Source organism: Meriones unguiculatus, chromosome X (genome assembly GCF_030254825.1).
Source record: "Meriones unguiculatus strain TT.TT164.6M chromosome X, Bangor_MerUng_6.1, whole genome shotgun sequence".
Classification (NCBI taxonomy): domain Eukaryota; kingdom Metazoa; phylum Chordata; class Mammalia; order Rodentia; family Muridae; genus Meriones; species Meriones unguiculatus.
Window position 1 is genome coordinate 135,378,658 of NC_083369.1, and position 144,179 is coordinate 135,522,836.

Below are 144,179 nucleotides of genomic sequence, written 5' to 3' on the forward strand. Positions count from 1 at the left end.
TACAGTACCCCCAGTGTCAGCAGGACGTAGCCATAGAGAATCTCCACCCTTTATTCACTTATTATTAACAAAAGGCTGGAATGGTGTGCTTCAGGCCAAGGACAAGTAGCTCCAGGTTCTCCCAGCATTCCTCAGTCCCTACCTGCTGCCTTGCATGGCTGGCAACTCTCTACTGGCAACCCTCTACCCTGAACATTTCAGAGCAGGGACTTCCTCTCCTCTTCTTGTCCATGTAATCTGGACATTTTGTTGCTATTACTTTTCTCTGTGTCTCTGTCTCTCTCTGTCTCTGTCTCTGTCTCTCTCTCTCTCACACACACACACACACACACATACACACTTGCATGGCAACCAAGAGCTTCTTCCAATGAACCTACACTTATATACTTGCCTTACATGAGAAGCCATCACCATCCTGCAGTGACAGCTGAATACCACCTGAGTAAAGGCTGGGGAAGGGGGGAAAAGAGAGCAGGGCGACACAAAGAAGGATGCCAAGTCTAGGTTCTGATCAAGGTGTCATTTACTGAATGTCAGGTTAACACTTAGATAGCAGGAACGTACAAGCAGTTTCTCACGGAGGCAACTTTACTTGGCCCAAAGATATGAGGGCTCACTCAAGACCTGCTATCTGTTACCATGGTTGCACGGAATTTATTATCTAGTTCTCAGGGTCAGAGCCCTCTGCTGTAGAACTGCAAGGGTCATTCTCTGAGACACTGAGCTTTATATTAGAGCCAGGGCAAGAAGACCAAATTCCACTGCTCAGAAACAGCACTCCCATTAGGCCAGCAACTCCAAATAGGCTGCCACAATAAGCAGCCCAAGCTCCTCATTTTTTCATTGTAGTAAAAGAGAGGTATGTTAGTATTTGGGTAGCCTACTTCTGGATTGCCTAGCAACCTATGATGTTGTCATGTGTTGCCCACCAGGTGTCACACCTGGCAGATGTGGTTAAGTTGCTCCATAAAAGGTGCCACTTTGTCTCTCTCTTGCCTTCTTGTTCTTTCCCTCTCTTTGTCAGGGAGCTCCCTCCTCCCACCATGTCTTTCTCTCCCTCTCCTTCTCTCTCACACATCTACCCTGCTCAGAGATAGTCTCTGTGACTCCCTCCCCTTTCCTTTAATAAAACTTCCCATGTGGAACCAATCCTGTGGCATAATTTATGAATCCAACATATAACTCCACTGCACAATTCTAACAGAGAATATCACAGAAAACTACAATGGGGCACAATATGGAAATGAAAGGAACATGGAGGGCCCAATGCCAACAGATATCTACAATACAGTCCTGTATATATGGTTCAAGGAACATCATGGAAGAGGAGGTGGAAGGATTGTAAGATCCAGAGGACTAGGAAGTCTGTGAAGATATGGTCCCTTCTAAAAATGGCTGCACAACAGATGTAGCCCATGGCAGTGGGTTCCATTGTAATAAGAACAGGGACTGTCTCTGACATGAACTGATTGGCCTGCTCTTTAATTACTTCCCCCTGAGGGGGAAGCAGCATTACCAGGCCACAGAAGAAGACAATGCAGCCACTCCTGAGGAGACCTAATTGACTAGGATCAGAAGGAAGGAAAAGAAGACCTCCCCTATCAGTGGACTTGGGGAGGGGCATGGATGCAGAGGGTGGAGGAAAGGAGGGATTTGGATGAAAGAAGGGAGGGAACCACAGGGGAGATACAAAGTGAATAAAGTATAATTAACAAAGAATTTTTTAAAAATGGATGCACAAACAAGACTAGAAGATTGGAAATATCAATTGACAAGATAACATGGATAGGGAAAATTTCAATGAATCCTATCCCTAGACAAAGAACTTCAGGCAACTAATGACTTCTGTGAAAAGAACTACCCTCTTCCAAGAATGAGTCTTAATGGTTGTCCAATTAAGAATGGTCAGCTTGCTTCCCTGCAGACTATCAAAGCACATGCTGAGACTTATGGCCAACTGTTGGGGAGTGTGCATGGAATCTTATGAAAGAAGTGGGAAATAGTAAGATCTGGAGAGGACAGGAACTCTACAAGGAGAGCAACAGAACCAGAAAATTTCAACACAGGGGTCTTTCCAGTGTCTCATACTCCAACCAAGTACCATACACGGAGATAACCTAGAACCCATGGCAGTTCAGTGTCCATATGGCTTCCATAGTAATGGGAAGAGGGACTGCCTCTGACATAATCTGATTGGCCTGCTCTTTGATCTCTTCCCCCTGGTAAAGGGGAGCAGCCTTACCAGGCCACAGAGGATGACAATGCAGCCACTCCTGATGAGATCTGATAGACTAAGGTCAGAAGGAAGGAGAGGGGGACCTCCCCTATCAGTGGACTTGGGGAAGGACAGGCATGAAGAAGGAGGATGGAAGGTGGGATTGGGAAGGGAGGAGGGAGGGGTTTATGGGGGGATAAAAAGTGAATAAAGTGTAATTAATAAAAGTTAAAAAAAAGAAAAAAATGGTCAGCTTGAAACCATATGCATACAAACAACAAGAAAAGACAGTGAATTGTAGTTATATACTTGTGCATATTGTAGTTATATACTTGTGCATATTACATACATACATGCATACATACATACACACAGAGGCACTCAAACAGAAACATACACACTCAAATTCAACGGTAATAATCAAAGAAAAAGAGGATATAAAATTGAGAGTGGGTGGAGGATCAGAGAGATTAGAAGTAGACAGCCTAGGATGGGCTGAAGGAACAAATGTGTGAGAAGAAACTGACATAATTTTTATTTCAGTTCAAAATTTAAAGAAAATGTTATATTGAAAATAAATACCCTATCAGAAAGATACAAACATTAAGTAATATATCCTTGCGATCAATTAAAAATTATGTGCAATTCGAGCTTGAATCTCATGCACAAAGGGAAATAAAATAGGGATTGAAGGTGGATGGAAGGAGGACAGTGGGTAGTAGAAGGAATGGGGAGGGAAGCAGAGGTTGGGATTAGGAATAGGGAGTACAGGGGAAAGAGAATGGAAATATGAGTTGGCGGGGCATCTCTGGGATTTGTCAGAGACTTGGAATAGGGGAGGCCCCAGTAAGTCTAACTGAGACTCCTAGCATGGGAATATGGAGCCTGAAGAAGCCAGCTCCTGTAGCCAGGCAGGACTTCCATGCAGGGATAAGGACACTGACCCACCTGCATTTGTCTTACCTACAACATGTTCAGGGACAAAGTTGGAGCAAAGACTGAGGGAATATCCAACCAAACACCGGCCCTACTTGAGACTTATCTGATGAGAGAAAATCAATCCCTGACACTATTAATGATACCCTGATATGCTTTTAGACAGGAACCTAGCATAACTCCTCTGAGAGGCTTCACCCAGTAGCAGATGGAAACAGGTACAGAGACCCACAGCCACACATGAGACAGAACTCAAGGAGTCCTATGGAAGAATTGGGGAAGTGATAGAGAGAGCTAGATGGGTCAAGGACTCCACAAAAAGACTTACAGAGTAAACTAACCTGGGGCCATGGGGGGGATTCACAGAAACTGAACCACCAGCAAAAGAGCATACATGGACTGGTCCTAGGCCCCCTGCACAAATGTAGCAGATGCCCACCTTGGTCTTCATGTGGATCCCCATGTGGATAACTTGAGCAGGTACCCTCTCAGGCCCTGATGCTTCCCTTTAGATTCCATTCCCCTAATTGGGCTGCTCCATCTGGCTTCAGTGGGAGAGAATGAGCCTAGTTCTACAGTGACTTAATGTGCCAACATAGGTTGGTACCCATGGGGGAAACTCTCCCTTCTCTCAGGAGAAGGAGAGAGGAGAATGAAAGGATGGTTGTGTGACAGGAAGGTGGAGATAGGAGGAGGGGGAGACTGAAATGATGATCTAATGTGAATAAATACATTTAAAATTAAAAAATTATGGGCATTGATTTTAAAATACAGTGTGAACATTCTATCATCTCAATTTCCATGCACTTTTCCAGTTAACATTCCCCATTCACATAGTATGCTGAGCGTCATGTAAGTAGAACTGTATCTATTCTTTTCTTATTCATACATTATGTCTGTGAGATTATACATGTGAGTCTTCCTTTTTATTTCTGAGAAATATTTCTTATCATAATTTGTCATACTTAATATCATAATTTGTTTATATATTTTCTTATACAAGGACATTTTGGTTATTTTATTCAGTAAGCATTATAAATAAAGCTATCATGTACTTTGATCTACAAGTGTTTCTAAGGAAAATTTTTTTCATGTTCTTTGGTACTTTTACTTAACTTAAAGATTAAATATGCATTTGGCCTTATTATATAATACTATATACAATATTAACTTTTTCTGATATTTCTAAAAACATAAGTCTCAAACTTAATTTATCACCCTGAAATGTTTTTTAGTGTTGCTACGCAGTTTATGTTCCACAAATAATAACATCATGACAATTATCTTGGAGAGAATTCATAATTTATACTTACCCACAACAATTTTCATGTGTTCATTTCTTATTGCAAGTCCATGTTCCATCCACTCAGTTTCATTCTGCTCTCTTCTGAATAACTTTTAATATTTTTTAGAGCAGACGTCTTAAATGGGAATCCTCTTAATCTTTATTGGAAAACCTTCATTTCTGATGCATATTTTGCTATACATAGAATTTATTACTTATTTGTATTTGAGGTATCTGATGGCAGGTGTTGAGAAGTCAGAGGAAGACTTGAAAGGGTTGATTTTCACCTTCAAACATGTGTGTCCCAAGGATCAATTTCAGGTCTGCAAGCTTGGTTGCAAGCAACCTTTACCCGCTGACTCTTCTCTCCATTCCCTATGGATTGATGTTTTAAAAATAAGTTTAAAGATGTACCTCTATTTCTTTCAGAATAAAAGGTTAAAATGCTTTTGAAAGTTGTCAGTTGTATTATTCCCCCTCTGAAGGTTCTAGGCTTTCTCTAGCCACTTTTACGACATCTTCAATGACTGTCTTTGTTCAACCAGCTATTTATCCTTTCTGTGCATAAATGTGGTCTCTTACTATTTTTCCAATTTGGAATTTCTAAAATGTAAATGTCTGAGTTAGTGCATTTCATGAATTTTGAACAAATTCTCAGCTAGTATCACTTGAAATATATTGCTTTTGCCTCAACCTTTCTTTGAGATTTCTAAGGCATAAATTCTAAAACATGTATCATAGCTATTACACGGTAATCTTTTTTCCACCTTTCTCTCTCTGCTTCACTTTCTCTTATATTGACCTACACCCCAGTTCCTTAACTGTGTTCTCCTGTCTACCATATATACTGATAAACGCATGCATTGAGCCTTTCATTTCAGAGACAGCAATTTTAAATTTTGAATGTTTTACTTGATGACTAAGTATTCTAATTGTTTTGTGTTTCCATCTGTTATTCTTTTTCTCTGTTTTGGATATATTATTTAATGCATTATTTTAAAGTTATCTGCTAGTCTCACTATCAGCCACATCTTGATCTGCATCTACTATTTTCCTCATGATTTTTAGGTTTTTTTTTTTCTTATTGCATAACTAGAAAATACCTTACTGTCAAGTGGTGTGTATAAAAGAAACATAGATATTTCAGGTGATTTTATCTTTTACCAGAGTCAATTTTCCTTTTAGCTCATTAGGCAACAAGGATGAATGATTAATCAACATTCTCCAATCAGAAATTGTTTCATCTGTACTGTATTGCAACAATTGTAAGCCTCAATCAAAGTCTGGCATGTTACTATTCCTAGATTCTGGAAGGTATATATGAACTCTGGATGTTAAAAAACTTGTGACTTTCAGTTTTCAGCTAAGCTCCCTAGCTTCCTACTTCATTCAGTTTCAAACACTTCCTCCTGGAAGTTCTGTCTTTCAAAAAACTGGGAGCTCGGTGCCAAATTACTTGTGTAGTGACAGAACTAGGAAACATTCCAAGGTGCAAACTGCCCAAATGTGGGTACCTTAATATTTTAGTTTGTCATTATAATATCATATAACTGCTAAAAGCCTGCTGGTTTCTTTCACAAAGCAGAAGTCTTTACTTTAGCCCAAGGTTAATAGAAAATCTTACCCAAAACAAAGAGGTGTCAACAAATCATTTGGGAAACAATCCTCACTTTTTCCTTTTCCTCCTATTCATTTATTATTAATCCCGACATTTTTCTCTCCTACATAGATACTTAAACTTCTTAAGATTATCATTTCTTTTATTCTTTTATTTATGACAGGTTCTCATGGTCTTGAATTGTATATATAGCCATAGATGACCTCAACATTCTTTTTTTCTCTTTCCACCTTTTAAAAAACATAGATTCTTTTTTTAATACAATATATAATGAATACATTTCCCCTTCTCTCTGATTCCCCTAGTTCCTCTACACATCCTCATCCATTCATATCTACTCCTTTTTTGTCTCTCATTAGAAAAGAACACACTACTAAGACATAACAACAAAACATAATGAAATTAAATAAAATAAAGTAAGATAAAAACCATCTCATCCAAGTTGGATACAGCACTCCAGCACAAGGAAAAGATCCCAAGAACAGGCACAAGAATCAGAGACCCACTTGTTCACACATCCAGGAGTCCCATAAAAATACTAGGCTTAGAGGGAAGGAAAGGAGGACCTCCCCTATCAGTGGACTTGGGGAAAGACATAGAAAGAGATGAGAGATTGAGGGCAGGATTGAGAGAGGATGACAAGGGGGCAATAGCTGGGATACAAAGTCAATAAACTGTAATTAATAAAAATAAATTAATTAAAAAATAAAAATGTCTCCCAACCAAAAAGGCCAAGGCCAGATGGTTTTAGTGAAGAATTCTACCTGCTTTCAAAAAAAAATTAACTCCAATACTTCATAAATATTTCACAAAATAGAAACAGAAGGAACATTGTTCAATGCATGTTATAAGGCCACAGTTACCTTGATACCCAAAACCACACAAAGACGCAACAAAGATGATTACAGATCAATTTTCCTTGTGAATATTGATGCAAAAATAATCAATAACGGGGCATGGTGGTGCATGCTTTTAATCTCACACTATGGGAGGCAAGGAACTTGGATCACTGTGAGTTTGAGGCCAGTCTGCTCTATGACTTGAGTCCGGGAAACCCTATCTTGAAAAACCAAAACAACAACAGAAATCAATAAAGTACTTGCAAACCAAATGCAAGAATATCTTTTAAAAAATCAGCCACCGTGTTTTTTGTTCAGGTCATGACTAAGAATATTATGGGCACTTTTTGTTTCTATTGCAATTATGTCCTTGTATAGTCTCATTTTGAAGACAATAGACTGTATTGAGCTTTTCAATATATAAAAATGAGATTGCTCTCTAGTACATAACAACTACTAAAGAGGCTACTGAGATAAACAAGGGTTACTCTTTGAGCACAGAGGGAAAAATACTGCTCTCCTTGTGTGCCGAGCATTTAATGAAAAAGAAAAATGTTCACAAAAATAAATGGATTCATCAAAGGAGTTCAAAGTACTTCAAAAATTCTTTATGTCCTTAAACAAAAACACAAACTGAAGACTTCTGCTTTCTCTGGCCATATATTTTACCTCACAGCAACCACCAGAATCACATCTTGTATATGTGTGTATGTCTGCATACATGCATGTGTGGAAACCAGAGTTCAACCTATATAATAAAACCAAATTCTTTTTTATTTTTATTTATTTTTTTCTTTATTAATTACACTTTATTCACTTTGTATCCCCTGCGTGGTTCCCTTCCTCAGCCCATCCCAATCTCTCCCTTCCTCCACACTCCACATGCATGCCCCTCTCCAAGTCCACTGATAGGGGAGGACTTCTTTTTCTTCCTTCTGATCCTAGTCAATTAGGTCTCATCAGGAGTGGCTGCATTGTCTTCTTCTGTGGCCTGGTAATGCTGCTTCCCCCTCAGGGAGAGGTAATTAAAGAGCGGGCCAATCAGTTCATGTCAGAGACAGTCCCTGTTCCTATTACAATGGAACCCACTTGGATACTGAACTGCCATGGGCTACATCTGTGCAGGGGTCTTAGGTTATCTCCATGCATAGTCCTTGGTTGGAATAGCAGTCTCAAGAAAGACCTCTGTACTCAGATTTTTTGGTTCTATTGCTCTCCTTGTGGAGTTCCTGTCCATTCCAGATCTTACTGTTTCCCATTTCTTTCCTAAGATTCCCTGCACTCTGCCCAAAGGTTGCCCATAGGTCTCAGCATCTACATTGATAGTCTGCTGGGCAGAGCTTTTCAGAGGTCCTCTGTGTCAGGCTCCTGACCTGTTCCCTCTTTTCTCCTTCTTCTGATGTCCAGCCTCTTTGCCTTTCTGGATAGGAATTGAGCATTTTAGCAAGAGTCCTCCCTCTTAATTAGTTTCTTTAAGTGTACAGATCTTAGTAGGTTTATCCTATATTATATGTCTATATAAGTGAGTATATACCTTGTGCATCTTTCTGCTTCTGGGATAGCTCACTCAGGATGATCTTTTCCAGATCCCCACCATTTCCCTGCAAATTTCATGATTTCCTTGTTTTTTATTGCTGAGTAATATTCCATAGTGTAGATATACCACAATTTGTGCATCCATTCCTCCACTGAGGGGCATCTGGGCTGTTTCCAGCTTCTGGCTATTACAAATAAGGCTGCTACAAACATGGTTGAGCAAATGTCCTTATTGTGTACTTGAGCCCCTTTTGGATATATGCCTAGGAGTGGTATAGCTGGATCTTGAGGAAGCACTATTCCTTGTTGCCTGAGAAAGCGACAGATTGATTTCCAGAGTGATTGTACAAGTTTACATTCCCACCAGCAGTGGAGGAGGTTTCCCTTTCTCCACAACCTCTCCAGCATGTGTTGTTTCTTGAGTTTTTGATCTTAGCCATTCTGATGGGGTGTAAGGTGAAATCTTAGGGTCGTTTTGATTTGCATTTCCCTGATGTTTAATGAGGTTGAGCATTTCTTTAAGTGTTTCTCTGCCATTAGATATTCCTCTGCAGAGAATTCTCTGTTTAGCTCTGTTCCCCATTTTTTTAATTGGATTACTTGATTTTTTGCTGTTTAACTTTTTTAGTTCTTTATATATACTGGATATTAGCCCTCTGTCAGATAAAGGATTGGTAAAGATCTTTTCCCAATCTGTAAGCTGTTGTTTTGTTCTAAGGACAGTGTCTTTTGCTTTACAGAAGCTTTTCAGTTTTCTGAGGTACCATTTATTGATTGTTGCTCTTAGAACCTGTGCTGTTGGTGTTTTGCTCAGGAAGTTGTCTCCTGTGCCAATGAGTTCAAGGGTATTCCCCACTTTTTCTTCTAAGCGGTTTAATGTGTCTGGTTTTATGTTGAGGTCTTTGATCCACTTAGACTTTAGTTTTGTGCAGGCTGATAAGTATGGATCTATTTGCATTTTTCTACATGTAGACTTCCAGTTAGACCAGCACCATTTTTTGAAGATGCTGTCTTTTTTCCATTGAATAGATTTGACATCTTTGTCAAATATCAGGTGTCAATAAGTATGTGGATTTATGTCAGGGTCTTCTATTCCATTCCATTGATCCACCAGTCTGTTTTTATGCCAGTACCATGCAGTTTTTAGTATTGTTGCTCCATAGTGCAGCTTGAGGTCAGGGATGGAGATACCTCCTGAAGATCTTTTACTGTAGAGAATTGTTTTAGCAATTCTGGGTTTCTTGTTGTTCCATATAAAGTTGAGAATTTTTATTTCAAGGTCTGTAAAGAATTGTGTTGGTAATTTGATGGGAACTGCATTGAATCTGTAGATTGCTTTTGGTAAGATGGCCATTTTTACTATATTAATCCTGCCAAGCCATGAGCATGGGAGATCTTTCCATCTTCTGATATCTTCTTCTAATTCTTTCTTCAGAGACTTGAAATTTTTTTCATACAAGTCTTTGACTTGCTTGGTTAGGTTCACACCAAGGTACTTTATGTCCTTTGTGGCTATTGTGAAGGGTGTTGTTTCCCTAATTTCTTTCTCAGCCCTTTTGTCCTTTGTATGCAGGAAAGCTACTGATTTTTTTGAGTTAATTTTTTATCCAGCCACTTTGCTGAAGGTGTTAATCAGTTGTAGGAGTTCCCTGGTAGAGTTTTTGGGGTCACTCAGGTATACTATCATATCATCTGCAAACAGTGATACTTTGACTTTTTCCTTTCCAATTTGTATCCCCTTGATCTCCTTCAATTGTCTTATTGCTCTAGTTAGGACTTCAAGAACAATGTTGAAAAGATATGGAAAGAGTGGACAGCCTTGCCTTGTCCCTGATTTCAGTGGGAATGATTTAAGTCATTCTCCATTGAGTTTGATGTTGGCTATAGGCTTGCTGCATATCGCCTTTACTATATTCAGGTATGTGCCTTGTATATCCCTGATCTCTCCAATACTTTAAACATGAATGGATGTTGGATTTTTCAAATGCCTTTTCAGCATCTAAGGAGATGATCATATGGTTTTTCTCCTTCAGTTTGTTTATGTGATGGATCACATTGATGGATTTCCATATATTGAACCATCCCTGCATGCCTGGGATGAAGCCTACTTGGTAGTAGTGGATGATCTCCTTGATATGTTCTTGGATTCGGTTTGCAAGTATTTTGTTGAGTATTATTGCATGAATGTTCATGAGGGAGACTGGCCTGAAATTCTCTTTCTTTGTTGGGTCTTTGTGAAGTTTAGGTACCAAGGTGACTGTGGCTTCATAGAATGAGTTTGGTAGTGTTCCTTCTATTTCTATCTTGTGGAATAGTTTGAAGAGTATTGGTGTTAGCTCTTCTTTGAAGGTCTGGTAGAATTAGGCGCTGAAACCATCTGGCCCTGGGCTTTTTTTGCATGGTAGACTTTTGATGACAGCTTCTATTTCCTTGGGGAATATATTTAATTGGTTGACCTGGTCTTCATTCAGCTTTGGCATGTAGAATCAGTCAAGAAAATTGTACATTTCATTTAGATTTTCAAATTGTGTGACATATAGACTTTGGAAGTAAGACCTAATGATTGTTTGGATTTCTTCAGTGTCTGTGGTTATGTCCCCCTTTTCGTTTCTGATTTTGTTGATTTGGATAGTTTATCTCTGCCTTTTACTTAGTTTGACTAAGGGTTTGTCTGTCTTGTTGATTTTCTCAAAGAACCAGCTCTTGGTTTCATTGATTCTTTGAATTGTTTTATTTGTTTCTAATTAATTGATTTCAGCCCTGAGTTTGATTATTTCCAGCCATCTATTCCTCTTTGGTGTGTCTGCTTCTTTTTTTTCTAAGGTTTTTAAGTGAGCCATTAAGTTGCTTAAATGAGATGTTTCAAATTTCTTTTTGAAAGCACTTAGTGCTATGAACTTTCCTCTTAGTACTGCTTTCATTGTCTCCCATAAGTTTGGGTATGTTGTCCCTTCATTTTCATTGAATTCTAGGAAGTCTTTAATTTCTTTCTTTATTTCTTCTCTGACCCAGCTGTCATTTAGAATCAAGTTTTCAGTTTCCATGTGTGTGTAGGCCTTTTGCTATTTTTGTCATTGAGGTCCACCTTTAGTCCATGATGATTAGATAGGATACAAGGGATTTCAATCTTCTTGTATCTGTTTAGGCTTGCTTTGTAACCAACTATATGGTCTATTTTGGAGAAGGTTCCATGAGGTGCTGAGAAGAAGGTAAATTCTTTTGAGTTTGGATGAAAGGTTCTGTAGATGTCTTTGAGGTCCATTTGATTCATGACCTCTGTCAGAGACATTGTTTCTTTGTTTAATTTCTGTTTTGTTGACCTGTCCTTTGTTGAGAGCGGGGTGTTGAATTCTCCCACTATTAATGTGTAGGGATCTATGTGTAGTTTAAGTTTTATTAAAGTTTCTTTTACAAATGTGGGTGCCCTTGCATTTGAGGCATACATGTTCAGGATTGTGATATCTTCCTGGTGGATTTTTCCCTTGATGAGTATGAAGTGTCCTTCTCTATCTCTTTTGATTGATTTTGGTTGAAAATCTACTTTATTAGATATTAGAATGGCTACTCCTGCTTGCTTCTTGAGTCCATTTGCTTGGAAAACCATCTTCCAGCCCTTTACTCTCAGGTAATGTCTATCTTTGTGATTTAAGTGTGTTTCTTGTATGCAACAGATTGTTGGGTTGTGTTTACGCATCCATTCTGTTAGTCTGTGCCTTTTTATTGGAGAATTGAGTCCATTGATGTTGAGGGCCACAGAGGGCCTCTGAAAGGCTCTGCCCTGCAGACTATTAAAGCACATGCTGAGACTTATGGCCAACTGTTGGGCAGAGTGCATGGAATCTTATGTAAGAAGTGGGAAATAGTGAATATCTGGAGAGGAAAGAAACCGCACAAGAAGAGCAACAGAACTAGAAAATTTGAACACACAGGTCTTCCCAGAGACTCATACTCAAACCAAGTACAGGCATGGAGATAACCTAGAACCCCTGCACAGATGTAGCCCTGGCAGTTCAGTGTCCTGTGGCTTCCATAGTAATGGGAAAAGGGACTGCCTCTGACATAATCTGATTGGCCTGTTGTTTGATCACCTTCCCTTGATGGGGGAGCAGCCTTACCAGGCCACCGAAGATGACAATGCATCCACTCCTGATGTGTTCTGATAGACTAAGGTCAGAAGGAAAGAGAAGAGGACCTCCCCTATCAGTGGACTTGGGGAGGGGCATTCGTAAAGAAGGGGGAGGCAGGGTGGTACCGGGAGGGGAAAAGGGAGGGGCTTGTGGAGGGATACAAAGTGAATAAAAGTGTAATTAATAAAATTAAATTAAATAAAGAAAAATCTTTTGCTCTGTTCCTTACTGGCCATGTGACCCTAGCTATATTATTTCACCTGTGTGGGTGTCAGTTTCTTCATCAGTAAACATTTGTTAGTTAATAGTACACATCTTAAAGTAGTACTGTGTAAGAAAACATTCTGTGACTATAGTGTACTTTGCACTGACTAAAGGCTAGCCACTAGCCATATGGGGCTATTAAAATCTTGTTACATCAAGGAAGGACTCAATTAATTTTTTTTCTATTTAACCAATTTAAATGTAAATTTGAATACCAATACATGGATAGTGTCTCCTCTCCATGAAAGCAGTTTTAGAATAAACAAGCATTGGTTTCAATAAATTATGTAACTATGATCCAGCAATGCATACCACTGTAAAATAGTATACAAGCATGGGTTATTTACCGTCAATCTTTTTCTAGCTAAACTGTATGAATACATTTCTTCATAATATTTTTGTTTTCTGACTAATTTTCTACCTTGGAGGTGGAATGAACTTCAGAAAACAACAAACTAGTCTGTACCTCAATCTCCACCTTCTTTGTGGGGCCAACATATATGATACATACTTAGCCAATTTTGAAGGATTGTCTCCACCAGTAATGGATACATTTAGATTCTAAACATACCACAATATTTTACTACTTTTATCTGACCTTTAAAAGTATAAATCTATAGCATAAATTTCCTATTTGGATAACTTATAAGATCATTTTGTTATTGCACTTGACTTAAATTACTCAACCATTCTAAACATAAAACATCTCATTAGACTCTCAAAAGTCACCGTAAAATGTACATTGTTTTATGAGAATGTTAGAAGAGATTAGAGGGAGTTAATATTTCACATACAACTATATACCTTGGAAAGGGTACGAGTTCAAAATTAATAACCCTGTGCTATCTCAGCATGGCAATGTCAGTCTATTTTGCAAACAGTCTGAACATCAAAACAGTTTTTTTTTTTCCTTTCCAGCAGAAAGACCCATTGAACAATAAGAAATGTTCAAAGTTTCTTGTTTGGCTATAGGATGGGAGCCAGCTGAGAATATGAGAAGAGTTGTTATAAAAAAAAATAATAATTGAAGTCTGAGTTCTTCAGATGTTTAAGAAACAAGACAGAAAAATGTTAGACAGATATAGTCCTTCCATTTATCATTCCATATTCTAAAGCAGGAAATTCTAAAGCAAGAAACAAAGCTGACATACAGCTCTCCTCAATGAGGAACACGTAAAGGAAACTGGTCTGCTCTATGCAATAGTAGGGAAGCAGAGGATATGGGTGCCGGCATACACCTGTGACCTCAGCACTCAGAATGCTAAAGCAAGGATTATTGCCTTTAAGTTTAAGATCAGCCTGGACTAGACAGGAAGATCCATACCAGTTTCAACCTCACGATAAGAACCTGTCCAAAAAGAGAGAGAGAAGATGAATGACTAAACAAAAAATATACAAGTATATTATGGCATCAAAGCTAGCAGCTAGAAATAATTCAGATATATCAGAACCTTTAATTTTTGTCACAAGAAATTATTTTTTTCTGAAGTAATTGGCAGCATTACTTCAGAAAGTAATGTAAAGTAATTGAGTCCTTCCTTGAAAACTGCATTCCATTTGATTCAGATGTATAGCAAAACTGTTATCTACTTTTTAATCTCATTTCAGGGCTTAATTTCCTGTGATTGTAACTCTCAGCCACAATGTGGAGCTACTTATAGGTACAATTTCATTTGTTCTCTCTCTCTCTCTCTCTCTCTCTCTCTCTCTCCTTCTTTTTTCCTTGTTTTCTTCCTTCCTCCATCCCTTTCTTCTTTCTTTTGTGTTTATTCTTTTCTCATACAATACATCATGACTGGTTTCTCCTCTCTCCGATCAACGTGTCCCCCCCCCCCCCCGGCAACATAAGTTCTTTCGTCCAGGAAAGCCATTTATAAGAGTACGCGGCCAATACAAAAATAGTGAGAACACTCTGAGTGTTTGCCTTACTACCCTTATCAAAAATCAGTATCTAAACAGAGCCCGGTACTTATTCACTACAACAGGCAGCATATATACTGAAAAGAGGTCCTAGAAAATTACCAAAGGGCTGAAGAGAGGGGATTTTTATTTCAATGGTACAATATGTTATCAGCATCTAAAATGCAAAATAGCTATGAGTTGTGAGTTAAGGTCCTTCCTTTAATATACCAATAAAAGTGAGAGAGACTTTAATAATACGGCATTCCAAGAATATAGACCAAAGGAAAACAAGGCTTTCTGTTGGAGTTGTTGATACAGTAAACAAGTCAAATCACACGTATCAATAACTCCAAATGGTGAACAGAAGTAGCCCTCTGAAGAACTCAATGAACTATATACAATTTGTGTGTCAGCATCTTTTGTGGCACCAACTGTCATTCAAAATAAAAGTGTCATGTTCTTCACATAGGGTTGCCTGAGGGAAAAACTGTACATTCACAGCTTGTGAAAATGGGAGGTAATGCTTTTGCAAATAAAAATAAGAGAACATGGAATAAAAATGATTTTTCTCTATATCTAGTAATGCACAAGAGGAAGGGGAAAAGAGAGGGGAGGAACAAAAGGGGGGAAAGCTTTGCATAGGTTTCTAGTTTAGAGGGCTCAATTTTTTATTTTTATTAGGTGAAACAGCTGGACTTGGAAGTTGATTATATGTTTTTCCTGAGACTGGGAAAAAATACTTAGCAAATTCGAAATGGTACAAATTGATATTATCAAGACAATAAAATTTTCACTTGCATGGTTAGAGATTTTAAAGCGCCTGCTCTTTTTAAAGTGATTTTAACAAGAGTGTAAGATCAAGACGTTTGTGTGGCCTCCCCCTAGTTTGTTTTACCTTTTCCCCCCTGAGTTGGTGACAATTCTGCAAGTACACTTTATGGGTCTATGTGCAGAACTAACCATATGTAGTCACACCAGATAACACAAGCCTGTAATTGCAGCTATTTGAAAGACTGGGACATGAAGAGAATAACTTTCAATGTCTTCTAGGCTACAGTGCAAGTTTGTGATCAGCTTGGATTCTGTCACAGGACCATTACAGAAAGCCACAACTGGAAACAGTGCAGAGATCAAGAGATCCATGGGGAGCACAGTCCCAACAAATATAACTTCAACACCTAAGAATCTGGGAACACCACAGAAGATGGGGAGGAAGAGTCGAAAGAGCCAGATGAGCAAGAAATCAACTGGGAAGCTGTATCTCCTAGACATGATTCCTTAAACAAGACCAGAAAAATAATATCAAGAGCTATGCTAATGCAGAAAGGGGAAAATCTCATAGAGGTCCACCCTTAGACAAAAATCTACAGAAAATAGCTATTCCTAGGAATGAACCTCCCCTAATTTGTTATTCAGTACCAAGTGGTGTGACCAGAATTCTTACACACACTGTTATGTTGTGCAGGAAACTCAACTGGCCTTTGCTTAGGGACCTTTAGGGTCCTGACAACGTCCTAGATCAGTACCTGCTTCCTATGACATCATCTGGGCCAGGTAGATACTGACCTGTCATTCACTCCCCCACTCCTTGCTCTCTTGCTCTTGATCTCTCTCTCCCCTCTCTCTGTTGTGCACCTCTCCCCCCCACCATGTCTCTCCATCTTTCTTTCTCTCTCCATCTCCATCCAATAAAACTCTTCCATATCATACCTGTTGGGTGCACGGCATAATTTTTAAATAAATACTAACATTTGCTGCTGAAACAGGGAGGGCTCTTCTAGTAATGTTTAGACATGCTAGAACCCCCTTCTTCACATGCCCAACCACAACAAATCTTTCACACCTGCATCTCCAGCTTTTTTCATGATCACTTAGCCTGTTTCTACCTGCAGCTGCTGCTGCCCCATGCATCTGTCCCGCTTCTGGCGGTGTTCAGAACTTTTTTTGGCAACCCCCTCATCTGCTCCCACCTTTTAGGAGAGCTCGCTCACACTGGACTCCACTATTAGGTAAGCTAGGCCTTAGGACCTGCCTGCACAACAGGGAGGGTTTTTAAACTGCTCTCCAACAACTTTAAATTGCCACCGCCTCAGACCCCAGGAGTTAGGGTTTTAAATTTCCCGCCTCACTTGTGTGCTTATGTGTGCAGCAGGGTTTTTGAATTGCACCAACACCCGCTAAACCATGCCACCAAAGGGCAGTTTAGAACTGCTGTCAGGCAGGGACCACCATGGCATCAGCAAGTCCCAGGATCCTAAGACTCTGGTCTCATTATGCCCCAGCGGCCTCACGCAGCACGTGGTAAACCGCCATGTTGATTTTAAAATAGAGAAGCTGCGCCATGTGCTCGCCCTTTCCCACTATTGCAAAACTCTAAGCCGAGCATTCTAAACACTTGCTCTCAAAATATCTCTGATCTCTAAGGCCCTACTTCCCAGATTTTAAAAAATTCTCTTCCGAATTTCTATACTCTCTGTTCTTTAAATATATATAAATAGTATAAATTCTTATCTAATGAGTTTTATAATTTTCTCATTGTGTTTACATTTATAAGATTTCCTCAGTCATAATTTACTCTTTATCTCCTTTTAGACAAAAAAAAAAAATCAAGTCTCATTTTAAATGGGTATGGATTTTTATATAAATTTGAACACTTTTACAGCATGCTAAATGTATAATTCAATCTTGGTTCAAAATAATTTTTATATGATGCTAAAATTTCAAGATTATACAGGTCTATTCAAATCAAAGCTAATTTAAAATATATGTCTAACTGTCTATATCTTTATCAATTCCTAAATTAATAAATAAATGCTCTTTCTCCCACCATGAGCTACCTTTGATTTGGATTCATCACTAGGCTTTCTGGCCAATGGATTTATTATAATAATTTCAAATGTAATTTTAAAGTTCTTCTATACTGTTCTATGTTATTTACTCTAAATCTCATAACTCAGGGGTTAGCAAATAAATATTTTGCCTAAATATCTTTAAACTATATGTTATAATTCCAAGGATACTCAAATTAAGATCTAATAATTTTAAAGGCATTTATTTGTTCATGATAAAACTTGGTCATTGTGCTATATCATCACTATCAAAAAGGTTAAAATATGCTTGGTCTTATTTTCTGAATAATGTAAATTATTGATCTATAATATAGCCTTAGACTATAATTTTATTTTATTTATATATTTATTTATTATACTGTATTCACTTGGTATCCCTGCTGCAGCCCCTTCTAGTTCCACCCACCCTCCTTGTACTCCCCTATACCCTATCCCTAGTCCCCTGAAGGGGGCCTAGTCTCCCCTTCTATCTGACCCTAGTTTATCAGATTTCATCAAGGCTAGCTGCATCATCTCCCTCAGTGGCCTAGCAAGGCTGCACCCACAGTGGCAGATGATCAAAGAGCTGGCCAATGAGTTCATGTCAGAAAGAGCCCCTGTTCCCCTTACTAGGGAACCCACTTGGAAACCAAACAGCCTATGGGCTTCATTTGAACAAGAGGTCTAGGTCCTCTCCATGCATGGACCTTGGTTGGAGTATCAGTCCCTGCAGGCCCCCTGGGCCCAGGTATTTTGGCTCTCTTGTTCTCCTTGTAGAGTTGCTATCCCCTCCAGCTCTTTCTATCTCCCTCTTCTTCCATAAGGTTTCTGGCACACTGCCCAACATTTGGCTATGAGTCTCTGTATCACCTTCAATAGCCTGCTGGTAGAGTAGTACAGAGGCCTTCAGTGGAATACTCATGTCTTATTCCTTGTCTTCTACTTGTAATGTCTATCCTGTTTGCCCTTCTGAATGAGGATTAAACATGTTCCCTAGGGTCCTCCTTATTTTTTAGCTGCTTTAGGACTATTGATTTTAGTCTGTTTATCCTATATCATATGTCTAATATCCACTTATAAGTGAGTATATATCATTTGTGTCTTTCTGCTTCTGGGTTACCTCACTCAGAATGATCTTTCTAGTTCCCACCATTTGCCTGCAAATTTCATTATTTCGTTGTTTTAATTGCCGAGTAGTGTTCTATTGTATAAATGTACCACACATTCTGCATCCATTACTCTGTTGACAGACATCTAGATTCTTTTCAGATTCTGGCTTTGATGAATAAAGGTGCTAAGAACATGGTTGAGCAAATGTCCTTATTGAATGGTGGGGCATCTTATGGATATATGCCCAGGTGTGGTATAGCAGCTGGATCTTGAGGTAGCACTATTCCTAATTTTCTGAGGAAGTGCCAAATTGATTTCCAAAGTGGTTGTAGAAGGTTACATTCCCACCAACAATGGAGGAGGGTTCCCCTTTCTCCACATCCTCTCCAGCATGTGTTGTCACTTGAGTTTTTCATTTTAGCCATTCTGATGGGTGTGAGGTGAAATCTCAGGGTCATTTGGATTTGCATTTCACAAATGACTAAGGACATTGAGCATTTAAGTGTTTCTCTGTCATTCGATATTCCTCTATTGAGAATTCTCTGTTTAGCAGTGTACCCCATTTTTGATAGAATTACTAGATTTGCTGGTGTTTAATTTCTTCAGTTCTTTATGTATTCTGGATATTAACCCTCTGTCAGATGTAGGGCTAGTAAAGATCTTTTCCCAGTCTGTAGGCTGTCATTTTGTTCTGACAACAGTGTCCCTTGCTTTGCAGAAGTTTTTCAGTTTCATGAGGTCCCATATATTGATTGTTGATCTTAGAACCTTTACTGTTGGTGGTCTTTTCTGGAAATTGGCTCCTGAGCCAATGAGGTCATGGTTATTCCCCAATTTTTTCATCTAAAAGATTTAGTGTGTCTGGTTTTATTTTGAGGTCTTTGATCCAATTGGACTTTAACTTTGTGCAGGGTGATAAATGTGGATCTATTTGCATTTTCTACATGTAGACATCCAGTTAGACCACCACCATTTGTTGTAGATACTGTCTTTTTTCCATTGTATGGTTTTGGCTTCCTTGTCAAAAACTTAGTTCTCATAGGTGTGTGGGTTTATTTTTGGGTCTTCAATTCCATTCCATGGATATACCAATCAGTTTCTATGCCATTAGCATGCTATTTTTATTACTGTTTCTCTAGAATACAACTTGAGATCTGGGATGAAGATACCTCCAGAAGATCTTTTATTGTGCAGGATTGTTTTAGTTATTCTGGTTTTTTGTTTTTCCATATGAATTTGCGAATTCTTGTTTCAAGGTCTGTAAAAAATGTTTTGGTATGTTGATGGGAACTGCATTGAATCTGTTGATTGCTTTTGGTAGGATAGCCATTTTCACTATGTTAATCTTACTGATCCATGAGCATAGGATATCTTTCCATCTTCTGATATCTTATTCAATTTCTTTCTTCAGAGACTTGAATGTTTTTTGTTTGTTTGTTTGTTTTTCATCAAGGTTTTGAACTTGGCTTTTAGAGTCACACCAATGTACACGTACTTTACATTATTCATGGTTGTTGTAAAGAGTGTTGTTTCCCTAATTTCTTTCTCAGCCCATTTGTCTTTCGCATACAGGAAGGCTACTGATTTTTTGTTGTTGTTGTTTAGTTAAATTTGTATCCAGGCAATTTGCTGAAGGTGTTTATCAGCTATAGGAGTTCTCTGGTAGAATTTTGGGGTCACTCATGTATACTATTATTTCATCTGCGAGTGGTGATACTTTGACTTCTTCCTTTCCAATTTACCCACTCACTTGATCTTCTTTAGTTGTCTTATTGCCCTAGCAAGGACATCAAGTATTATGTTGCAGAGATACACGGATAGAGTTGGCAGCCTTGCCGTGTCTCTGATTTCAGTGGAATTGATTTCAGTTTCTCCCCATTTAGTATGATGTTGGCTATGGGCTTGCTGTATATTGCCTTTACTATGTTTTGGTATGTGCCTTGTATCCCTGATCTCTCTAAAACTTTAAGCATGAATGGGTGTTGAATTTTGTCAATTTTTTTTAGGCATTTAAGGAGATGATCATGTGGGGTTTTTTTCTTTTAGTTTGTTTATATAGTTGATTACATTGGTGGGTTTTTGTATCTTGAACTACCCCTGCATGCCTGGGATGAAGCCTACTTGGTTATGGTGGATGATAGGATGATACCTTAAACGTATTCTTGGATTTGGTTTTGCAAGCATTTTATTGAGTATTTTTTTGTATCAATGGTCATAAGCAAGGTTGGTCTGAAATTCTCTTTCTTTGTAGCGTTTTTGTGAGGTTTAGATATCAACATGACTGTGGCCTCATAGAATGGGTTTGGTAATCTTTCTTCTGTTTCTATTTTGTGGAATAGTTTAAAAAGTATTGGTATTAGCTCTTCTTTGAATATCAGGTAGAATTCTGTGCTGAAACTGTCTGGACCAGTGGCTTTTTTTTTTTTTTTTTTTTTTTTTTTTTTGATGGGAGATTTTTGACAGCATCTATTTCCTTAGGGGATGTAGGACTTTTTTAATTTATTTACCTGATCTTCATTCAGCTTTGGTAAATTCAATCTATCGAGAAAATTTTCCATTTCATTTACATTTTCAATTTCTGTTGCATATAGGCTTTTGAAGTAGGAGCTAATGATTCCCTGGATTTCCTCAGTGTCTGTTGTTATGGCCTTCTTTTCATTTCTGATTTTGTTGATTTGGACAATGTCTCTCTGCCTTTTAGTTAGTTTGGCTAAGGGTTTGTCTATGTTGTTGGTTTTTCTCAAAGAACCAGTTCTTGATTTCATTGATTCTTTGAATTGTTTTATGTATTGATTTTAGCCCTGAGTTTCCAGCTGTCTACTCCTCTTTGCTCTGTCTGCTTCTTTTCTTCCTGGTGCTTTCAAGTGTGCCATTAGGTTGCGTGCATGAGATGCTTTAAATTTCTTTCTGAAGGCACTTAGTGCTATGAACTTTCCTCTTAGCACTGTTCTCATTGTGTCCCATAAGTTAGAGTAAGTTTTGACTTCATTTTCATTAAGTTCTAGGAAGTCTTTAATTTCTTTATTTCTTTCCTGACCCAGTTGTCAATGAGTAGAGAGTTGCTCAGTTTCCATGTGTATATAGGATTTTTGCTATTTCTGTTATTGATGAGGTCACCTTTTAGACCCTGGTTGTCTGATATGATATAAGGTATTATTTCAGTCTTCTTGTATATGTTGAGCCTTGCTTTGTGCCCGACCATATAGTCAATTTTGGAGAAAGTTCAATAAGTTGCTGAGAAAAGGGTATACTCATCCGTAATTAAGTGGAAGTTTCTATAGACATCTATTAGGTCCATTTGATTTAAGACCTCTGTAAGTGTCCTTATTTCTCTGCTTAGCTTCTTTCTCAATGATTTATCTCTTGGAGAAAGTGGGATTTTGATGTCTCCCACTATTAAGGTGTTTAGGTAAATGTGTGATTTAGGCTTTAATAATGTTCCTTTGACACATGCAGGAGCCCTTGTGTTTGGTACATACATCATCAGGACTGTGATGTCCTCCTAGTGGATTTTTTTCATTGATGAGAGTAAAGTGTCCCTTTCCATCTCTTTTGATTAATTTTGGTTAAGAGTCTATTTTAGCCAAATGTGGAGTTGTTCGTGACAGAGAGCACTCACCATCGGGAAGGTGGAAGGCAGAAACCAGCTCCATCTTTAAGGCATAGCATTCCGCAGCTCTTTACAGTTCCCCCTTTTTGTTTTAGACGCATCAGGCAAGAGTAGAGGTCTGATCTCTGATATTAGAAATAAATTGGGACTTTGTACCGATGTTCACTTAGGTGTCATCCACCCAAAGAGCATCAGACCCATCCGATACCTTTTTCTCAGAGGCGGGACCTGGGGCATCAACCCACATGCAATCAGACATGCTCTTCTCTGGGCCGAAAGCGGCTGACCTTGAGTGCAGTGCTTAGCCTCGCATCCTGAGCGTATCATTTTAGCTTTTTATGGTATCCAACCATGCTTGGGGAGAATGTCCTGCTTCAATGGCTGTAAAGGCCTGAATGGTCATGGCTGCATCACACTGTTGTGAGACTCTAATCTTGCATATATACCACAGGCAAACCAAGGAGACCAACACCAGAAGGCCTGCTAACGCTCCCATGCCTGCCCATTCCTTCAGATGATTCATGGCTGCAGCAATCTATGTTGATAATCCTGTGGCTAGTCCTGTGTCCACTCTGGTAGAATTTACTGTGACAATGGCCACTCTCAGCTGCTTCATCGTAGTATCGAATTATCCAGTCCAATTACCTAAAATATAGCTCGACAATTGTTTAGACAGATTTGCAGCACAGGAAAAATTCTCATGTTGTATGCTAGTGACACAAAGTCCAGCATACTTTCATTGACAGTCAGGTTGAGCGATTTGCCATAGGGTATCAATTTGCTCCTGCAAGAGGTCAATCCTCTGATTGAACACCATCAAGCTTCCTTTTAGTTGAGCATTAATTCCTTTATGTACAACTAAGGCATGAGCTACATTGGCTAAATGATTATTCAGGGTCTGAGCAGTGCCCAGTACAACTCCACATTTTGCTAAGGCCGAGGATCTGGCTTGCTTCCATGTATGTGGACCTATCTGCATTGCCCACGTGGCACACCTGGGTTGGCTACCCAGAGGCTATTTAAGCTGTGGGCTGGCTTTCCCCAGGGTCTGAGGATTGTTCAAGGTTCCTGAATAAACTGCATTGAAAAAAAAAAAAAAAAAACAGAATACAGCTATTTATGCAAGCAATAGTCACAACAACAACAAAAAAAAAGTCTATTTTATTAAATATTAGGATGGCTACTCCGGCTTGCTTCTTGTGTCTGTTTGCTTGGAAAATATTTTTGGAGCTCTTTACTCTGGTGTAGTGTTCATCTTTTTTTGCAGAGGTGTGTTTCTTGAATGCAGCAGAATGTTGGATCCTGTTTCCACAACCAATCTGTTAGTCTGTGTCTTTTTATTGGAGGGTTGAGACCATTGATATTAATAGATATTAGTGACCAATGATGGTTAGTTCCTTTTATTGTGGAGTTGGTGGTGACTGTGTGTTTCTTTTCTTTTGCTTTTTTTGATGTGATTGTTCTTTATCCTGTATTTTCTTGGGTGTAGTTGATCTCATTGGGTTGAAGTTTTCCTTCTAGTATCTTTTGTAGGGCTGGATTGCTGCATATATATTGTTTAAATAAGTTATATCATGGAATATTTTGTTTTCTCCATCTATGTTGATTGAAAGTAGTCTGGGTTGGCATCTGTGATCTCCAAGCTTTTGTATGATATCTGTCCAGGCCCTTCTGACTTTCATTGTCCCTGTTGAGAAGACTGGTGTGATTCTGATAGCTTTGCATTTATATGTTCCTTGGCCTTTTTCCCTTACCACTTTTAATATTTTTCTTTGTTCTGTAGGTTTAATGATTTGATTATTATGTAGAGGGAGATGTTTCTTTTCTGTTCTAGAGTGTTTGGTGTTCTGTAGACCTCTTGTATGTTTATGGGTATCTCTTTCTTAAGGTTGGGGAGATTTTCTTGTATGATCTTCTAAAAAATATTTTCTGGGTCTTGGAGCCTGGAATCTTCTTTTTCATCAATTTCTATTATTCTTAGGTTTCTTCTTTTCCTTGGGTCCTTGATTTCTTGGGTGTTTTGTATTTGTAACCTCTCTGATTTTATTTTTTCTTTGAGATATGTATCAATTTCTTCAAATGTATCTTCATCGCCTGATAGTCTCTCTTTCTTCTCTTTTATTCTGTTGGTGATGCTTACTTTTGTGGTTCCTGATCTCTTTTCTAAGTTCTCCAACTCCAGGGTTTTCTCTGTTTGTGTTTTCTTTATTGATTCTAATTTTGTTCTCATATCTTGCACCATTTCCTTCATCTATTTGATTGTGGATTCCTGTCTGTCCATGATGGCCTCTATTCTTTGTTCATTTCCTCTTTACGTGCCTCTAATAATTGCACTATTATAAATTTCGTACCATTTTCCTGTGTTTCACCTGCAATAAAATAACCGTTGATTTTTTTAGATTCTTGTGAAGCCTAGATGTCCTGGTTTTTGTTGTCTGTATTCTTGCACTGGCCTCTAGTCATCTTGTTGTCTGTAGTATTCTTGCAGGCTGTACTGCAGACTGGATCCATATGTCTCTGGAGTCTTGAGTAGTCACCTCTGGATTCAGTATCTCTACTGGTTCACTGTTTGTGACCAGGATAACTAGGGCACAGACACAAAGATCTCTGCTCTAGTGTCCAACAGGCTTCCTTAAGAACGGGAAGGATAAGACGTGGGTCCCAGGCCTGGCTCAGCTCCACTGGGTTCACTGGCTGTGCTGGCCATACTGTTTCTGACCCAGGTGGGCTACGGTGCTGGGGAGCAGCCAGAAAGATTTTTGAGCCTGGAGCTGCCCTAAGGCCCCACAGGCCTCCTTGAGGAAGAGGACAAAGGAACTTGGGTCAGGTGCTTAGCTCAGCTCTACTGGGTTCTCTGTGTATGCTGGGCTCACTGATTCTAGCCTATGTGAGCCAAGCTGCTGCGGCACTGGTAGACTCTTTGCCTAGAGCTTCTCCAGTGTCCCACAAGATTCCCATAGATGGTGGGGAATGGAACCTTGGACCCAAGCACATCTCAGCTCTGCTGTGTTCACTCTCTGTGCTTTGCTGGCTGATTCTGACCTGGGTGAATCAGGCAGGAGGGGAGTAGGCAGAATGGAGCCATGCCTCCCCCACAGTACCAGAATGTATCCCCTCCACTGGGTGGTGAGAGTGAGTGCCACTAGCCACTGTGACCAGGAAGGTGTCCACAGGATGATGAGTGTGGTCTCCCAGGATATTGAGTGTGGTTACCAGGGTTTGGAAACAGGAGCCTCTAGTATCCAGAAGGTGGCCACAGGACTGTGTGAGTGGACACCCAAGTTTGGAGTCTCACCCACAGTACAGGAAAGTATTTACTCTACAGGAAGTGAGAGTGAGTGCCCAAGGTCAAAGCTGACCAGCTCTGGTTCTGGGAAGATATCCACAAAAAGTGGGCTTGGGCAGTGTGTGGCCTAAAGCTTTAGGGTTAAAACAGAGTATGCCCTGCTAACTGCCTGTCCATAAGGTATCCACAGATAGTGTGTTTGAGTGGGTGGGTGGGTGACTTAAGGCTGTAAGGTAGGAGCCCTGTATGCACACTGCAGATCCCATGAAAGTATCGAATAATGATGGGTTCAGATGGGTGGCATAGGGCTGCTGGGTCAGAACCAAGCGAGCTGCCAGGGTAGGTGGTTTTGGGCAGGTGGTCTAAGGCTGGAAGGTAGGAGTCCCCCCCACCCACCCCCCAGTGTGCATCTGATGTGTGCATTGCTATAGATGACCGGGTCATCTATAGCAAAACTATGTTCCAGACTTTGGCTGCTGCTCTGAGGCTATCAGCATTCCCTCACAGAAGACAAGAGGTCTGCAATGCCCCATCACGCTGTGGTATAGACAAAAGTCAACTCTGCTAGGTAACTGTTTCAAATGCAGCCAAAAAGTATGCTGGCCCTGTGGCTGCCTCAACAAGCCATGACTGCCTGCTGGCATACTGGCCTCTGGAAGTCAAAATGCTCCCATGCAGGCTTGTCCTCTGTGTCCTGCCTTGGAGGCTAAACCAACACAAGAACCACAGACACTTCCTGCCTTCTCACTCTTTGGCCTGGCAGAGGACAAATGGCTCCTAGATTTAGCTACCTTCACCACCCTTGCCCAGCCCAGGGTAACATTACAGGTCTGTTTTAACCCCACACCTAAGGTCATATCGCCAACTTTTGTGTTGGGAGACTTCAGATGCCTTCTCAGTTCTCTTCACATGCAAGAGACCAGGACTTAAGCCTCACTTTGAAAGTTGCTATTGTCAGGTCTAGACAGTCTAGTTTGATATCATACTCAAAAAACGGGCCTCAGACATAACCTTTTACCAACCCTAAAGGACAGTGAATGTTCACAGCAGTCTCACCTATGTCGAATGGTAAATGACTAGATACAAAGGCCTAAGGATATAGAAGTTTAAGTTATAAAACTTCTAAGAAAATGTTGTTTGAGGGCCTAAGAAAGTGTTTTGAGGTTGGTAAATGCAAATTATAAATGCTTGAGGATTAAGAAAGTGTTTTAAGGTTGGTAAATACAAACTTAAAAATTGGTTAAAACTCTTCCATAATGTATAATCATAAGAAAGCCTTTGTCTCTTCTACTTCACAAAAGGCTCTGTCTTTCCAGAGCTCACCTTAGAGAGTGTTAATGCTGTTAACACAAAGGTGTATGTCTACTGCCTTTTCTGCAAAATATATTTCAATGTATATTACATGTTTAATGTAATAAGTCCCATGCTAACATGTGGCAGCCTTTTTGGAGTTAATGGCATCTGAGCAGTGGAATTTGGCTTCTTGGCTCTGGCTATATTCCAAAGTCCAGACTGACCTTGGTGGTCCTACAGCGGACTGCTCTGACCCTGAGAAACTCTGTGCAACCATAGTAACCAGACAGCAGGCTCTGTGTAACCTTGAGTGAGCTCTCCTATGTTTTGACCAAGTAAAGCTCCTACGTGAGAAACTGCTTGTACTTTTCTGCCTACTTAAGTGTTAACCTGATGTCCATTAAATCGACACTTTGATCAGCATGTAGACTTGGTGTCCTTCTCTGTGTTGTCCTGTCTCTCTCTCCCCAGCCCTCTCTCAGGTGGTATTCAGGTGTCACTGCTGGTCGGTGACACTAACATGTCTGAAGTTTTATCTCCTTTGTAAAACTTAAAAGAGATTCTTATAAGCTGCAGAAAATCCACCCAAATCTATTTATCAAGTCAGTTTTGCTCCAGATAAGTACTGCACCTATTGTCTATCTCAAAAGGTGGGGGTTCCTCTGCCCCTTTCCCTGGTTTTGGGGCTCCTCTTTCTTGGCTACCCAGTTGCTACAGCCATACATCCAACACCCAACACCAGAAGATTGATGAGTTCCCTTCCATGGTCACTGTAAACATTCCCCTTTGTCTGAGAGATTGACAGGTATCTCTCTATTTCACTGGGAAACAGAAGTACCCTCCTTTCTCATTGACACTCACAAAGACACCTTCCTTGGGCGAACAATCTTTTTTCTTTTGACCAACATAGTCTCTCAGATTTTCCTTTTCTCTCACACGTCAGATGCGCCATCAGAGAATCTTAGTACTAGGTGAGCCCTGTCTTTCAGAAATCATCCCTGTGGCCCCTGGCACTGCTCGTGACGACCTGCTTTGCCAGCTTGTGCCCCCTGAATCTCTGGCTCTTCTGTACTTTGTGGGGATGTCCTAAAGATGGGCAAAACTGACTTTTCTCTCTTCACCCATGGAAACTCTTTGTCTTCCACCATATCCCCAGGCTCTCCTCTGAGATGCTTTCTAAATAATTTTAGATTTGTACACCTAGCGCCACTTTAAGAGCCTCTAGGCTTACATGTTTCTGCAGCCAAACTTGGCCTCAGTTTCCTTAGATGACAGATTCAAAGCAAAATCTTTTAAATTACTGTCAGCGATCGGTAAATAAAGGTCCCCCTGGGGTAAATGGAGGTTCCTATGTTCAAGTCTCTTCTTCTATCTCTGTTAGCCTTCCCCAGAAGTTTCAAACTTACACCTAAAAGTAATGTACACCTAAAGAAATTTTCTCTGTAACCTACTTAGCTTTGTCTTCTGCCTATATATATGTTCCAGTATCCTGCCAGACCCAGGTGTTTCCTATATCCAAGACAGCACCAAACCAGCTACCATAGGTGTTCCAGTCTAACCTCAGAGATTGTCAAGGTGGAGCTGCACTTTCCCTCCCAGCCACAGATGTTCTCATAGATCCTGGACAGCATCAAAACAGCCTACTCTTCCTGGGCTTGGCCAACATTTCAGCCTTTTGACCTCCCTATTGCCGCCTTAGTGTCCACAGGAAGTAGCTAAAGATGACTGATTTCTTTGCCCATTATCCACTAATTCTCAACAAAAAGGCTGGAATGGTGTGCTTCAGGCCCAGGACCAACAGCTCCAGGTTCTCCCAGCATTCCTCAGTCCCTACCTGCTGCTGGGCTTGGCTGGCAACTCCACTCTCTACCATGACCTTTTCAAGGCATGGACTTTTTCTCTTCTTCAGCATGTACTCTGTACATTTTGGAGCTCTTATTTTTTCCTCCCTCTCTCTCTCTCTTACCCCTTGCATGATGACAAAGAACTACTTCCAATGAACCTACATTTATATACTTTAAATGACTTACATGAGAAGCAGCCCAAGCTCCTCATTTTTTTATTTAAAGAATAAGAGAGGAATGTTATGTTGTGCAGGCAATTCAACTGGCCTTCCATTAAGGACCTTTAGGGTCCTGGCAATGTCCTATGTCAGTACCTGCATGCTATGACATCATCTTTGACAGGTACATGGTGACCTGTTGTCCACTCTCCTGTTCTCTTGCTCTCCCCCCTCTCCTGCCCTCTCCCCTCTGTTGGGGCAACCCCTCCACCAACTATGTCTCTCTCTTTCTCTCTCTCCAGCTCCATCCAATAAACCTCTTCCATATAATACCTGTTGTGTGCATGGCATCATTTTTTAAATAAATACTAACACACACAAACAATAAAAAAAGGCTCCACAGGCTGTATTTATATCTTTGTTGCACACACGCACAAAAAGACCATCAATTTAAGAGGGAGACTGGAGTTGGGGACAATAGAGGGACTGGAATGACAGGACATGGAAGAGGTTGGAGGGAGGGAAGAGAAGAGGTAAATGGTGTAATTACATTTTAATTAAAATATATTAAAATTTTAAACTGAGAGATCTGGATGATTACAGCTGAGTGGCAGAGTATTTCCTAATACTGAAAAAGAAATTAACTGGCAAAATAATATGTACAAATATGCATATGAATTACTTCAAAATGACTGATAAGCATACAGCTACCTTTCAATAAATATTATTGACTCTTCGCTATATCTAGGCCCTGACCTGAACAACTGTCACATATTTTTCTCTAAATATCTTAAATTTTTTTCTCTAAAGCATTTGGGCAAATTGACAGATGTATTCTTTTTAAACTATTTACACACCCAGATCATTAGGTACAAATAATTTTTTTGAGTTTTAATTTAATTTTTTTTTAATTTATTCACTTTATGTCTGGATCGTAGGCCTTTCCCTGGTCTCCCCAGGTCCCATCCTCCCTCCTTCTTCCCATATATTCCCTTCCCCTAGCCAGGCTGCAGAGGAAGACATGATGAGACTTGATAGACTTGGTCAGTAGGTAGGGAAGGAGGGCTCCCCCTTTCAGAGGTACAGGGAAGCATAAAGCAAGGTGTTGGGAACCGCTGTTCTAGCAGCTGCTTTGATATTTAAATCTCAGAGGAAAGACTGGTTTTACCAGGCCTTCACTGAAGTCAGGGAAGAATTTCCAAGTCCATCTCCTTTTGTTTTTGACAGCAGGTGGAATAGCTTATCAAATCACACCTCTTGTTTCACCTCCTTGTGAATTTAATCCTTTGTGCTGAGCTGTTTTTACTCTGGCTTAAAAGCAGTCTGAAATAAAGCCAGGCTGCTGGTCTACTCTCCACTAGAGCCTCTCGGAAAGGTCCCATGTGTTGTGTGTTAGTTCATTGATTTTAATCCTCACTCCCAACTCAAGAACCATTCGACTCTGCTGGCAGGCTCTGGCAGCAAGGGATCAATTAGTACTTCACACATGCAAACATAAGGTATCACTTTCAAGAATCATCTTTATCTCTGTCAGCTAAGAAGGCAATCACCATCTTATTCAAGATTGGTAGAACAAAAGGAACCATGAAGATTCCTTTTTGCCTATATCCCACCCCACTTCCTCTCATTTCTGGATGCTCTTATTTATTAGTTAAGAATTAGGGGAGGTCTTCCTCTCCTTCCTTCTGATCCTAATCTATCAGGTCTCATCAGGAGTGACTGCATTGTCTTCCTCTGTGGCCTGGTAAGGCTGCACCCCCTGAGGGGGAAGAGGAGGGGCAGGGGCATGAGTGGAGAAGAGGGAGGGAGGGATGGTGGGATTGGGAGGGGAAGGGGGGAGCTACAGGTGGGATATAAAGTGAATAAACTGTAATTAATAAAAATAAAAAGACTTGAAAATAAAATATCATTTCAGTAAGAAAAAAAATTCTTTCTGATAGTTAGAGAGATGACTCAGTGGGAAAAGGCACTAAGTGCTAAGACTAATTACCTGAATCCAATGCCTAGGACCCATGTAGCAGAAGAATGACTCCCAAAAGTGTTCTGTGAAGTCCACATTGCACGCCCACAAACGTACCAAATATTGTTGATTTTTTTTTTACAATTCTTTTTCAGAAAGAGAAAATAGGTTGAATTTTTATCTCTTTCAAGTGTGTCTCACTAGATCCTATATATCAGTTCTTTAATGAATTTTCACTTTAAAATGTCTCTACTAAGAACCATATTAGTCTAGTTAGAATTTAGCATTTCAGGTTTTGCCTATAGTAGGAATTTCAGAAAGCATTTTCAAATTTCATTGGCATGTACCATGTGTGTGTATACAGAACCATTTGCTACTGTTCATGTTAGCCCGGTGAATTTCTGGGCAAACTCCTGTCTCTGCTTCTCCTTTCACTGTAGGTGCAGTTAAAGTACTACATTATAGGCACATGCTTCTTCATCCAGCTTTTGTAGGGTTTCAGCCTCAGAACTGTCCCCAACCTTGCATGGCAAAGACTTTTACCCAGTAAACTCTGCCTAGAACCACAGTTTTACTTTTAATAGTACAGTAGCCTATGAGGTACACTTAGCCCTTTGAGAGGTACACTTTTAAGAAAGATGTCCTAAGTTCTTTACAGTCATACAGAGCTGTGTAATTTCAGAGCAGCTGTCTAATACAATATAACCAGAGGCCCACAAACTGGTCTCACTCAACACTATATTTAATTTTCTGGAAGAGCTAGATATAAATAGCTAGAAATTGATTGTGGCTTCTGGCAATCTAACTGAATTTTCATCCATTTGAAGCTGTTTTTTACTAAGTAGCAGAATATACAAAAAGACTCAAGTGGCTTTTTTTTTTAATAGAGCAAAATATATTTTTCCTTGAGTGGAAAATTTAAAAAAAGGATTCTCAGCCTAAATTATTAACATGTTAGTTCTTTGGACTATTAGATTTAGTTCTTTGCTGTGTGGGCTGTCCTTGCACAGCAGAAGGTTTCAGAGGATCCTGGCCTTTACTACTTTCCAGAGGTAGGTTGGGAATACTATGAGCATCTAGAGGGTAGATGAAGCCAAAAATGCCACTAAACCTCCAAATGAACACAAAACAGAGCTCCATAAAAGAAATCACCCAGTCCTAAGTGTCATTAACAAAGACTCTTTGTCTTAGTTTTTCTGATTGTATAAACATAATGTGCTCCCCGACAAATAATAACACATAAAAAGAAAAGTCACCACACATAGTCAAATGCCACTTGCTTTAGAAAGTAAAAGCAGAGGCAGATAAAATGACAACATAAGAACTGATGCTCTATTAAAAAAAATACTATGTAGTTGTCAATAAAATTGACAATTGAGCTAGGATGGCATATATCTCCAATTTTGGTACTCAAGAAGTTGAGGCAGAAAGATTTCCTCAATCATAAATAACACAAGTCCTGGCTCCATAATGAGATCCACGACAGCGTAGACTACAAAATGAGACCCCCCCATCAACCACAAAAATAGTAAAACAAAACAAAACGAAACAAAAATACCCTAGGGATTATAATAGGCTTTAATCTTTATATTAACAAAGGATAACAAGTGAAGCCAATACTTTATGACAGTTTATATTTTTTCTACTTTTTTTTCACAATTTATTCATTATATATCTTGATTGAAGCCCCCCTCAACACGCAGTTTAAATATTTTAAATCAAGATTTTTAAAGTGCACTTATAAATCAGCCAGTTGCTTTACAATGAGGTCTGATTTCAGCTGAATGTCAGCTAATGCCAAAGTCATCTCTGCATAACTGTGGGCATTTACTTTCAGATTCAAGTCCTTCAGTAGCCTTTCTCTCTGAACTTCTTGCTTATGCAGACAGATTTTGGCCTCTACCTCTGAATCAACTGAGGTATTCTCATTTATTTTGCTTGTTTCATTTGTATACGTAAACCCATCTCTAACATATTCAAAGGCAGATGTAGAGAGAGAACAAAAGGTAATAAGCTCCTTCTCCAAAGTGGATGACAAATGACCAATTAAGAAATCCTCCTTTTCAAATTTCAGATAGCTGAAGACATATTTTCCAGGTAGAGCTTTGATGAGATGGTCAAGACATTGGAACAAAACTCCTTGATTCCTGAAATAAAAGACAAACACAATGTGACATAATGGTCACATGCAAAATACTATAGTAATCAATTTATATTTATTCATAGAAACTAAGAACAATAATATAAATGCATGCTGTCATTGATAAAATCCTGATTATATCAATACATGTGTCCTTTACTAATTAACATAGTAACAATCAAGTTACTGGCCTGATTTATGTATCTTTTCCTCCGTGACAACAGTCACATAGTACTTACTGAAAATTCACTATTGTGAAGGGATAAATTCTAAAATAATTACTAGGTTCTTAAAAAAATATTAAAACCGAGACATTGATTTTTAGTCCATTCAAGCAATACCACACCATGACTGTGACATGTCCTAATGCAGAATTCTACACAGAGATTTTGTTTGCATATATATATATATATATATATATATATATATATATATTTTTTTTTTTTTTTTTTTGAGACAGGGTTTCACTGTGTAGCCCTGGTTGTCCTAGAACTCATGCTGTAGACCAGGCTGTCCTCAGATTCACTAAGATCCACCTGCCTCTGCCTGCTGAGTGCTGGGATTAAAGTTATGCACCACCACTACTGCCCAGCTTTGAGAGAGTGTTATGAGACCACTTGATACATGAACTTCTCTGAACTGGTTTGAACTGGATGTACATTACCTGCAATATACTGTTAAATTTCCTTCAAATATTGTTCTTTTTTCCCAGGAGAAGAGTGCTCCACAGTTTCCCAGCTTTTTATACAGGTATATTTCGCTACATTCTTTGATTCTTTCACATTTCATGTGTTCCAAGAGCCATATCTTCATTAAATTCGGGGCATGGGTAGGTGATGTGACACGAAAACAATATTTGTGCAATACTGCAAGAAGTGAAAAAAGATCTTCCGTATGTTCTACAAGAAAAACACATTGCAAGTTCTAGCCTTAAATTCTTTCTGCTACCCAACCATGTTTTCAAAATCTTCTGATCCAATTAAGCATACAATAAAAAATTACCCCTCAAATTACCTATTTCTTGCTTCTTCGGGAATGCCAGTAGGTGTTTCCTACTAAAAAGATCTTGTAGATTAAAATCAAGGTTGCCACATACAACATAATCATGCACGGTATGTTTATCATTATCTCTGTCACTAATGTTTAGCAGCACAGTACAACACAATTTGTTGAATACTAAAAGTGGTGAAAGAGACGTTATGGCAGTAATTATGTGTGTAGATTGTGTCTTAGATGATTGTCCACAAGAAGAGCTTTCCTCTTCCTTGCTACCAGAGGTCAACTTGATCCTTTTTGTCTCTGGTCCTGTTTCCCCTGGCATAAAGTATGCTTCTGGAAAAGAATTCATACTCAAACTAATCACCTGACTTCGACACTTCATAAGCTGAAAACTGGACCTGTTGCTTTGATCCATTATCAGTGATAAAGTCATTTCATTAGGAGATCTGTGAAAAAAAAAAAAAGGAATTTCATTCATTCTACATGTTCTTTTTAAAACATCAAATAAATCATTAAATGTTTACAAAACAAAAACAGTTACTCTCTCCTTCCCTAGGAAAAATCATGTCAATGCAAAATATTTAAAGTGCTGAAAGTAAAAGCCAAATAAATTTGAAAAGTCTGTGACTCAGATATATCAACCACACTCCTGAGTAGTACCCTCAACCCAAGAGGAGTTGACCAACATAAACTAGTCTTCCTGGGTTTAAAAAGGAAGATACCATGAAGGTGGCTAGGTAAGGAGGTGGAGGCAAATCTGGGAGGAGCTCAGGAAGGAGGGCTAATATAATATAATGAAAATACATTGTATGAAATTATCAAAGAATAAACTAGTATTAAAACAAATAGAGAAATTACTAATTTTTAAGTTCCAGTAATAATTTAAAAAATACTTTAGAAATACTTTTAAAAACTTTAAAACAATATAGAAAATAATTTGAAAATACTTCTGTCTTGAACTGTTCTGAATAACTGAAAAATCTAATTTTTTAAATATTTTTATTATCATTTATTACAATTTATTCAATTTATGTCCCCGCTGTGACCCCCTCCCTCATCTCCTCCTAATCTTACCCTCCCTCCTTCTTCTCCTCGTATGCCTCTCCTCTAGTCCACTGATAGGGGAGATCCTCCTTCCCTTATATTTGACCCTAGCCTATCAGGTCTCATCAGGACTGGTTGCATTGTCTTCCTCTATGGCTTGGCAAGGCTGCACCCCCCAGGGGAAAGTGATCAGAGCACCTGCCACTTAATTCATTCCAGAGACAGCCCCTGATACCCTTATTAGGGACCCCACTTGGAGACTGAGTCTATGGACTACATCTGAGCCAGGGTTTTAGGTTCTCTCCATGCATTGTTTTTGGTTGGTACTAAAATCTATACTCCTAAAGAAGCTAAACAACAAGTAAGACCCTAGGGAAGATGTGCAATCCTCATTCAGAAGGACAAACACAATAGACATTGGAAGCAGGAGAAGACGGGGAACAGGACAGGAGCCTTCCACAGATGGCCTCTGAAAAACTATAGTGATTGAGGTATCAAAGAGGCTGAAAATCTAATTTTTAAATATAGATAACTGCTTATCTTTTAGAAATTCTTCTGAATGATATTTCTTACAATTTACAACTATAACTCAGGATTACTTAGGCACATTCAAGCTCTAATACCATTATCAAGGAATGGTGATATGTTCCAAAGAGAAGAATTTTGCTACCTATAGAATTATACTAAAAATGATGCAAAGAACTTAAAAATACGAAAAGAACTTCAGAGAAACATATTTTGAATCTTTGAATACCATATATAGATAGTAAAATGAAGAAAATAGCAATTTTGTTGCTGCATCTGAGAACTACATTTTCAGCAAGCAGGGAGAAATTGAGATATAAGACTGGTAGTGATAAGACTATGAAGTTTCTTTTTTTACTCTGAATTGAAAGCATATGCTGGGTTTTATCACTAAGAATAAAAACCCACAGTCAACCAACAAACCAAAGGTAGTTCTTATCTCTGTACATCAAAAGTACCCAGAAACAACAATCCTCTCAGGTATGAACAAACACCTTTTATATGTAGGCTTCTTTTTTTTTCTCAATCACAATCACATTAATGGAGGGTATAAGCATATAGCTACCAAGGAGCTTGTCTTTATAAGATTATTCTGGTTAATAAATCCCAAATGATTTTTGCATGCTTCCTGATGGAAGAAGGCACTGTGTACTAAGTATACTTTTACTTAACTTCAAGTGTACAAATTTTAGTATGTTTATCCTATATTATATGTCTAATATCCACTTATAAGTGAGTATATACCATGTACGTCTTTCTGCTTCTGGGCTAACTCACTCAGGATGATCTTTTCTAGGTCCCACCATCCATCTGCAAATTTCAAAATTTTCTTGTGTTTAATTGCTGAGTAGTATTCTATTGTGTAAATGTACCACAATTTCTGTATCCATTCCTCAGTTGAGGGACATCTGGTTTGTTTCCAGATTCTGGCTATTATGAATAAAGCTGCTATGAACAGGGTTGAGCAAATGTCCTTGTTGTATACTTGAACATATTTTGGAGAACCCCTGCACAGATGTAGCCCATGGCAGCTCAGTGTCCAAGTGGGTTCCCTAGCAAGGGGAACAGGGACTGTTTCTGACATGAACTCAGTGGCTGGCTCTTGGATCACCTCCCCCTGAAGGGGGAGCAGACTTACCAGGCCACAAAGGAAGATAAGGACCATTCATGGAGATAACCTAGAATCCCTGCACAGATGTAACCCATGGCAGCTCAGTTTCCAAGTGGGTCCTCTAGTAGAGAGAACAGGGACATTCTCTGACATGAACTCAGGGGCTGGCTCATTGATCACCTCTCCCTGAGGGGGTACAGCCATACCAGGCCACAGAGGAAGACAATGCAGCCAGTCCTGATGAGACCTGATAGACTAGGGTCAGATGGAAGGGGAGGAGGACCACCCCTATCAGTGGACTGGGGGAGGGGCATGGGAGGAGAAGGAGGAAGGGTGGTATTGGGAGAGGTAGAGGGAAGAGGCTACAACTGGGATACAAAATGAATAAATGGTAATTAATAAAAATAAAGAAATTAATTTTTAAAAAGAGATTAAAAAATCAAAATTATTAAACTAAAAAGTAATAAAATGAACAAAATTCTGGCAAAACTGCTCCTAAATCGACACAAGATTTAGAATAAAAACTACTTAAGAAACAGCTGATAAAATATTTATAAGTATCTTAGCATTAAATTACTGGAAAAATATAAGTAAAGTTTTTTTTTTCTAAACTGAATTATCTATAACTTTTAGAGAAATTGATTACAGTTAAATAAGAAAATGTTAGGTGTCCACTGACTTCCAGATCACTACAATCATGTCAAAGCCCAAATAATTCCGATTTTATACAAGCTTCCATAGAACAGGAAAAAAATAGCCCCAGCTTTGTAGGAGGCTGAGATGAGCAGATGGATGACTTGAGCCCAGGCAACACAGCAAGACTCAACACATTTATTTGTTTAATAAATGAATCAATGAACATACTCTTCCAGCTTTGGTACTAAAACTAAGTATTACTGAAGAAAATTTCAAGCCATTTTCAAACATGTTCACAAATGTGAATATTCTTGACCAAACATTAGCAAAGCAAATTTATCATCAATGCACCAAAACTATATAATGAATTTGGGTTAATAAAACTCAAGATTGGAAAACCTGTATACCAGAAAAAAAGATTCATCTAATTCAACACATGCAACAGGAAAGCCCAAACCCTATATAATCGATCACCTCAAACACCTTAGAAGTTAGTGAATAAGCAATATACTTAGTAACATACAAACTTGGAATCCTGGAGCTGGGGTGGCTGGGATAAAAGGATCAAGAAATTAAAGCCAGGCTCACCAAAACAGGATTCTAGATCAACTTAGGAGTCCAGAGTGAGATCTTGTCTCAGAAAACAAAAAGAAACTCAATAAAAAAAGATTAAGTGGAAAGCTCTAATCATTAGGTAAACTGTTTGAACTCCATTATATTACCATAGTCACTCCAACTTGTCCTTTGCCTCTGTGCACATTTGTGGTTCATTATTGCGGTGGAAAAGCTTTTGCTAGGCTACAGACAGCAGAGATATTATTTCCCTATCCATGATTTCTAAGCCAAAGGAGAAACAGTCTTTATAATCAGATACTGTTACTAACTAAACTTGTTCTAGTCCATTCTAGTTAAAAGTTTCTACATGCTCCTAATTCTTCTCAATGTTTTGATAAAAAGTTTCAATGTGCTTAATTATCTCTACCGTGAGAATACCATCTTAACTGTCATGATCTTCAAGTAAACTCAACACATATGTATAAAATGGATATTTGTAGAGCAATGCTGGCCAAGACACATATAAGTAGCAAACAGTAGAGACATAGCAGGTGTGAATCGTAATGTGTTATACAAACCAAAGTTCAAAAGTTCAGGATGAAAACAAATGGCTTATTAATACTTTTTAAACTGATTATACATTGAAATGAAACTTGGGATGAAAGGTATCCAATAAAATACTGAAATTAATTTTACTTGTTTTTATTCAATTTTTAAAGTGGCTATTAAAACAATTAAAATTTTATACACTGTGAATTAATTTCTATTAGACAGTACTGCTATGCACCATTAACATAGAATTAGTACATAAAAATTTACTTACAGCTTCAAAGATGTGACTTTCACTCCAACAACTAATTCATCATCTAGTATACGACACCATGTCTGCTCTACAATATGATCTGGCTCTGGAAAATTCTCTGATAACTTTTCCTCAGGGGTATGCACACTGTTTTCATATTCATCACAGAAAGGAACAAGGCAGTCCTTCAAAAAAAGTGTTAAAATAGGTAACTACAAAAAAAATGCACTCAATGAATCAAAATGTATATAAGGCAAAACAGCTTTGTGGCTTTATGGCATGATGCAGCATACCCAACCCGAGAATCACAGACCAAATCCTTACCAAGATAGCTATGAATGCAGCACAGTAAATCTGGAGATGATTACATCATATTGCAGTATCAAAAGGCTGGACACCACAGAAGCATTTAAGAATAAATTATAATATGGTATAAAATAAATAATGAAAATAATATGGAGTTATAGGTTACATATAACTTATTATAAAATTCATGAAACATTATATATACTCAGGTCAAGAAGAAAAAATGGACTGGAAGATGAGTTATCTAATGTAGAGTCAGTGGGGACATTAGCCGGGATTTTATTTTTTATTTTTAAATTTCACTAATCTATCTATCTATCTATCTATCTATCTATCTATCTATCATCTATCTATCTATCTATTGCAGTTTATTCACTTTGATTCCCTGCTGCAGCCCCATCCCTCGTTTCCTCCCAGTCCCACACCCCCATGCCATTTCCCTAGTCCTCTGATAGGGGAGGATCTCTTTCCCTTTCTATCTGACCCTAGCATATCAGGTCTCATAAAGGCTGGCTGCATAATTTTCCCTCTATGGCCCGACAAGGGTGCACCCACCAGGTGGAGATGATCAAAGAGCCGGCCACTGATTTCATGGCAGAGACAGCCCCTGTACCTCTTACTAGGAAACCCACTTGGAAACTGAGCAGCCTATGGACTTCCTCTGAACAGGGGTCTAGGTCCTTTCCATGCATGAACCTTGGTTGGAGTATTGTCTCTGCAGGATCACCTGGGCCCAGGTATTTTGCCTCTGCTTTTCTCCTTGTGGAGTTCCTGTCCCCTCTGGTCTTTCTATCTCACTCTTCTTTCATAAAGTTTCTGGCACTCTGCCTTCAATACCCTGGTGGATAGATTCTTTCAGAGGTCCTCTGTGGAAGGCTCCTGTCCTGTTCCTTGTCTTCTCCTACTTCCCATATCTATCCTGTTTGCCCTTCTGAATGAGGATTAAGCATATTCCCTAGGGTCCTCCTTGTTGTTTAGCTTCTTTAGGACTATAGATTTTAGTCTGTTTATCCTATATTATAAGACTAATATCCACTTTTAAGTGGGTATATACCATATGTGTCATTCTGCTTCTGGGTTTTCTCACTCAGGATGATCTTTCTAGTTCCCACCATTTGCCTGCAAACTTCGTGATTTCATTGTTTTTAATTGCTGAGTAGTGTTCCATTGTGTAAATGTCCCATGCTTTCTGTATTCCTTACTCCATTGATGGACATCTAGGTTCTTTCCAGATTCTGGCTTTTATGAATAGAACTGTTACAAACATGACTGAGCAAATGTCCTTACTGAATGGTGGGGCATCTTTTGGGTATATGCTTAGGATATACTGGATCATGGGATAGCACTATTCCTAATTGTCTGAAAGAGCATCAGATTGATTTCCAAAGTGGTTGTACAAGGTTACATTCCTACAAGCAGTAGAGGAGGGTTCACCTTTCTCCACAACCTCTCAGCATGTGTTGTCACTTGAGTTTTTTATCTTAGCCATTCTGATGGGTGTAAGATGAAATCTCAGAGTGGTTTTGATTTGCATTTCTTAAATGACTAAAGATGTTGAGCATTTCTTTAAGTATTTTTCTACCTTTCAATATTCCTCTGTTGAGAATTTTCTGTTGAGCTCTGTACTCCATTTTTTAATTCGATTACTTGGTTTGTTGGTGTTTAACTTCTTCAGTTCTTTATATGTTCTGGATATTAGCACTAAGACTGGATTTCAGTAAGGTTTGATAATATATACGACAAGCATAGTGAAAACAACCCCATCTGTGACTTGCATTGAGCTCAAAATCTAAAATTCTGCATAATAAAATTGATTATTCTTTTATGGTTAGTATATACAAGTCTGCTGAAATTTAACATTATTATCCGGGCCATTCTCAAGTCCTTACTATAAATACAGGATTATAACAAAAGAAATCACAGTATTAGGCATAGTAACTGTATTACTTACTGAACCTTTACTTTTATATCAAAATACCATTTGTACATCAATTCATTGAACCCAGGTAAGAACCGCAGTATCCTTTGTCAGTTATATTGTTGTCTACATTTTAGAGTAAGACAAATGGGCTAAAGGGCAGTTAAGTAACTTGCTTGAAGTTACATAGCTAACAAAGTTGCAGAGCTGGGTTTGAATTGAAGCATACCAATAAAAATAATGGCTCCTTAAATCAAATGTTTTTCAGTATCATCAACATCTGCCATTAACTATCATTCGTCAATCTAATAAGCAATATTTTCTACTTTGTTCTAATTTAAGTACCTCTTTAACAGACTGTATATTGTCAATTGATTAAATGATAAAATAGTCACATGATTAGCTTTACCTCCTCATCACTTGGCATACTATCAACTTTCCCGTAAACTGAATTTAAAAGAGCCTTCCAAGAGTTTGCAATAAATGCATCTTTAAATGAGATATGCTGCTGGAGTTTGTTAAGAAAAACAAAAGATGCCTGTAAAATAGAAAGAGAAAAAGTTACCAGAGACACAATTTCAAATGAAACTAGACATATCTTTAATTCAGGAAGTACTTTTTCCAGATAAACTGTGCAGAGAAGACTTCCAGAGAAAGGCTCTTTTGTTCATAGATTCTGTTTCTCTTAACAAAAGAAATTCATTGTGTTTGCAGTAAGATACAGGAAGTAACTGGTATAGAGTTTAGTCACCACGCTGAGAACCCTGTTACATTAGTATCCATTTCATTGTTGACTTAAGTAACATGTATCACTATGAATAAAATTGAGGTCTCTCAACACTGTTACATTTACAAAACAAAATAACAAGAACAAATGTTTCTTTTGTAGAAATACTTTGTTCCAAAAACAGTGTTCACATAAGCAAAAACATCAAGGATAGAAAATTTTAATCCAAAGTTTGAAATTCTGTTCATATAATTTTTAAAAACAAAATATTTAAAGATAACATATAATAATGTATTTAAAGGTAACATATAATAATGTTCTTAATCATTTCTATTTGTTTTTGTGCTAGTTAACTCTCCTGACAACAAAATCCAGTGAATCTTACTACTTTTTTGCACATTCTTAAGGAGTATTTTAGTCTTGTATGTTTTCTGAACATTTCTTAAATCATTCCGTGTATATCAGATTTTAAAGTTGTTGATGTTATCTCTAACAGCTGTCCATCTTTCCTTTCCAGTGTTCTATAGCACTCTATTTTATTACTACAATTCACTTCTGTTGGGAGTATTTGTGTTACGTCTAGTTGTGGGGCATTACAAACCATGATATCAATATCTTGCTACATGCCCTTTAGTTTCTTTAAGGTCTGGGTTCCCCCATTTAATTCCATGCTAACAAATAAATTGATATAAAGAATTCCAGTTTTAGCTCTAAGGCATTTAATCTTTTTGGGTCCGTATATTTCATCATGTATAAAATGTGCAGTAGGGAAGAAATAATCTCTAAAAGACATTCCACTTCCCAGATAATCTTGGCTTCTGCCAAGTTGACAAAATAATAATAATAATAAGCACAGGATCTGTAACCCTCCTAAACCCTACTACAAAAAGTTATCATTTCTAGATAATATACTTATATGTAGCATCACAATAGTTTGAGTTATTATTTTTGAGACAGGTGTTGCTGTGTCGCCTAGGATATCTTTCCAAATATAAGTAACAAAAGGAGACAAGACTCATTCTGGATGTGAGGCAACATCACCCCATAGGCTACAGGTCTAAAAGTTAAAAGGGAAAAGGAGGAAGCACATTAGCCTAGGCATTCTCTGCTTCAAGGCTAGCATGAGTTGTGTGCCTGTGTTCGACCACACTCTAGCTGTCATGATAATCTGCCTCATCTCAAGCCCTATGCAACTGCAGCCGGCCATCTAAGGACTGGAATCTCTGATACCGTGATCCAAGGGAAATCTTTTCTTCCCTTAGAGCACTGGTTCTCAAACTTCCTAATGCTGCAACCTTTTAATAAAGTTCCTCATGTCGTGGTGACTCTCTCCCATAACGTTATTTCATTGTTACCTCATAACTGTGATTTGGCTACTGTTAAGAATCATAATGTAAATATCTGATATTTAGGCTATCTGATATGCCACTAAAGGGGTCATGACCCAGAGCTTGAAAACCATTATCTTTAGCATTATGTTGTAAATTTTGTCAGTAACGAAAACTAATACAGTGCAGTAGAGCTAGCATATTTAGCTAAAAACAATAATTCTTTTACAGGGATTTTCATGGTCTGTCTGAGAGACTCACATCTATGCTGGCTTGGAACTTGGTATGTACTGATGTTAAACTCTTATTCCTCCTAAGTGCTGGGGTTATAGGCAGGTGTCACCATGCCTGGTTTTTGTAGAAAATTTTAATAGGGAGAACATGAGAGTAGACTATTACATGTCTGTTAATGTGCTATACCTTAACTATATTCCCTGCCCCTCTAGAGGCTGTAACATACTGATCATATACAGCAGAATGCTTCCAGAACTGGGCTTCTTTAATTTTCATTCAGATAGCTTGCTAACCCTCCTAAACCCTACTACAAAAAGTTATCATTTCTAGATAATATACTTATATGTAGCATCACAATAGTTTGAGTTATTATTTTTGAGACAGGTGTTGCTGTGTCGCCTAGGATATCTTGGAACTGTGTAGAAACAAAGCTGGACTCAAACTAACAATCACCTTGCCTCAGCCTCTCAAGTGCTAAGATCACAGGCCTGAAACACCACACTCTACCTTCGTAATAGTACTAGTTTTTTGCAGCAGTGCCCAAAACATAGAGCTCTCTAAAATACCTTTTCTTTTTCCAAATCACAGAGTTGCTTAATACAGAAAGCATCATTCTTTCAATGTTGTTTGCTTCAGTTAGACTCATCAATCAAAAACAAAAGGCAAAAAACCAAAAAATAAAAAAAGCAAAAGGCAACAGCAAAGACACTCACTTCTAACTGGGCTTCCAATGCTGGAAGCACCAAATAATAATTTTCATGTTCCTCTTCAGCAAAACAGTCTTCACTGCAATCCGGTGGTTCAGTCTAATAACAGAAAAGATCAACACAAGTTTTGAAATGAAATGAAATTTCAGAGGATGAAAAATTATTATTAAAGTTTCACTTTCTCTTCTTTAATCAATGTTGTATTACCTACTGGTACAAAATGATATTTCAGAAACAACAATGAAGTTTGCTTACCGCATTACCGACATTTGAGTGATCACTAGATATCCATAACACAAGTTTATATAAAAGTAGGGTCAATTTGTATAATATTTGTTGAAAAGGACAACATATACATATAAAAGATTCAGTCCATATAATTTAAATCACTATTTATCCAAAGGACTGTTCTTTATGAAAAAGAAATAATGTATTTTCAATATCTGATAACTAGGCAAGTATCACCATGACTCCTACTACAACCACCTAAAATCTGTATCACAAAATATCTACTCATTACTTTCTATTAAACCCTACAGCAAAGAATGATTATTTTCTAATTACAAACAAAACATTTGGAGAGATTCTGATTCTACTTAGGTCTGAAACTTCAGGGAAAATTATTTCTTTTATGATAAATATTTCAAGATTGCTTTAACTCTTTCTTGTATTTTAAAGCATTTATTGCATTTATTTCATTTGTTTATTTCTGAGATTGGGAGTGTTTCACAGCATGTGTCCTGGCAAGTATGTGGAGGTCAGAGGATAGCCTGTGGGAAACAACTTCCTCTTTCTGCCATGTGGGTTCTAGATATACAACTCAGGTCATTGGGATTGGCAACAATTATTCTTGTCACTGAGTCATCTCACAGTCATTCATTTATTTCCTCTTTTAAGAAGTAGTTTCACTTTCTTTTATTCCTTAATCAATGCCATATTATTTACTGATACAAAAATGATATTTCACACTCAACAATAAAGTTCACTTAAAGTATTACTGGCATTTGAATGATCACTAGATATACCATAATAGAAGTTTACATAAAAAGTATGGTCAATTTATAATGTTTATTGAAAGGGACAACATACACATATAAAAAATTCAGTCCACATAATTTAAAAATTTTAGAGTATGAGATCATAACTATTTAAATAGAGGAACAAACTTTTAAGTACTAAAATGGCACTCTATACTATATATATATACCATATTTAATATACTAAATATGTAATATATTTAGTATATTAAAACATGTAATATATAATATATACTATATATCTATATATCTCCATATATATATTCTAAAAATTTTATATATACATCTCTATACATAAACTAAAAACTATGCATGTAAACAGAACTTACTGAATAGCTTATTTTGACAAAATCTGTTATTGTAAATGAAGTCAGCTGATCTGCGTTCAGAAAATCCTCAAAAATGACTAGTACTTGTTCAGTTCCAACTCCAACAAAGTCATTTATCAGTACTAAGCTAAGTTTTTCCCACTTAGCAACAACCTGAAAGAAAGGCAGTGTTACAAGAAAAACACAGAAAGAAAAAAAAATGTAAACCAACTAGTAAGTCTTTTTGTTTCATCCAGTTTTAATGTGTTAACTTCATTCTTACAAATTACTGATAAAAGTGGTAATAAAAAAGCTAAAGATAAAGCTACTATAGGATCCCAAACCATAAGGGGTTATGACAACTTTGTAAATAACAAGATATTTATGGCATATTTTATTAATGCTTGTCTAGAGACTTTTACAGTCCTGATTTCTGCATTAAAATCTCATGATCTATGTCCAAATTTAAACACTTCCCATAAGTAAAATTTAGGATGCCTAACATTTTGCATGAGTAAAACTCTAGTAAAGATTCTTTTTCTGGCATGGCTAAATTAAGGATAATCATATTTTCCATAAGCCTCAGTGGATATGCTGTTTACAATCAGAACAATTACCCAAGGAATTTGGTAGCACATGATACCAAAGAAGCTAGTACATGTATGTGTAATGGGGTCTCAAAGCAGAATAAACTCAAATGAACTTTACAGATTAAACCCAGGAGTGACAGTGGAGGCATTGTTATTATCAGGGACAAAAAAGCAAATGAATGGATCATTTACAGCAGGACTCATAGAAACATTCTACTCAAAAAGAACAATCTGTTTTGTTTATAATAGAATAGGAGATACCAAGTTTAAAATAGAATTCTTAAAGGTCCATAGAGCACAAGTACCAGATCACCTCTCTAAGGCCCAAGAGCTAAACTTCCCACTCAGAATCCAAGGAGCACAGACAGGTAAGTAAGGCACTTCAATCTACATAATGAAATAGCGATTCTGGCCCTATAGGACTAATTTCTAAAGCTGTGATTTTTTTACTTGTACAGAGAGGCAGAATATATAAAAATCCATATGCCTCCCCACAATTATGGGACATAATGAACTATAGAAAGGAGACATTGGCAATCAAAATTTGTTTAATGTGTTCATCTCATGTTTAGGCGGGCATGTTGGTAAGATTTTATGGGTGTAGCTTCTAACATTCCTAGGACATGTAAACATCAAAGAACTATGCATGGATGTTCATGCATATTTGTAATGAATATATTTCAAACACTGCTGTTTACTATAAGTGAGCCAAAAATGGGAAGTGCACATACAAATTTAAACTTTCAGTTAAAAAGCAAAAGTAATTTTAATATAGTCATTGCCCAGTATAAGTGGAAGATTAGCTCCTAGACATTCTGTAGATCCAAAAATCTGTGGATGCTTATTAGTATACAAATTGTATATAACTTACAGCGGAAGCATAATGGTGCACACCTTTAATCCCCGCATTCAGGAGGCAGAGGCAGGCGAATCTCTGAGTTTGAGGCCAGCCTGGTCTACAAAGTGAGTTCCAGAATAGCCAGGACTACACTATCTCAAACATCCAATAATATTTTTATTATTTGCCCACATCCTGCCATATGCTTTAAAACATCTCTAGATTATTTACAATGTCAATGACAATGAAAGTGCAACATTATAGTGGCTGTACTGTATCATACTCAATAATTTCATAAGCTAGTGGCTATATTAGACAGTACAACTACAAAATATACGAATATCTTCCATAGAAAATACAAATATCTGTGCATACCTGACAATGGCCTCAATTTTGAAATGTTCACTAAAAAGATTCTTGTCGCAAATGGTGGGAACTAGAAAAGATCATGCTGAGTGAGGCATCCCAGAAGCAGAAAGACACACATGCTATATACTCATTTATAAGTGGATATTAGACATGTAATATAGGATAATCATACTAAAATCTATACACCTAAAGAAGCTAAGCAAGGAGGACCCTGGGTAATATTCTCAATCCTCATTCAGAAAGGCAAACAGGATAGAAATCAGAAGAAGGAGAAAATAGAGAACAGGACAGGGGCCTGCCACAGAGGGCCTCTGAAAGACTCTACCCAGCAGGGTATTAAAGCAGATTCTGAGACTCATAGCCAAACTTTGGGCAGAGTGCAGAGAATCTTATGAAAGAAGGGGGAGATAGAAAGACCTGGAGGGGACTGGAACTCCACAAGGAGAGCAACAGAACCAAAAACCTGGGCCCAGGGTTCTTTTCTGAGACAGATACTACAACCAAGGACCATGTATGGATATAACCTAGAACTCCTGCACAGAGGTAGCCCACGACAGTTCAGTCTCCAAGTGGGCTCTCTAGTAAGGGAAATAGGGGCTGTCTCTGACATGAACTCAGTGGCTGACTCTTTGATCACCTCCCTGAGGGGGAAGGGAGCCTTACCAGGCCACAGAGGAAGACAATGCTGCCAGTCCTAATGAGACACGATAGGCTAGGTTCAGATGGAAGGGATGGAGGACTTCCTCTATCAGTGGACTGTGGGAAGGGTGTGGAAGGAGATGAGAGAGGGAGGGCTGAATTGGGAGGGGATGAGGGTGGGGGCTACAGCTGGGATACAAAGGGAATAAATTGTAATAAATACAAAAGTATATTTTAAAAAAGATTCTTGTCAAAACTTAAAAAGGCAGTTTCCACTTAAGAGAAAGCCAAAGATAAAATGTAGTCCTATCACTGAATTAAATATCTCTGGAGCTTTTAGGAAGGATTGTCTGGGCTGGTATGCATTTTCATCATTTACTTGAATTTTTACTTGTTTGTAATTTTTAAAGCTACCTCAATGACTTCCTGGAATGGAGTGGAATGAAAAGAGCAATGGCTACCACAAAGAAAGTGTGTTACATTGTATATGGCACAAGGCTGCTATTAAAGATCTAATTTTATTATTTAATAATGTATTTATTCTATTATCTAAAGCCTCTCACGGAAGTAAAGGCTCAGAATTCATTATTAGAAAATGTTCCATTTCATTTTAAATCTCACCATATTTACTATTTTGTCTTAACTGCTAGTATAATTGTTCAAATATAATTACTGTATTTCCTCTAACTTAGGAATTTCTATACTATTACATTAATAAAAATTATAAATAGTTATACTAAAAGACAAGTATATATAATTAGAGTTATACATTTATGCTTTTTGAACTCAAAGGCTTTATGACTTCAAATACAAGCTCCAAAACGATTATCAGGTAAAAAGACAAAAAAAAAAAGAAAAGAAAAAGAAATATCTACAAAGACTCATGAATGATAAAAACTGACTTGCAAACCAGGAATGCTTAGAAAGTCTAAAAATAGTGTACATAATGGTAGCACAAGGCTATAATCCTAATACTCAGAAGACCAAGAAAGCCAAATGGAAATTTTAAAACCATCCTACATATTAAGACCCAGTCCTGTCTCAAAAAACAAAAGATAGCAAAACACAAGAAAAGCCCAAGACTACGAACTCAACTTTTTATTTTAAGACCGAGTAACACTGTACCTTAAATTTCTTTTCGGAAACAGCACAAGCTTTGGATCTGAATGACACGATGAAAAATCGGTTTCCTTTACCTGAATCTAGAATTTGAACTGAACAAGGATCTGGAAATGGAAGCTGACAAGCTCTTACAGGAATGCCATTTTGAAACAAAATGAGCTGATTCTTTCGTGTCAGGGCAATCAAAGACATTTTTAACTGGTTCTCAACCATCTCAGCAGCACAGACATGCACATGAGTTACTACATTACTGTAAGCAAGAGGGATAAGGTAACTATTGCTTAGTATTTCTTGACTTTTAAGAGAATATACACAAAGGATGGATTCGGAAAATTCATAATCTGATTCTGAAAGCTTGTGGCTACATTTAGTCTCAGATGGTTCTGCTAGCCCCAGAAAACCTACACCAAAATTTTCAATCTCACCTATCCACTCTATAGAGGAAAGTTTAACTGAGATATTAGTAACGTTCCTCTTTTGGGACGAGATATAGAAGAATTTGTTGAGATGTTGCCAAAAAACTATAGGGCCATCAAAGATCTTTACACTCTCATCCAATGCATGGTTTAGTTGAAAATTAAAAAGCTTTTCAAACTTGTTGGCATTGTGAAGAAACAGTATATAATATGTAAAAGCTTTACTACTGAATTTTCTACATTGTATTAAAATGCAAGGAAGGTTAATTCTAGTTCTGAAATCTGACACACAGTTACAACATAGAATTTTTAAATGAGAAGCTTTCTCATCAATGTTTAAAAAACCAGTGGATGTCAGAACAAATGTACTAGTTTCTCTGTCAAATATTATCCTTTTGACATATAATATGGATGGATCTGTAGGCATTTCAAAATCTGCAAAATCTCCTTTGGACAACTGAAAAACAAGGATTTCCCCATTATAGCTCAAGAACTTTGCTTGCTCATTAAATGGCATTGCTTGTTTGCCAGTCATTCTAATACATCAAGTCTTTGTGTTGATCCAGTTCCAAATACAAATAGATTCCAGTTGAGGCCTTTAATCCTACAGGGAAAAAAAAAGGAGAGATAGAGAAAGACTAAATGGAACAGGCATAGTAGAAAACATATTTTGTTAGAAAAATTATCACACATATAATCAAACATTTCAGTTATAGTAAATATATTAAAACTATTTATACAATTGTGGCAACAATTTATGAAGAGAAAGCCTTGCTATCTAACTGAACTTTGCTGACCTTAGCCTTATAATTCTCCTGCCTCTGCCTCTGGAGTGCTGGGATTACAGGTATGTATCATGTGTCTTTAAGTATGACAATGTCATACTTATTTTAAAAATTCTAAGACTGTGAATAAATAAGTTAAAAAAGATACCTAAATGTGTTATCATTAGAGAAGGCTTTATTTAGATGTTTTATTTAAAGTACCTTCTGCCAAGGCAGTGTGTAAAAGTGCTAGATGCACAAGCCTGCACAAGTGGGAGGATCAGAGTTGACTAAATAAAAGATGCCCCTGATGTACTGATATGCCCTGTAATCACTGCATTCCTTTGGTGAGATGGGAGACAGGAGAACCTCTTGAATGCTTATAGGAATAAGACTGAAATATACAAAGCAGCAGCAGAAACTAGAGATTCTGCCTCAGCAAGTTGCCTGAAAGGCAAGAACAACTCTAGAGTTCATATGTGTGCCATGGCCTTGAACATAAACACACAAAACCCTAAGCAAAACTTAATTTAAAAGTACCTTACGGCATGACACGGTAGACTATACTTATAACCTCAGCCCTCTGGAGATGCAATCAGAAAGAGGGTGAGCTCTAGGCCAGCCTGGGCTGGAGAGCCATGAGAACACTAAAAAAATAACTTCAGATATTCTTTCTGATTCAGGGAATTTCCTATGGGTTCTACTTCCCTTTCTACTACAAATCTACTAAATATAAGATGAGTTTATATTAGTCAATGGTTTACTTGTTTTAAAACTCAGACTTCCCTAAATATGTTGATTGTTCAATTAGGTTGTTCCTCTCAGCCAAGGCACTTGGGCTCTGCTCCTGCTTCCTAAAAACAATGTTAATACAGGATGTATAATAAAAACAAACAAAAAAACCTCTTAGGATAAAGCTTTAAAATATTTACAGGAAAAAAAACACATAAATACATCTTACTTTAAAACAATATATTTTTGTGATCTGAGGAAAACTATTACTATTCAAAATATGTGGAGAATAAGGATAAATACAACTTATTATAATGAACAGAAGAATTAAAGAACTGCAATCACTAGCACTTATTATTTCTGTCACTTACAAATACATGCACTATATCATATCAGGTTTACAACCAACCTCTCAAAATAAACATTCTTCATTCCCTTATGTAAATGTGGACCCCTTACTTTAATGAAGGTAAACTGTCCCAACATTGCAGCACTAATCCATGCTTACAATACTAATTAGAAATACTGCTAGATTTGAAAAGAGACACTTTGCCTCCTGAGCTTACACTCCTAACCATATTGCCATGGCATTTAGTTCCCTAAGAGCAAACTGCCTATAGGAAGTCAGTGTGAGAGAATGAATAAAATCATTGTAATCAAAGGAACATCCTCTAAATTCAAAAGACATATGAAGATGCTGTTCTTTCTTGATTTAGTGGCTATACATAGGGAGCCATTCTTTTAAGCAATGATAACACGTGGAATAGAATTCAAAATACAGAAATCAAAGGATGGTACAGCTGCATTTAACATGAATGAGGAACAAAGTTCACAACTAGGGGATGATTAAGAAGTAACATATGAAAAAGAGAGATGACTACAGGATTTAACATGGCAATAAACTGGAATGAGTATCTTTGGCAACTACATTTCAACTTGACCCCAAAGAAATAGACCCACATTTGAAAGGATACTACTGCTCTAAAATAGATATGACACTATTATTTGCAATATAAAAACGAAAATTTTGAATGATTACAAGTGAGAATATAAGCAGATGGAATATCACACTACAGTTAAAAGAAATGTACTGCTTGTGATTATGGTTGAATTTTAATAAAGAATATGGGTATCAAAGTAGGCAAATGGAGTCTAGTGGGGCTTTTAGTTATTCCAATATTTTTATGAACGTTTTCAAACAAATTTTAAACAATGTGTTCAATTCTCTCATAAAAATGTAAATATTGGAAACTATGTCAGGATAGATCCTAAATGCCTTATTATGGTGAAACAGCTACAGATGAGGGTATGTATATGAGGGGAGACTTGGGTTTTCTTTTATGGTGGAAGGGAAGGGCTGTTGGGGACTGAACTTCAGATCTCCAGCATGCACTGTACCAGTGAGCTATATCCCCAGTCCCTGGGGAACCGTTTTCTACAATTTACAATACAAGTAATCTTCAGTATCTATCAATTTTTAAGAAAGGCAACATTGTTCATCTAAACCACCAAACCGGAAGTTTGCTCCAGTATTTTATAAATCTAAGCTTTTTCCTGCCTTGGCAATGTTTGCATTTTACCCTGGATATGTATTGTGACCTGTCTTGTGAGTTTGGCAGCATCCCTGGCTTTTACCCATTAGAAATCAGATACACGTCCATTCTGTAGCTGTGACAACCACATGTGTCACTTACATGCCAGAAACAAGAGTCCTACCCCCACCTCCTTAACAAGTACCTCAATATAACATCTTTCCTTTTAACTTTCTATAACCACTTGAAGGCAGAGTTCAAAGACATTTGTCTTGTAAGCGTCTCACATTCCACAAAGAGTGGTGATTATACCTGTAATATGGATCAGAGAGACAGAAACAGGAGCATCTTTAGAGTTGAGGCCAACTTGGGCTACAGACCAAGTTTCAGGCCTGCCAGCACTAAAACGCAAGACACTACAGCAGAAAGTCTTAATAGAAATAATCGCCAAATATGGTGAATACTCACATCTGAGATGGGTCAGGAGAAAAACAAACAAACAAAACAAAACAAAACAAACAAACGAAAACAGTTTTCCAAGGCTACCAAATCGCCAAGTTCCAGATGCACCAAGTTCCAAACCTCCCGCCAGCGCTTTGCACGCTGGGACAACCGACCCAATAGTTGAGTGAAAACTCAGCAGGCAAAGCATTGACGGAAGTGGTTGCCAAAGGAGACCTGAAGGGGCGGGGCCTCCAAGTAGTGGAAGCGAATGGCCAGCTGAGCTGTCAGGGGGTGTTGAAAGGCGGAGTCTCTCTTTAGAGAAGCAAATGGGAACGGAGCAGAGAATTTATTCCCGCCTCTTTCCCCGGACAAGACTATGGGATTGGACAGCATGGAGGCACTTCCTTCTACGTTCTAGTGTCACGCGACCGTCTACCCCTCCCTCTCTTCTTGAGCTACCTTTGGGCTGGGCTGGCTGGTGATGAGATACTTGGCTGCCGGCTGTGGAAAGGGCGAAGGCTACAAGCACAATCAGTTCCGCGACTGTGACCATGGCCGAGGTGAGCAGCACCGCATTGCTGCTGGGTCACTGGACCCGGAAGCTGTCTTCCAGGCCCAGGGCCCATGCACTCCTGTGCAGGTGTCCTGTGCTGAGAGTGGTCTGGGTAAAGACCATAAGCTTCTAAGGTTTTGTTGTGTCTCCCATCCAGAATAACGCTCAGAATAAAGCCAAGCTAATCTCTGAGACCCGGCGGAGATTCGAAACTGAGTATGTGACAGGTGAGCATGCGTTCTGTGGGTTAAAGTGGGGTGTGCAGTGAGCAGATCCAACTTTTGCTGGGGCGTCTGTGGGTGTTTTTGCCTGGAGATGTTAAAAGACCTTTTTAACCCTCGCTGGAAAGATGCTGTACATATTTCAAGAGTTTTGCCATGCTGTGTGCGCCGCTTCACTTGGGTAGATGGTGTGCTCGCTTCTTCATGTAAATAGATAATGTACGTTGGAAATCAGAATGTCTAGAATCTCCTAGTTTTCCTGGGCCTGGCAGGCTATTTAGTCAATGACATAGGTGACACTGTACAGTTCATGGTTCCCGTGCTGGCCTTGCACCAGAAAGCGAACCAATAGGCATTTTGTTGTTGCCATATACTTTGATGTAATTTGGTAATCCAGTTCCTTTTATTTTGCTTAATTCTGTTTCTTAAAACCAAAAGTTCTACTCATTAAGTTCTTATCTCATCACACTCTCTACTTGAAAGTTTCTGTAAGTGCAGAATGGATTTACTGGTTGAACATTCTGTGTCTCAATGTCATGGATATTTGAGTTGTCAAGTACTTATCTGATGATTTAGTGCTTGTACAGTATTTTTAAACTTTTAGAATAAGTTATAAGTACAGAGTTTGAAGGCTCAGATTGCTGTTTGCCTTGATTGATACTAATGTAGACCCTTCCAATAAATAGCTTACTTACATGTTCTGAGTTCCTCTTCCCATATCTGTGAAATGCATTCAAGGTTAGAGAATTAAGTGAAGAGACATATATCAGATTGTCAAGTGTGGAACTAAAGGCTAGTAGGTTGTCATTTTAGTTACATTTTGCCTCTGTCATTTGGTTACTGTGGAAAGAATGAAACTCTTGTATTTTGATGGTAGTGTTTAGCAGAAAATCCCTACATTTTTATACTGTTCTGTATTGTACATCACTTCATGACCTAGAACAAATAAGTTCCAAAAGCCTGGTCAGTAAATCTTTTAGTGCCTCCTTGCCAATTTTCTTAATGCACCAAACTTTGTACCAGAGAGTTGCAAAAGCACTCCATTCACTTTTAGCCCAGAGATCTCATTCATGTCTATTAACATAGCTGGTTACAGTAAAGTGATAATTCTAAAAAAGCTTTCTATGGAAATATAATTCACAGCTGTGTGGTTTATAGTACAGAGATATAACTTGAATTGGTGATTCCATACCTGATATTTGCTTATGTTCAAGGGAGCAAGCAGAACATAGATAAATTACACAATCTGCAAGGTCTTGAAGGAATGAGGGAAGTGATGTGTAGTAAGATTTAGCAATTTACTCAGAATCCCTGTTGTTAAGCGTCTTGGCTTGGCTTGCTCCTCAGGCCTTTTGGATTTCACTTTAGTAATCTTTCAGCAAGACTGTGATGTCTAATTAGATCTTGTCACTCCCCAGCTTGAAACCCTTCAGTGTCTTTCCACTGTATGTATTTAGAATAAAGTCCCAATTCTTCTCAGTGATCTACAAATTTGAGGCCATATGTCTTATAGCTCTTAGCCACCTGTTATTTCTCTTCTTGCTTAGTGAAGATTTGACCACTCCCTGCATTAAAGAACCTACAAATAGCAACCCAGTTGCTACAAATAGCAACCAGTACATGCAACACACATACACATACACACACAAGTTCATTAACGAATATTTAATCTAAAAACATGTGACTGGTGTAGTTTCTATTTGACTTCCTTTTTTAAAATGCAGTGACCCACAAAGTTGATATCCTAATCCAAAACATGACCCACAGTTTGAAAAATATAACTACACTGCCTCATTTGTGTTCTTCAAACAGAATGAGTCTGTTTGCATCTTGGGACATTTCCATTTCTGTCTGCCTGGGATGTTTTTCCCAATTAAAATGTAAAGCTTTTTTTTTTTTTTTTTTTTTTTTTTGTCTTTTCAGGGATAAATGTATTGAGAGGCTTCACTGCTTATTAAGTAGCTTCCTGCCCTGCTTACTTTCCCTCCTAGCCTGTAATTGTCCTTTGTTTATTGTTTATTTCCTGCAGTAGATAATAGATGGTTTTAGTTAGTAGCAGCCTATAGAAGTTGAAAGCAGAAGCTTTGTGTGTTTTTCTCACTCCTCAATACCTTGTACAGTGTTCAGTACATATTCGTTGAATGAATATAGCACTACTTAAAGGTATATATTAGAAGATCATAGGAAGAATTGACATTCCAAATTAAAACTGCCCTAACCAGCAACCCTTACCTACCAAATATTTGGGGGAAAAAATACCTTCACAATGTATATCATGAAGACAAGTATAATTTTTTCAGAGACAGTCACTATTTACAGCATTAAGTATTCAGATTTTTTAACCCATACACAAATATACACACAAACACACACATTTAAGTATAGGTGAACTGGTGTGTCTTATCTACATAGCAGTTGTAAATATTAAAGGCTTCTATTAACAAAGAAAGTAGAAGCCGTGAAAGGCTTTCTCACCTGGTAGTTGTACTGTACCCTGAAATGTGATAAGGCTTTTTAGTTATATATATTCTCCCCTGTAAGTTGCTTTATAGAAATTAGCTTTGATAACACTGATGTGGTTCATTTGTGCAAGTAATCCTAGAACTTAAGATGTGGAGGCAGGAGGGCATTCAAGTTCTAAGGTGGCATGGTCTATTATAGTGATTTCCAGGTAAGCATGAACAAAACACGACATCTGTCTTTAATATATATATATATATATATATATATTGCAATCTCCATAATATATATGTAGATAGATAAAATAAGAACAAAATTAACTGTTTAGAATATCCACTTTTGTATTTCAGAGTCTATATTTTGATTGACAATATTTTGTTTCATAAAAGGTTTAAGGCAGAAAAACCATAATGATATTTTTGCAAGATAAAAGCATTTATTAAAAAAATTAAAAGCATTTGTTATCCACAAGGATATCTCTTCAGATATTCATTTGAAAACAAGTTCTTGGGAATCCCAAGCTCACTTTTTCATGCCTGCAGAAAATGTTACCAAATATGGATTGATTTTTGGGCAAACCTAATTCAGAAAATATGGGTCCATAATTACTTTTCTCCCTCATTATTACTGTGAGAAATTCTGTGAATCTCAAATGAGAAACATTTTCTGTTCTTTCTTCTTTCTCTTTGTGACAATAATTTATTCAGTTCTGAAAGTACTCATTATCTGCTTAATTCTGTAAAGCAGTTTGTCAGTATTAGAGAAAGGTGAATGATAGTCATTTTTCTAACTTGTGCAATCTAGTGAAATTATTAGAACAAAGATAATCCACTAAATAAGGTGAACTGAATTACAAGTAATAAGAACAATAGGAGTCCCTTGGCATGGTGATATACACCTGAAATCCTAGAAAGTGGGAGGTGAAAGCAGGATTTCGAGTTCAAAAATGATATCTTTGACTACCTAGTGATATGCAATCCAGCCTAAGGTCCATGAAACCCTTTATCAAAGGAGAGTGCTAAGACAAGGAGAGATATCTCTTGGTGATCCGGTTAGTAGTGAGGTAGAAGCAACTTCCTGGAAAAGCTTGGCAGCTCCCATACTGTAGAAAATCTTGCTCTGAAACATGGTGCTATTGGGAAATGGCAGAATCTATAAGAGCAGTTGGCTTAGTAATGGAGTCTTAATTCTTGGGAATGGTACCTTTAAGGGAGATTATGGAATCTTGGCTATGTTATTAGAAGTTTGGGCCTGTTACACACTAGCTGCCTGACCTCCCTCCTCATTACAGGTCCAAAAGCATCTAGGCCAACTGATCACAGACTGAACCTCTACCACTCTGAAGTAAAATTAAAAAAAAATAAAATAAAATAAACACTTTTACTCTCTTGATCTCTCAGATATTTGGTGCAGTGACAGAAAGCTGACTAACACAGGTGGTATTTCTTACAAACAGGTGACACATGGCCAGGTAGAGAAGGTGATCTAGGTGGCTCAGACAGTCTGAGTAATGGTGCTGAGATGGAAAAGTATACCACTTGCTATGGTTAGCCTTGAAGAGAGGTGTGCACCTGGATGCAACAGTACAACTACAGTGTAGAGAAGCTCAGATGTCCAGGTGACGGGTTTGTACTTTAGTAGATGTGGAGAAGCAGCTGAGCTCGAGAGGTTTTTCTCATTTTACAGGTATATGAACTTATTTAAATGAATTTAGTTGATAGAAAAATCAAAGCCTCCGTACTGTCTAGAAATAGTCTTACTGACAAGGGATAAATTTGTTCCTAATCTTTGCGTATGTATGCTTATGAAAACAAAGTTAAAAGAGCATCCTAATTATGACTTGTATGTTATATTTTTATTGATGTAATCTTACCCATTTTTGTAAAGTAGGCAACATTGTTTTATTTCTTAATATTTGGTTCTATTAGTTAAAAAGCAAATTGCCATTTAATTTATGTAATTTTTGGACATTTTGATTGCTTTTATTTTTTTGTTATTACAACTTTATGAAGTTCAGATTACTTCCTTTATATTCATGTCTTGAAATCAAATTATTATGTTTATAAATAAATACTTGGGACTCATTTCATAACCCATATCAAACTTCTATCATATAGGTCTTATAAACTACATAATTTCATTCTTACTGGCCCTATAGGATAGTGTTTGTCTTACCACACCTTCTCCATGTTTAGTGTCATAATTGCAACTAAATTCAACTATAGCTGATAGTTTTTCTAGTTTGCATTTGATTGTTTATTTTCCTAAACCTCTTTTCATATGATTATACTCATTTATATTCTTTTTTGGTTTATGCCATTATTACTGATTTTGGCAAATCTTTAATATATTCATAATTACCTATTGTTTTATGGTTTCTGTATTACTATGTAAGTGGATTTTTCTCACCTAGTGATGATTTTTCTCTTTTAATTTTTATTTTGTTTCAGTTGAATGTTGATGTTTTTAGTGGACATCATGTCTAAAGCATGAAAGAGTAAGCAATCATGTACTTCTGTTCAGTCAAACCTGTAGATCTTTGACCTTAGATGCTTTCCATGTACTGTGACATTTGGGAGACACATTTCCTGCATTTTGGTCTTACTCATTCTCTTGCTTTTCATTAGATTTATCACCTATGAAGTTTCCTCCACGTTATTAGATTTTTGTCTCTTTCTCTTTTTTTTAACCTTTATATAAAGGCTGAACAGAATTTCCAGTGATTTGACTCAGTTTAGGATTCCTGCATATAGTATAATATACTAGCTCATTTCTTTTTGGACTGTATAATAAATTTTTAGGATGCATAAACCAGTTGATGAATTTCATTTGTTGCTAGGCTTGGTATCTTTTACAGTGCTGCTGTGAACATTGCCTATACATTTCTGGTGCACGCATAAAGAGACAGTGGTCAGAGGATAAAAAATAGCAGACATGGGGAATAAGTTCAAGAGAACTTTGTACAACACTGTAAAGATAGTTGATAACAATATTGTATACTTGTAACTTACTAAGACAGATTTTAAGTACACTTACAGCCAAAATGAAATATGTGGGAAATATATTTTCATTCGCTTGATTTATATGTTCTACTACATATGTATAAGAATATTACATATATCATAAATATATAATTATTTGTCAGTTTTTTTAAAAAATAATCAATTTTAGTCCTTATGGTAGATTTAAAATTACCATGCCACTGGTTTAAAGGACTTGAAATTGTGGCTGCCTACAAAAGCTTGAGTCATAAACTTAGATAAGAATAAAGAATTGGTAGACCTGCTTACATTTTAATCTTTAGCCTCACTAATGACACTTTACCTTGGCTAGCAAATATTTTTATGTCTTTCTCTTGGCTTTTTAAAATTCATATCTTTATCTCATTTATTCCTTTTCAACATATATCCTCATTTTTAATGTTTAGTGAGGTTTTCAGTTTTAAACCACCTGCTAATGAAAAACTGCCAGTTCTAGAATGGTGATTGTATTTTAGTCATAATTATTTTAAAAACTTGGACAGGAAGAGTAAAGTCTGTTTATCTAATTTAGAATGTACTCTTCCTAGATGGTTCTAGTTTATGTTACAATGACAATTAAAGCTAACTATCATAATGAAATATATAAGAATAATTGAGTGCAATAACTCAGGTCTAAGTTGAAGGCCAGACTCAGCTCTATATTGTGTCTGAGGCCATATTGGGATACATGGATCCTTGTTTCAAAAAAAAAAAAAAAAAAGAAAAAGAAAAAGAAAGAAAGAGAGAGAGAGAAAGAAAGAAACTACAACAACAAAAGATCTCTAGAAGATTGAATAGAATCATAACAATCCCTGAAGGACTTTTCCCCCTTCAGTCACCATTTTATAAAGAATGAGAGAATATAACTTTCACATTTCACTAAACACTGTTACAAGATTTATGTTCATTGTAGAACTTATTTATATTACTTACTTTTCCTAATTGGCCATGATTCTTTTTTCATAATACTGCTGTATATTCTCTGTGTACAAGACATTCAACAACTGAAAACTCTGCTTAATGATGTATGTAGCCTTAAAAATATAAGTTAAAAGAAACTTAAGAAATCTGTACACATGTGAAGGAATCAATTCCAGCAGATTTCTTTCACAACTAGAGCAAAGAAGGTAAAAACACACACTTAAGAGTTTAGATTTTAACAGCACAGTGAACAAACTTGATCATAGACAAACAGATGTATAAGTATGTGTGTGTGTTTGGTGTATACATGTATGTTTAGTGTGTATTTGTGTGTATGTGTGTGTTTGAGAGTATAGTTTTTTTAACTCAACAAATAGAAAATAGATACTTTAAAATATGTATTTCTAAATTTGAATATGTATTAAATATGTATTTCTAAATTTATATATTTATCATGTGGTTATTAATAAAAGAAGTTGCAGAAAATTCTAAAGCAGCTAGATCATAAGGGCCAGTTCTCACACCATTAGGCAACAATATTTGGAATCATAATAAACAGGTACATAAAAACAAATTAAATTTTAGAAAGCCAAAACAACATACTTCTATGGATTAATAACTTCCCAGCAATGTGTGTAATTCTTACTGCTGCTAAATAACCCATGGTTTTAATGAGGCTATCACAATGGAAATTACCCAAAAAATATGTTAAAACTAATAGAAAGCTTATATGGAAAGATCAATATAATTTTACCTGAAGTCATTAAGCTTTTTTTTTTTTTTTAATTCAGGGTCTTTGTTGCCTAGGTATCTGATAACTTTATTTTCTGCTCTGTAAATTTTTAATTTTTCAAAAGGGCAAGAACAATGCAATCTATTGTTGAAGATCTGGGCCCTGAGGAATGTCAGGGTTGGTGGGGGCCAGACTTTCATGGATATAAGCATTCTATATCAAAAATTTAATGTGCCTCTATTGTTGATACGGATTAGGAGGACAAGGCAGTGGCTTTCCAAAGTTCTTGACCTCTTAGAGCTAATCAGAGTAGATCAGCATTAGCCCTTTTCCCCTTGTGCGCTCTCCTTACAAATGAATGCTTATTGCTTATTTTTCATGAACAGTATTTCCATATGGTGTGTGTGTGTGTGTGTTTGTGTGCGTGTTGGAGATTGAACCCAGAGCATCATACATGCTGGCCTACCACACTACCATTTTCTCAGTTTTTAGTTTGAAATAGTATCTTAAGTCTCCCGGCTTGCCTGGAATTCACTGTGTAGCTGGCTTGTGTTCTTCCTCCCTTGGCTTCCTGAGTAACTGGTATTATAGGCTTGGGTCACCAGGCCTGGATTTTTAATGAAATGGGCCTCACATTCTCCCATTTGACTTGGACTAAGAAGAGCAAACACAAGATTATACACAATGAGCTCACACTGAAGTCTTACAACAGTACATAATATGTAGGAATAGCCAGAATTCACGAAGTCTGTTGAAACTGAGTAATTAGCTGGTAAAAATGTCGATTTTGTGCTCTTAAAGGAAAGCAACTGAGATAGAAAGTTCCACCTTTCATGCGACTGACTAGAGATCATCCAAGGCCTGTTTCTATACAGCCCTGACATGGGAGTTTTGTTGTTGTTCAGTTTGTATTGTAAAAGGTTTTTAAATACACATGCTATGTATCAGCAACAGAGGATATCTGTGTCCCTCATGGTTTAAGGTATTTTTAATCTAATCGTGCACAGGGTAGGGTGGTGGGTATTGTCAAATCCTGCAGTAGACCAGAGGCCCACTACATACGATTCTTATGCCAGCCTGCTGATTCTTTGATAGCCCTCAGAATTCACAATCAAGGCAGGGAACCCAAGAATGCCTTGTTGACTTCCCTGTGTGATTTTGGTACATGCTGAAACTTGAGGTTATTTCTCTCACAGAAGATCACCTTTCACTCAGTCTTTCAGATAGCCTGACAGATACAAAGAGATTCAGAGGAGATTGAGGCCAACTGCTAAGAAAGCAGATTTTGTTTTTCTTTTTGCTCAAAGATTTCCATTCTTAACATGTCCATAATCTGTACTTCTCTCCCAAACCCTTGTCAGGACTTTTATCTGATCTGTACTAAAGATCCGTGGAGGAATCTAAGGCCTGTGTTTGAAAACAAAGGCATTGGGGCCAGTGGGATGGCTCTATGGATAAGGGTACCTACCATCAAGTCTGACAAATGGAGTTAAATTCCAGGAATTCACAGAATAGAGAGAGAATTGACTTCAGAAAGTTGTCTTTTGACCACCATACATGAACACTACGAATAATCCAAATGAAAGAATGAATAACTTGTAATGAAGTGTAAAAGAAAACTGGATATTGCTCTACTAATTATAGTTAATAATGTTCCTTAACTATACGATCCTAAGCCATAGAAAGCTGACTGTTGACTTCATTCTCCTGTATGCCTTTATGCCTCACAGCTATATCTTTTCTCTCTTGCTGGCTGTGTTCTCTCCCACCTGCCTCCCTTGGCCTTTTCCCTCTTTCCTCTTGCTCTTTATCCCTTTGATTCTACTTTTTCCCCCTCTCTTTGCCAAATTCCACCTCTTCTCCTCTCCAGCTCTCTCATTCTTGTTTTTCCCCTTCTCTGATTTCATTTCGGGGTTAAATGGTTAAAACAGCAACCACCGTATTTTCTATGTAAATAAATGCCTAATAATAACTAATAGTAAAATGGAAATATCTGATTTCAGAGACTGGTATTCATAAAAACTACCAAAGGAAGCAGGCTTTACCTTTGTAGTACTAGTCTGTGTCTCATTAATGATAGTAGTAGTAGATAGAAACCAGCAGTAGTAATGTTAACAGCAATATTTCACTTTTTTGTTGTGGTTAATTTTTACCGATTGTGTATCATTTGCCAAATATTATTCTAAGAAAGTACTTTTCATTGTACTCTGGAACTGTACCTGATGTCCAAGACTCTTCCAGAAGCCTCTGAAGTCAAAACAATTTTCATCATAATCCTAAATTATCACTTGCTTCTTCTATTGTGCTGACATTTGTACTGACTATACAAAAGCAATGGTAAGTAAAATTGCTAACCCAAGCCAAGGCAAGTAGTCATTGCATTGCTTATTGTATTCATGAAAAAAAAAAAGGAAACAGAGAAGCCATATTTATTTTAGAAAGTCTCTAATGATACAAGAACTTTTATTAAACTTTGACCTTTGAAGACATGTCCTTTCAATGCTGTCTGTGAGAAAATGGAGTATACCTATAGAACATTTCTATGTGTAAGTGTGTTTGACTGGGGAGCTCACTTAGTCCCCTTTTTCACTAACCACCATTTTCAATGGGAAGAAGAACTGAGAAACTGTGCTTACACAAACTTGGATATATGGCACACATTTTCCTGCAAGCAGGTGAAGGCAGCTATAATTTCAAGGAAAATATCGTACTGGTAGAATGGACAAACTAAATGATCCCTTCTTAATGAGACAGGAGGCTATGTTAACTCTTTTAAAGCCATCTTATGCTCTCAAATGTCATTTATAATTAAAGGGGAAATGTACTTAGAATGCTAATGAATTTTCAAATTACAGAGCTAAAACTACTTTCCAAGGTTTATGTACTATGGAACCACTCATTTTATAGATTAAAAAAATAGAGCCCATATATTGAAAACTATACCTCAGGTGACATTCCAAAAATATATGATTTATGGACTCATATTTTGTAGTGTTTTAATTTTCAAGCATTTTCATATATTATTTTTCAACTGACCCTCACACAGGCCTCTTAGTATACCACACAGGTTAAAGATTAAAAAATGAAGACTCAAAGAGGTTAATTGTTTAAATGCACTTTATACTTTCCTGCCCTTTCATCTATTTTCTCAAGGCCCTGAATTAAAGGCAGTACAAATGGAGAGGAGTTAGACACTGTACAATTTAGTGAATAAATACCTATGAAAGAAAAGAAAATGAGAGGCCAGGGAAATTATCAAAACTGCTTTCACAATTAGGAGGGAATAAATAGTTGAGAAACTAAAAATAAAGAAAAAATAGAATAAATAGGGAATAAATAGTTGAGAAACTAAAAATAAAGACACAACATTCAATAAATGTTGTGTCATGTGCTTTAGATAATTCTTAAGATGTACAAGCTCTGGACCGTTACTGTTTATTTGGGAAAGATGGCATGCATACCAGTAACACTAAGTCAAGAAAAAAAATTGTGGTGTGCCTTGTGGAAACTTAAATGAAGTTCTCTTGCTGCTCACTGAAGAATTACTTTTGTTCACAGTAAATAATTGTGGAAAGAAAAATATCTGAAGAATCTTGCCAAATGGTAGAATTTGGATGTGTAGTGGTGATTCCATGAAAACAAGAAGAATTCACTAATAATAAACTAGTGAGAACAGTATGCAAGGAGAAGTAATTAGTAAAGAAGTTAAAAGGGGAATATGATATGTGTATGAAAATGACACACAATTATAATTGAATATAATTATTCTACTAAATTATTGGAATGTTGGATCCAGAGTCTGAAAATATGGTGATGTTACATGCTGTGGTTTAGATGTGAAATATTTCCTGAAAAAGCTTGTGTGTTGAAGCCTTGGTCTCCAGCTGATAACAGTTGAAAAGTGAATGGATCATGAGGTTACTGACTTCATCAGTGGACAAATCCATTGATAAGTTCATAGCTAAGGCAATAGGGACTTGCTGAAAGAAATTGGTCACTGGGGTACATGCATTTGAGTAGTATGCCCATTCTCTGGCCCCTTGCTGGCTGTCTCTCTGCCAGGAGCAATTTTATTCCCTAGTACAATTCTGCCATGGCATACAACCTCACCACAGGCTGAGGAATAATAAATATTGTTGGCATAGACTAATGACTCTGAAACTATGAGCCAAAATCAGTTTTTCCTCGGCTGGTCTTGTTGGTGCATGTCTGTAATCCTCCAGGGATTGGGAGTCTGAGGAAGAAGGACTACAAGTTAGAGACCCCCACCCCCATAATCTACACATAAAAAATCTTTCCTTCCTTGGTTGCTTTTGTCACTGGAACAAAGTATTAACTAATACACTCTAGATATGGAGAGTGTTCCACGTGACTAAAAAAAATAAAAATAAAAATGATGTTCTATATCAGGTACAGAAGTACATGCCTACAGTTCCAGCTACTTAGACTGAGGCAGGATCAGTTGAGCCCTAAGAATTCAAAGACACCCTAGATAGCATAGTTAGACATCTCCAATCTACAGTCTTTGGGTAGCTTTATTCTACTCTCACTTAGAAATCCAGTCAATTCTTTAGATTGCATTTTCACTTGAAAAACATCCCTATGTGTGTCTTGGAGAAGTTTGGCTTTGTCTTCCAAATCTTTCTTCTCTTTGCCATTAAGTTAGTTGTTTGTTTGTTTGTTTGTTTGTTTGTTTTCACAGCAGAATTATCCTGACTTAGATGTCCATTACTGTTTTCCCCTAGAAAAGTCAGAAAAATACGATCCACGTGATGTTGAAAGGCTTCAGCAAGATGATAATTGGGTTGAAAGTTACTTACATTGGAGACATAATGTTGTGGATGATACACTGAAGATGCTTGATGAGAGTTTTCAGTGGAGGAAAGAATTTTCTGTCAATGGTAAGCTGTTCAACTTAACCTTGACAGGATAATAACATCTGTATAAATGCTACTCTTAGATGTTTGTATTTGGATCCATTCTTGGCATTCATCATAAACACTAGAATATTAGCTTTAGTGGCCTAATCATACTTTCAAAGGAATAGTTTATGACAAAAATCTTAGAAGGAGAATCCCTCATAAAGTAATCAGATCATAGGGAACCAACTACAACATTGTCACTAAAAGCATGGTTGCTCATTCTGTGTTTGGTTAAATTCCATTAAACAATAGCAAGGTAGTCTTCCATATTAGACCCAAAAAGAAGATGTTGCTATTCATATTTTTTTCATTTGTTTCCTATGCCTTTCCGTATTCCAAGAGTGCCTCCTGCTTCTGAGTGTTCCAAAACTGAATGAGAATCCAGAAAAGCAAGTTTATACCCTAAAGACACCTGTGGTAGCCTTCTCTAAACATTTTAAAACCATTCATAGATTTGTCATCAGAATGGGTTTCTGCAATCTTCGAGGGAATTTTATGTAGTTTTCAGATATGTTAAGAGCTCTGCAGGGAAGGTTACCTGTTGTCTCCCTCTAAAAAGTTAACACAAATAAGTAGATAACATCATCCATTTCAACTATATATAAAGTGTTTCCTGTCATAGTAGATTATAAACTCAGGTGACTGTGTCTAAAGACTTAAATACAAAATAGTCAATAAGTCTAGAACTAATTTTCTCTTTATTTTTCCTGGTAGAGTCCACAAGAAAGGGCATATCTAAAATCCAAGAAGTAAAAATGATGGGAAATATAAAACCTGTAGGCAGTTTAAACAAAAAACTATGTGTTAGTCAAGGAAACACATAGACACACACAGACACACACATCTTCTCTTAAGAATAAAGTCTGTCGCATGTGGTTTTTGGTTTTTTATTTTGTTTTTTGAGCTCATTGAGCTCTCATACTAAATTCAACAATACATGCATTATTGCAGAGGGTGCTAGTTTCTGGTGACACACAGCAAAGATATGAGATAGGAAAAGGGGTTAGAGGAAAACCTTGAGAGTTCTCTGGGAACTGCCGGAGAGTTAAACAGAAGTCTCCCCCATGCTGCCTTGCCATAGTGTTCCTCAGCTTCCCTCAGAGACCAGTTAGGTCTGTTGTTTGTTTTTCCTGCTACAGAATGTTATATTTTTCTTGAATTATTTTCCACCTGCTCTAAAACATTAGTTTACCATATATAAAACTTTGTAGAAAAATACCATCTTGGGGAAGGGAAGATAGCACAGTAGGTAAAATGATTACTGCACAAGCATCATGACCTAGGTTTAGATCCTTAGCACTCTCTTCAAAAACTAGGTACTTTTAATCTGAGTACTGGAACTGGAGAGGTGGAATCAGGAGGATCCCAGGGGCCTTTGTTGGCCATCTAGTATAGTAGTATAACTAAATCAATGCCTGGTCACACACAAACACACACACAGAAAGGGAGAGAGGGGAGGGTGCCTAGATAATAAGAGAGGAAACAAGGAGAAAAATGGCATCTTGCTAGACAAAACAGGGATTTTTTTCCCCTCAAATTCTGAAATTATATGAATATTTCTTCATTTTCTTTCAAGACAGAATTTCCCTGTGTGTGGAGCCTTAGCTGTCCTGGACTTACTTTGTAGACCAGGCTGACCTTGAAACTCAAAGAGATCCACCTGCCTCTGCCTCCCAGAGTGCTGGGATTATAGGCATGTGCCGCCCTCCCAGCTATGTGAATATTTCTTACTGTGGCTTTTGTTTGTTTTAAGAGGGACCCAGGGATGGAATCCAGGACCTTGTGTATCCTTAACTTGTTCCCTACCACTGGGCTCTACCCAGACCCTGCACAGCATTAAATTGAATGGTCTCTTAGTGTTCTTTCCATCCTCTGTAAATCTTTCATTGGTTGTTTTCTCTGTAAATCTTGTCAGTTGTTTTCTCAGCAGGAAGTAGCTTTTTGTAGTGCCAGCAACTCCTAGGCTTTTTAATAAGTTACATTTCATTCAAGATTGAAGTAAGTTGTATGTTGTTCAAGTTTGAGTGAGTGATAGTAGGACTACTATATAGCATTACCTCTAGAGTGTGAGGTTTTCTTTTTTTCAGATCCATAGATTACTATTACTGATTAAAGTTTATCACTTTCTAGACCTTAGTGAATCCTCTATTCCAAGATGGTTATTAGAACTCGGTGGTATTTATCTCCATGGTTATGACAAAGAAGGTAACAAATTATGTAAGTATATTTAATTTATACCCTAGCTTTTCAAGTCTTTGAAATTTACATTTGTGTCTCAGTAATCACAGAACTTTCCCATATGTACGTACAGCAAATTTCCTGCAACTAACAGTATGTGGTCATCTTTTCCCTTGTCAAATACTAGCAAGGCATAGTTTGCGTTATTGTAAACTAAGCAGTAAAAAAAAAAGAAAAAAAAAAAGAAAAATGTTGTATCTTATTTTTTCTCTATTTCTGTGATAAGGCACCATGACCTAGGAAATTTATAGAAGAGTGTATTTGGGGCTTATGGTTTAAGAGCGTTGAGTCCACAACCATAGTGGCCAAAAGAATGGCAACAGGCAGGAAGGCATGGCACTGGAACAGTAGTAACATACCCAAAGTCATTTTAGTTAGTCATTGTCTTCTTTCTCACTTGTTGCTGGCACTTCATCTAGTTTTTTTTTTTTTTATGAAGACTCTTTTGACAGTTGCAAAATATGCAAAACACACTTTAAGTCTTTACTGATATCCTTTTAGCTTTTTCTAAAATATGTGTAGTTATGGGAGAAAGAATAGTTTTCTATTGTTCGGATCTTTCTTTTTATTAATTAATTTACTTTTTATAAACTACAGTTTTTTCACTTTGTATCTGAACTGTAGCCCCCTCCCTCATCTCCTCTCAATCACACCCTCCCTCCCTCATCTCCTCCCATGCCCCTCTCTGAGTCCACTGGTAGGGGAGGTCTTCCTCATCCCCTTCCCTCTGACCCTAGCCTAGCAGGTCTCATCAAGACTGGCTGCTATGGCCTGGGAAGGCTGCTCTGTCATCAGGGGGAGGAGATCAAAGAGCTAGCCACTGATTTCATGTTAGAGACAGTTCTCATTCCCATTACTAAGGAACCCACTTGTATAATGAGCTGCCATGGGCTACATCTGTGCAGGGGTTCTAGGTTATCTATGGTCCTTGGTCAGAGTATTAGTCTCAGAAAAGAACCCTGGGCCCATAATTTTTGTTTCTGTTGCTCTCCTTGTGGAGCTCCAGTCCCCTTCAGGTCTTTCTATCTCCCCCTTCTTTCATAAGATTCCCTGTACTCTGCCCAAAGTTTGGCTATGAGACTCAGCATCTCTGTGATAGGCTCCTGTCTTGTTCCCTGCTTTCTCCCTCTTCCGATGTCTGTCCCATTTGCCTTTCTGAATGAGGATTGATTGTCTTACCCAGGGTCCTCCTTCTTGCTTAGCTTCTTTAGTTATACAGATTTTAGTATGTTTATCCTATATTATATGTCTAATATCCACTTATAAGTTAGTATGTACCATGTGTGTCTTTCTGCTTCTGGTATACCTTACTCAGAATAAAACAACAGTCTACAGATTGAGAAAGGATCTTTACCAACCTTATATCTGACAGAGTTCTAATATCCAGAATATATAAAGAACTCAAGAAGTTAAACAGCAACAAATCAAGTAATCCAATTAAAAAAATGGGGTACATAGCTAAACAGAGAATTTTCAATAAAGGAATATTGAATGGCTGAAAAACACTTAAAGAAATGCTCAACATCCTTAGTCATCAGGGAAATGCAAACCAAAACGACCCTGAGATTTCACCTTACACCCATCAGAATGGCTAAGATCAAAAACTCAAATGACAACTCATGCTGGAAAGGATATGGAGAATGGGGAACTTTCCTCCATTGCTGGTGGGAATGTAAACTTGTACAACCACTTTAGAAATCAATCTGGAGCTGTCTTAGACAATTAGGAATAGTGCTTCCTCAAGATCCAGCTATACCACTCCTAGTCATATATCTAAAATATGCTCAAGTATACAATAAGGGCATTTGCTCAACCATGTTCGTAGCAGCTCTATTCATAATTGCCAGAATCTGGAAACAACCCAGATGTCCCTCAACTGAGTAATGGATACAGAAATTGTGGTACATTTACACAATGGAATACTACTCAGCAATTAAAAACAAGGAAATCATGAAATATGCAAGCAAATGGTGAGAACTAGAAAAGATCAGATGACTTTCTTATCCTCCTTTGTACTCGATCACATCTAACCTGGGTTTGTATGACTGTAGGAGAGCCTGTGTGCATCTTGCTTGCCTTACCTTTAGCTTGTGAGTTGCTTTGCATTTTGACAGAACTCAGCATTTTCTTCTTCTCTCTGTTTCTTCTTTTTCAGTTTCCTTTTCTCATAACTTCTTTTGTGATTTGCTCCTGAAACATGTTTCCCAAAGTCTGTTCTTTTCTTGGTTTCTTGTATTTTTCAGCTGATACTGTCTCATGGGATCATCTCAAACACATCAGCTTTGGCAACTTCACAATTCCCAGTGTAGATCCTATGCAATTCTCAACCTACTTGCACATACCCAGCTGCCCAGCAGCTGGTGTCTCTTGGCTGGGAGCTGTCTTCAACATGATCTATAGCTCCATTGGTGTATTGCTATGTGTGCTCCTTCTGTATTGCTCAGCTCTGGCCTATCTGTTGGCTTGCCCTGTGATTTAACTTCATTTTGGTTCCCTTTTCATCTTCACCAGCCACTTCCTCGGTTCATTCCTTCCTACCCTGTTCTCCGATTGTTAGCTGCTTCCCTGGTTTTGACCACATAGGCTTCTTCCCTGACCACTTCCAGTCTAACCTCTAAGGCACACTGCAGAAGCTAGGTTTTGAAAGGAAGGGAGTCATTTAGCTATCCCCAGTTTCTTTTCTGTTTCTCTTCTTGCCACCCATCCCATTTTAGTCCTAGCTGCCACCACCAGAGGCATTTGCGTTTCCCAGGCCCCTGTACAGCCTCTCACAGCCTCCTGCCTGCCTGTTTGTATGTCTCTTCAGAGTGGAACATGTTTTCTAGCTGTCTGTCAAAATTGGCTTTCCTCTTGAGTATAGTAAAGAACACTTCTCGGTTATTACAAAATAGTGTTTGTTCACCTGCATTCTCTTTTCACCTCACTTAAAAATGACATCTGTTCATTTCCTAAAGGAGTGAAAAATAGTTTGCCTTTCTTCTACTCTTTAATTTAAATGTCCCAAGTACAACTTTTTCTCATTTTAAAGAAGGGAGAGCCGTTTTTATTTAAAACAAGATGAATTATAAATGAAGGAACATGTCAAGGGAAAGTATAAGTGTATGTGTATGTGTGTGTGTATGAAACTACCATAAATCATATGCTTATTTTTAATCTGTCGTTTTGCTTAAAGTCTGGATCAGAGTGAAGTATCATATAAAAGACCAGAAAACCATAATGGACAAAAAGAAGTTGATAGCATTCTGGTTGGAACGATATTCCAGGCGAGAAAATGGGAAGCCTATCACAGTGATGTTTGACATGTCAGAAACTGGACTCAATAGCATAGTAAGCATTCTGCATTAATCTGAAATCATGGTTTGTCCTGGTTCCTTCCATCTTTCCTGTCTTCTTGCCAACCAAATATTGTTGTAAAATGAAGCTAGCAGAATCCAAAAGGATTAATTTTCCCCTTGCATTGTGTGTTAAGTCAAACATGGAATAGGGTTTGCAGAGAATTAAATTTGCTTCAATATTTGGCAATGTTCCCTGTCTGGTGTTTAAAATGGAGACGTAAGATGTGAAGGATGGCAGGGTATGAGTCATTGTGGTGAACGCTGACCTTTCTTTAGCATGCTAATATCCCCCAGCACCAACCCCATGCCTGGCACAGAGTAAATATGTGAATAAGCACATGCATGATCTCTGTGGCCTTATATTTCTGCCTTGTTTTGAGGGTGTGAGATGTTCATGTGAGTTACTCCCTTGCCACTCTCTGTGCTTTTCTTTGACAGTTGTATATACTTCTTGGATTTTTTTACTTTTTACTTGATAAATGCAATAAGGTTGGGAAACCAGTTTTCCTCAGGTGATTTTACCAGTCTGAAAACATAGTTAACTTACTAGTTGCAATAGTAGTCCATTAATATATATGAACCAGTAGCACAGCTCCTCAGGAAGCTGATGTATAAAGATCATTTGAACCTGGATTTTAATTATAGCCTGGACAGCATAGTAAGACTGTCTCAAAAAATAGTGGAAGATTAAAAAAAAAATCTAAATGTCCAACATGGCAAAATGATAAATTATGTTTTACCTAACTGATAACTATATTTGTTGGTATTTATGAAGAACTTGTAATAATATTGGAGAAATCCTTTTTAAGTTGAAAAGAACTGTTTTACTATAGTATGTTCTTGTGTAGCCCCAAATAATGATATCTTAGATATAAATAACAAAGACAAGTTAAAATAATAATTTAAGAGAGCTTTAGGAGAGGGAGATGGCAGAATATGAGAAAATATTCTTATGATTCACAAAGTTAGTTTATAAAAATGCATATAAGGGAAAAGATAAGTGCTTTAGTAAGAGTTGGACTGCCATGTTGACTGTAACCTTTTAACTTCTTAGCTAAAAAAAAAATTGGAATCGTTTAATATTATACAAATAGCTAGACTTTAAGTAATTAACATTTTAGGGAACGTGTATACATTCTCAGCAGTTGAACTAGAAAGAAAAATCTTGTGTGTGTGTCATTAGAGGGTGGACACTACATGATATGGATACCATTTTGAAAAGCACCCTTAGAGATTAATCAACAGTTCTGTTTAATGGAGGTATGTTATATAGTACCCAATGTATATACACACCACTGACATCAAATTTCCTGAAATTTTTAGCAATAACTCGAGCTTTTATGAACAAGGGAACCCAATTGAATAAATTATAGTACTGACTACTAGATAAGGAATAGTGATATCTGATAGTGGTCACAGAATAAATTAGGTAACCAAAGTTTTATACAGCTAGGTTTTTGAAGTCTTTTTCTCTGGCTCTTAGTTAACTATAGAGTTTTGAAATTATGCCCAGTGCATATAAAAATTATTTGTAAAGGTATTATTATATACTGGGACTTTTCCCATAATAAATAGTTACAGTTGGGAATGCTTACTTTCGGTTTACTACAATTAAAGGCACTGCAACTCACCGCTAGGAAGGACTTCATAGCCTCTCCTGCCTGGAATTACCAGCCTTTCAGTAGCTGTGCTGGATTTCAGCTTGTCTGCTTAGCTCTTTAAACCAGTGGTGTTTATGAGATGGCTGAGCAGGATTAATGATACAGCCTGCTAGCTTGGAATAATATGGGGAATGAAACATGAATAATATCCCTAATGACCTAATTTTCTCTTGTTGTGTATGAAGCAAGAGACCTAACCAGACAGCTGCTTAATACAGTCTCCTAAAAATTGGAATGAATGAAGAGCTCTTGATTGTAAAATTAAAAAAAAAAAAAAATTAAAACAACCTAATATGAAGCCTCTTTAAAAAGAAAGTAAACTGGCAGGTCAGATAAGTGAAATAATTATGTAAAAGCTTAATATAGCATATTGTATTGAAGTTCTTATAAGGTAAAAATTAGATTTAAAAAGTAAATACTGTACGATTTTATATATATATATATATAACCACATATGTTTTCATATATATTGTTTAAGTTGGTCATGTTATAAACTGCATACCCTTTTTAATAATTACTTAGTTGTTCAATAGAATTTTAGAGTCTCTCTGTGGGATTACTTTTATATTCATTGCATGCCCCATGGCTTTTATAGCCTGAAGTATATAACTAGTTTGAAGTAATACAAATCAGTTTTAAAATACCAATAAGTATATGACTTCTTCAACTCAATTTAAGGGCCAATTCTTAGCTTAATGACCTAAGACCTTAATCCTTAGGGCTATAGATGCTTATATTAGCTTATATTTTAGGAAAAATAGTCGTGTCACTTGTATTTAATAATTTATTACCATTAGAAGTGTATAATTTAAAGTTGTTTGATATGGGAAGTTTTAAAGATTTAATCTTTATTTTATAGGACATGGATTTTGTACGATTTATTATCAACTGCTTTAAGGTGTATTACCCAAAATACCTCTGTAAGTAACTTACTCCTTTGTAAAAAAATACAACATATTGAAATTGTAGATGGTGTCTAAAAATGGTAGTTTCATATTGTAGACTCTCATACCAGAAACATTGTTTTCTGATATAGCACTTTAAATGTATTCCTGACATGTAAATCCTTATCTTGGTAGACACATAGACACTTTCCTGAAATAGTTTTCCTTTACAAGTGAAGTTTCAAGCGAAGTTCTAGATATCCAAGCAGCCTGTAACACTTAGCACACAGCTGTGTGCAATTATATATTTATTTGCAACATGAGCCCATTTGTAATGATTTTTGTCTAAAATTATATTCATTATATAATTATATTATATATAATTATAATATAGTGCATATTGTATGTAATATAATATGATACAATATATTATACATAATATATTTTATAATAATGTTTTATATGGAACTTGCTGCATGCAAGAACAGATAAACAGTCCTGAAAAGTACATTGTGTGGCAAATAAATTACGCTATGTTCCTAATTGCTGTTTTAAAACTGAGAATGAGAAAATTCTGAACCAGAACATACCATTTTTAACTCTAGTATTCAGAGGATTTCATATTGTTCTGCTTCCTTATGGTGCTGAAAATTGAGCTTTCATCCTCAGCCCTGTTTTGTGTTTAATTTTAACTCTCCCATTACTGATGGGAGGATTAAAATAATGGACTCTTTCTAAGCCTTATATGCTCAGTTTTGTTTTGTTTATATAATAGATTCCCCATGGGGAAAATAAGTGCCCAACCGACATAAACAGTCAAATGTATTTAACTCCAGTTTGGTAAAAATTGAAAAGTCAGGAGAGGCAAAAGGATATCAAAAATGGAAATTCACAGAGCTGCCTGCATGCATTTCTGGCAGATAGCACATTCAGGGTCTCTTGGGCAACAAAAAGCATAATGGATGTTTAGAAGCAGCACCACAGGTAGCTCTAGACTACAATCCCTTCCGAGACCATTTGTGAATGTTTTTAGAGACAGAAAATGGCAGTGTCCAGGTAGGGAAACTTGAATGTTCCGCTGATCCTTATGTACCTGGCATATACCCTGATTCATTAAGTCTTCCTGAACAGTGCCCATCAGTAGTCCCTACAGATTACTATTTTATATAAACTTGCTTCTTTTATGGACAAAACAAACTGAAATATTTATTAAATGATCTAAAGGATTATCCATGTAGAAATAGTACTAATATAACTATTACTTTATAAAATACATTCAACTTTCTAAAATACCTGTTGACTGAACTACTTAAGCTTGTGGTGAGCAAATGAGAAAACAGATATCACTACAGTTATTTATCAAATATGTCCAGAATCATTTTGAAAGGACTATTCATGAATTCAAGGATTTATATAATAATGAATTGTAATATTGTTCATTTCAGTTAACTACAGATGTCTGTGTTCTACCAAAATAATTTGGTTTTGCAGACATTGGATTTTATGGGTTCTTCTTTTTTTTGTTGTTTGTTTTTTGTTTGTTTGTTTGTTTGTTTGTTTGTTTTTGTTTTGTGACAGGGTTTCTCTGTGTAGGCTTGGCTGTCTGGACTTTGTAGACAAGGCTGGCCTGGAACTCACAAGAGAATTTGCCTGCCTCTGCTTCCCTGAGTTCTGGGATTACAGGTGTGCACCACCACACCTAGCTGGATTTTATGGGATCTTAAACTAATTGTTCTTCAAAACCTGTCATGAACTACAACTGTTATACCTTAATTATATCCCTGCTGAAAAAGAGGACTACTAAGCGCCAGGCTGCCTCCTGCTGATACCATGTCTTTTTCGTGCACTTACTTAGTATTGGTTTTACACTTACTTAGTGTAACATTCTAGGGAATTCTCTTTTCAGAGAAGAATGGCATTACATATTGATTCATCAGGAATAAAAGAAAGAATCGGGGATCCCAAAACCCCTTTGTGGTTTCTGATTTTTTTTTTTCTTCTCACAGTTGTTGATAGGGCTACTTGTGTGTAAATAACAGTTCAGTGTACTTTGGAATTTTTGACTTCATAACATTTGAGGAAAGGTACAGTTTCTCTTTCTTAGAGTCAGTGGGAAGGACAGCTGTGTGACTAATTTAACAGTGTAATCTCAAAAAATATGTAAGTGAAGACATAAATTAAGCATGTAAATATTGTTTTTAAAATTCAGTTGCTTTCAGCACTGATCCAGCATATTATACCCATGTTCCTGTAACTATTTTCTTGTGTACCTTTGTTAAATTAGTGAATGAACATAGGGATGAGTTGTTTGCCAAAGGACAATGACAGTGTATTATTGGGCTCCTCCCCATTGTGTGAGATGATGGTTTCGTTCCAGCACTGCATACTTCCCTGAATTAAATCCTAACCAACCAGCTCAATTTTTTCACACAAGGTAGTTTTTTTCCAGGTCAGGTAAAACCAATAAAGTATTATAGAGGTACTAAGTCACATTAAGTCATTTTTTTTTTCATCTTCCAGCAAAAATAGTGATCTTTGATATGCCCTGGATAATGAATGGTGAGTATATTATTTGTGTTTTTCTAAAGTTTTATTACTTTCATTTGTCTTACTTGGCCAGTTCAGTCATGTTTCTACAGCTGTTTAGAAAAATGTTTGTATTATACTTCTGTACTGTTAAAAGGCTGGAGCCAGAATACTTAGATTGTTTTTTAAACAAATAGGACTGACATTCCGTCCTCAGAAACTGGAAGTTTTTCCACTACTCTTTTCTAAAATATTCTAAAAATATTCTGCCATTTGGGTAAAACAATTACAAGAAGCCTTATTCTCTTTCTCACAAACAGTGAATTATAAAACATTCATTGGCTAAGTTTTCTCTTAGTTCATGTGTTGTGGAACAAAGTGGGAGAAATCTGAAAGTAACTCCAAATCACTGAAGTCACATAGCCCTTTTGACAGTCATAATTTTGCTAAGAGTCTTTTGAAATGGTTGTTGAAAATTTACCTAGTGATTTTAAAAGCAATGCTGTTTTTCACATTCTGTTTTCATTGGTGTTTATGCATACACAGCAAACAATAGGGAAACTCTATAAACTGAAATTTGGTTCTTTGAAAAGTTCTTGGCTGACAAGCCTTTTAATACTGGGGAAGAAGAAACAAGATAAATGCTTACATTATTAAAACAGGTCAAAAAACAGAGGTCACTACTGACTTTATGGAAATAAAAAAGTTATAGCAACGAAATTAGAAAACTAGATGAAATTGGTAACTTATTAGAAAGACCTAGACTACTGAATCTGACTCAACAAAACAAAACAAAATCCATAAATAAAAGTTAAGGCCTCGTAACTTTTCTGTAAAATTCTATGAAATAGCTAAAGAAGAATTTACCCTGATCCTTTGTAAACAGTTCGAACAATAGGCCATAAAGGAGTGCTTGTAACTCATTTAGGAGTAAATACAGGCCTGCTACGAAACATCAGATAAAAAGAAAACTACAGATGGCAACCTCTTCTAACTGCAGATGCATCAGTGATCGGAACATAGTGCAGCTGGGCCTACGGCTCAGTGATAGAACATTTGCCTAGCCTGTGTGGAACCCTGAGTTCTACATCTATCTACATCTACATCTGTCACTACAGAAGGAAAAAAACTCACAAACTGTAGCTAAAGAAATATAAAAAGCATTGCGGGTGGCAGAGATGCCTCACTTGACAAAGTAATTGAGAACTGAGTTTAATCCCCAAGAATCTGTATAAAGAAATCAGTCATGTTAGTAGCATGAGTTTATAACCTCAGCACTGAGAGGTAAGGGATGAGGCTAGGATTAGGCAGAACTTTGGAATTCTCTGGCCTGCCATTCTAATCTAATCAATGAGCTCAGGCCTGTGAGACCCTGCCTCAAAAAGACAAGGTGGATACCTCTTGGATTGTGACACCTAAGGTTGTATTCTGGCTTCCACATATATGCATACACAGGTATACACACACACACACACACACACATACAAAGCATTGTAAACCATGACAAAGTAGGATTTGTCGTAATGATGCAAACTTGGTTCAAAGTAAGAAAATGAGTGTGATATATAGTATATTAATAAAAGGAGGAAATCAAACTACAGAATCATCTGAGTTGACAGAAAAGAAAAACACACAAAACAAAAATGTAAGTATTTTTAAAGTGACAAAAATGATAAATTTTTTTACAAAGTAGGAACAGAAAATGCTGTTGAAACAAGCAGATTGTAAAGGGATCCTAGCAGTCCATACAAGACTACCTTCAGTAAATTCAAGGAGTTCCCCCAAATACCTTTCAAAATTTGATCACTCAGTAGAACTGCTAGAACTAATTGACAGCAACTGATGTTCACCATTGTAATTTATTGCAAGGAAAACATTCACAGACAAGTTCCAAATGTGAAACAGATTGATTGGTCAGCGTTGATGTCAGTAGCACATAGGGAGCATTGACAACCAAGGAAATTCACTAAAACCTTCATCCCTTGGGTGATCAGAAATTGGCTTGGGGCTCCATTATATAGGTATGATGAGTTTTACCTGTGGTTAGTCCATAATGATACTTCACAGCCTACTGCCCCTACCTTAAATCACATGTTGGTTTTTCTTTCATAGCCAAGTCCCATCCCAAATCTGAGGTCATGTTGCTCCCACTAATCTAAGGCTCCCAGGCTAAAAAAGACAATCTTACCAAACACCAAGACTACCTCTCAGAAGCTGGGGCCAAAGGCCAGACCTCCCTTTTGGTAAGGGTAATTTTTAACTGCACACAGCAGAGCTTTTTTGAACTGACAAAGGGCATTTATGATAACCCACAGCTAGAAATATTTGTGAATTATTTTAATAAAGCTGGCATGAACAAAATCAGACTTAACACTTCATTTAATTCCAATAGCATGACTTCATTCCTGTCAAGTCACAGGCTGTTTTAAATCGAAAAGGAAAGTTTAAATAGTGTTTGAACAAAAGCTTAAATCATAGTGAGTCAGAATAAAAACCATGACTTTCTAAATCACACTTTAATGTTTTTATTGTTCTGATTTCCCCTTATTTCCCTACTAACACTTTTGCAAATTTACTGCAGCATTCTGCTTTTAGGTTTGTTTTTTTTTTTTTTTTCCAAAATGGATTTAAAATGTCCTATTAGAAATATTTTTTTTAATTAAGCATAAAACAAGCAAAATGACACAGGACAAAATTGTTACAGTGAAAAAGCTATGTCTGGTAGTACTTTATTCTTGTAGAGGCTTCCTCATGGTTATATAAACCATGCGGCCTGGGAAAAAAGTAGTTTTGAGTCAGGAAGGAAGCTGGTTCTGTCTCACACCCATAACGAGCAGGATCCCTTCCTCCTGTTTCTGCCTTTTCCTTTGAGAAGCATTTTTGAGACTGAAAGTTTATCAGAAGAACCACAAAGTAAAAGATTCTTCACATCATGAAATTCCTTCCTGAGTCGCAGAGCAGTTTGCCTCATTGTCTGCAGAGCAGTTTGCCTCATTGTCTAAAAGTCACAATTATTGAGGCCACTGATAGGTATGCTCAGAGGTCAAAACCTAAAAAGCTTCTCAGTGAGGGTAAATTAGTCTTCCTGAATCTCCATGGAACATTTGAAACACATGACGGTCATGCATACCGTCAGACCTCCCAGAATTAATGAATGGTAAGTGTCCTGCCTTAGAAGAGAAGCATAAGAGCTCAGAGTTCAAACTGATTTCAGAAGATGCAGGTTAGCATATACAGTAAAGTGCTTGACAGAGCAAGTGAAAGTGCACTGACTTGATTGTTTTTCTTCAGCTGCTTTCAAAATTGTGAAAAGCTGGCTTGGTCCAGAAGCAGTAAGTTTGTTGAAGTTTACAAGTAAGAATGAAATCCAGGAGTATGTCAGTGTGGAATACCTGCCTCCCCACATGGGTGGGACAGTAAGTACAGTCCTGAAATTTGTTATGAAATAACACTGAATAATAACATTCTATACTATCTACTCAAAAGGAAAAGGGCATTTTTTTAAATTTTTGTTTATTCTCTCATACAGTATATCTAAACACAAATTCCCCTCCTTCCCCTCTCACCTAGGTCTTCTCCTTGTCCCCCAACTTTCCCCCCTAGAAATGAGCAGGGCTCCCGGGGACATCAAACAGGGCACACGATACAATAAGGCCATCACATCAAGGCTGGGTGAGGCAACCCAGTAGGAGGAAAAGGGTCTCAAGAGGAGGCAAAAGTTAGAGACAGCCCCACTCCCACCGTGAGGAGTCCCTCCCAAACACCAAGATAACATAGTGCAGCTACAAAGGACATAGCACAGATTCATGCAGGACCTGTGATTGCTGCTCTGAGTCTCTGAGTGCCCCTATGAGTCCTGCTTAGTTGATTATGTGGGACATGCTCTCCTGGTGTTCTTGACCCTTCTGGCTCCCACAATTCCTCCTCCCCTATTTCGCAGGGTTTCCAGAACCCTGAGAGGAACCCGTTAGAGACCTCCAGCCTAGGCACTCTGTCCTCCTCTCCACTTAATGTTTGACTGTGGGTCTCTGCATCTGCTCCCATCAGCTTCTGGAGGCAGCCTCTCTTCTGACAACTGCCCTAGGAACCGATATATGAGTATAGCAGAATATAATGAGAAGTCAAGTGTTTTGGGTCCCTGGGCTATCCAGCTTGTGGTTTCTGGCCATACAGGCAGCGTCAGGCATTGGTCTTATGTTGGACCAGTCATTGGTTAGCTACTTGTATTCAGCACCATCATTGTCGCAGCACATCTTGAAGGCAGGACAGGTTGTAGGTTGAAAGTTTTGTGGCTAAGTTACTGTCCCTATCCCACTGGGACTGTAGAAGCCTCTATCTTAGTTAGGATTTTTATCGCTTCTATGAAGCACCATGACCAAAAAGCTAGTTGGCCATAAAGTGTTTATTTGGCTTACACTTCCATACTCCTGTTCATTATTAAGGGAGGTCAGGGCAGGATCCTGGAGGCAGGAGCTAATGCAGAAGCCAGGGAGGATTGAAAGTTCTGCACTAGCCTGAACTTTACATGGTGATTCCCCATTTCAAATATGTTTTTAGTATTTTTATAGCTGTGAAAATGAATGTGAAAGTGCATTTTCCTAAAGTGTGAAACCTATGTAAATAATTTAAGCGTATTTTGCCTGCTTGATAATATTGTATTTAAAGAAAACCAAGGACTAGCAGGATTAAATTTTCAGTGTTCTTCTGTTTGCTTTCATTAATTAGAAGAGAGTTGAGCCAGTAAATCTAATTTGAAGTCTGCACCTTTCTTATTCTGAAGCTTTAGAGTTTGCATGTTAACCTAGAAAAACTGAATATTGTTCTTTTCAGATACAGAATGTAGCTTTTAATTAAAGCAAAACCATTGTTGCAGTTTTCCTGTTTTGTTTTATTTTTGAGGGTCTCTTGTAGCCCAGGCTTGCCTCAAACTTCCACATCCTCAGCCTCTAAAGTACTCAGATGATAGGCATATAACCATAATGCTCATTTCTCTGTGTGTTTTGTTTGCATGTATTTCCTTTTTTGAAAGATTTTATCTTTTATTTATGTGTGTCTCTGTGTGTGTGTATGCACATGTGCACATATATGTGCAGGAACCCATGGAAGCCAAAGGAAACACAAGTGCAATTTTCTGTGAGCTACCTGATGTGGGTGCTGGGATCTGAAGAATTCTGGTCTCTGATGGAGCAGTTAGCACCCCACCAGTCCGTATGTTTATTCTGCTTGATTCTGTGTGGTGTATAAGTGTCTGTTTATGTTTGTATTTGCATGTATGAACATATTGAGGGTAGGGGACAACATTAGATGTCTTCCTCTATTGCCGTTCACCATATATTTTTGAGATAGGGTCTCTCACTGTACCTGAACTCACTGATTAGATAAACTGACTGGTTATTGAGCCGCACCCTCCCCTGGGTCCTCCTGTCTATGCCTCCCAGTACTAGAACTACAGGCAAGTATTAACCCACATGGATTTTCACATGGATTCTAAATTCAAGCCTTCAGGCTTGACCAGCAGCCTTTTTACCCACTGAGCCGTCTTTAGCTCTCTTCCTATTAGTTACACTTTGTTTGGGTTTTATTTTTTATTAGTTGGTTAATTGATTGGGTATTTGTTTTATTTTGTAGTGATAAGTATTGAACCCAAGTTCTCAATCATGCCAGGGAAACTCTATATCATTGAGTATTGAGAACCAGTTATCGATATTATTGTATAACCTATGTTCTGTGCTATGTGTAGAAGAGTCTACCCTACTTAGATTTTTTGTGTATGTGTTTTATTCCTCTTCTGTTTTAATGCACACTTTCGTGGTTTAAAAAACAAAGAATATATACACACTACATTTAATGCTTTTAGCCATCTGAATTTCTTTTTGGTGTGGAGAAAGCTAAAGATCTAAATTGATTTTTCTTATATCACTTAAAAGTATCTATATTTACTATTCTTTCCCTTTCTAGTTTGAAATGAATCCCATTATTTCTTTAAATTAAGCTTATTTTCTTGGCCAAAGTAATCAATTTTTCAGTATACCAAAAGAGATATTTCTCTCCACATTAGTGGCAGGCTATAATGAAAGTTCTCTCCTTTAGGATCCTTTCAAGTATAGCTACCCACCACTGGTAGATGATGACTTCCAGACACCATTATGTGAAAATGGGCCAATTGCCAGTGAGGATGAAACTTCAAGTAAAGAAGATATAGAAGGTGATGGTAAGGAAACCTTGGAAACAGTTTCTAATGAAGAACAACCACCTCTGTCTGAAAAGGTAATTTTCAGAATAAAGTAAAATGGAATAAAAAACTGCCATCTAAACCTTGGCACATAGCTCTGTGGTACAGCATTTGCCTAGCATACATGATGCTCTAGGTTCAGTCCCCAGCACCAGCGGAAAAGTGCTATGGTATCTCCCCAGCTCTGCTACAAGCTTCCTGTGTTCTTGAGATAATCCAGTTACCTTGCTTCTATATCTTTCTTGAAAAAATGATCCACGTGGACCTGGAAGGGACAGGAACTCCACAAGGAGAACAACAGAGCCAAAAAACTTGGCCCAGGGGTACTTGCAGAGACTGATACACCTACCAAGGACCATGCATGAAGAGGACCTAGACACCCTGTTTAGAGGAAGCCCATAGGCTACTTGGTTTCCCAAGTTGGTTCCCCAGTAAGGGGATCAGTGGCTGTCTCTGATGTGAACTAAGTGTCTGGCTCTTTGATCACCTCCCCTTGGTAGGTGCAGCTTTGCCAGACCACAGCGGAAGATGATGCAGCCAGCCTTGATGTGACCTAATAGGCTATGGTCAGATAGAAGGGGACTAGGGAAAGGGCATAGTGGGGAAAGAGGGATGGTGGATGGGACTAGGAGGAGGGAGGAGGCTACAGAGGGGATACAAAGTGAATAAATTTAAATAGATAGAGATTTTAAGAAAAATGAAGGAGGAGGGATGAGATAAATTGGATTGGAGCCTACATTTTTATATATATATCTATAAAAAGAGCTGAGTCCATGTTCTTTGCAAAATTTGGCAAAGTACATCTGAAAGGAATGTCAAAAATATGTTTTTATTTATTTATCAAAGATAAAAATAAATGTGACTAATTTGAAATTTCACCTGGATCTAGTTTCTCCTTAATGAATTTTGAAGGGATTGGTAATTGTTGCTCTTTACAAAATTTAGCAATGGCTTGCTTGATAAGTACATTATAATTTAGAACAAATATTGTCAAGAATGTCCCGTTTATAAGAGAATCATAATTTGTTTGTGGTCATTGTAAATATATGTTAAATATGCCATTCAGACATGGTAAACATGTTAAGAACTATAATTTGCATCGAATCCAAATGTTTATTTGTTCTCCCAACAACCTCTCCCACTAGAACTAAAACATCTTCATATTTTGTCCTTTGTATCTGTTTTTGTTTTTTGATCTCTAGAATAACCCAACTGAGTATGCTTCTAAAACAGATGAAAATGAAAAAGTTGATTCAAAGATGAAAACTATTAAAAAGCCATTGAGTGTTTTTAAAGGGCCCTTACTACACATCAGGTAATGAAGATTTTTTTCACTGCATTATTGAAACATTTCTTTATCATAATTGGCTGTAGATGGGAGGGGCAATAAGATTAAGAAGATTAAGGAAACACTTCTACCCTGTTGTTTAAACTGTTGAGAGTAGAGAGTACAGTTTGTTGAGAGTACAGTTTGCTTTGTTTCCCAGATTTAGTGACTGTTTCTAACTACCTTTTAAATTATTTCTTCCAGAGCCCTTATCACACTTCAGATAGTAATACTGAATATTAGTTTATTAATAAATCTCAATGATTCTTTTGCTTGTATTGTGGATCCTTGTAAAAATGGGGGGAGGGTGTTTGTTGATTTGACCTTCTGAAAGATCCGTGTGCTCTAAAAAAAAAAAGGTTTTAACTAAATCCTAGTTTTTTAGACATGTTTGTCTCTGTTCCAGGTTATTAATCCCAAAGAGTCCGAATTGGGAGCTGGGTGTACAGCTCATAGGTGGAATGCTTGCCTGCATTGTGTAAAGCCCTGATTTTGATCCATAACACAGCAAAAAAGAAAACCAGAGCTGTTTTCTGTATTATTATGTTCAATGTTGCTATGCCAACACTAGTTAGTGATGACCAAATATGGTCTTTTTGTCCCTTTCCTTAAAACTTTTATGTGTAACTATGTTTAGAGTATATCATACACCAGCAAAAAATCCACACTTCTAAAAAATATAATCTGAAATTTTCTAATTGACTAAACTGTTTTGTTTATATGTGTGTTGATTTCCTGTTGGAGTTAGATTTATTGCCATTGTCTGTGTACATATGTAAGGGAGAGATGTACAGCATAATTTTGTCTCTCTATGGTTTTTCTTTGCCATTTTCCACCTTTAGAGTTTGTATGTTTGCACTTTTTCTTATACGAATTTGGAAGAAAAAGTTCCATGCTTCTCAGAAGGCCTATTCAAATCATAGATCCTAGCCTGCAATTCTTGAGGCTTAATAGTGAGAGAAGCTGGAAAGGCAGGCCAGAATAGGACAAATTCCACTGACATGCAAAATGGCCCCACCAATATCCTCTTCCCAAGCTGCCTGTGATCTTTATACTGTTCACTGATACTCAGACATCTATAACATTGCTTTTTATTTTTATTTTTATTTGGCATGGTTCCTGTTCTTTGAGTTCCAAAAAAAAAAAAAATTGAGCAAACATATGCTTTTACCATTTTGCCCAAAGGTGGGCAAGTTTATGCTTAAACACAAGTCTTCTCTAGATTAATAAATATCCTTGATGTGCAAGACATTTCTTATGAAATATAGCAGATAGAAACATCTCCAGCTGGGATTATCAATGCATGCCTTCAGTTCCAGCAGTGTTAAGAAGCAAGAGGCTCACACTTCGAGGCTAGCCTGGGCTACACAAAGAGTCTCAAAACCTTCCTGTCGGAGTTGGATTATATATATATATATAGAGATATATATATATATATATAGATATATATAACATAACTATAACTTAGGGTCGTGTGAAAAAAATCTCTTAGGCTTGTCACTTTTCAATTTAAAGCAAAAACGCCATCTTAGATGTACTTCCCATCATTTTGAGGGACCTGATGCAGTTTGGGTAATGATATTAAACTACACAATTTTTCTGAAGAGTTGAGTCTTCTCATTTTAGGTTGTAGATATCCCATTAGCCAATAATAGGATATTAGGTGATTGAGGCTTACTAGTTTTACCAGTTTAAACCAAGTTTTTTTCCTCCTCTTTTTTTTTTTCTCTGTTTCTGTCCTCTATTCTCAGGAAAGCCATTCTATAGTAAGAAAGTATTCTGTTACTTAGATGTATCCCTAATAATCTGTCTGTGAGTTTATGTTCTTCCCCGTTGGCGTAGAGATGTTGTTCATGTCTAATCTGTTTGTAATTAGGGAACACTGAAGCAGCAATGCCTTCTGTGTTTTGATTATAATCCATAACCTTCCAAGGAGTTTAAACAGATCCACCTTAGATTGTGTTGATTATAGGATTAATTCAGCTTCTACATAATTCTCTCTTCTGTTCCTTTCCTGTTTTCCTTCTGACCTTAGGGGAAAGAATAGGGCTTCTCAGCATGTGGAACATCACTGTATTTAAAATGCAAAATTGCCTTAGGTACCTTTTTTTTAAGTTTCATATTTTTTTTCCTTTTTTTATTGTTTGTTATTATTATTTACATTTTATCAACTCTGCATCCCAGCTGCATCCCACTCCCCCATTCCCTCCCAATCCCACCCTCCCTCCCTCAGCTTCTCCCTGCCCCTTTCCAAGTCCACGGACTGGGGAGGACCTCCTCCCCTTTCGTGTGGCCTTGTTTTATCAGGTATCTTCAGGGCTGGCTGCGAAATCCTCCACTGTGGCCTAGCAGAAATACTCCTCCCTTGGGGGGTGGGGAGGTCAAAGAGCCTGCCATTGAGTTCCTGTCAGAGATAGTCCCTGTTCCCCCTACTATGGGAAACCAATTAGTTATTGAGCTACCACGAGCTTTGTCCGAGTAAAGGTTCTAGGTTATATCCATACACAGTCCTTGGTTGGAGAAACAGTTTCAGAAAAAAACCCTGTGCCCAGATATATTTGGTCCTTGTGGGGCTCCTATCCTTTCCCTGTTATACTAACTCCCCTTCTGCCGAAGGTTTGGTTATCAGTCTTAGTATCTGTTTTGAAACGCTGCTTGGTAGGATCTTTCAGATGCCTTCTGCGGCAGACTCCTGTCATATGTCCAATGCACATCTCATTTGTCTTTCTAAGTGAGGATTGATCATCTTACCTCGTGTCTGCTTTCTTGTTTATCTCCTTTAGGTATATAGACTTCATTATGTTTATTATATCTTGTAGGTCTATATAAGTGAGTATATACCATGTTTGTCTTTCTCCTTCTGGGATACTTCACTCGAATGATCTTTTCTAGATCCCACCATTTGCCTGCAAATTTGATGATTTCCTCATTTTTGATTGCTGAGTAGTATTCCATTGTGTAAAAATACCACAATTTCTGTATCCATTCCTCCGATGATAGACATCTGGGTTGTTTCCAGGCTCTGGCTATTACAAATAAAGCTGCTACAAACATGGTTGAGCAAATGTCCTTGTTGTGTACTTGAGCAAATTTTGGGTATATACTTAACAGTGGTATAGCTGGGTCTTGAGGAAGCGTTATTCCTAATTGTCTGAGTAAGCGCCAGATTGACTTCCAAAGTGGTTGTACCAGTTTACATTCCCACCAGCAATGGAGGAGGGTTCCCCTTTCTCCACAACCTCTCCAGCATGTGTTGTCACTTGAGTTTTTCATCTTGGCCATTCTGATGGGTGTAAGGTGTAATCTCAGGGTTGTTTTGATTTGCATTTCCCTAATGGCTAATGAGGTTGAGCATTTCTTTAAGTGTTTCTCTGCCATTCGATATTCCTCTATTGAGAATTCTCTGTTTAGCTCCATTCCCCATTTTTTAATTGGATTACTTAGTTTGTTGCTTTTCAGCTTCTTTAGTTCTTTATATATACTGGATATTAGCCCTCTGTGAGATAAAGTGTTTGTGAAGATTCTTTCCCAATCTGTAGGCAGTCGTTTTGTTTTGATGACAGTGTCTTTTGCTTTACAGAAGCTTTTCAGTTTCATGAGGTGTCTTAGGTACCTTTTAATGGCACCATTTTTTACAAAGAAGTCTCTTCATACAAATGAGCATAAACTAATAGTCAAACATTCTTTCAGACTAATGATTACAATGATGTATAGTCTGAGTACTATAAATGTCTTCTTTGTTTTTCCACCTAGCCCAGCAGAAGAATTATATTTTGGAAGCATTGAATCTGGAGAGAAGAAAACTCTAATAGTGTTAACAAATGTCACAAAAAATATAGTGGCCTTTAAGGTAAAAAACAAATTTAAGTCATAATAAATTATGGAAGTGTGATAATGGCAAGTGATTTGGGGCCATATCCTAATGGAAAGAGTAGCAGTGAAACAATGAACAGCTGTGTGAAAAATATTCAGCTCATGCAGTGTTTTTATCTCTGGCACTTCAAGCCAGGTTATACTCCCTTCTAGTATGGCACATTGTAAACATAGTCTCCACACTTTATATCTGGTGACAAATTAGTATTGAATAGAGACTATATTCCAGGTTATACCACATGTGAGGGAAAAAGCACTGTCAATTTGATTGTTTTATCCTTCAATGTTGTGGTAAATGAACTGCTTCATCTAATGAAGGTTATCATGTATACATGTATACATGGCACATGTATGCTCACATACACACAACAACAGAAAAGATAGGGCCAAGCGTGGTAGTGCAAACCTTCAACCCCAGCTCATGAGAGGCAAAGGCAGGTAGATGTCTGTGAGCTTGAGGCCAGCCTGACCTACCTAGCCAGCTTCAGGATGGCAATGGCTACAAAGTAAGACCCTGTCTCAAAAAGGAAGGAAAAGGAAGGCTAAGTGACAGTAGGACTTAAAAGTAGGTCTTTAAATAATTCACGGTGCTTTTATTTTATTGGTAAAGACAAATAACGTTCTACATATAACAACCGAGGGGGTTGCATAGACTTCATTGTTTATTAGCTGCTCTAAGTCATTCTTAAGCCTTGCCTCCAAAATAGCATGTGGTTATGTGGTAATGATATTTCTTAACCAGGTGAGAACTACTGCTCCAGAAAAATACAGAGTCAAACCAAGCAACAGCAGCTGTGATCCCGGCGCATCAGTTGATATAATTGTTTCTCCACATGGCGGTGAGTTGGCTTTCCTTATTTTTTTTTTTTTCTCTCACGTTCAGAAGTAGTTGACCAACATATAATGGACACAAGATTTTTTGAGTTCCTTTATTTGGTTACATTTTGCTGTGGGGTTGTTTTCTGGGTGTTTGGTTTTTTTCCTTGCTTGGAGGAGTTGTTGTTGTATTGAGTTTTTACTTGTTTATCGAGAAAAACTTCCTGTTGGGTGGTAGTGAAGGGGAGAGGAACTGGAAGGACTTGGGGGAGGGGAAGAATATGATTAAGATATATTTAAATTTTAAAATTGTTTTAAATAAAATGTTTTAAAATAATAATGCCTTAAGCCCCATATCCGGTCCCCTCTGATGGTTCATATTCATATGTTAAATTATACCTTTGGAATGCAGGCTTAACAGTCTCTGCCCAAGACCGGTTTCTGATAATGGCTGCAGAAATGGAGCAGTCAACTGGCACTGGGCCAGCAGAATTGACTCAATTCTGGAAAGAAGTTCCAAGAAACAAAGTGATGGAACACAGGTAAGCTTTTCTACTGATAGCCTCTCAAATGCTCAGAATCAGAAATCCCTTCAAGAGAGGCTGGGCTGGGGGCGGGGGTTGGAGATAGAGGGGTTCCACTCTCCTTTCCTCATCACTGTCAGATTATTGGGGTGTCTAGATTACATAAGGGGGCTATTCAAGGACTGACCACTTGGCAGGCGTACATCTGACCTTTAAGTCCCCCTTGTCAGAATGTTCACCTGGTTCATGGACTGTGGGCAGTATTGTCTATGGCAGTGAAAAGTTGAAGCAAAATGCAGGTCTTAAAGAGCTACTGGTAAATCCTAATGCGATCCATTGGCAGGCAGATCTCTGTGAGTTCAAGGCCAGCTTGGTCTACAAAGTGAGTATCAGGACAGCAAAGGGTACACAGAGAAACCATGTCTCAAAAACAATAAACAAGTAAACAAACAGGCTGCAGAGATAGCTCAGTACTAGAGTGCTTGCATCATGAGGTCTTAGGTTCCATCCCTCTCACTGCCTAATAAACAAAAACTGAGGGGCATGCCAAAAGAGACCTATAGTTCCAATACATAGTATTTCGGAGGTTGCAGCAGGAAGATCAAGAGTTTGAGGCTAACATGGACTACATAAGGAACCCCTGTTTCAAAAAAGATTAAAAAAAAAATTTAAGCATCATTGGAAAGGTTGTTACAGGTCTGACTTGGAGTCCATGTTAGTGCCTTTCACTAAATAATAGCATACTTAAAATTTCAAATCATAGGAACAAAAATTCATTTGGTCATACTTTGATTGTTTTAGTTTAGTGTGTTCATGAAACAGAGCAAAGGTGACCCAAGACTAAATTTGTTTTGGGTTTTGCTTAAAACCATAAGGCATTTTTGAAATATAAGAACAAATGACACAAAAAGAACTTGCAGTTAATTCAAAGTGCTTATGAAACACTCAAAATGAAGGGATTTGTTAAATGTAAGTTGCTCTCCTTTCTTTGGGTTTTACCGGTTCATAATGGCTGCCTTCTCTAGAACTATCAAGAGAGAATCACTGTTTCCACCTAGAAGGTGGGAGGAATCCTGGTGGTTTGGTATTAACAGCTCAAGTAAAGCACCATTCTCCATTCTAGAAATTGAAAGCGAATCTGAGTAAATCCTACCAAACAACATATAAAAAGCTTTCTATTGAATCCCCTGGGCCAGTGGGCAGTATGTACAGCCTCTTGTTTTTTATACACATCAGGTAGCTAAAGGGCGGCCGAGGGTTAAACTCAGTGGTTTATTAGCAAGCACAAAACCCAGCTTTCATTTTTAGTGGAGAAAAAAAATACCCTAGAAGGTAATAGATAAATATAGACTGAGCTGCTTTCTGAGTTGAGCCTAAGGAGAAGAATGAAACATTCCTTCGCCAGTGCACAGCCACTTACATTTAACTTTGCATTTCCTATTTTGCTTTCAGAAAAAAAAAATATTTTTTTACATTTATCATTTTTTTATTTGTCAGCTTTTTTTCAACATTTTTTATTCTTTATTAATTACATTTTATTCACTTTGTATCCCCCCTGTGGTTTCCTCCCTCCTCCTGTCCCAATCCCTCCCTTCCTCCACCCTCTGCATGCATGCCCCTCCCCAAGTCCACTAATAGGGAGGTCTTCTTTTCCTTCTTTCTGATCCTACTCAATTAGGTCTCATCAGGAGTGGCTGCATTGTCTTCCTCTGTGGCCTGTAATGCTGCTCCCCCCTCAGGGGGAGGTAATTAAAGAGCAGGCCAATCAGTTCATGTCAAAAACAGTCCCTGTCCCTATTACAATGGAACCCACTTGGATACTGAACTGCCATGGGCTACCTCTGTGCAGGGGTCTTAGGTTATCTCCATGCATGGTCCTTGGTTGGAGTATCGGTCTCAGGAAAGACCCCTGTGCTCAGATTTTTTTTGGTTCTGTTGTACCCCTTGTGAAGTTCCTGTCCTATTTACTAAAATATTTATTAAAGCTTTACTAAAGCTTTGAGGAAGTTATGTTGCCTTTGACTTTCATAGGTTAAGATGTCATACAGTTGAGAGCAGCAAACCAAACACTCTCATGCTGAAAGACGGTGTTTCTGTCCTGTCAGATAAAACCAGTGAAGATCTGTACCTGCAAGTAAGTGCACTTTGTCCATAACCCAACAGAAACCCAACCCAACAGACTGCCTTGCCAATCAGCACCGCAAGGCCACATGTGCTCCACTAATGTAACAAAGACTAAGCAGAGATACTACCAAAGTTGGGGGTTTGTTTGTTTGTTCTCTATTCCTTTCTTCCTCTTTTGTTTTTTTTTTTGTTTGTTTGTTTTCCTTTGTGGGGTTTAGAGTTTATTTGTTGTTTGTTGAGGTTACTGAGTTTTGAGGTAGGTAGGTTGTTTGGTTTGTTTTTGTTTTTGTTTTTCCTTTGTTGACTAAGACTCACTTTGAACCCAGGCTGGCTTGGAACTCTTTGTAATCCTCCTGCCTCAGCCTTCCAAGTGCCAGAGTTACAAGTATAAGCTACCACATGTGCCTTGGAAGTGCCCTCATTTCCAAAGAGGCACTTTGGAAATGGTTAAGTGGCAGGTTGCTTTCAGAAGGCATCTAAGTGCTTAACACCTGGCAGTTTTATGGAATCAGGGCCAGATAGTAAAGTACATGGTACTTTAGTGGTTACAAAGGACTTTTTGTGTAAAAGGGCACAAACTAGTGCACTTCAATTGGAAAGAAGCAAAGGGGCTTCATGCATATACCTCAGAGGTGGACTGCTTACTTCTCACAGCAGTGTCCTAGATGTGATGCCCAAAAGAAAAGAGAAATCAAAGAGATAAATATCTCAAAGGTGTCTAGACCCCCAGGAAGGGAATACTTTATTCCTGTCTCAACTAGAAAATTGGACCTCTTAGAGTAGAGCCATCAGGAACCCCTGTATTTCCACCAAACACATTGGATGCTTCCTTGCTTTCCAGCCCCTAGACTTTCTGAGTAAGATGGGCCCTATCTCATCAGTGTTTAGATTTCTGATATTCCAAATTGGCATGAGAATGCCAATTTGGAATTAATCATTCTCATGATTAATGTTCATTTTATTGATATCAATCTTTGATCCTTTTTTTTTTCTTCCCATTCAGCTCAATCGTTTACTAGAAAGCAATAGGAAACTTGAAGACCAACTGCAGCGCTCTATCTGGTTTCAACAGCTACTGCTTGCCTTAACAATGGTCTTGCTTGCTTTTGTTGTTTCTTTCTTTTATTCATTATATAGTTAAACAAGTGGTACCTGGTCAGAAATGTAACTCCTTCAGACATTATTTGGTGAAGGAATACAGACCCCACCTAAACTTCTCCACACATCTACTAGAACTACTGTGCATCTGGGCTTCCTACAAAGAAATATCAGCACACAGGAGGATGCCTATATTGAAAATAAGTTGTTTGGATAGAGAAAGTTCAAGGCATTGATTATTAGAGACTGTAGCTAGTCAGGAAACTAAGTAAAGGTATATGCATTGTATAAATTAATAGCTTAAACAGTTTATTTTTTCCTTTTGATTTGAATGCTTTCAAAGCAAAGTTCTGTCATGTAAATACACAAGCTGAGCTGAGAAGTTTAAGTAACATGCTTTGTTGTAGCAAAAAAAAAATGTAATCTGCTTTTTTAAAATACAGAATTATTAGCTGAGCTGACTTAATAGCTTTTCTATACTATGTATATAAAATGTGTATATTAAAGAGGAAGCATAATTAAACAGTAATTTATGTAATCATGACTTTGTTACTTTGAGAACTACTTCCAGATGATAGTCAATATTCTTTTGGAATGTAAAGCTATTTAATGCCAAACCACCTTAGCCTTTATTTCTCAGTGTCACTGAGCACTCTGCCTCATATTAATCTGGGCTCTTTAATGAATATTCTGCTTTCGATACACTATGGAAAGCTATGTGTGGTTGGATTTTCTTTGATTTCTCTTAGTAGTGCCCAGAAGGAAAGTCTCCAAAACATCCCCTTTTTCTAGTCAAGTCTATGCAGTTTCATGTGGTTCTCTATTATAAGGGCCTATTCTTCCATTGTTTCATCTTCATTCCAGGGCAAAGGAGTCTCCTCTGTGGACCACAAATTGTGTCATGTTCACTCTCATTTTTAAATGAAAGGCATTAGATAAAGTTTTTTGAAAGTCTAGTTGCTTTGGGTGTTTACTAGTATAATTAACCTTGGGTTCAAAATGGTCCTTGTTAAAATTGTTCATGAGAAGGAAACTTTGAAAACACTGGTGTATCCATGTGTTCAAATATAAAACCAAATCATAGAGGCTTAGAGAATGGGTAACCCCTCTCCCAATGGCCTCTCTGGTCCACTTGATACTCTGTCTTTGGTACACTAATAACCACTCATAAGGCTCCCAAATTCCTACAGAGATATACCTTGCAGAAGCAGAGGCTAATGAAATTACTTTGTGTTATCATTAACATGACCAGTTTAGGTTCAAATGTATGTCTATATTTTATGAAAGAAAAGTAGTCTGCCTAGCAAATGAATATTTAGCCATGTTTAGAAATTTAGTATTCTCAGGAGTATAGTTGGGGGCTTTCAGCTTAAAGAAGTTGATTCCAAAACCGAGTTTTGAGGAGTGATATAACAGAGCTCCTTAAAATATCGGCTGAGGAAATAAAACCTTAAATAGACACTAGTGTGCTACTTTGTCTTAATTTGGGTTTTTCTGTTTCAGTTTGCCACCTCCAGATGTGAAACAGACTGCAGTCCACCCTAAGTACTGTGCACAGTATCTATGTCCCTGTATGTTCACAGTGACTTCCCAAGTGGTAGATTTGGGGCCTTAATATAATCTCATCCCAATATACTTGTCTATACTTTTCATTCCTCATCAGATAAATAAGGAATTAACTAGCCAAGATGACGGATATAATTGTCCATATATAATTGTCCATTAATGTTTCATAAGGAAATCATGCTGATACACTAAATCCCCTTCCTTGCTTGATGTCTGGTCATTTGAATTTAGTAACATATCTTGTTAGCATTTTTGTGTGGTGAATGTGACTAAACAGAACTGTGGGAAATTAACATAATGTCAAAGGTATCTAAGCTTTTCTACTAATCTTGGTTAATCGATATAGATACATTTTATTTTGTTCTGTCTTCATTTGGTTTAATTTAATGATATTTGCATGATTATTTTTGGTATTCTGATCAATAATTTTATCTTTAATCATGTCATTACCCTTTCAAGACCAAATTACCAGGGATTTTCATTTTGATTTTTGTTTTCACTTGAGAATGGAACTTAATACATTTTCCATGAAAACATTAACAAAAGATCATTAGCTTGATCTGCAAGTAGCCTAAAATGCAATTGCTGGTAAACCTATTCTCAAATTTCATAAACCATAACTTTTTATATCTTGCCACTAATTTTGACTAGATTTAATAGCACTTTATTGTACAATTATAAAAGAATATATTCCTAGAATTGTTGCCAGTGTAATTTCTCTAATGTTCTGGTGCTTTTCATATATTTTCAGTATTTTTATTACTATATTGGTATTTTCTTTGTATAAATTGATCAAAAGAACATGTTTTCTATTTTAATATGTTTTAGAAAATAATTACATTTATGAAATAAATATCATCAGGAAAAAATCTCTTGTGTCTAATTGATAAAACTTTTTTTGTTGTTTTTTAAATCAATGTTCAGACAAACTCTGCCCTTTTAAAGATCGTTGTAACTCTGTTTGGTTCTGCTTTGCATTTTTATAAGGACAGCACTTCAGGCTTCCAAAGATGAATCCTGTGTCAAGGGACCCTATCCTCGAGTCTGCCTTGTTGCACGTTATCCCTGTGTCTAGTTGAGGCTGCACACCAGTGCAGTTCTTAGCATTAAACTCACTGCATTGGCTTAAGACTCTTAAGCTCCCTCTGGAGCTATGTAAGTCTATATTGCCCATGTACCCATCCTTGAGTCCTTGTATCTACACGTTTGTACCTGATTTACCTGCACATCCAGGTGCTTTGAAGATAGCCATACAGCAATGATTGTACCCATAATGAAGTGTAGCCTTAGGCTGATGTGTGATGGAGGGGCACAAGGGCAGCCCAAGGTGCTGACAGAACAGGCCTTTGAAGTAGATAACATTTGTCCCCTCACTATTAGAAGACAAAACGCCCCCTTTCCCCGAAAATAAAATGAATAATTGGTCCTCCAACATTGAAAAACAGAGATACAATATCAGGTAGGAAAAGAATCATGTACATGTGATAAGAGAAAAAAGACTTACAGTAACAGAACATTAATAGGCAGAATAAAGAACCAACCTGGGACTGGGTGATCTTTCTTAAAGGAAGGTGTTATAGGCAGTGAGCTACTTAAGGGAAATCTTCACTTAGAGAAGGATTGATTACAGAAAGTGCATTTCTTCCCTGTAATTTTCAGTACCCTCCGGAGGGTTCCTAACATCAGTGTAGATGGGCTCGCTTAGACACACAGGACATCTCTCCACTCCAGAGCCCAAAGAAGATGGCTCCAATTCTTTCTGCTTGCTCCAACTGAGACTGTGGTTAAGGAGACAGACTGCCTGGGTCCTAGTTAACTCCCTTCTTATTTTATCCGAGGGAAAGTAGCCCAGGTATATCATCTCCCTATTGGGTAATATTTTAAACATAATAAGTGTAAGAGTGAGAAAATAACAGTTAACCTGTCCACTGAGGCTGGTTTCCCTCTTCCTTCCTAGAACTGCTCACAGTTGAATTTCCTGAATTATTGCACCTCACTAAAAACCAAATATCAGTTCTCTGAATTTCCCCATTTGGTATTCCTAACCCTACTCTGGTACTCCAGGAAAATCACCACATCATATCGTTTCCATTTGTGTTCTGATTGTTTCCTTCCTTTAAATGAAGAGTATTGGCTTTTAATGTTCCAAATCTCATACCTTCCGTAACCCACTCCTATGTCATAACCTTTTGTGCATGTTAAAAAGTTGAAAGATAACTATGATTGGGGACTTAGCTTAATCAGAAAAAAAAATATTGCTTTCCTTTTAAACCTGTAGACCTGAATTTGATCCACAAAGTGTGCACACACACTCACACACACAACCAAAAGAGCTAGGCATATTGCTCCACACTTGCATTTCAGGCACTAGGAAAGCAGACAGGAGAATCTAAGCCAGTATAACCTACTCGGCAAGCTCCACGTTTAGTAAGAGAGGCCCTGTCTCAAAAAATAAAAATGATGGCTAATGCTTCAATAAAAGAAAAACATTTGAGATTATTCTCTGCTCCCCACCACACACAAATATGCACATATGTACCCACACACACAACAAAAGTTTCAAAATAATCGGTTTAATTGACCAGACCATTGTCTATACAAAGTATGCGCACATTATAGTGTAAGAACTTGGTCCTTGAAACTCAAAAGGATTTTAATGCTCTTTTCTCCTAACAGCCTGCCTTGGTATGTCATAAAATCTTGGTAAGGAAAAATGAGGATCCTACAAGTCATTCTTTTTCCCAAGATTACTTGACCATGTAACTTCAGAACCAAGTTGAGCTACTTTACCTTCCCACTTGTAATGCCTCTTATAAAAACACCCTGAGCTGCCACATCTGAGAAACTTGTTAAAATGAAGAATGAGTAGATAGACCCAACATGCCTTTACTTTCACTAAACAGAATGAGAAGAAAAAGTGAATGAACATAAAAGACTCAAAGAAAAACAGGTGATAGAATAGGTGGAAACTCGTTTCTTGGGGCCGGAGAGATGACTCCTTGGGTAAGAGCACTTGCTGAGTGAGTATGAAGACCATAGTTTGGATCCTAGCACCCACGTTAAGAAGCAACGATATTCTGCTATTCACACAGACAGGAGCCTCTCAGAGGACAACTCTGATAGGCTCCACCCAGCAGTGAATTTAAACACATGCTGAGACTCACAACCAAACATTAGGTAGGGAGTAGGGAGTCTTGTGGGAAAGTGGGGAGGACAGAAGGACCCACTGGTGACAGCAGCTCCACAAAAATACCAACAGAGCCAACTAACCTGGGCCCAGAGGGGCTTGAGACTGAAGAACCAGCCAAGGACCATGCATAGACTGGACCTAGAGACCCTACACAAATGTAGCAAATGGGCAGCTTAGGCTTCATGTGGGTTCCTTAGAGAGCAGGGGCTGTCTCTGACATGGACTCTATTGCCTACCTATTGATCACTTCCCCCTATCAGGCTGTCTTGTCCAGCCTCAGTGGAAGAGGATGTGCTCAGTCCTGATGCAACTTGATGTGCTGGGGTGGGTTGGTGGAGGGTTCTCCTTTTCTGAGGAGTAGGAGAGGGAGGATGAGGGAAGAGAAAGGGAGGGTAAAACTAGGAGGAGAGGAGGGAAGCGGTTATGATTGGGATGCGAAGTCATTAGAGAGAGAGAGAGAGATAGATAGATAGATAGATAGATAGATAGATAGATAGATAGATAGATAGATAGAATGTTAATAAGGAAGAAGCAAGGTGTAGCCATACCTGTAACTTCAGAGCTGGGAGAAGGCCAGAGAGACAGGAGGATTGCTGGGCTTGTTGGCCATCAGCCTAATTCCATATTCACCGAGTTAACCCTATTTCCTAGGAATAAGTCCGAGTAATAGAGCAAGACACCCGAATTCCCTTAGCCTATTTTATTCCTCATGTACACATATACCCCCCACACACACAGAGACACACCACAAACCCTGTGAGATTTTTAGTTTTCCAAGCTAAAGACTGTTCCAGGGTCTCTCAGTTCTTATCTTCTTGAACTCAATCAAAAACCATAGATAGTTGAAGTACATGTTTAGTAAAGTTAAGCAAAGCAAATTCACCTGAGAGATTGGAGGGAGCTGCCCCAGTGGGTTCTGCAGTGTGACTTTCATATGAATATTTTTAAGTGGGTAGCATACTCATGGATAAGGGGATCCTCATTTCCTCCTGTATTATGATGGTCTGAAGGTCATTTTTTGGTTATTCTTTCTCAAGGTATTCCAGAAAAGTCCACAAAAGTGGATTTTTCATAGCTGCAGTCCCTTCTTCATTAGTGCATATGTGAGGGAGAATGTGTGGCACTTTAGCTTGATTTGTTGGTGGCAGGGGTCCTTGCTGTCAGCTCCTAGAAGCCACTCTCTGGTCTTTGTTTAGTGGCCACCACAAGCCATTCAAAGCAGAGCTTCACTGTTTTCAAATCTCTTCTTTCCAAAAGGGCCCAGTTCCCCTAAGGATCTGCCTAATTAGATCATGCCTACCCAGAACAATCTCTTTTGGTACTAACTCAAAAGTAATTCTGTTGGAACCTTAATTAAGTCTGAAAACTCTGCTATATAGTTTAACATAATTAGGAGAGTGATGCAACATAATATTCTTCAAGCCCCACCCACATAAGCAAGTAGTTCATAAAAGGCTGTATTAGGTGGACCTGAAAGTTTTCCCAATTCTGTACCCCAGGAAATAGGGTCAGAGCTCAACCTTGCCTCCTGTGATGAATGGCTTTGAAGTCACAGATGTTTCCCACTTGAAAGAACATCAACTAGAACTTCTGATAGGTACTAAGTGATAGGCTCTGAAATGCTGTGTCTCTAGTCTAGCTTCAGTCTACACAAATGACCTTTTCATGACTATAAATCTTCAAAGAAAGCACAGCCCCCATCGTGAACATTAATTCCATCATAAAGGCACTCAAAAAAGATTCTGACAATGAGTTAATTTGCTAGGACAAAGGGTACTTCCAGTAATTGTGTACTTTTCTAAATGACACCGTAGTTAAACCAACTCACCTTTTAAAAATGTCCCTTTCCTTTCCGAAGAATCCATCCACGTCAATGGGTTTACTTAAGTTCGTTTTCTTAGACATACAGATTTTCTATGAAAATAACTAAATGAAAATGTTAAAACTATAAAGGGGAAAATGAGAAGAAAAGGAGAGCACATATCCTCTTTCCCTGACCTCCATGCAATTTCTGACATTTAAGCTGTCCAATTTGTTTTAAACCAAATTCTAATGCCTTAAAATCTGTTTCTCCACCCCCCTTGCAGAAAATTCTTTGTGCATTTTAAAGTAGTTCTCAAGCTGTGTATGCATGTTGAAAATCTCACTGATTTCCTGATTTGTTTTCGATTTTGTAGGTGTATAACTTTCTGACTGTGATAAACTGTCCAGTGACTTGATACAGTGACTGCTCCCTTTCCTTGCTGGAGCTAAGATTATAACAAACTAAGAAATAATTTGTCTTTCCCTAATGTAATAGTCACCTGACATTTTTATGGCTCAGGCTGTCTTATACTACCACACAGATTCACTGGGTAAAACTTGTTTGCACTTAAATTCATACTGAAGTGTTCTCAGCCAGGAACATGCAGATGGGACAGAGCAACATGTGTCAGAAATAAAAAAAAAAAAAATGTCAGCCATCAGCCCTATGTCAAAACAAAAGTGATTTCCATATTCTAATCCTGTGACTCATCCTATTTCCTTTTATTGGTGCTAGAGACTATATATAGGAGGTTATTATTAGAAGGCAATAAAAATAGTATGACACAGTCTAGAAAATGTAACTTTTAATGTGGCTGACCTGATAGGTAAGTGACTGAAGAAGAAAATGGATATAAAAAGCAAATCTTTAAAATCTAATACTTCTCTGAGATTTCTGAAAACACTTAAGATCATAGGCATTAAAAGCAGAGGTCCATCTCATGCAAGTTACATTCTAAAGTCAATGCTCAGGGCAGAATTTATTATAGTCTGAATTTTCCTTAGACATTAATAATGAAATTGTCATGACAGAGACAGGCATAGAAATCTCCAAAGTAATGAATATGAACTTTCATTGTAATAGCAGATAGAGTATTTGTTTTAGTTTTAGTTTTAGTGAGAGGACAGAGGTCATGCATCATAATAAATATATAATATTTCTTTATTATTATTTACTTACTTGTTTATTTGGTGCTGATATTCAAACCCAGGGCTTCTCGCATGCTACACAGGTATTTTACCTTTAAGACAACCCTAGCAGACTAGTATGTCTTTAAAACTAGATACCTGCGCCCTGGAGAAATGGCTTAGCAGTTATAACACTTGCTGTTCTTCTAAAGGACCCAGGTTGAATTCCTAACACCCACATGATGACTCACAAGTGTCTGTAACTCCAGTTCCTAGCACCTCTTCTGGCCTCTGTGCTCACTGCATCTATGTGACACACATACGTACATGCAGGCCAAAATACACACAAAATAAGGATAAATAAATCTTAAAAAATAAGACTAGCTATCAGAAAGATTCACCTGCTATAAGAGACACAAAGGAATTGAGAGTGAATAAAAATCTGAATATTTATCATCCTATGCAGAGGTGGACTAGACATTTGTCTTAGTTTTGTTTCGTGTTAATGGTAAAAGCAACTTAGGGGAGGGAAGCTTTATTTTAGTTCACAATTCCAGGTTATAATCCATCATCAAGGGAAGTCGTTGCTGAAGGAGCTGGAAAGGACTGCTTGCACTACAACCATAGTCAGAAGAGAGCAATACACACATATTAGTGTTCAGCCGGAGATTTCTTTTTTATCGGTACAGGGCCTAGTCCATGAAATGGTGCCACCCACATTCAAGGCTCTCCACCTCAATTAACCCAATTAAGAAAATAACTCACCAACATACCCAGAAGCCAACCTAATCTAGACGATTTCTTCTTGAGACTTCCCTCCCAGGTGATACTGGATTGTATCAAGTTGACAACTAAAACCAACCATCACAACTTTCTACATTCTAAATGGTGAAAGCCAAGTCCAAGTGAGGTTGCTCACATAGTTATGGCCAAAGTCAGACTGACAACTCTCCTTTAGTCCTTGGGAAAAGGGTCAGCTGACTCCATTCTAGAATCTATTCTCTTCATTTCTTTTTTTTTTTTTTTTTTTTGTTCTGTTTTCATTTTTTTTTTGTTCTTCTCAATGCAGTTTATTCAGGAACCTTGAACAATCTTCTGACCCTGGGGAAAGCCAGCCCACAGCTTAAATAGCCTCTGGGTAGCCAACCCCGGCATGCCACGTGGGCAGTGCAGATAGGTCCACATACATGGAAGCAAGCTATTCTCTTCATTTCAACTAAACAATATTTGGCAAAGATCAGCAATAACTGTCTTATTACATTATCCAATTGATTTACTATGAACCAAACTTGGGGTGAGTTCTTGTTACAATATGTGGCTGTATCAATACATTAGGTTTATAAAATAACAGACTCCTCCTTTCCTTTTGCTATTAACACCCTTTAATATCCTTTACTGCCACTTATCTATGAAGTCTTCAAGATGCTAAAGTTAAAGGGGTACTCTCCTCCATCTCTTTAACTGAACTTCTCCATAACCATGGTTGCAAATAAAATTAGTAAGCCATTACTCCTTGTATATTTGAGAGTTCATCACAAATGAGAAAATCAATTCATAATCACCTACTTGAGTTTGCCTTCTAGTCTCCATTTTAATGGAGATTCCATTTTAATGGCTGCTACCACTCCCACTCCCGTTATACCACCTAGAACTCTGACTTTCATTCTTGACACCCAACCTTCCCTTTAACTATCTGTCTGTCTGTCTGTCTGTCTATCTATCTATCTATCTATCTATCTATTTCTCATACCACCTCTACATACATGACAGCTTCTCTCACCTAAATTTCTGCAAGAGTGTCAGGGATATGGCAACTTCTGCATATTGATTTAAGATACTCAGGCTGTGAGAAACTATAAATCTGGTGAGAGTTAATTAAAGCCTTCAAATGGGGCCATCGACATGGCCCAGTGAGTAAAAAGTATTTGCTGCACAAACCTGATGACCTGGGAATGAACCTATAGTGGAGAGAACCAACTCCCAAGTGATTTTGGAGTTTTACTTCCACAGGTACAGTGTGATATAGGCAAGCTGGGATTCACACACATACATTATATACATACAGAAAAAAAAACTTTATTGTGCTAACTTTTAGCCCATGAAAAACTTCATAACTTTCCTTACAACTCCCTGGATAATCAAGCTCTAATACCTTCCTGGCCCCTTTCCCCAGTCCTCAGGTATATTTGTGGCTGAGAGCCATTTTTCTGCTCAACATTTCCTTGATCCCAACTTTTCTTCCTCACACACTTCCCATTGGCTCTTAACTTGTCATTGGCTTAAAAAAGGTATTTTTCACCCCAGAAATTCATGGAATTAAATTTTCTCTCAATTGACACCACCAGGTTTTTCTGCATAGCACACTCATTATACCTGGTGTTTATTTTGTTTTTAGTTTATTGAAAATAGATTCTTATACAGTATGTCCTGATTATAGTTTACCCTCCCTCTATTCCTCCCAGTACCCTCCAGATTCATTCATTTCTATCTCTCATTAGAAAAGTACAGAGGTTTTTGTTTTGTTTTGTTTTGTTTTGGACTTAAAAAACAAACATGATAAAATAAAACATAACAAGATAAAACAAGAAGCATCACATTGAGGCTAGACAAGGCAACCCAAAATAAGAAAAAGAGCCAAAAGCAGGAACAAGAATCTTGTTCCTCTTTCACACACTCAGGAGTCCCATAAAAATACTAAACTGAAAGCTATACTATATATGCAGAGGATCTGCTGCGGTCTTAGGTAGGCCCTGTGCTTGCTGCTTCAATCCTGTGAGCTCATCGGGGCTTTGTCTATTTGATTTAGAGGGAAGTTTTCTCCTCGTGTCCTCCATCCCATCTTGCTCTTACATCTGATGATGATAGCCCATTTAGAGCTGTATGTTCCAAGGTAATCTCTGTCTCTTGTTCCTTTTCTCCTTCCCTCCCTCTCTCTCTCTCTCTCTTTCTTTCAGTGTGTATGTGTGTGATAGCTGTCTGTGGTCTCTATTTTTTTTTCTTATATGCTGCAGGAGAAAGCCTCTCTGATGATAGCTGAATAAGGCACCGATCTATAAGTATAACAGGATATCATTAGGAGACATTTTATTGTTACATTTTTTTTAGATCAGTAATATTTGGTTTTACCTCAGGTCTCTGAGCTATCTAGTCTCTGCTTCTTAGTCACCCAAACAGTGCCAGGTATGGGTTCTGTCTTGTGGAGTGGTCCTTAATTCAATTCAAATCAGGCATTTGTTAGCTATTCCTGCAAGTTCTGTACCACAATTGCACTCCTGCACTTGTATATCTTGTAGGCAGGACATATTGTTGTTCAAACTATTTGTGGCTAGGTTGGTGCTTACATTTCAATTTGAATAGACTTACAACCCCTAGTGAAACAGAAGTCATTAAATTATGCTTGTATTTAAATATCTGTAAAATTTTATATCAACACATCTCTTCCTATTATATTCTAAACTGTCCCAGAGAAACAAAGATGTTCATCATGGAGTCCCAGCATGAAGAAAAAAAAATGGCTAGAATTTTAAAACCAGAAAATTCTTAAGTTCTGCACTTGCATTCTTCTAATTCATTCCTGGCTTTCCTCTTCATGTACATAAATTTACATCCATTAGCACATCTTTAGGCAAAGTATATAACATACTATAAAACCTAGATTAACTGGTCTGGGGCCTTACTGGTAAGTGGAGGGAAGCAGGCCCATTCTCCTTTTAGATAATGCAAAGATGTTTCTTCCATCATGGCTTCACTAGAGTGAACAGTGTTGGTGCTTCTCCAAAGCTTTGATGAACATGCAGCTTTCCCCAGATTTTTAGACATTGCTCATGTCCTAACAGGGAGAACTATGACCTGTTATGCACAGCTCTTAGGGTTCCCAAAGACCGCCAGGAACTGGACCACGAATGCAAGAGCAAAGAGCTTTATTCAGGCTTAAGCTCAGTCTTTCCACCATCACCATGGCAGTAGATCATAGAAGGGAGCCTTGAACAGCTGCGTGGTAGGGTTTGTATTTGGGATTGAGCAAGAACCAGGAATTCCCAGCTTAGCAGTTACACTATTGGATGACATTTAGCAAGGGCAAGCTTGTTACAAAGTGATTGGCTAACTAACATTACTAACATTGAACAAGCTATCTATAGACCTCAGCACAGATGGCCCACCCTGAGATAAGATATCTTCCCATTCTCGTGGTTACCTCCTGGCTGTCCCTTGGGTAGGGAATTTTATGGTTTTATTCCTGAAATTGATGGCCATCAATTTGGGTGGGAGGCTTGATCCTCTCAGACCCATGTAATATCACATTAGAATACATCTCTATGTTATATTTTCTAGCTCTATATATCATTTTTTTTTCTCAAGTAGATTCCTCCCAACACTACTTCCATAGCTCACACTGGGACAGAAAGTTCCATGGCATTGACCAAAACTGATTCTCCACACATAGGATTTCTCAGAATATGTTTCTGTTTTGTTGTGGTTCTAGGGATGGAATTCAGAGCCTGTTGCATGCTGGTCAACTGCCATACCACCTGAACTACATGTCCAACTCAAATGTGTTAGAATCTGTATATATTAATGTGCATAATATTTTTAAGAATAAAATGTATTTTCCAAATTTTCAAATCAAGTATTAAATGAAAATTACAAGTGAAGCTCTATTTTGAACAAATTTATGGCAATAGACCCCAAGAAACCAATCTAAAATATCAAGATGGAATCATTTAGGCTGAAACTCCACTTTACTAAACTGAGACTATGCTTTTTCTGACCTGAGAGATCAGGTTTAGAGATACACTACTGAAATTTTCCAAGCAGACTGTTTGCATATAGCAATGATGTTCCTTTTGCTTGAAACTGTAGATGAAAGAAGTAACATGAAATAGCTAACTGTCAAAGGATCAGTTATCTCCTGCTGTTCTGTTACTCTGTCCCCACATTATCAGAAAAGTAAATTCAAATATGACCACTTCAACTGGACCTACCCTACAACTGTTTTTCTCAGTAGCCGTGACAATAAGGCTTGAGAAAGCTAACCTTGGCAATATATCAAGACTCAATCTCAAAGAGAAACAAAACACATGAACCTTGATCCTTTGTTTCTTTCTTCAAGCATTTCTTTGTAAAGTCAATCTCATCCACTCAGGCTATCAGAATACCAATTGTTGGGATCCATAAGCAGGCATCTCTATGGCCAACCATTAAGGACCCGACAAAGGGGATATCAGGCATCTGTGAGGCCACCTACCGACCACCTGCTGTGAAACCACCTGCACATGCTCTGCGTCACCTTATAAGAGAACTCTCACTACCTCCTCTTTCTCTTTGCCTCTCTCTCTCTCTCTCTCTCACCTGCCACGTAACTTCGATGCATAAACCTAACATTGGTACATTGGCCAAATAGGCACTTTCAGCGGTCACAACGCGTGGTTGGTTGCTCTCAGAGCCAGCACCACCACTGGAGCTGCTGGAAACTTATTTCATTTCAAAACTGCCTTTGACCCACTTTCCAGCAACCAGATCGCTACCTCCTACATGCAACACCAGCTGGATTGGTAAGTTTCCCCTCATCAGTCAGCATAAACGTGTCTTTCTTGGTAGGGGAAGATTGACCTTTAAGCATCTGGCAACTTCCTGGTACCTTTTGAGATGGAGGAAACTCCAACCATGGCCTTCACTAACCACGGTTGACCCTTTTTGCTGATCTCCATTTACGGCTTCTCTTTCCCTTGGATGATATTTTTCCCTTACTAGCATGGTTTGGACTCCCCACACCTCTCACTTGTCTATGAAAGTCCTAGTGCTAGGTCGTGCAGCTGTGCCCTTGGTCTCTGGCTAACGCTGACAAGCTGTTGGATCAGGTAGGACCATACTACTCTACTGAGCCAAACCTTGCCTTTGGGGTGTCTCTGGAAGGTCACTGACTCCTATCCTCCCAATGGGAACTTCCCATTCATCTGTTCCTCCAGCATCCCCACTGGGATGTCTTCTGGAGAATTTTAAGACCCTATGCATGGAGCCTGATTTAAAGGCCTCTAAGCTTATATGTGTCTGTAATAAAACTTGGCCTACATATTCCTTAGATAATGGTTCAAATTGGCAGCACATTAACTTCCAATATTTTACGGGACTTTTTTAATTACTGTCAGTGATCAGGTAAATGGAAGGAGGTTATCTTACTTTCAAGCATTCTCTCTCCTCTGCTCTAAACCTTTTCTCTTTTCTTACTGTTCTCCGACCCAACTTCTTCTAGCAATAAGATCTCAACCTCAAGAGTTCTCTACCTTTGACCCCATGGATGAACCTCTGCCTTGCTATTCTCAACCTCCGGCTTTTCCACCTTCAGCTTCTCCCTCCTCCTCTTCTTCTTTGGCTTCTCCAGCATCCTCACCACGGCTTCCCAGCAAACAGGCAGTCCTAGTTGTCCTACTTTTGCACCCAGTTTCACCCCACCAACAGCTATTAGCCCCCCTGCTACCTGCTCTCGCTCTGTAAGAAAGCCTCCTCCTCCTTCTTCTACTAAGCATAAATCAGCCTCAATTCTTCCCTTGTAAGAGGGGGCCCAGGATGGATGGCTTAGTTAGGGTGCATGTTCCCTTCTCATTAACTGAACTTTCTCAAGTAGAAAAAAGACTAGGATCCTGTAACTCTAATCCTTCTACTTTCATTAAAGAATTTCAATATCTCAATCAATCTTAAGTCTTACCTTCCATTATATTTAAATATAATTTTTACCAACAACCTATTACCTGAGGAGCACAGGAAAGTTTGGGAACAGGCTATAACGCATGCAGATGAAGTTCACCAAACAAACATAGCACACCTAATTGGGGCTAAGGTGGTGCCCAACCAGGATCCATAATGGGATTATAATACACTGGAAGGAATTTTAGCTAGAGATCAGTTCATGACCTGCCTCCTGGCTGGTCTCCTCAAGGCAGCCCTCAAGCCAGTTAATTATGAGAAGCTCCAGGAGGTCATTCAAAAAAAGAATGAAAACCCATCTCAATTCCTAGAGCACCTTAAGAAGGCTCTCTTACAACATACTAATCTAGACCCCAAAAGTGCAGATGGTAGGCAACTCCTGATGACCTATTTTTTTCTCCCAGAGTTACTCTGACATCAGGGCTAAGCTTAAGTGCTTGGAGAGATGACCTCTGACTCCACAGGCAAAAGTCTTAGCTCTGGCCTTTAAGGTGGACCATGGGAGAGATGAGAAAGTCCACAAGCAAAAATACCAATTGCTAGTCAAGGCCATCCCACAGGCCTCTGCACTACCCAGGCTCCCTTGCCTCCTCGTGCACAAGGACCATGGGGGTCCCTGTTTCAAACATGGTCAAGAAGTCCACTGAGCCCGGTTTTGTCCTAAACCCTGCAAGCCACTTGGGTCATGTCCAAAATGCCACCACGAGGGACATTGGGGTGTTGACTGCCATCCTTCCTCCCATGATACGGGGCTATCACTCCCAAATCACCCTCCAGCCTATATCCTAGGCCTGGCTATGGACAACTGAAGGTGCCTGGGTTCCCTTGACCCAACCACTGCCATCACTAGCAGGGGGAGCAATGGGTAGGATAATCATCATGGTATCAGAGTGGGCTATCTTTTTCCTTGTAGACACTGGAGCCACTTACTCAGTCCTGATGGGATATTGTGGATCAACTTCTCCTTTTAGTTCCTCTATTGTCAGGACAGCCTTGCCAGCCTTGTCAGACTCCACCACTCAATTGTGTCTTCGGGGGTATTCCCTTAACTCATTCCTTTTTAGTGATGCCAACCTGTCCAGTCCCTTTCCTGGGAAGGGACTTTTTAGCCAAAGTGGGAACCTCAATCTCCTTGACTCCACCCAATCACCTGACCCCAAGATCACCAGCATCTTCTCTCCTCCTTCTTCTAGCTACCCTACCTACCATTTGTGACACATTGCTTCCCTTGCCACCCAGCCTGTCAAGTGGATGCCAAAGTCTGATATGTCCAAAACCCCGCTGTCACTAGGCACCATTCTTGTGGTCATTCAGCTACAGGTTCTCACCCCCTATATCACGAAAGCTCAATACCCACTTCTAGAGTCTCAGTACTTAAGCCAATTATCACTGAACTTCTAAGAAAAAAAAAACTCCCTTGCCCCACTGTCTCTCCTTTTAACACCCCTATACTTGCAGTTAACAAAGCCCAATGGAACCTATCACCTGGGTCAAGACCTCCTGCTTCTTAATTCTGCAGTTGTCCCCCACCACCCTATTGTAGCTAACCCCTATACTCTTCTCTCCACTATCCCCTCAGGGACCTCCCATTTCTCAGTTCTGGATCCCAAGGATTCATTTTCTCTATCCCCCTGGAAACCCAGTCACAAAATATCTTTGCCTTCATCTGGACTGACCCTAACACCATTGTTTCTACTCACCTTACCTGGACTGTCTTACTCCAGAGATTCTGGGACAACCCACAACTGTTTGGCCTAGCCCTAGCCTCTGATCTACTCTACTTATTGCTTCCTAAATCTAAACTTATACAATATGTAGATTACCTTCTCCTCTACACCCTATCCTTATGAGTTAGCCAAACTAACACCTCTGCTATTCTAAATTTCCTACCATGCAGGTGCTATTGGGTCTCACCCTCCAAGGTCCAATTGTCCACTTTTGAGGTCAGTTACCTGGGACCAGCAATAACCCCAACCCAAGAGGGCATCACCCTAGATAGAAAAGACCTACTAGGTCTTGGGCAGTTCCCTCTACTAAAGAAGAAATTTTATTGTTTTGGGGAATGGCTGGTTTCTTATGGTCCTGGGTCTTTTCCTTTTCCTTTCTTGCCCTCCCCTTATATGAGGCCCCTTGCATGAACCCCTTCTTTAGCCCATTACTAAGCCCTTTTGAAGGTGCCAACTGGCTCTTCTTGAGGCCCCAGCCCTCCATCTCCCAGACTTAACCCACCCCTTCTCACTCTATGTAACAGAAAAGGAGGGATATGCACTGGAGCCTTGGGTCACCAACTGGGAGTCTTTTGCACCTGTAGCATACCTATCAGAAAAATTAGATCTGACAATCCAAGGATGGGTACCCTGCATTAGTGCCTTAGTGGCTACAGAAACCTAAATTTTGGGTCACCCATTACTGACTTCTCTTCTCACAATCTGTCTCACCTTTTAATGTATAAAGGCTTACAAACTCCAGGGTTAGTTCCCTCCAGGTAGCACTAACAGAAGACTCTACTCTTACTTTCCAACTCATGCTTCCAAAAGACTATTACTGCCTCCTTTAAGATCTGCCTGACTTCAGATCTTAATTCAGGATATCATAGTCCCACTTTCCCTACCTACTGGCATAGAGCGTCTCTTTCCAGGACTGCTTGGCAACTTGAGTTTACCCACATGCCAGCAGTCAAACATGTCTGGAACCTCCTGGTCTTGGTGGACCCATTGTCAGGATAGGTGGAGGCATTCCCCACTACTAACAAAAGATCTCACACAGTTTCTGATCTCCTTATCCATGAGATTATACCACATTTTGGAATCCCCACCTCCCTCCAGTCAAACAAGTGTCCTGAGTTCACTTCTCAGGTTTTCTGGTCCTAATCTAAAGCCCTTAATATTACTTGGTATTTTCATATCCCATACCACTCCCAGTCCTCAGGAAAAATAGAATGAACTAACCTATCTTTGAAAAATATTCTTGTTAAATTATCACAAAAGCTTCATTTCAACTGTATGAAACTCCTCCCCCTGGCCCTTTTCAGGCTAGGAACTCTCCGCAAAAAAAAACCTCTGTCCATCTTGCCCTTTGAGTTCTGTCACAGACCTGCAGGGAAACTTGGATAACACGCGAGTGAGGGCTGCGGGGAAGGAGGTAGCAAGGCAACACAAAGAAGGACACCAAGTCTACATTCTGATCAAGGTGTCATTTACTGAATGTCAGGTTAACACTTAAATAGCAGAAATGTACAAGCAGCTTCTCATGGAGGCAACTTTACTTAGCCAAAACATACAAGGGCTCACTCAAGGTTACACAGAACCTGCTGTCTGGTTACCATGGTTGCCTGGAATTTATTATCTAGTTCTCAGGGTCAGAGCCCTCTGCTGTAGAATTGCCAGGGTCAGTCTCTGAGACACCAAGCTTTAGATTAGAACCAGGACCAAGAGGCCAAATTCCACTGCTCAAATGTGCACTCCAATTTGCCATTAACTCCAAATAGGCTGCCACAGAGCTCATGTATGGAAGACTGGTCCTAACTCCTGGTCTTTCAGCTGAATCCTTGCCTCTTCTTGACCACCTACTTACTCCCTTACTCTGTCATCTCTGTTCTCTTCTATGTAACTTTACTGACCACTGTTTATCACTGCCACACACTGACCCCTGTCCATCTCCTATTAACATTGGGGACCAGGTCCTTCTCTCCCCTCCAGACCAAAGCCCCTCATCTCTTTCTTCTAAATGGCAGGGACCTTTTAAGGTGATTCTTGTGATCTTCACAGCTGTTAAGCCTGAGGGCTTCCCTCACTGGATTCATCTGTCTCACCTCAATCCTTTTACTCCCCCTCTTCAAGAAAATGTCTTCCCCCTACATTCAACTCCAACAGGACCCTGCTTCCTCAAACTCCAGAAGACACCAAGGTCAACCACCTTGCTTCCAGTTCCAGAGAAATGAGGCCTTGCTACAGCAGCCATGTTCGACCCTACTAGATTGGATATATATTTTTCTTCCTCTCCTTCTTCACCTGTTTCTGTTCAAGGGTAGTCCCTACAGATGGAGTTTCAAGGTTCAATTCAAGGTTCAGCATTGATAATAAGCAGTCTCTCCAAATAGTATCAGGAAATTGCTCTATGGGAGGCTGTTAGGAGCCGATTGAAATAGCCATCACCCCCACATCTACTCCTCCTCTTTTATTTGATAGAATTTTTGTTTGCTTCCTCTTTGATCAAACAAAAGATTATTGGAAAAAATGGTCAGACAGATATAGAAGCTGCCCATACTGGTCTTGCCAAATCCATGTATCAGCACAGAAGAAGCTCCTTCACCTGTATAAAAAAGACTCTATTTTTACATCGAAGACCCTTGGGATACCAGATGGGAAACAGGTACCATTGGAAAACTCCACCACCATCATACTCCCAATTTACTATCCCTATCCATCCATATCCAGGGAACATATGTCCAAATTACCCAATCCCTGGGGATGGGAGAAGTAAAGAAGGTAATTATGTATTTCTAACGTCATTGCCTCTCTGACATCCTCCCTCCTAAATAAAACAAACCTGTCATTTTGTCTCCTACTTCAGACTCTGACCTTGGCCTACAAGCACCTTAATGTGACCCAATCAGGCCGTTTCAAAGCTTGCTGGCTGTCCCACCTGGGACCAGCTCAGAATTACTGCTGACAGCTTCTCCAGTGACTGTCAAGCAACCTTCACTATTCACTAACTGTCCTGATTCTGATGTTGCTAGAACCCTCTACCTTTTTCATACCATCCTTTTTCAAAGGCAAGCTGTTTCAAAGCATCTGGGATCCACTCTGCAGGAATGCTATGTTCCTTAGACTGTAATAAAACTGTAATCCTTGATACCTCATCTCAACTCCAATGCCCTACTGCTAATAATACCTTGATTCTTTGTGGTAGTCAGGTCTACCATCATCTGCCTGCTGGTTGTTCAGGAGTTTACATGCTGGTGTTCCTTTTCCCTGAGCTGGGGGTGATAAAAGAAAAGGAGCCTCTACCAATCCTAGTTGTGGACTCAAAAGCTGCCCAACAGGATAAGAGGGCAATTCAAACCTTGCTCTTCTTGGCTGTTGAAGGAATCACAGCAGCTGTCAAGACTGGGACAGCAGGACTAGCCACCTCACTAACTTTGTATATCAGCTTTCTTCACAGCTCATCCAGAATCTCCACCAAGTGGCTCAGACAATACTAACCTCCAAGGACAGATCGACTCACTAGCAGCAGTAGTACTTCACAACCTATGAGGACTGGATCTCCTCACAGCTAAAGAAGGTGGCCTTTGTCTCTTCCTCCAGGAGGAATGCTGTTTACATGTCAACCAGTCAGGTATAGTAAAAGACAAAATCTAACAACTCCAGATAGATCTACAAAAGCAAAGGGAACATCTCGAGGTTTCTAGCTCTTGGGCCTTTGAGAACCCCATATGAAATAGATTCTGCCTTTCCTCACACCTCTTCTGCTCATCTTTCTGCTTTTGCTTTTTGCACCCTGCTTTATTAACTTCTCTACATTCCTCCAGTAACAAATGAAAAATTCTCTAACCAAACCATTAATCAGTTACCCTTACAGGATTATCAACTTCTACTCACAGAACTGGATGACAAATGACCTGCCAGTCAACCCCGATGGTGGGGACCAGCAATACTCTGAGAATGACAATGCCCCTAATCAGCAGGAAGTAGCTTGAAGAGCAAAAGTCGCTCCTATGCCTTCCCACCATGACCCCCTTCCTAGCTCCTCACTTTTTAATAAAATAAAAAGGGAGGAATGTTGGGATCTGCTCTATGGCCAGCCCCAAAGGACCTGACAAATGGGATATCAGGCATCTGTGAGGCCACCTATGGATCACCCACTAACTACCTGAAACCACCTGTGCACGCTTTGGATCACCTTATAAGAGAACTCACAACACCTCCTCTCTCTCTCTCTCTTTCTCTCTCTCGGTCTCTCTCTCCCCTACCCTGCCCAGAGATGGTCTCAGTGACTCACTTGTAAGTAAAGGAGGGGGGAGTTATTTCCTTTCTCATTTGCTGAATGTCATTTGTAAAATTCATCAGTTGTGCCACAATGTGGGTTTTACCAACAATGAAGACAGCAAAACCCTCCTGAAGTTTCTAAGCCCTTTCAGCAGATTTGCATTACCATTGTTTTTCCTTCCTCATACAACAATCTATAGTTTAGTCACAGCCAGAGTGTCATCTGTGTGGCGCTCTCTTTCTTCCTATTCTGGTCCTTTTTTTTTTTTTTTTGTTATCTCTCTGTGGATTGGTTGAACACAGAAAGGGTGTCTGAGACTTACTGAGATACTAGGTCATGATGAAATGCCACTATTGCTGTCTTCTGAGGGGTTCTGGCCAACCCACACAGAGCTTGGGACCCGAACTCCTGCCTGTTAGGCAGTTATTAGCAGCAAATATTCACTCAGGGTGAGGCCAAGTAAACATAACAGAAGCATTATGAAAATCTTAACCTTAGAGGACCTCATTACAAACACATATAAGTATCCACATAGCACTTGTTTCAAGTTTTTGCAATTCTCTAGATTAAACTGCACATAGCTTCATGACACCCTGCCTCTTCATATTTTTGTGACATTTCTCTTTGATTCTTCCTTGCTATTTTATGTTCCTCTGAGTTCTTCTTTTCTTTCCAATGACATTTTGAATTTCAACGATTCTGACACTAGTCTTTGGCTAATTGTTCCTATTAACCCTTCCATTTTGTGACTTAAAATCAATATACATTTTTATTAAAGGCTCAAGGAAAAGAAAAGACTCTGTGAACTTCCTATATATAAATGCATTTTATTTACCCCAGGCACATCTTTCTGCTACTTATTAAATCTAATGTTCTTTAACTCGATTATGGGTGAAATTTCCACATCCTTTTCTTGCCCATGGGACTCATTATTCAATATTGTATTTTTTTGCCCTACAGTAAACAGCATGCATAATAGTATTAGACTGTTTGTTTTCAAGGCAGTCCCTAAACAAACAGCGCTTAAATCAAATGGTCTGAAAGTTAAACATTTTATCGGGTCAGAAAAATAAGAGGGATAGAAAACTGGTTTGTCCTGTCTTAGCTATAAGGCCCGGGAAAGCATATCAATCATAATGGAAGTATGAGAAGCATCAAAGAAAATATCACTAATTTTTATTTCATTTTTTTAATTTTTATTAATTATTTATTACAATTTATTCACTATGTATCCCAGCTGTGGCACACTCCCTCATCACCTTCAAACACCTCCCTCTTCTTCCCCTATGCCCCTCCCCTAGTCCACTGATAGGGGAGGTTCTCCTCCCCTTCTACATGAACCTAGCCTATCAGGTCTCATCAGGACTGGCTGCATTGTCTTCCTCTCTGTTCTTGTAAAGCTGTTCCCCTCTCAGGGGAAGGTGATCAGAGAGCCTGCCACAGAGACAGTCCCTATTCCCCTTACTAGGGCACCAAACTTGGAGAATAAGCTGCCATGGGCTACATCTGTGCAGGGATTCTAGGTTATCTCCATGCATGGCCTTGGTAGGGGTATCGGTCTCTGCAGGCCCCCTAAGGCTCAGTTTTGTATTTTGTACATTTGTTTGTTCATTTTTGGGCTCTGTTGGTCTCCTTTTGGAGCTCCTGCCCCTCCAGGTCTTTCTATTTCTTCCTTCTTTCATAAAATTCCATGCACTCTGCTCAAAGTCAGCCTCTGCTTTGATACCTCTATAAGTAGAGTAGATCAGAGGCCATCTGTGGTAGGCTCTCGTCCTGTTCCCTGTCTTCTCCTACTTTTAGTGTCTATCACATTTGCCCTTCTGAATGAGGACTACGCATCTTCCTTAGGGTCTTTCTTGTTGATTAGCTTCTTTAGGAGTATAGATTTTTGTATGTTTATCTTATATTATATGTCTAATAACCACTTATGAGTTAGTATATACCATGTGTTTCTTTCTGCTTCTAGGTTACCTCACTCAAGATGATCTTTTCCAGTTTCTACAGATATCATGATTTCCTTGTTTTTAATAGCTGAGTGGTATTCCATTGTGTAAATGTACCATAAATTCTGTATCCATTCCTCAGTTGAGCGAAATATAGGTTTCCAGATTCTGGTTATTATGAATAGAGTTGCCACAAACATAATTGAGCAAATGTATAGTTGAGTATATATCCCATATATGCCTAGGAAGGGTATATCTGGATCTTGAAGTAGCATTATTCTCAATTTTCTGAGAAAGCGCCAGATTGATTTCCAAAGTGTTTATACAAGTTTACCTTCCCACCAGCAATGGAGGAGGGTTCCTTTTTCTCCACATTTCTCTCTAGCATGTGCTGTCACTTGAGTTTTTGATCTTAGCCATTCTGATGGATGTAAGGTGGGATCTCAGGGTCATTTTGCTTTGCATTTTCTTGATGGCTAAGGACCTTGAGCGTTTCTTTAGGTGTTTCTCTGCCATTCGATATTCTTTTATTGAGAATTGTGTTTAGCTCTGAACCACTTTTTAATTAGATTACTTGATTTGTTGGTGTTTAACTTCTTCAGTTTTTATGTATTCTGAATATTAGCCCTGTCAGATATAGGATTGGTAAAAATCCTTTCCCAATCTGTAGGCTGTTGTTTTGTTCTGATGACAGTGTCCTTTGCTTTACAGAAGCTTTTCAGTTTCATGAGGTCGTATTTATTGACTGTTATCTTAGAGCCAGTGCTGTTATTATTCTGATCAAGAAGTTGTCTCCTTTGCCAGTGAGTTTGAGGCTCTTCCTTACTTTTTCTTCTAACAAGTTTAGTGTGTATGGTTTTATGCTGTGGCCTTTGATCCTCTTGGACTTTAGTTTTGTGCAGGGTGATAAGTATGAATCTATTTGCATTTTTCTACATGTAGATATCCACTTAGAACAGCACCAATTGTTGAAGATGCTATCTTTTTTCCTTTGTATTGTTTTGGCTTCTTTGTCAGCAATCAAATATCTGTAGGTGTGTGGGTTTATTTCTGGGTCTTCAATTTGATTTCGCTGAGCCTCCAGACTGTTTCTATGCCACTACCATGCAGTTTTTATTACTGTGGCTCTATAGTGCTCTTTGAGACAGAGGATGGAGATACCTCCAGAAGATCTGTTTTTGTACAGGATTGGTTTAGCAATCCTGTTTTTTGTTTGTTTGTTTGTTTTGTTTTTCCATATGAAATTGAAAATTATTTTTCAAGTTCTATAAAGAATTGTGTCAGTATTTTGATGGGAATTGCATTGAATCTGTAGATTGATTCAGGTATGATGGCAATTTTCACTATGTTAATTATACTGATCTATGATCATGCGAGATCTTTCCATCTTCTGATATCTTCTTCAATTTATTTCTTCAAAGACTTGAGGGTTTTTTTTTTTTCTTTTTCATGCAAGTCTTTTGCTTGCTTGGTTAGAGTCACACCAAGGTACCTTATGTCATTTGTGGCTATTGTAAAGGGTGTTTTTTCCCTAATTTCTTTCTCAGCCGTTTTGTCTTTTGTATACAGGAAGGCTACTGATTTTTTTTTTTTAGTTAATTTTATATCCAGCCACATTGCTGAAGGTGTTTATCCACTTAAAGAGTTCTCTGGTAGAATTTTTGGGGTCACTCATGTATATTATCATATCATCTGCAAATAATGATACTTTGACTTCTTCCTTTCCACTTTTATTCCCTTGATCTCCTTTAGTTGTTTTATTACTCTAGGTTGGACTTCAAGTACTATGTTAAAGAGATACAGAGAAAGTGGGCAGCCTTGCTTTGTCTCTGATTTCAGTGGGGTTGTTTTAACTTGCTTTCCATATAAATGAAGGTACAACTTACCCAAACTTATGGGACATGATGAAAGGAGTGCTAAGAGGAAAGTTCATAGCACTAAGTGTCTTCAGAAAGAAGTTTGAGACATCTCATAGAAACAACTTAATGGCATACCTGAAAGCCTTAGGGGAAAAAAAAGAAGAAGAAGCCAATACAACCAAGATGAATACATGCCTGGAAATAATCACACTCAGGGCTGAAATCAATCAATTACAAACAAATAAAACAATTCAAAGAATCAATGAAACCAAGAGCTGGTTCTTTGTGAAAATTAACAAGATAGACAAACCCTTTGCCAAACTAAATAAAAGGCAGAGAGAAACTATCCAAATCAATGAAATCAGAAATGAAAAGGGGGACATAACTACAGACACTGAGGAAATCCAAACAATCATTAGGTCATACTAAAAAAGCCTATATGCCACAAAATCTGAAAATCTAAATGAAATGGACAATTTTTTGGTAGATTCCATTTACCAAATCTGAACCAAGATCAGGTAAATAGATTAAACAGTCCTATAACCCACAAGGAAATAGAAGCTGTCATTAAAAGTTTCCCTTCCAAAACAAGCTCATGTCCAGATGGTTTCAGTGCATATTCTACCAGACCTTCAAAGAAAAGCTAACACCAATACTCTTCAAACTATTCCACAAAATGGAAACAGAAGGAACATTACCAAACTCATTCTATGAGGCCACAGTAACATTGATACCTAAACATCACAAAGACCCAACAATAAAAGAGAACTTTAGAGCTATCTCTCTTATGAACATTAATACAAAAACACTCAATAAAATACTTGCAAACTGAAACCAAGAATACATAAAAGCTATCATCCTCTGTGACCAAGTAAGCTTTATCCCAGGCATGAAGGGGTGGTTCAATATACAGAAATCCATCAATGTAATCTACCAAGTAAACAAACAGAAGAAAAAAAGAAAAAAAAAATACTTAATCATCTTCTCAGATGCTAAAAAAAGCACTTGACAAAGTCCAACACCTATTCATGTTTAAAGTCCTGGAGAGATCAGGGATACAAGGTACATACCTAAACATACTAAAAGCAATATACAACAAGCCTATAGCCAACATCAAACTAAATGGAGAAAAAATCACTTCTTAAGCAGAGTCAGATAACCTTGAGGCCAGATCAATATGGAATCCTTAGACCTATTCCAGGATCATGTTAGAGGACTCACTGAAGAAGGAGCCACAGTGTGACTAAGAAAGGTTTGGACCTGGCTGAAGATTCTGCATTTCTAACATGCCAGCAGCCATGCTGACATCAGGGAACCTGAACTATGCTTTGAGGAAGAAGACTGCAGAAAAAATAACCAGCAGCTAACCAGCAGCTGGGCAGGTGTCTCTGTAACTAAAGCACTTGCTGAGCAAGCATGAAGATCTGAGTTTGGATCCCCAGAAGCCACGTAAAGCTGAACCCTGTACTGTGTGTATGTAATCCCAATACTCGTAAGGTTATAAAAGAGAGGAAGCCAGGAGAATTCCTGGCATCCATAGCAGCAAACAGTAAGTGGTCTTGTCTCAAACAAGAAGGATGATAAGGAGTGACATGTGAGGTTGCCTTTTCAGCTCCACAAGTTCACTCTGGCTTATATGCCTACATGTTCACACACACGAACATGTTCTCTGTACACACACACACACACACACACACACACACACACACACACACAGGTTGGGGGAGAAGGAGAAAGGGAGGAGAGAAAGAGAAAAGAGAGAGAGAGAGAGAGAGAGATTTTCTTTTAAGGAAAAACCAATTGATATCAGGGCTCACCTGAAATCTGCAGGATTAGAATCTGCATGTGCATATGTATGTAAGGCTCCTAAGTTCCCCAGGTGGTCATTAAAGTTTGACAAACATTCATAGAAAGGATACTTTCCCTTTAAAGCTCCTGTGTTTTAAGTGATTTCTCAGTTTACTTGATTATTGGGCCTTCCCTCAACTGGAAGAGTTGTGGTGAGAAGCTGTTTTGTATGCTTTTCCATCGATTTCATTATCCAAATTGTTTGTCTATTTATAAGTAACCTGTGCTATCTATCGATATTCTTCAAAATGAGTTAAACATGTATTGAATTTTCCCGACCTATGAAGTGCTATTAGTAGCGCAGTGTTCCAAAGAGAAACAAGATATAGTCCCTGTTGTTAGGAAATCATAGAATTCAAGTAGGGTTATTTGTCCCAGTCCAGATTCAACATACATAATACCAAATTGATGTTGAAATACGTGAAAGGGAATAAAAAACAAACTCTTTTTTGTAATAAAACATCTTCATTTTATAGTTGGATAATTAGAAGTGTTGTATTTTTCCAGCTGTGCATGCCCCCCAAATCTACAGATTCCTGACAGGGTTATCATAACTATTAATAGTCATACTTGGTATAGCATGACAAGGGCATTGTGTAGGTAAGGACTCCTCATGAGGAAATGCCATCAAGCAGCTCAGTTAGCAAATCTACAAGGAGAGTTGATAGAGCTATTTCTCCTAATTTTCCTAGGGAGGGAAACGCTAAAGTGCAAACCAGATTTCAACCTTTTTTTCCACTTGCATAGGTATGTCATGCTAGGAGCTAGCTGATGCTATGCACAGTTTCAAAAGTGGATGTGCCAAAGAAGAGTGTGTAGGTAAAAATGTGTTTGTATGGAAAATAGTTCACCCTAGTCTCAGAGCTGTATCCTCAAAATGAAACATCTGAAATAACATAGGAACTCAGTAAATGAGGACTGCATAATATATTCATTATTTGTCTGATTGTTCTGACAAAAGCAACTCATAGAAGAAAGGGTTTATTTTTACTTATAGTTCCAGGGTATGCAAAGAAATCCTGGTGTAAAAGACATGAAGACAGGAAAGAGAGGTGGCAGGCCATATAGCATGTACATGTATAGTTACAAAGAGGAATGCATGGTGGTGCTCAACTAGCCTTCTCTTTTTTTATTCAAAGACTGACCCATAGAATAGTGTCCTGCACAGTTAAGCTGTGTTTTCTCACCATCATTAACTTAATCCAGAAAATCCTTCAGAGATATACCCACACTTTTCCCCCACAATGGGATTCTAAATTCGATCAAGTTGACAATGAACATTTAACCACCACAAATGAGAATGTAGATGTCTTAAGGCATATTGCCTGGAAGATTATCTGACACATAATATATCCCTGTGTTGTCTTGAAGACCTGAATGATTAACCAAGTGTCACATTGTGGTTTGGGGGACATACTACCATGCACACTAACTTAACATTAAAAAAAAAAAAAGAGGGCATAGAGTGACCTGTATTGAGTGGGACATACCTGTTATAACTGTTCTTATGATCACTAGTAGAAAATGACACTTTGACATTTAGCTCTGAAAAATTAATTCAGATGTTTAATGCAAATTAGTAGAAATGTTTAATTATTTAAACCCATGATGTAAATAAAGATCATTCTAGAGACCAATATTGGAAATTTCTCCAGAGTTTGAGAGAGAGACAAAGAGAGAGACAGAGAGACAGAGAGACAGAGACAGCCCTGAACAGGTATTATGCAAATTTTTTTTACATATTTCAGTTTGGTTTCTATCCATTCACATAAGATTATTTTTGGAAAGGGAAAATACTTCCCAAAATCTCTCCTGAAAACCACCTTTATTAAGAGAATAGTTTTCATTTGTGTGCTCATTAAATGCATTTTGCTTTAGTGGATCTGTAAAAGCAATCCGTTTTTTGCTTAGCTCCTCTAAATAATGTTTCTACTAACTTGTCTCCATTTATTTTCATCTTATGGAGAAAAATGGTTCTCCCTTCTAAGGCTAGCTACCAAACATCCTCAGAATGGGAGAGAAGGGTGTTTCTCTAGATGATGTTTATTAAAAAAAAAAAAAAAATCACTGAAATTCAGATGGGAAAAGCAGAGAGCTTGTTATGTTTGTTTGTTTCTTTGGCACAACATCTCACCTGCCACTCTCAAGGTGAAAATAAAAGGGCAAGTTTGCATCTACAAATAAGTTTTACAAATAGCCACTGAATTAAATTAGTAACTCTTCCAGAGTTTTGCTGCCAGTTGAAGAGATCAGAATTTTTGCTCCCAGATGAGATAAGTGGGGGGCTGTACTAAGAGAGGGCCCTTAGATTAAACACTTCTTTGAAAAGGTGTTAGTGTCCTCAGGAATGTTCTATGAGGGATGTACCTGAATAATTATGAAATATAAGACTTGTGAAATTCACATATTTGCAAATTCAACCATTTTCCAAAAAATACCAGAATGCATTTATATCCAAAATTATGCAAAAGTCATAAAATGACAAAAATTGTTATAGTACTGGTTGGAGAGATTGCTTAGTGATTTAAATAGCATATTTTCTTCTTCCAGAGGACCCATGTTCATTACCCATCACCCATATATCAGTCCCCTCACTAAGGACATGTAAGAGTCCCTGGGTATTGGTGTCCTTTTCTGGCTTCTGTGGGTACTCACACACATGTTCTCATAACCACACCCACAGAGACAAAAATAAAACCAAAAATTTTAAATATTTAAAATTTTATTTCACTTGTATGAAGATGTGTCTACATGTATGTGAGTGTACTTCATGAATACAGTGCCCCAAAAAGGTCAGAGTAGGACAATGGATCTCCTGAAACTGGAGTTAGAAGTGATTTGAGCCAGCACATGAGTGTGATGACCCAAACCTGGGTCTTCTGTAAATGCAACAGTGATCCTGATCACTAAGCCATCAATATAACTCCTAAAAACAAAATCTTAAAACAGATTGTGATCAGTTTGTAAAGAAAGCAGTGTGTGCTTTATATATGTGTGTATGTGTGTATTTATATGTGTGTATGTATATCCATAATTACTCAGATAATATAATTCAAAAAATGTTTAATCTTTGAATCTAGATGGAACACTCTGAAAACATACTTAAATAACGGCAAATTTTTTTCATGGTAAAATATGGTTTACTTCATTTTTTTCTTTCCTTTTTTTTTAAAAAATGACCTTATAATACTCCTGCTTTTTGTAATTGAAATTTGATGAAAGATGTTAAAATTAATTATGAAAAACAGATTTAATTATGACTTATATTAGCTAACTAATTTTCTTTGGTACATCAAGATTATTTTAAACCAATATAAAAAAATAAAGTTACAATGCATTATCACTGAGTGAAACAGGAAAAATGTTTTTCTATTACAGTGTCTTTCATGTCATAATATTTCATGTCTTTGTGTTTGGTTTCTTCCCTTTTCAAATAGATACCCAGGCTCATTCCTCAAAGTCAAGATCTGAAAACTAGAGTTCTTTTTTTCTAATGTGGCCATGAACAATTATAGCCTTATTTCTCACCAAAATAACTCTATGGTAACTTGCTTTGTTAGACACTAATCTATATACTGCTTAGGATTTTAAAAGTACTCTTCTTGCTCTATCTACAGCTTTAGTTCCTGTCTTGAATGCACCCCACTCTCTGTATCCAACTTGCTGGAGCCCTTCCTACCTCCTCAAAGACTTAGAACAATCCCCAATTTAGCCAACACCACCTGGTCTGTAAGGAAAAGGAATGTGAGAACAGCTATAGACATTCATGGTTTAGCTAACTTTCAGTGCTCAAATACCTTTATAATAGTTACCCGTATCTCGGCTAGTTAATGTTGATAGTCAACATAATGTGAATTTAGAATTACCATGTGGTTTATATGAGGTGAGATGATCCACCCACCATAAATATGCACAGTACCATTCTAGTCTGAATAAAAAGCAGAAAGTGAACTAAGCACCAGTATTCATCTTTCTGTGCTTCCTGATTGTGAGTGCAATACAATCAGCCACTCTACACTCCTTCCATTATGACTTTTCTGCCTTCTTCTATTACGACAGACTGTACCCTTGAAATCTGAGTCCAAATAAATCCTGTTTTCTTTGTTTTTTGTCAGCATATTTGATTACAGTAACAGAAAATGTCATTACCACAATATTATTCTGAGAAAATAGTATAAAATTCAGTATTTCTGTTGTCTTAGAGGAATGCTTCCAGCTCCTTCTACAGCCATGGATTTCCTGGAACTCTTGTGAAACTGCAGATTATAACTCAAATAGGTCTGAAGTGAGGATTAAGATTATGTATTTTCAAAAAGCACCCAAGTACTGCTGAAGTTGCACTATGCTGCTTTCTCCAGTATGTTTTCATTGCTGTAATAGGATACTCAAAATGGGTAATTCATAAAGGAAGGAAGTTGGTTCTGTTGATGGGTTCTGGGAACTGGAAATCCAAAATCTGGAAGCTGCATTTGATGAACTCTCTTGATAGGTAATAATGTGATGGAAAGTAGAAGGTAAGTGGGCATGCATAAACATAAAGGGCAGCCTTAAATTAGAGCAACCCATTCTCACACAACTAATTCAGCCCCTTAAGGAATATATTAAGGACCAGTGAGATGTCTCAGTGGGTAAAGACATTCTCTTCCAAGCCTGATGACCAAAGTTTGATCTTCAGGACCCACATGGTGGAAAGAGAAAAACTCTTGCTCATTGTCCTTTGACCACATTAGTGCCATCTACAACCTCACAATGAACAACATAGAAAGTCTGGGACCAGCCTGGGCTACATGAGATACTATATCAAAAAATGAGCTCTGATTAAGTCTGGTTACTATTATAAGTCACAACATAGGTAGAAAATGTGCATACCCATGTTGTGGCACAACCCTACCTTTAAATACTAAAAAATACAATTTAAAGGAATCATTAGAGACTTGATTTACTTTTCTAACAAAGGACCTAAAGGATGGTATGACACAGCTCTTTAAAGAAATGTGCTTTCTTAGATAGCTTTCCTTTCATGGGAGGAGCAGTTCTAAGTACTCACTCTCTTCTTAAATATCAGAGGAAACTTATTTGTACAAAAACAAACAGAAAAACAGGGAAAAAAACAAAACCAACCAAATAAACAAACAAAACCCAAAACAAACAATAACAACAAAACACAACCAATTCATTCATAAAATATGACTGAATAGAGGTAAGCAAAACCCACTGTACCTAGTATTTTAAAGAATCTATCATGCTTGGAAGAGAACCACTCCAAAAATAAGGGGCCATGCCAAAACTACAAAACACATTGTTTTGAGCAAAAGTAGTTACCAAATATTGCTGATTTGGATGTGTTTAAAGATTCTGACTTCAGTGGTTTTTCATCTACCTACTCATTCAGGAAGAAGGGGAGGTCAGTTACTCTCAGGCTTCCATTGTGTTTGGCCCAATCACCATGTTACAAAAACATGCTCTGATAATGAAAAATATATATATATATATTTATAAATTTTAATATATATATAAAGTATATATATATAAAGTGTATATATATATATAAAGTGAGTGCTCGTTCACAACCAACCCTACGAACGTCAGGACCATATCCAAAGCTTTTTTTTTTTTTTCTTGCTTATTTAGTTTTTCAAGACAGGGTTTCTTTGTGTGTAGCTTTGGCTGCCCTGGAACTCACTTTGTAGACCAGGCTGTCCTGGAACTAGCAAAGATTCACCAGCTTTTGTCTCCCAAGTGCTGGGATTAAAGGCGTGTGCCGCCACCACCCAAAGGTCTTAATGGGACAAAATAAGCATAGCTGATATATTAGCTGATACTGTCCCATTGTTTCTCCTGAACTGCTTGACTGTGATGTCATTTTCCTCTGAGTTCTGGCACTTTAATCAGAATGATTGCTGTTCCTGTACTGTACACATTTAAGAAATATAAATATAAAAACTGTGGTTGAAGATACATGACCGACCACGACCCTAGCAAACTTTATTCACTAGATGTAAGTTTACAAAGCTTCATTCTAAGTAAGGCAGCAGCTGTATCCTTGTCTTACTCTGTTTTTAAAAAAACAATGTATATTTAAGGTACAAATTTACCATAAGGTGATATTGTATTATGTTTTAAAGATATTTAGGCTCATAATACATTAGAACAGAATCAAAATATCTGGGCACAGGGGTCTTTTCTGAGACTGATACTTCAACCAAGGTCCATTCATGGATATAACCTAGAACCCCTGCTCAGATGTAGCCCATGGCAGCTCAGTCATCCCTAGTAAGGGGAACAGGGACTGTCTTTGACATGAACTCAGTGTCTGGCTCTTTGATCACTCCTCCTGAGAGAGGTGCAGCCTTGCCAGGCCACAGAGGAGGGCATTGCAGCCAGCCCTGATGAGACCTGATAAGCTAGGGTCAGATGGAAGGAGAGGAGGACCTCCCCTATCAGTGGACTTAGAGAGAAGCATGGGAGGATATGAGGGAGGGAGGGTAGAATTGGGAGGGAATGAGGAAGTGGACTACAGCTGGGATACAAGACAAATAAAATGTAATTAATGTAAAAAATAAAAACTTAATTAAAAAAACAATATGAAAAAAAGGAAAATCTTTAAAACTTGATTTTGAAAGCTGAGGAGATGGCTCAGTCTATAGGGAAACCAAGTTTGAATCCCAATAATCCACAGATATCTGGGTGCAAAAGCATCAGTGTATATAACTGCAGTACTCCCATGAAGAGATGGGGTGAAGAGGTAAGAGAATTTTCAGAGGCCTCATCCAGCTAGCAAGTGTTACACCCAGTTCGCGAGCCCCGAAAAGATCTACAGGAATTGACTCCATTGCAAAACACATGAGGGTCTTTTTATTACAAGTTCAAGCCCGGGTGGCTGCCCTTTACAAAGACATTTGGGCAAGCGACACCCCCCCCCCCCCGCCTCCTGGAGGTCAAGGTTTTTAAAAGAACAAAAACGCCACTGGGGTAGTACAAGCCTTGGCATTACAGGATTGGGTAAAAGGAACAAAATGCAAGCGGGTTGGTCTCTAGGGAAGCTGACCTTTAAAATGATTGGTCTATTTTTAGGCGCCAAGACTGCTAAAGGTCGGGCCTAGCTACCTGGGAGACACCTAGCTTCTAGTTCTTAGGGGCCATGTGACTCCAGTCATACCCTGAGGTTTATCTGGGTGGGGACTGCTGTTGGCCCATCTGAAAGGAATGTGGGACTCTGCCCTAGCCTCTGGGCTTGCCTTCTGCTCAGAAAGGAATGTGGCCTTGTAATTCTGCCCCAGCCCCAGGAATTAACTCTAACCTTTCACAAACAGCAACAAAGAGGCTGTATCTCAAATAAAGTGAAAGGCAAGAACTGATATCCAAGCTTGTCCTTGAGTTCCATACAACAACCAGAACACCCTACTTGTTCTCAGATACATGTGTTACACCCAGTTCGAGAGCCCCCAAAAGATCTACAGGAATCTATTCCACTGCAAAACACATGAGGGTCTTCTTATAGTAAATTACAAGCTGCAGCTTGGTTCCACAACACCCACCGCCAAAGCGGTGGGAGCTGAGTGCGCTGTACCCAGGTTAGTGGGGTGAAATATAGATTCCGGTCCCTCCCAGCATGCCCAAGGCAGGGGCAATTCCTGCCTGGCAAGCATCTATTGGTCAAAATGCTACATTTTGAATTGATTGGCTATAGGAAGGTCCCCAGACCATAATGACCTGTGTCCCTCCGTAGGGGGATGGGCCAGTTTCCCAGCAACTGTATCTCTAGTGGATGGGGAAAGAATGCAGTAAGGCAGTCCTTCCCTTCAGGGCATTACTGGACTTCTTCACCTACCTAGTTCAGGCCTTAATTAATAATAGCTGCTAATTTTTAATCTTTTTGGTCTCTCACATGAACATACACAAACACATATCACACACACACACACACAAACTGGTTTTCTTTACTGATAATTTTGGAAGCTTTGTTCTAAACCTTCTACTTCAGGTCAGATCATCTGAAGCAGTGCTGGTTAGTTGCTATTTGGAAGGGGAGTTGCTTGCCCCTGGTAGGCATTTGGCAATGGATGGAGATTTTTTTTTTTCTTAACTGGGAAGGTATGTGCTGTCTGGCTGGAAGAGAGCAGCAATACTGTAAAATGCCAAACAAAGAATAAAGCAGCTCCTCAGAGACTGTCCCACTGTCAAAGGTCAGTAGTCTGAGATTTATCTGAGCTCAGAAACATAAACTAGGTTAGAGCCAACTCTCCTTTCCCTATCCTCTTCACCCCTGCTCCCTCTCCCTCTCTCTCTCTCTCTCTCCTACCCTCCCTCTCTGAATTGTCTCAGCTGACAAGTTGTTTCTTCCCATCAGAACCCGAAACTGTAGGCTTTGATAAGAGCTTTCTGTACCTGAACGCCTTGGTTTCTTCATGGACAAGCAGAAAACAAGCTCGCTGTGGTTATTTAACTGCTCTCTGACATTTTCCTCTTGTTATACCCAGTTCGCGAGCCCCCAAAAGATCTCCAGGAATCAACTCCGTTGCAAAACACATGAGGGTCTTTTTATTGAAAATTACAAGCTGCAGCTCGGGCCTACACAGCACCCACCGCTGAAGCGGTGGGAGCTGAGCGCCCCGCACCCAGGTTAGTGGGGTGATTTATAGATTCTGGTCCATCCCAGCATGCCCAAGGCAGGGGCGATTCCTGCCTGGCAAGCATCTATTGGTCAAAATGCTGCATTTTGAATTGATTGGCTATAGGAAGGTCCCCAGACTATTAATGACCAGGTGTCCCTCCCTAGGGGGAGGGTCCAGTTTCCTAGCAACTGTATCTCTAGTGGGTGGGGAAAGAATGCAGAGAGGTAGCTCTCCCCTCAGGGAACTTACTGCTATACCGCGCCTACTCTACAGTCTTACCAATCGCTGCTTATCCTTTGGTCTCTCACTCTGTCATCCACTTAGTCTGTCACTTGAAGGTTCTTGTTTTGGTTTCCAAGGTCCATATTTAGTAAAGAGGCTAGCACTAATTTGGAAACAATGTTGACGAATTCCCATTACAAATACTCTTCTGTCAACACATTCTGGCAACCATCTACATCAGGATAGAACTCAACCTCTTTTCTTGCTGGTCTTGAAATTGCTTTTCAATATTCTTGAAAAATAAGTTTTTAAATACATGTAAAACAGGCTCTAAGAAGATCTGCTGAACAAAAATATGTTGGATGGGATGGTTAGTTTTCATGGTCAGTGTAATTGGATTAAGAAATCCCTGGCTCAGGGGGTGAGGTACCTGCTATGCAATCCTGAAGACTTGAATTTCTATCCCTTATGCATATAAAAGGTAGGCCTGCTGGTATCGGAAGGAGGCAGAGGGCAAAGAAATCCCTGGAACATTGTTCAGCCAGCTGAGCCAATCAGTGAGCTCCATGAGGCGTGAATGACTCTGTCTCAAAGGAAAAGTTGGATAAAAATTGAGGAAGACACTCAACGCCAACTTCTGTCCCACAAATGCACATACATGCATGTGCACATGTGCACACACATATACCCAACAGACAGAAAAACAATGACATTAATGAGGTACACTTTGGGTGTTTCTGTGACAGTGTTTCCAGATCTGATTAACTGAGAGGGGAAGATCTGTCCTGAGGGTGTATGGCACCATTCTAAGGGCTGTGGTCCTGTACTGGATACAAATGCAAAAGAAGGAATGCACCAGAATTACCTTACTCATCTCCGGATTTGCCCAGAGGTGAACAGGTTCCCATCAGCACAAATGTGAGCTGCTTTCTGCTCCCATGTGCTCCCTACCATATGGCCTGTATTCCCTTAAACTGTGAGCCGAAATAAACCTTTCCTTTTTCAAATTGCTTCAGGCCAGTATTTCATCAGAACAATGAGAAAAGCTGTTATTACACTGGGGCTGAGGATGTAACTTGGTTACAGAGGCCATAATTAGCATTCATGTGGTTCAGAGTTTAATTCCCTGGTCTCAGTCACACAAATGAGAATATTACTGACCAGACCAAAATGAGTTTATCAATTCTAGTTTACTTAAAGGTCTGAGTACCATCTTTAGGGCACTACACACTCAGCCCCACCAGTTACTGTTTCTATCTTATAGTCAAAGCAACTTTGAAATGACCAGTCTACTTTGGTTGTTTTATTTCTTCTTCCTACTGTTCTGCTATAGTTAGGAACTGACCTCTTCTTGGCTTCTCAGAACATTTATCTGAGCACAGTGAATAAAAGACTGCCTGGTTTGCAAGAAAAATAAAGCCAATTGAGATTGCTAGACTAAATTGTTGTGTTTTGTCTTTTGACTGTAACTCCTGCTAACATTCCATAAGCCAAAGTCACACATCTATGCTAGGAGATCTTTTACTCTCTCTAATAATTGGTCCATTTCCTTGGGGAACTAAAGTTCAAGGTAGATTAAATGCCCAAATCTAGGTCTGTTTAGCTGGCCATCACTAGGATAGGGTGTCACAGGTGTCCCCTTTCAGGAGAAATGGGGGAAGGATACTAAAAGTATTCATGCTGTCAATCTCAATTACCAAATGTGTTTTGATGAGTTTGAGCTGTGCTCCAAGAGCACTGTCCTTAGCCTCTGTGTATAGTAATCCTGTCTTCCTTCATTCATGCAATGTGCAGGAACAACCATTATACGGAATAGTCTGTGGAGCTGTGACAAAGAAGAGGAAGACGTCTCACTCCGGTGTCTTCTTCCTGCCTTAAAAAACAAACAAACAAACAAAAAACAGGCAAACTCTTTCCAGATGTGTGGAAATTCAATATGTCTTTCCAGGATGAGGAGAAAATTACGGGGCCTTGAATTATCTTGAAATTGGCAGGAAAAAAACCTCACCTGTTTTGAAGAGTCTACAAGGCTAACTGATGGCTTAGAACTCTTGGGTGGTGAGATGGATCAGTAGGTAAAAAGCTGAGTTTGGTCTTCAGAATCCACCTTTAAATACCAGGCATGGTGAGTATTATTTAAACTCCTTCCCAGGAGAGGACATGAGCAATGTCTACCCCTTCTCTTAAAGTCTCAGTGTCAAAGTCCTAATAGCAAACTGAGTCAGGCTTCCGCCAGTGTTCACACTGGGGAACTGAATGAGTAAATTGGGTTTCCTTACAGAGAATAGGTGAAGGTAGTGGGTGCTTTTCTTCTAACAGGTTGTAGCATCTGAAAAGCCTTACCCAGCTGAAAACCACATAGATGGAGAACCCCTGTTTCCCCTATTTTTTCCAAGCCGGTAAACTCTAGCCCCTCCTCAGGGGCCATGCACAATTAAGGCAGCGTTGCATACAACAGGTGGAAAGGAACAACTGGATACTCAGGTGAGGCTCTTCTGGCTCTCCCTACACCTCTATGGGGAGTACAAACTGTCAACAAGCCCTACTGGGATGCTGTATTGTGGCAGGTGGGGGGGGGGGAAGAAGGGGCACAGCTGCATGCCTGAGATGAAAGTTGCATGCCTAAGAGGAGAAACATTCATGACAGCTGCATGCATTTGTAATCTAAGTGATGAGGACACAGACACAGGTGGACTCCTGGGGCTCTGTGGCCTGCCAGCCTGTCCTAATTGGCAAGCTCCAGGTCAATGAGAGACCCTGTCTCAAGATAATGTAGATGACAAATGTCAGCAGCACTGAGGTTGACAAATCATTCTAGTCTGTGCTGGGTAGGGAAGTGTGCATTTATTTAAATCGGCGTGCACTCATTTGTAGCATAGAAATCAGTTCTGTGAAGCATTTCATTCCTTAGACAGTTTAGCGATGACATGGAAGATTTACCTTGTCCCACCTTCACCGCAGCACCATCCCATCTATAAACAAGGTTCTCATGAATTTAGAACACTGTGCAAACTCATGTGAATTTAATAACTTTAGTTGAGGGGAAATGAGATAAGATCCAAGCATGTGGAGAAGATACCATGGCTCTAAGGCTGTGGGGCCCATCACTGTCAGTCTGACATGAATATTTATGGCAGCACATTCCACCATGAATGCATTTGTCTAGAACAAGATTGTTTCATTCTGCTATAAGCAGAAGCAAAGCTTTCTAAACACAGCTGCTATTATTTGAAGTGAGTAGGTCCTACATTGGCTTCAGGTAGAAACAGTACATGAATTTAATACTCAGGTGGCAAACATGGAAAGACAGGGATTAAGAAAAAGACTTCCATTGCCTGAAACTGTGATTTTCAAAACACTAGGTGTTAACCATTTGTGTCTATAAAGCACTTAGAATGTGGTAGTACAAACTGAGATATGAAATAAATGTCAGATACACACAGGTTTTAAATTTTTGTTACATTTTATGTATTTGGGGGAGAAACACATACACGTGTGGAGGCTAGATGATATCTTGCAGGAGTCTGTCTCTCCTTCCAAATTAATTCCCTGGAATTGAACTCAAGTTATCAGACTTGGTGACCGGTGCCTTTGCCCACTGAGCCATTTCACAGGCGTTCAACTGGGTTTTAAACACTTTATAAGAAAGAATATAAAATGTCTCAATAATATCTATGTTGTTTGCCATGCAAGCGATAACATCTAAATATGTTGGATTAAATAACTACATTGTTAAAATTAAGTTTCACTATGCTGCTGTGATTTTCTGTAAAGACAGGATCCCACTGTGCAGGCTAAGCTATCCTCAAGCTGATGATCATCCTGCCTCCACCTCCTGAGTGCTAGAATTACAGGTCTATGTCACCATGCCTGACATTTTTTGTTAAAAACTTACTAATTTTTTTATGGGTATGAATGCTTTTAACTTTTGGGGCATTCTTCCATCCTCATCTTTTCTTAATGAGCCTTCTAGAAAATTAGAATGTATAGATATTACTTCATTTCCATTTCTCTTGATTAATATTGATCTAAGAAAATATATTTCTGTCATTATTTTGACAAGATGCACTACATTTTAATCATGTGAAGATGTGTGTGAGTTTGTGCAAGATGCCCATGGAGGCTAAAATACGCCATTTGATTGAGACTCCTGGAACTGGAGTTATAGGTATTTTGTGAGCCTCTTGATATGGATGCTAGAAATTGATCCCAGGTCTTTTGCAAGATCATCTGCTATTAATTGCTGGTCATTTTAAAAGTCTCTCTGTGATGCTTGCTCTTGTGAAAGCAACATGCAACACCACGTGTTTTCATGCTTGGCTACCCAACTACTATTGTAGAAATTTTATTTTATTATAAATAAAATGCATGTATGTATATATGTATGTATGTATTTATTGCCAGTGTGTGCATGGTACATATCTATAGGTCAGAGGACAGTTTGTAGGAGTTGGCTATTTCCACTGTGTGGGTTACAGGAATTGAACTCAACTCATGTTGTCATTTAATTTCATCAGGTCTGGAGAGATTTAAAAATAAAGGGTTAGAAAGAAGGCTCAGTGGTTAAGAGCACCTGTTGCAATTTGCAATTGCAAAGGGCCTGGTTTGGTTCCCAGAACCCACATGGTAGCTCACAACCATCTGTAACTTCAGTCACAGAGGATCTGTTTCTTCTTTTGACATCCTTGGGCTCCATGCATGCACATAGTATACATACATGCATGCAAGTAAAACACTCATTCACATAAAATAAAAATAAATTTGAAAGTACCAATTTGTGGATATCCACAGACATAAAAAAGAAATAAATATATAAATAAGAAAGAAAGAAAGAAAGAAAGAAAGAAAGAAAGAAAGAAAGAAAGGTAGATAGGTAGATAGGTAGATAAAGACAATAGACCTGACTCATAAAAATTTACTCAAAACAGATAAACTTAAATGTAAAATGTACCTTGCTATGAGATGGCATACTGAAAATGAAGGAAAGTTCTGTTTCTAACCAAAACCAAAGTCATGGCTTTGAAAGCCAATATGGTAGTCCTAAAATGAGTCCTCAATGTCCACATCCAATCCCTGGCAAGAAAACAAATATCTCTCATTTTCTGCTGGCCAACATTGCTAAGTCTGGACATAACCTAAATATATTAGGAAGAGAGCTACTCCAAGAGAAATAAATTTGAACAGTACACCATTATCAACTGCCGTAGGATCCCTGAGAGTCTCTGACAATGCTCCGGGAATCTGAGTTTGTTATGCATGTCAAAGCTAACAAGCACCAGACACCAGAGCAAACAGGCTGTGACCTCTGATATGAATGCAGTCAAGGTCCATAATGTGATCTGGCCTTATGGTGAGAGATAAGGCATCTGTTCAGCTGCCTATTCCTTGTGATGCTTTGGACCACAACAGAATTGAGATTGTCCAAACTGGGTCCAGCTGAATAATTCTAAATATACATGATTTTATCATAAAAAGTAAAGTGGAAAACGATAAAGCTTGTAAAATTGTTGTTCATTGAGAATTTCTTTTTTCACGTATTTATTTATTTATTTATTTATTACAATTTATTCACTTTATATCCCAGCTGTAGCTCCCTCTCTCATCCCCTTCCAGTCCAGCCCTCCCTCCCTCCCTCTTCTACTCCCATGCCCCTTCCCCATTCCACTGATAGGGGAGGTCCTCCTTCCCTTCCCTCTGACCCTAGCCTATCCAGTCTCATCAGGACTGGCTGCATTGTCTTCCACTGTGGCCTGGCAAGGCTGCTCCCCACTCAGTGGGAGGTGATCAAAGAGCCAGCCACTGTGTTCATGTCAGAGACAGCCCCTGTTCCTGTGACTAGAGAACCCACTTGGAGACTGAGCTGCTATGGGCTACATCTGTGCAAGGGTTCTGGTTATCTCCATGAACGGTCCTTGGTTAGTAGAGTACCCTGAGAATTTCATACATGTATAAAATGAGTTTTGATCATATCTATTCCCACTCCCTCTACCAACTTCCTGCCTTTTATTCTTGTTTTTATCTTGATAGCCTACTGAATCCAATTACTGCTGCATGTGTGCATGCATATGGGTATTGAGCTACCTACTGAGAGGAAAACATTGAGGAGGAGCTAAAAGATTACAGGCTGAATTCTTAGACTTGCTACCAAAAGCATTATCCATTAAAAGAAAAAAATGGTGAACTAGATGTAACCCAAAGCAAAAACTGATGTTCTATGAAAGCCCATGTACAAAGGGTGAAAAGATGAGCTATAGTATAGGAAAACATATTTGTGTCACTTTTCTCAAAATACCTAGTAAGAAGCAGCTTAAAGAAGGTAGATATTTATTTGGGGCTTTTGTTTTAAGGTTCACAGTGCCAGGGATCTCATCCCCACAGTAGGAAAGGACAGAAGGTATCTGGTCACATTTTCCCCTTTGTGCTCAGAGAGAGATAAATGCTGTGCTCAGCTAACTTTTTCCTTTATATGTTACGCAACTTGGGATCTCAGCCCAGAGATCCAACATCTAGGGCAGGTCTGTCCACCTCCGTTAACCTAATGTGGAAAATCCTTCACACATGTTCAGAAGCTTGTTTCCATGGTAATTCTAGATGCTGTCAGGGTGCCAATAACCAACACAGAATCTGACTGATATCAAGAAGCTATACAGAACCTTCCAGCTCCACAGCAAAGCTACAACGAATTTAATTAGAATATATGAGCAAAAAGATTCAAATAAATATCTTACCGGAAAGGATTCATGGCCAACAAATAAGCAGTTGAGATGTGAATGTCATCCATTAGAGAAATGAACACTAAAGAGACCCAAGGCTCAATTTCCAGCACCAAAACACACAGACACACAGACACACACACAGACAGACAGACAGACACACACACACACACACACACACACACTCCACCTTTCCCCTTCTCTCCCAGATTCTGATTTAACTGACCTGAAGTAAGACCTGAGCAGGGCAAACCTGAAATATCTTCTTCCGATATTTAATATACAGCTGAAGTTAAGGGATGATTCTTCCTGGGTAAAGTGTCTCTCATAATAGGGATTTGTAAAATAGAGCCTGAAGGCAGGTGAGGAAAAAATGCTGATCTAGGGATTTCTGAGTAAGGGTGATCTTCACCTTCAATACATAAAATTAGAGAATAAATGCAGCCTCTTTTGGGGATCCATTATACCTCAACATAATGTCAAGCTGGAGAGCAAGCTGTTTGGATTCACTGGATTTACTTCAGTACTGAAAAGAATTCATGTATAAGAACACATTTTGAGCAGCTGAGCAAGTAGACAAACTTATTAGTGATGTCTTCCTATATCCTCTTTTCTTTCTCCATTAGCTTCTCTTTCATCTATAAGATCACTCGCTCTCAGTTCAGTCTGTTCATTGAACTTTTCTGGGGAGGTTATAAAACATCCATCACTGAGCCACACCCCCGAATAGTCTCATGTCACGTGTGTGAATGACAGCATATGATTTTTTGTAAAGACTCCCCATTCTCAGGGGGGGGAATTCTGGTATGCAACTAAATCTGAGAAGCATTGTTTCAGACCACTGTCTCTCAAGCTTATAGGTAAGTTGAAATTACCTGAGGGAGTGTTTTGTTTTGCTTTGCTTTGTTTTTCTAATACCCAATGCAGAACTCCAACAATTTTGACTTTGTTGCCAAGCCATGGGAAAATTTAAAGGATCCTAAATGACAGAGGACATGAGGGATAGGTATGGGCACAGGTACTTTGATATTCTGTATTTTAAAGACATTTGTATTTCATACTGTACAGAGGAGTATGCACATAGATGTTACTAAGAATGTAACATGTACACATTACTAATGAAGTGTTTGTTCTGAATTAACCACTTTCCAGCCCAGATGCACCTAGAGTAGACCAAGATGCTAACTTGAATGCTTTAACAGTTAGAAACAGACAAGTTGAGGGTGACTAGGGTCTCTGATCGCTCCAATTTTATCGACTATTCTAATATTTATAAGGCCGAGACACCTTTTTACCTTATTCAATTTCCAATGTATATCACAGTATCTTATTTTCCTTAAAAACAAAGAGTTGTCTATCCTGAGCCCACAAGAACCCTCAGCTATATAATTGTCAATATAACTGACAATGTCATATAATTGTCCAAGTAATTGTTCTCTGTCTTATTTTTTTTTCTTTTGCACAATAGAATGTCCTGAAAATCTTTTAAATATATTATTGTTACTTCTTTCCCAACCCCATTTAGTCTGATGTCATTGGTCTGGGGTGTAACCTAGGTGTAAATATAAAAGAATGTTCTTTCTTCTTCATTGAGATCTATTGTTTGAGAATTGAGCACAAACTGACTTCAGGTAGATTGATAGGAGAAAAGGCATATGTGTAAGTTTTCTGTGCATGGAAACAACACAAGAACATCTGTATCTAATTACCAAATGAGATTCAAAAATGTATATGTTTCCTTTTTAAAAACATTCATTTTTAACTGTGTATATGTGTGTGGAGGGGTATCTACATGTGAGCACAAGTGTCAGAATGCCCTTGGAAGCCCACAGTGTCAGAGGCCCCAAAATTGGAGTTATATATAGTTAATTGTGAGCCTACTGACATGGGTGCTGGAAACCAACTTTGGTTCCTCTGCAAGATTAGTGTGTGCTCTTAACTACTGAGCTATGTCTATAGTTCCTATATCTCCTATTTATAAAGAAGTGGATGATGTAGGCATTTTTGAGGAAGTATAAATGAGTTTGAAAGAGATAAATAGGCCCAAAGTCTCCACAGTAGTCTGGAACAAAGTTTGCCTGAACACTGAGTGTTCTTTGGACTCTAGGTCTTGGGTCTTTCTTCCTGTAGCATGCATCAGTATTCCCCAGTTGGTGAGAACATCAGATAAAGCTTTATCATATTTTCAGGATAGCGTTTCCTGGTCACTGGTATTTCTGTTTATTACATTTATTTATTTCAAAAATGTGTGTTTGGGTAGAGAAGTAGGACAATCATGCACATAGAGGTCATGGGACTGAGTTCTCTCCCTCCACCATGTGGCATCTTGGAAACCAAACTCAGGTCATTAAGCTTGGTGACAGGTGCACTGAGCTTTTTTAAAAAAGAGTTTTTAGTGATTCTATATTTAGATAAGTTTGAAAGCACTGGCTAAAGTGATACTTTTTAGTGATGTATAACTAACTTAGGTGCAAGAAAATCTTAATAAAAACAGTTAACAAAATTGAAAATAAGTTGATAAAATATACCTAGTATTCAAATGAGGTACTTGCTACACCAACTAAAGCATTTGCAAAAGACAATGTTTATAGAAGCATCAGTACTGGGAACACCAAATCCCAAATTGAAAGCCTTGCCTCCTACACTTAGGAATCTCTTGTGCATCAGAATCTCTTGTGTGAACTGAGCAGAGTTCATTGGCATGCCAAGTCTCCAGATATAATAAATGAGAGCAGAGAGAGGCTCTTCTGTTCAACACTGACTTCAACTCATCAACTCTCTCCCACATGGTGGGCCAACATCAAATGCAAATTAAAGATAAACTAATTTAAGCACCAACTGCCTCTACCTCATCTCCCAAGGAGGCTGGTGTTTGTGATCACACCTCTGAAGTGATGCACGCCACCTGCAGACTGTCATTTTCATCTCTTGTGCATAATTACATAGCCTTGCTTTGAAGTTATGTCTACAATCACTTCCAGATTCAACAATACTGGAAGATATCCTCCCAAAAAGATGCATCTTCTCCATCCCCATTCAGAAGACACTTTTGAGATGAGAATCTGAGAGGAGTCAGCACCTCTGGCAGCAAGCTTTAGGGAGATTTGGAAGGGAAAAAATGTTTAAATGAATGAGAATTTCATGCTTTGCCCTATGACTAAAAGTCTCATCTCTTGCCAAAAGAAACAGATGCCAGAATATGAGTCACACTAGCAAGGGGAGTGGGATGTTAATGGCCTAGAAGGGCATGTAACTGAGGTCCTCTGAACTGTGGCTAAAAATTCAGGCAAACAAGTGTGTTGAAAGCTTGTTGCCCCAGATTTTCTTGGGCCGAGCATTCTGGAAGCAAACGTTTAAACATTTGGGAGGTTCAATAATTGGTTTGTACAGCTGAGCCTATTGGAAAGTTTCTCCACAAGCAGATGAAGATGTGAAGTTGGAACATAAATGTAGGTTAGTTAGGATGAATGTTAGAATTTCTAAACATCCTCTTGGATTTGTATAGTTCTTTTCCTCCATGAGGAATGGGAGAGAGCATGGGGTAAATAAGTGACTATCCAGGATGGTTTGTCTTTAGAACTCTGGTGGTTCTTCCTGCAAAGCTGTATAACCAGGGCTATGGCCAGAGACAGGAGTGAAAAGCCCTTGCATTTCATTATGCATACTGGCTTCTGCTGACCATGTGGATCAGGTACTTCCTAATTCTAGGAAGATTAAAAATCTATTCAACAGCCTGTTGAAACACATCCTACTGTTTCTGGTTGTAAATGTCTGGAGTTGGGGGAGGACAAGGAAGCTTGAGAATTTGGATCTCCAAAACTTCTCAGGAGATGTGGGAGCTGGTTCCAGGATTGGTCTGAGAGGGGACTGCTGAGAGAATACCTTATGAATTATCCTATTAATTTATGGGTACCTTATATTTATCTATAGGAAAATTTGCATACAATACTGTGGACTTATTCACAGGTAACATTTTTTTTTTCGGGAGATATTTGTATGCCCAGCATGCTAAGTTAACACGGAATTTGAAGTCACATGAAAGGTACTTGCTACCTTTGGATAGTTCTTATATGACTTGTGTGGCAGGGGACTTTTGGTTTTATACACAGAGCAGCAGCTAAATGAAAAGCAGGGCAACAACACAAAGAAAATTCAGAGGCAGAATGGGAACAATCAAACTCAAAATACAGAGAGCAAAACGGGTCAGTGGAGAGACTGGAAAGAGAGAGCACTACTACTTTGTGGGTGAGATGTTCATGTTCTAGATAGAAGGCAAGACCAGTCTTGAAAAACAAAAACAGTAGGGTTTTGTTTATTTATTTATCAATTTCTTGATTATTAATGCCCACAAGGTGTGTGGGGCTGTGTTGAGTTGCACATCTGAGGGAATTTCCTAGTTGGGAGGCTGGTGATGACAGGATATGTGCCAGTGGAGGTGAAGTTCAGCTTTTCTGAATACTTACGTTTGGAACTGGCCTGGTATTTACTGGCCAGCCAGTATTGGGTCTATGTAAATTCTCCTTAGATGCTGGAGGATGGATTTAAAGCCCTCTCAGGTTCCATTTCTTTCTCATGTAAAGCAAGTATATCCAGAAGAAAATGGAGTTTCATTGGAAACTATCTACAGTTTATTTGGACCTATAAGCCCATTTGGAGCCTATAAAAGCTATTTCATAACTTTGAAAGTTGATAGCCATAAGGAAGAATATTCTTTAATGTTTTTTTCCTTTAGATTTATTTTGTTTTGTTTTATTTTGTGTGTATGAGTGCTTTGTGCACATGCATAAATGTGCATCATTTGTGTGCCTGTTAACCTCAGGCCAGAAGAGGGGGTTGAAATCCCTGGAACTGGGATTAGGGATGGTTGTAGATGCTGGGAACCGAAACCGAGTTCCCTACAAGAGCAATGGGTGCTCTCACCACTGAGCAATCTCCCTGGACCCAGCAAAATAATGCCTATAGACCCCTAAATTGTGTGCCATGGAAGCTCATTCATTTCTTTCCTCCACTGAGGATATTGTTGGTTTTGTTTTATGGTACCATAAGAAAATTTTGATTCTAGCTGTGTGAGTTAATGCAGACTCTATAGGTTAAAGGCACTCTCTCAACAAAAATGGCCTCAACTACAAAAGCCACATACCAATGTGACATTCTTCAGCACACATGAAATTTTGATGGGCTACTGTTAATTACTAAGCATACAACATGAACTTACAGATAAGTTATACTAGAAACCATGACTCTTCATTTGGTCATGCAAATGTCTAATAGGTAACTAAGTTACCTATTAAGATCAAAATTTGGCATAGCTTTCTCTCTTTTGTGTCTGCCTCCTTTGATCTGAGTCATTTCCCTTGACTTTCAGGAACAATAGATCTGATAGCAGAATATCTTGTGACAAGAATGGGACCTACCCCATAGGAAACAGTGCTTTTCTGATCACAAGGGATGAGAACCCAACTGACAATTCCAAAAATAGAGATCAGCCAGACTACAGCTTGACCAAGATGAACTATACATACTTTTTCCCAGTCCCATGTCTGTTTCCTCCATAAAATGTCTATGACGTCAGTGCCTCCAAACACAGGGTGAAGGTCATCCCTCCTCTTGTTTTCCTGGTATTATAACTATATTAACTGAAGTTCCTCTCCTGTTTTTGAACATTGGTATTTTCATTTAGTTGAGTAATTTGACCTGATGTATTGGGTCCTTTAGGGTCAGGTCTCTGGAATGAGACTTATGTAATACACAGGAACTTTTAAGGGTCAACTCCTCTGTTTTCAGGAAATGTTGCTGTTTCTTTAAAAGAACGTTAATATAACTTCAAAGCTATTTGTATTTGTTCCTGCTAAAGGACTTCAGAAAACTAGCAAAAACAACTGGCCACATCACACTACCTCATTTCTTTAAACTTATAATTAAATTATTTGTCCAGATGTGTTCATATGCTCAGGAATGTGACCCACCTACATATAATGTTGTATTTCCTATATGAATATAAATAAATTTCCAATACAAGCTTCTTTCTTTCTTTGGTTCTGAGGACAATATTGATTTGAGAATTATCACCAGTGCAATCCTTAGTAGCTGTGAGTAAGAAATCTCCCTTCACTATTTTCATCCTCTTACTGCAGTTACTGGCTTTTCAAGAGGTGAACTTATTACACTCGCTTACGTTACAATTTCAGGTTTTTCCATTATTTTCTCAGATTTTGTAATGCACTGGAATGAAGTACAAAGGTCAAGTCAAAGGAAGGGTACATTGGGCAAAATATACAACCCTGGTGACTTTTCCAGTAAAGCCACATGCTCACCAATCAAGAAATTTATCCTGGTGTCCAGAGATTTCACTGGGACTATGTTGTATAGGTGTGATTGACTAATCTTTGGCTGTATGACTGAACTTCAATACCCAGCTTCCATTTTCTCCCCAGTGATCAGGCAAGCAGCACCTGTTGTAAAGTTCCAATCATTCATTTACATGATTGCTTTTTCTAGCCCATTCTGAGATACCTCTGAACACCCATGTATACTCTGTGGGCTTACAATAAATAGTAGAGACACAAATTACTCTGGAAATTTCAAAGATTCTTAAACAGTCCCATCCAAGAGCTAGTGAAAGCAAATATCTACCAAATTATTATACATTCTTCCTATTTTTATATATGCCTTTTTATTTCCCCCCTTTTTTGAAGCTGGAACTTATGTAGCACAGTCTGCCTTCAAACTCATTATACAGCTAAAGTTCATATTGAACTCACGATTTTCCTGACTCCCCTTCATATGAACTCTTAACCTTCTGGTTCTTTCATAGACAAACCACTGGATGATATATGAAGCAGTGAGGGTGCTGACAAAAATTTGATGGAGATTCCAGTATGTTGGAAATACCAAGAACATAGTTCACTTGCTGAAGAAATGATGTGATAATAAACAGAGCCCACCAAAGAGGGAAGCATATGGGCTGCAAATGGCAAGGCTGTGAAGGGAGAGTTGCTCAAGCCTATTGGAATGCTCATCATACCACATATGCCTCATATTCCAAACATAGCAACATAGCACTTAATATTTTCCCTAAAGAGTTTCAGTCTTGTTTTTGTCCCATTCCAACTTTATGTGTCCTTATTATTTTCTTTTGGAATAGAAATACTTCCTTTTCCATTATGTGTTAGAAGCATGTAACTTATTTTTTTAATAGGGATTCACACCTCAAATTTTGCTTTAATTCTCATAGCCAATCTTGAAATTGGCTTCTATTTTTAATTTTAATTGTTATTATTTATTATAATTTATTCACTTTGTATTTTAGCTGTGGCCCCTCCTTTATCTCCTCCCAATTCCACCAACCCTCCCTAGCCTCCCCCTATGCCCCTCCCCTTGTCCACTATAGGGGAGGACTTCTTCCCCTTTTATCTGACCCTAGCCTATCAAGTCTCATGAAGACTGGCTGCATTGTTTTTCTCTGTGGCCTGGCAAGGCTGCACCCACCAGGGGGAGGTGATCAGAGAACCTGCCACTGAGTTCATGTCACAGACAGCCCCTGTACCCCTTAATAGGAAACCCACTTGGAGACTGAGTCTATTGGCAACATCTGTGCAGGAGTTTTAGGTCCTGTCCATGCATTGTCCTTGATTGGGGTATTAGTCACTGCAGGGCCCTTGGGGCTCTTTTTTTTTTTTTTTTTTTTTTGGCTCTGTTGGTCTCTTTTTGAAGCTCCTGTTCCCCTCCAGGTCTTTCTATCTCCCCCTTCTTTCATAAAATTCCATGCATTCTGCCCAAAGTTTGGCTAAGAGTCTCAGCCTCTGCTTCAATACCTCAATCAGTAGAGTCTTTCAGAGGCCATCTGTGGTAGGCTCCTGTCCTGTTCCCTGCCTTCTCCTGTTTCTGATGTCTATCCCATTTGCCCTTCTGAATGAGGATTGAGCATCTTCCCTAGAGTCTTCCTTGTTATCTTCTTTAGGAGTACAGATTTTAGTACATTTATCTTATTTAACCACTAAGTGCCTAATAACCACTTATGAGTGAGTATATACCATGTCTGTCTTTCTGCTTCTGGATTACCTCACTCAAGATGAAGATCAAAAACTCAAGTGACAATTCTTGCTGGAGAGGATGTGGAGAAAGGGGAACCCTCTTTTATTGCAGGTGGGAATGGAAACTTGTACAACCACTTTGGAAATCAATCTGGCGCTATCTCAGAAAACTGGGAATAGTACTTCCTCAAGATCCAGCCATACCACTCCTAGGCATATATCCAAAATATGCTCAAGTACACAATAAGGACATTTGCCCAACTGTGTTCATAGCAGATTTATTTGTAATAGCCAGAAGCTGGAAACAGAACAGATGCCCCTCAACTGGAGAATGGATGCAGAAATTGTGGTTTATCTACACAATGAAGTATTACTCTGCAATGAAAAATAAGGAAATCATGAAATTTGCAGGTAAATGGTGGGACCTGGAAAGGATCATCCTGAGTGAGCTGTCCCAGAAGCAGAAAGACACACACAGTATATACTCACTCATATAGACATGTAATATAGGATAAACCTACTAAAATCTGTACATCTAAAGAAGCTAATCAAGAGAGAGGACCCTGACTAAAATGCTCAATCCCCATCCAGAAAGGCAAAGAGGAAGGACATCAGAAGAAGAAGAAAACAGGAAACAAGCTAGAAACACGCCACAGAAGGCCTCTGAAAGGCTCTGCCTTGCAGACTATCAAAGCAGATGCTGAGACTTATGGCCAACTGCTGGGCAGTGTGCATGGAATCCTATGTAAGAAGTGGGAAATAGTAAGATCTGGAGTGGACAGGAAATCCACAAGGAGAGCAACAGAACCAGAAATTTGAACACAGGGGTCTTTCCAGAGACTCATGCTCCAACCAAGTACCATGCATGGAGATAACCTAGAACCCCTGCACAGATGTAGCCCATGGCAGTTTAGTGTCCAAGTGGCTTACATAGTCATGGGAAGAGGGACTGCCTCTGACATAATCTGATTGGCCTGCTCTTTGATCACCTCCCACTGAGGGGGAAGAGCCTTACCAGGCTACCAAAGTGACAATGCAACCACTCCTGATGAGATCTGATAGACTAAGATCAGAAGGAAGGAGAGGAGGACCTCCCCTATCAGTGGACTTGGGGAGGGGCATTCGTGAAGAAGGGAGTTTGAGGGTGGGATTGGGAGGGGAGGAGGGAGGGGCTTATGGGGGGATACAAAGGGAATAAATTGTAATTAATAAAAATAAAAATAAAAATAGGAAAAAGTGTAATAAAAACACCATCAAAATAAAAAAAAAAGCTCCTTTACTATGTGCTCTTGCTACCATGATGTTCTGCCTAAGCACATGGATCCAAGCAATTGTGTACTGTACTCCCTGAAACCATGAGCCAAAAGTAAATTTCTCCCCCTTTTCATTTACTATGTCGTGGCTAATATACAAGAAGGCTGACTAATATACAAGTTGTCCATCTATTTTTATATATTCACCATACATTTCCCATCAGCCTTCTAGAACTTGTCATTTTCAACCTGTAGCTGCCTCAAGCCCCATTCCTTGCTGTAGCTCAAAATACTACATGAGAATCAATTCTCTGTCACTTTGTGCTGTGTGGTGGTGGTGAGGGGGCTGGGAAGTGATCTGAGGGCTTCACATCAGTCATGGAATCTCCCCCTGGCCTATACTTCCAGTCCAGGCACAGTTTTATGACTCTCATATTTGTAATGGATTTCCAAGAAAATAGATATAATTAAACTTTAAAAAAATTATTTTGTCTAAATTTTCATTTATATTCCAGCCAAAGAACATAGAGAAACATGGAGAAAACAGATTTTCCCCTCCCCCATTTTTATTTGTAGCATGTTAGAAATTAGCTTGGTGCATCTTTCCATCTTGTAGATAGGAATTGAAAGTTTTGGTGTAATATATGAAGTGCCCTTGGACATTGCAGTTGTGTAGGGATGACCTACGTGTGGGATTCCTACTTCCAGAATCAGAAGCTAACTTACCTTCTAGAATCACCATGCATCCTACATGATCAGGTCCTTCATTTCTCTCTTTGATTATTCCTGAACATACTTGGCTCCCTGAAGAGAAACTCACCCAAGCTAGTAATCCTCTATTTTTCTGATGAACTCATCTACTTCCCTCTTTGCATCTGAGGCATGTACAACTAGTCCACTGAGAGCTGGGATGTGCTCAATAGAACACTTCGTGAAAGAAGCTGAAGAATGTTTAAACTTTCTCTCAGAAGGCCCAATAATAGAGTCTGCTGAAACAACAGAGTAAAAAGGCACATACATGTATTTAACTTTAATGTGCATAGGGAAAATCACAGAAGAATGATTACTCAGTAGCCCAGTGAAGTGCTCATGATTCTTCATAGTGAAGAGGGATAAGGGAGAATGTAATTTGAAGTGTACTAGATGATCTGGGGGAGATGAATAGACCCAGGAGACAGAAATTAACTTGTAAATGACTCCCTGTCTAATTTAGA

General features: G+C 38.4%; 2 protein-coding genes across 5 annotated transcripts; one reads left to right on the plus strand and one right to left on the minus strand.

The window, feature by feature from the left end:
- Nucleotides 1-32,401: 32,401 nt before the first annotated feature.
- Nucleotides 32,402-52,842, minus strand: Fancb (FA complementation group B). Of its 2 annotated transcripts, XM_060374556.1 has the most exons (10): nucleotides 52,659-52,842; nucleotides 52,396-52,502; nucleotides 48,750-49,766; nucleotides 45,210-45,362; nucleotides 43,850-43,942; nucleotides 41,257-41,385; nucleotides 38,645-38,808; nucleotides 33,966-34,396; nucleotides 33,616-33,850; nucleotides 32,402-32,958 (listed from the first exon to the last, which is right to left on the minus strand). In XM_060374556.1, exons 3-10 carry the CDS (start codon nucleotides 49,695-49,697, stop codon nucleotides 32,550-32,552), a joined length of 2,562 nt encoding a protein of 853 aa, XP_060230539.1. In that variant the 5' UTR covers nucleotides 49,698-49,766; nucleotides 52,396-52,502; nucleotides 52,659-52,842; the 3' UTR covers nucleotides 32,402-32,549. The 2 variants fall into 2 exon arrangements, with proteins under 2 accessions (XP_060230539.1, XP_060230538.1); XM_060374555.1 differs by lacking the exon at nucleotides 52,396-52,502.
- Nucleotides 52,843-53,035: 193 nt separating this feature from the next.
- Mospd2 (motile sperm domain containing 2) lies at nucleotides 53,036-94,537 on the plus strand. Of its 3 annotated transcripts, XM_060375573.1 has the most exons (16): nucleotides 53,050-53,194; nucleotides 53,345-53,414; nucleotides 65,288-65,443; nucleotides 67,595-67,681; nucleotides 70,875-71,029; nucleotides 73,558-73,618; nucleotides 76,103-76,141; nucleotides 79,400-79,524; nucleotides 82,199-82,375; nucleotides 83,543-83,655; nucleotides 87,421-87,517; nucleotides 88,283-88,379; nucleotides 88,769-88,898; nucleotides 90,912-91,014; nucleotides 92,008-92,097; nucleotides 93,606-94,537. In XM_060375573.1, exons 1-16 carry the CDS (start codon nucleotides 53,186-53,188, stop codon nucleotides 93,645-93,647), a joined length of 1,551 nt encoding a protein of 516 aa, XP_060231556.1. In that variant the 5' UTR covers nucleotides 53,050-53,185; the 3' UTR covers nucleotides 93,648-94,537. The 3 variants fall into 3 exon arrangements, with proteins under 3 accessions (XP_060231557.1, XP_060231554.1, XP_060231556.1); XM_060375574.1 differs by lacking the exon at nucleotides 92,008-92,097 and having other exon boundaries at nucleotides 53,036-53,194; XM_060375571.1 differs by lacking the exon at nucleotides 93,606-94,537 and having other exon boundaries at nucleotides 53,036-53,194; nucleotides 92,008-93,530.
- The last annotated feature ends 49,642 nt before the right edge of the window (nucleotides 94,538-144,179 follow it).

Excerpts from the sequence above, each read along its gene's own strand:
- Fancb (XM_060374555.1), bottom strand. The coding sequence starts at position 49,697 with ATGACTGGCAAACAAGCAATGCCATTTAATGAGCAAGCAAAGTTCTTG. Across the intron at positions 43,943-45,209 it reads TTGTCAAAATAAGCTATTCA|ACTGAACCACCGGATTGCAG; the intron begins GTAAGTTCTGTT and ends TTCTGTTATTAG. Across the intron at positions 34,397-38,644 it reads AAAGTCACATCTTTGAAGCT|ATCTCCTAATGAAATGACTT; the intron begins GTAAGTAAATTT and ends TTTTTTTCACAG.
- Mospd2 (XM_060375571.1), top strand. Across the intron at positions 53,415-65,287 it reads CGAAACTGAGTATGTGACAG|AAAAGTCAGAAAAATACGAT; the intron begins GTGAGCATGCGT and ends GTTTTCCCCTAG. Across the intron at positions 88,899-90,911 it reads AACAAAGTGATGGAACACAG|GTTAAGATGTCATACAGTTG; the intron begins GTAAGCTTTTCT and ends TGACTTTCATAG.